Source organism: Salminus brasiliensis, chromosome 25 (genome assembly GCF_030463535.1).
Source record: "Salminus brasiliensis chromosome 25, fSalBra1.hap2, whole genome shotgun sequence".
NCBI classification, from domain to species: Eukaryota; Metazoa; Chordata; class Actinopteri; order Characiformes; family Bryconidae; genus Salminus; species Salminus brasiliensis.
This window is the reverse complement of record NC_132902.1, coordinates 3,971,249-4,115,427: the sequence shown is the minus strand read 5'-3', so window position 1 is coordinate 4,115,427 and position 144,179 is coordinate 3,971,249. Positions and strand designations below refer to the sequence as shown.

The following is a 144,179-nucleotide window of genomic DNA, read 5'->3' as shown; positions in this document are numbered from 1 at the left end:
TCGTACTCTATTTCAGGTGACAGGTAGCAGTTTGTTATTAGCTACATTTAACATATTAAACAATTCCTTAATGAACATATTCCTGAATTCAGTCCAGACTAAAAGTCTAAATCTCAATCCCTGAATAGTTTAGTTTTTTGATGATGACTGTTTACTTGTTTAGATGTTCTATCAGGAAGCAGAGAAAAGCCATCTGAAGCAGCCAGTTCTGTTTCCTCAGAAGAGAAGGTTTCTGCTGTTACTGCTATTGTAGTGGAGTCTGGAAGTCTGATTTTTATCTGGACTTGTGTCCGTGTTTGGTCATTACTTCACCTACATTAGCCTCGTAGCTCCAGTGCTAAACTTCTATTGATGAGAGAGAGACTGATGTAGTTTAATTAGAGTTTATTAGATGTTGCTGCTTCCTGCAGAATGAAATGATTAAGATGTAAACAGAGTCATTCAGAGTGGTTTGGTGTGAAATGCTCCGTTCTAGAGAAACTTACAGAGTCAGAACTGTTCACAGTGGAGGTGATAGGAACCTGACGTCTGAAGGGTGGTGTGAGTGGTGCCTATAGGAGAAACACTGAGACAAGGACTGCGACAACACAGAGAAGGGACATTGCTGCTGCTGCATGTGGTTCGAGGACCTGGAGCACGCAGACAATGATCCATCCCCGGCCCTGCCTGAGCCTCCACCAGCCGTGGTGGGACCCGGGACAGAGCACTCTGGGTCTCCGTGGCAACCATGTCACACAGTGACACCGCCTCCCTTCACCGGACTCCCCAGTGACACCAGGGTGCACTCTAAGAGGACTCTAAGAGGGGGACTGTGGTGAGAGGAAGGTGGGGTTGCTGGGTCGCCTGACCGTTCATGCTGGGTTCTCTACCCCTGATCACAGACAGCTGCTGCTTGTTCAGGAAGGAGCACCCGCAGCATAAAAGCTCAGCTCTCGTCGGCACGGGAGAGAGGACACTCGCTGATGGAGCTTTTAGAGGCATTCCACTCTTCAGACGTCTGGTTCCCATCACCTCCACTGTGAACAGTTCTGACTCTGTAAGTTTCTCTAGAACGGAGCATTTCACACCAAACCACTCTGAACGACTTTACTTACATCTCAACCACTGAATTCTGCAGAAATGTTAGAAATGATGGACGTCTCTGTTGATCATCACTGGAGCATCTGTTCTTCATTATTCTGCTGGTTTCACCTGAATATTTAAAAAAGGAGACACAAAAACCTCATTAATTAATCAAACTCATTAATAATAAAGTCTTTGATCATCATAAAGTGTATTTTTCATTTGTTTAAAGATCACTTTCTTCTTCTTACCTGCTCTTGGTGATGATGTCCATGATGGATCTTTTGTCCCTTGATGACACAAATCTGTCCACCATCTTCACACAGTCCTCATGGCTCCCCAGAAATCTCAGGGTGTTTCGAGCATGGAGTCTGTGGAGGAAGAATGATAAAAGGTCATTTTCAGTGCTGGCTGGTGAAGAAAACATGCTGATGGGTTCAGTTCTGACCCAATAGGTGTAAAAACAAGCAACTGCTTACCTCACTTCCTGTGCGGAGTCCAGGGCCAGTTTGCTGATGGCGGTCAGGAACCTGCTGGTGAATTCCTTCTTGCTGGTCAGCACACGAGAAGCCCCCAACTTGTGAGAGAGCTTCTCCAGATGCAGTGCAGTGCACCTTCTCACTGCTGCGTTTCTGTGGCTGGAAAGAGGAGAGTGAACACAGTAAGATACACATCCAGTGTTTACACGCAGGTGAACTCTAGACTCACCTTCTAGCAAGATCTTCTCCAAAATGTAGGAAGAGACTCAGCCGTACATCAGTGCTGCCAGTTTGTACTGTGGCTTTAGAATGACCACTGATATTGATCACATGACCACTACATTTAGTTTACAGTTCAAATCTATTAATGAATATGGAATGTGATGTTTACCTGAATCCACCAGCCAGTAGAGCGTGCAGGACCCGGCCAGGCGAGCAGGTCTGCACCATTGTGCTGAGGGCCACCTCTACGTCCTCTCGGATGAAGTGGCTGGACTCCCCAGCCTTGTGCAGAAGGACACAGCCAGTGCCCTCCACCTCCTTGTCCATCTTCCGCTGCAGGTGGGCGTATAGGTGGGACAGGGTGGTCATGGCGGCACGAGACACCATGGAGCGCAGGTTCTTCACCTGAGACAGTGGAGACAAAAGAAGCACAGTGAGCCTCTGTCTCTAACTCAACCACTGACACTTGCTATAGCATTAATTAGAATAATGTCATTACAGAAGCTGTTGTCCAGAGTGTGTATGAAGTGTGGGTCTTACCTCCTTGATGAGGGCCAAGCAGACATCATGTAGCTCAGGCAGAAGAACCTCGGCATGGTGTTCCGCCAGAGCGCGCAGCACTTTCAGCCCCTCCATCTTCCTCTCCCTGTTTCAAAAGCAAGACATTAGAATGAGGTGAACACGTCTGGAAGGTGGTGTTATTACAGTAGGAATGATAAAGACTGATTCAGTCAATACACTGAACATTTAACAGCAGAGGAGCAGCAGTAGATGGAGATCATTGGGAATTCTCTTCAGACACTTTATAGACTCTGATGTTTAGAAGATTCCATCACTAATTTTATCTGGATACTCTAAAGCATTTTAGTTGTATTTTCTCAGGTAACTTCAGCTATTCTAACTCTAGTCTGAGCACTACTCTAAAACACATCACTGCTCCATTAGAACTGGATCAGTGGAAGGGTGGTGGGTCTACTCCAGCTCACTGAAGACATACCATTCCTCATCCTGCAGCAGGCTAAATGCCTGGCCGAGTGCCAGCTCAGGCCTGTCAAGGGGCTGCTCGCTAGTCAGGGCTGGGATCTCCAGCACCTCTCCTCTTCCCTGACTACCTTCAGCAAGGTGTGGAGCAGCCCTGTTGTTGACAGGCTCCTTTCTGGTTTCTGCTTCCCTGATCTGTCTAACCACGGACACATCTGGAGCAGCTGTTTGTCCTGCAGTGTCCATCTGGCATCCTATCCTCCTCTCCTGCCTAAGTCCAGCCTCATTCCTACCTAGGCCTACCCACCTGGGGATCTTGCTACCTGTGATTAAATAAACCTGGTTAGAGCACCTAAAGTATTTTAATTCATTTTCATCATAAAATCATGAGAACAGGATTTTTCTAAGGTTAATTATCTTTCCATTCCTTATTAAATATGACTTACATGTTTCTAATTTGTAATATAGAGTTTCTGATATATTGTGTTTCTGAGCTATAGGAAGTTTGTGAAGATGATACATGAGACTCCTGAGATGTAAATACTCTAGGTTAAAGACTATTTTTTTCAGTACTGGAACTCACCTGATGCATCATAGGCCTTGGACCCTTTCTTATCCACCGTAGGTTGGGCAGCAGCAGGTGGAGGAACAGGTGTGTGGACCAAGGGCCGTGAAAGGAACTCCTCCAGAGTAATGGAGTTCCCATTGGTCTTGTTGCCATTCTTGTTCTCCATGTTCAGCCCCCTCAGTCTGGGAAATCTGCTGGTTTTGGCAGCAGCAGGTGGAGGGACAGGTGTGTGGACCAGGGGGCGTGAAAGGAACTCCTGAAGTGAAAAAGAGTTCCCATAGGCCCTGCTCCTGGACTTGGCAGCAGCAGGTGGAGGGACAGGGGTGTGGAGAACAGGAAATTTCAGGTCCTCTTCCACCCTGAAGGGAGACCTTCCCTGTTCTTTCACCACCTTTGGGGTCTGAACTCTGACCCTCTGCCTTATAGGAGGCAAACTGCAGGGTGGTGAAGGGTCCATGCGGGACTCCTGAACGTCTACATTTGGGTCGTCCATCATGAGTCTCATTTTCTCCATGTACTCCTGCCGCTTCCTCCTGATGCTCTCTCGAAGGGAGGGGGCAAGAATAATGGGTCCATCTTCCTCTTCCATCTTCTGTAGATCCTGATGAGAAGTCTTCTGAGATGTGCTCTCCTCCACAGTCACACATCTACTGATTACAGTACTGAGAGACCAGCCATTAAATATGGAACGTTATGTGGGCGTGACTCTATTATGACGTCACACACGGGGGCGTGGTTCTCTGCTGCCTCCACACTATTAGGAGTGAAATATTAGGAGTGTATCATCCAGGGTTGGCTGGAAACACAATGCATGTAACAGTTTTCTGTAATCAGGATAGAAAAAAGTCCAGTTCCAGAGGAAAAAGGCAGTAATCAGATTCCAGCTCCATTCTAAAAACAGTGGGATTACTAACAGAACTACAGTAAACACTCATCACTCTGCTGATTCTCTTGTCTTTCTTCATATCTAGGAGCTAAATTTGGGGCTTAAATGCAGATTTTGCTGAGATTTGATTTCTTTAATGAGAGTTTAGCACTTTCCACAGCGCGCTGTCTCCCTTCAAGCCCCGCCCTATTTTCTTAACCAATCCAATCACTGCTTAGCAACCGTTGTTATGCAGGACTCCTTCAGCGCTGTTCAGCTCGAGCTCCTGTTTCCGCGGATAGAGTTTGAAGGTGAAGCTCCAGTTCTAGTCATAAGATGCTGCTTTTACAACATTATTTATAAAGATACAAAACCGATTCCTTTCAACTCTGACCTCATATTTACTCTGATTCAGTGATTTACTGTCCAGATATCCTCCCTGTACTTCTGCTGGGAGCTTTCTATGATCGTATGCTTTAGTCTTCTTAATGATCTCAGCTGCTGGTTCATTTAGGCATCTTTACCCATAAATGCTTCGACAGGGAAGCACAAACCGACAGGACACCAGACGCATTTCTTACATCCCAAAAAGAATATCTGGGGAAGAAAGAGGAGGTATGGTCACAACTTGATCTTGTTGTGTTTCTCTAAACTTATGAAGCTTATAAGAGGTTAAAAAGACCAGTGATCAGCCCAGTGGTGAAGGTGCTGGATCTGTAAGTAATGGACCGGCTCTGCCCCCTGCTGGCACTGGTACTTACTGAGCTTAGGACCCAGAAACTCTAGCATATCTTAGAGTAGTTAGTACTGCTTACCTGTGCTTTACTGTCATTTTATCAGAGCTTATTTAAAATAGTAAAATCATGAACAGAGAAACTGTTGGAGCTTCAATTTTATTTTAAATGATAGTACAATATAATAATAATATAATTATTATTACAATATAATAATTATATAATAATAAAATAATGTAATAACCATAAACACAGCTGACATGACAAATATATCAAATATTGTGTTAACATTACAGGAAATAATAATAGGATTATTATTGTTATTATTATTATTATTATTATTAATAATAATAATAATCTCAACCTACCCGGGTTGTTTGGCTAGAATGTAAAGGTTCAGCCTACACTGCATGTGGACAGTATAGAGAACTGGACACCTTAATCTTTATGCATTTCTCTGTAGCAAATTTGTGTCTGATAGGTTAGTCCATATAAATGCATATAGCTCCTTAACTCCATTCTGTTCAAATATACAATCAATATATAATCCAATATATATGAAATATAAATGTATTCAACACGTACATACTGTTGTTCTTTTGAAATCTGCACATCGCTCTTGTGTAAATATGTTGTGATCGTGTACAGAGCGTAAGTGTGTAAGAGAGAAACAGTAAGATGTAAAGGAATGATCTGACCACCTGACACTAGGCAGCATGTAAATACAATGTGGTGATGTCACAAATATGTGAATTAGCAGCTGGGATGCAACATGTAACTGAAGGTGTGTGTGTGTGTGTGTGTGTGTGTGTGTGTGTGTGATAAGTGTGATTAATGGTAATCAGTCAGATATGATCTAATGTTATCAGCAGTATTTGCAGGGACGTAGCTAACCCATTTTTACAGACAGATCAGATCTGACTTGATACCAGGAAAATGCCTTTTCTTTCTCTTAACACACACACACACACACACACCTTCAATTTTAAAAGGAGTGAGAGAAGCTGCGATTGGTTGGCCTGTGTGTAAAAGAGTAGTGCTGTCTGTATGTGTAATAACTAATTAATGTTGCAGAATGATCAGATATGAAGAGATGATATTATAACGTAACTGTGTGTGTGTGTGTGTGTGTGTGTGGTCAGCCAGTCAGCTATGAGTATTCGATTCTTTTTCCAGAAAAAAGAGGCAGGTTCAGGTGAGAGTCTAAGGCCAACATGATCTTGATCATACGCTCAGAATCTGTTGATAATCATAATAATATTGAAAACTGATTATTAGAATTGGTGTGTCTGATCTACATTATTATAATGATTCTGTCAGGACACAGTCTCATGCCCTGAATCTCTCTCACTCTCATCTGGTCACCCTAGCCCACAGAAGCTCAATATTCAATAAGTAAAATGTGTCAAACTGATATGGATCTATTTATTTTTCTCTGAGATGAAATACTCATTGTTTGTTTGTTGTATTTGATAATTTGTTAGCAGCTCAAAGAGGGAGGACTGAGAATAGAGAGAGAGGAGAAAAAGAGCAGGATAATATAGTGTTAAAGTTATAGTGTAAAGTGTAAGAAACCTCCAACCGCTCTTCTGTGTCTGATCTACTTGAACCAGCACAACACACACTAACACACCACCACCACATCAGTGTCACTGCAGTGCTGAGAATGATCCACCATCTGATCATCGAAGAACAGGTAATATATATATATATATATATATAGAGAGAGAGAGAGAGAGAGTTTATCCTTTATTATATTTTACTTTTAATAAAATGTCTTAATACATTTGTAAACTAAGTTTTGTGAACTATTCCGATTGATAGTCCGAAATGACTTTGTCATGTAGTTTTTATGAGCTGTTCTCATTTGGTTACTTAGCACCCCTAAACCTCTAAGCCTACAATCGCCCCTGTAAAACACTACAATTATTAATGAAATAATTACCATATACAATCATTTAAAACATTTGATTTACTGTGCTCGTGCTATGATATAATAAAATAATTACAAAGAAAAAAAGTCAAAGTGCATACCAGAGCCAGTAGTCTCCAACTTGTGCCTTTGCTAAGGGGTGGGAGGTGGTGCCTTTATTATGGTTAATAATTATTATGGATATTATTATGGTTAATAATCACTAATAATTATTATGGTTAATAATCACTACACTCTACTCACCCACTACACTGCAAACTGTACCAGATACACACCTTCCTTCCTATGTTTCTGTTTATAATCCGATCAGCAACACTTTCACCAGTCGTTACACATTTAACTACACGAAAATTACAATTTATTGTTATTATGATTAATTATTATAATAATTATTCATTATAAATAATAACAATTTACTAACTGTAACAATACTTGAATAGCTGTAACTTTAACACGATAAATCTATAAATAAAAATACTACATATATTAAATATTTGCTGTGTTCGTGCTATAAGATTATTAAATGACTTTCTAATATTTATTCAAAAACAATTATTTATATTCTTACAATATCAAACATATCGATATTTAAATGATATAAATACAAATTATTATTATTACTATTATTATTATTAAGATTATTAAATGACTTACTAATTATTATTTAATAATAATCACATCACCTATAAACCGGTATTATTCAGATATTACTTGTTATAGGATTCAGCTCCAGAGGGTCCTACTGATCTCCACATTTGCTAGCTAGTGAACAGCGGATCACCATGATCTGTACCAGTAACATTAGCTTGCTAGCTGACATCAGTCTAACGTTAAAGTGACCTTCATACCGTTACAGTGAGCATCTACAGCTCTATTACTGTAAATACTGCTGTCCTTCTAAACCTACATGAAGCTGAAACAGCACTGTGTTCTCCGGCTGATCCTGGGGACTGGCTGTTTCTCTCTTTTTCAAATATCTCGTGATGTCCATGGTGTTCACGTTACTGTCGACTGACAGCGCGACGAGGGCATGAAGGAGGAGAAATGGGCTGTGTCCCAAATACCATGTTTAAAAACACGCGCTCTGAAGGGCTCCTGACTTATTGCGCTGCTCGCTGTTGATACTAAAAAGAGTAGACTTTGAGGAGAACTGCAGAGTGTAGGGAGTGATTTGGGACTGGGCTATGGTGACCTATAGGAGTGTAAGAGTGCAACTGCTAACATGTGAAGTGCACAGAGTGAGAAGCAGCGCTAAAGGATCTGCATCCTCCCCTCAACCCCCGCGGAGTCGCCTATGGTCAGTGCAGTCCGTGCAGCAGGTCTGAGTGTTTTAGCACGAATCTATAAATATAATAAATATATATAATCGATCTATATCGATATTTAAATAATATAAACATGAATTATTATCCGTTGTGCTCGTGCTATAAGATTATTTATATATAATTAGATCATCTACAAACAGTTAATCAGGTGTTACTTGTTATAGGATACAGCGCTTATAAACCTTATAAGGAATAAAATGATGTCACAGTCGGCGCCGCCCGTCAGCCCAGTGGTGAAGGTGCAGGACCTGGAAGTAATGGAGCCACGAGTCGTGGGCTCGACTCCCGGCTCTGCCCCCTCCTGACACTGGTAAGCGTATATACTAGGCAAAGGTTCACGAGTTTGGACGCAAGAACCCTGCCTTAGAGAATCTAGTGTCGCTTACCTGTGCCAGTAGGGGGCGCAGTCCAGAGCCTCCCTCCTGCGCCTTTGCTAAGGGGTGGGCGGTGCCGCTTTTTGATGAAACTTTTTACTATTATTTTTATCATTTAAAAACAATAACTACATATTAAAAGAACAACGCAATATTTATTATTAATTATAATAATAATAATTCATTACTTTTATATCATTGTTTGTAAGATTGTAAGGCTATAAGATTAACATGATAACTCAATATAATCAACAAAACTAACATTTCAGATCTGTACTGTTATTTAGTCGGAGCTTATTTAAAATAGTGAAACTGGGTGTTGATATTTCAGAGCTGATCTTGTTAAAGGCAGAGGGAGTAGATGTAACCCTGTGGAGAGTGAAGCTGCTCTAATGGTGGAGTTAAAGAGAGTGTAAAGCTCTGCAGACATGCAGTGAATATTCTGCTCTACAGAGGAGAAATACGCGCCTCTATGCTGTGCTGTGCTCCTGGAAGTTCTGCTGGCTGATGGATCATTTTGTAAAACGGCTTTAAAGAGCTGACACTGTCTGGTAAGTAAGTTTACTGTGTTCTAAACAGCAAACAGCATTTTTTTCAACCCGACATCATTTCAGAGTTAAAACAGTGTTAGCTCCTTAGCTAACGATGCTGCTAGCAGCTCCACCCTAAACTGAGGCTTTCATAATGGGAGCGTTAGCATGGTGGCTAAGTGGGTAGGAGCCCATAGTGTTAACTAGTTCTCTGACTGCATGATGGGTTTGTTTAACATGGCTTAACTCAGGACTCTGAAACATGAGCCAGCATCAACTTTGTTGAGTCCTGAGTGAATTTGCCATGTTTACAGAAGCTGGAGTGATGTTAGACAGTTAGGGAGAGCTCAGTAACTCGCTGTATTTTGAGAAGTGCAGGGTGGATTATATGAAGGGCAGTTGGCTCCTAACGGGACAAGGTGTCTGCTTTGCTCATAATAACTGGATGCTCTCTTTAAAGAAGGTGTGTACACAGATCAGCCATATCATTAATACCGCCTGTCTAATATGGGTTGTTCCCCCTTGTGCTGCATTAACAGATTTGAGTATTAGAGGCATGAACTCTACAAGACCTCTGAAGGGTTTCTGTGTTCTCTGGCACCAAAAGAAAAGCAGATCTTTTACCTCCTGTAAGTTGTGATGGGGCCTCAATGGACACCCATCAGTGAGCCCTAGGTGCCAGTGACTCTGTTGCTGATCCTTTCTTGGACATTTTTTGGTAGAAATTGCAGAAGAGTCACCTGGAACCTTCTGGGTGCAATGAAGAGGGCTGAGAACACTGCCTGTGTCTTTCTGCACAAGACTGGGGAGTCCAGTCACTGCATCAAAGAGGATGTGGAGGTGGCCCTCAGACCTGCTCACCTGGCCGGGTCCCGCGCGCTCTACTGGCTGGTGGATTCAGGTAAACATCACATTTTATATTCATTAATAGATTTGAACTGTAAACTAAATGTAGTGGTCATGTGATCAATATCAGTTGTCATTCTAAAGCCACAGTACAAACTGACAGCACTGATGCACGGCTCTCTTACAAGTTGGGGGCTTCTCGTGTGCTGACCAACAAGAAGGAATTTACCAGCAGGTTCCTGATCGCAGTCAGCAAACTGGCCCTGGACTCCGCACAGGAAGTGAGGTAAGCAGTTGCTGTTTTTACACCTATTGGGTCAGAACTGCACCTTCACCAACCAGCACTGAAAATTATCTCCCCCCACAGACTCCATTCTCAAAACACTTTTTTTTTGGGGGGGGGTGGATAAAAGATCAACCATCATCCACCAGGGTTGAACGTGAGGTGCTCCCCGGTGTCTGGGCAACCACTGGGGAGGCAGGTAAATGGAGGCAGTGTCATGACATGGTTGCCACTGAGACCCATCGTGCCCTGTCCCGGGTCCCACGGCTGGTAGGGGGCTCGGGCAGGGCCGGGGACGGATCATTGTCTGCGTGCTCCAGGTCCTCGGGCCACGTGCAGCAGCAGCAGTATCCATTCTCTGTGTTGTCTCAGTCCTTGTCTCTGTTTCTACCGTAGTCACCACTCGCCTCGCCTCGTCTCTCATATATCAATGTACACACACATAGATATATATCACTCACTAAACTTTGCTGTGTGTGTTTAGTGAAAAAAAAAAACCTGCAGTATGTTAAATGTATTATTCCTCAGTAAAGCTTCTAAACTAGCAGAAACATCAGAAGATGAGGAGAAGCTGATCACTCTGCTTCTTACAGAGGAAAACAGTTGAGAAGTTGTAGAAATGTAGTGTTGGTAGTAAAGGATGATTAGATGAAGTTAAAGGAAACTAAACAGGAGCTTTATTTAAGCTGAACATCTGAACAGGCAGCGCTAGTGAAGCTTTACCCTGAACTGAGCAGCAGCTTCACCCTGTTAACCTGCAGCTCCTGAAGGTGGGTCTTTCCTCAACTCTCAACCAATCAGCAGTCTCTCTGTATTTCATGGGTGAAAGTTTAAATTTCCATGCATATTTCTTGTTACCCACAGAGATTCACTGAGGAAAATCATTAAAAATAATAAATGATATAAAAACATGAATAAGGGTATATCATAGGTTAGTTTTGCATTTAATTAATTCTATTCACTTTGAATTTTATTTATTTTAAATGAGAAATTTTTATATATGATTTCAGGAGAAATATCACTCCAAATGTTCCCTTATAGCAACAGAAGCAACGTTTTGTGCCACAGATCCTTCATCTCTCTTCTTTAACAGATAGCTAAATTATTTAATAAAAAGGCAGAATGTCAAAATATTGCATATCTGAGTCAAAATATCTGGTTTTAGTTCTGTCAGTAAACTAACAGCTGAATTTCTCCCTGATCCAGACGGACTATTAGACTGACTTCCAGAGCAGTCACTGATACATGAACAACAAGCCCGAGAAATATTACTGAAATATGATCAGATTAAGAAGAAAGCAGAACTTTAAGGATTATTCTTCATACGTTAACATTAGCTAAATGAGATGTTGCTAACTGCTACACCCACTTCTTAAATAGAAATATGAACAATTTTTAATCCAGATATCAACATTAACTACCAGCTGGTGATCATAAAGTAGTGTTCTGCTACAGATATATCAGTTTTTAATAATATTCAGGTTTTAGAAAAGGTAGAACTTCTCTGATAGACTGTTTATCTCTCTGTCTGGCAGCTATAATGCTAAGCAAGAGGTCTTCATGTACTAAACCAAGCGAGCAGTTTAGCTGTTCACTCACAGGAATGCATGGAAAGCAGATAGCTTGTGTTTCAGTAAAGGGGTTTACAGTTTGTGGATGTGAAGGAGTCCTGCTGTAAAATCACTGATCTAATGAGGCAGCAGCTTTTCATACTGAGCTGATGTGGAGAATTAAACGGCTAGCTAACGGTTCAGCACCTGTAGCTGTAGCCTAGCCTAGCTACAGAGCTACCAGTTAGATAACTAAATATGGACTAATATGAATTTATTCTACATGTTATTTTTCCTTAAAATCTAAGTATTCAAAAAACCATTGGCATATGTGTGACACATAAAGCTGAATTATGGCAGTCAGGTAGTTAATCTGGCTGCATAGCTTTTAGTGAGATTTACCTCAGGTAATGTTAGCGTAACATCGCTAGTGCTAGCCTTCTAAATATAAAGGAAAATCTAGTCACAGACAAGCTCAGTTTTCTATATAAAGCACTGAGATTAAAGGAAATTGGTGTTTCGCTGAATGTCACACAGTGACTGCTCTGTAGTACTGCTGTTCTGCAGTCGGCTACCTGGCTTTACCTCAGATCATCAAATCAGCAACACACCATTTAACCAGGGGGGTGTTTATACTATTGAATATAACTCATAATCTAAAGAATTACATCCACAAACCTACACTGATTTTACACTGAGATTATTAGTTTATTAGATAAGTTGTTTTCATACCTAATTTACCATCAGTAAGACTGCAGGACATTATTTAGGTGGGGGGTTATTCTCACCCCAGCAGTGACCCTGATAGTGTGTATGGTACTGGTACAACTCCATCAGGCTCAGTAAGGCGGGTGTTTCTCTTTTCAGACTTTTTCAGACAGAAACAGTTTGGATTCTGAGGATAAACTGAAAAGATCTCATTGTTCAGACAGAACTATTTTCTACTCAATTCTATTGATGAGAGACTGATTAGTAGTTTTATTAGAGTTTATTAGATTCTGCTGTTTCCTGCAGAATTAAATGGTTAAGATGTAAACAAAGAGTGAAATTAATTCTTTCACTTTCTTTTTCCATTCCTTGTTCTGTTCTCTGATTTCCAACAGTTCAAGAAATACAACTGATCCCTCAAAATCTAAAGGCATACAAACTTAAATGAACTAAAGGACGCTTCAGTTTTCAATACATAAATGTTAGTTGTATCAAAATCAACTGTTTAACAACTGGATGTAAATGTATAAGATCACTGAATTATGCTAAAGGAGGTAGAAGGAAATAACTCTGATAGCTTGAAAGTAGCAGTTGAGGCTTTCTGCTGCCAGGTGAAGAGGCCTGTCAGACGCTGCCAATGTGGTGCCTTGGTCTCTGAGCTTCAGTCTTCTTGTAGAAACACAGTGTAGAAACACTGCTCTCTGTGCAGCTAAAGACTGAAAAAGGTCAACTGGCCTCCTCAGGATTCCTGAAAAGGATCTGAGAATCCATGTGGTTGGAGGTCGGCCCCCTGTACAACAATATATACTTAATCTATGCCATTAGACTGCTGGTACTCGTTCTCTCTTGCTGGTACTCAGACATGGGTTCGTTCATGTTGCTCTCTGCCTCTGTGGACTCGAGGATTTACGTTTTAAACATTAGGTTTTACTTGTGGAATTCTGTGTGCCAACAATTATAAAAGAGACAAGAAAGATTCAGAATGGTAGTATTGGTTCAGCTTGTGTGGACAGATAAAGTAAGCACTTTCGAAACTAATTCTGTAAAAACAGAATTTAAAAACAGCAAATTTATTTACAGATTGGACAAAAGGATGTTAGTGATTGTAAAAAAAAAAACTGTAAAGCTGTTATGTAGAGTGTGTAAGAAGTCTTACGTCCTTGATGAGAGCCAAGCAGATATCATGCAGCTTAGTCCCAACCCAAACACTATGTTCAGCCAGAGCGTGGAACACTTTAGGCCTTCTATCTTTCTCTGCCTGTTTCAGAAGCAGAATTAGAATGAGGTCAACACGTCTGGAAGGTGGTGTTATTACAGTAGGTTAACACACACAGGTGAACTCCAGACTCACTTTCTAATAAGATATTTGCCAAAGTTTACCACTGATATTGATCCGATTCATTCACATTCCCACACTTAGTTTACAATTCAACCCTATTAATGAATATGGAATGTGATGTTTACCTGAATCCACCAGCCAGTAGAGCGTGCAGGACCCGGCCAGGCGAGCAGGTCTGCACCATCGTGCTGAGGGCCACCTCTACGTCCTCTTGGATGAAGTGGCTGGATTCCCCAGCCTTGTGCAGAAGGACACAGGCAGTGCCCTCCACCCCCTTGTCCATCTTCTGCTGCAGGTGGGCGTACAGGTAGGACGAGACGCCATGGAGCGCAGGTTCTTCACCTGAGACAGTGGAGACAAAAGAAGCACAGTGAGCCTCTGTCTCTAACTCAACCACTGACACTTGCTTTAGCATTAATTAGAATAATGTCATTACAGAAGCTGTTGTCCAGAGTGTGTATGAAGTGTGGGTCTTACCTCCTTGATGAGGGCCAAGCAGACATCATGTAGCTCAGACAGAAGAATCTTCCAATTCTTCTCCTCATCCCTCACTAACTTCAGCAGGCTTTGGAGAAGCCCTGTTGATCACATTCAGTTGTGGTTTCTCCTCTGTCTAACAAAAGACACTGGAGTAGTTTTTCTGCCTGCAGTCTCCACCTGGACTTCTGGTCTCCTCCACTGCCGAAAACCCAGCCACATGTTGGACAGGCTGAATGTCAGCGTCCACTGACCTCTGCATCACTAGGCCAACCTCTCTGGGTGTCTTGCTATCTGTGATTACATGAACATAATCTGTTTTTGTTGTTAGATCACATAAACTATTCTCTTTCTTCTTTACTCAAATCATGAACATGTTTGTTACCTTTCCATTCCCTTCAAATATATCTTATTAAATATATAATGCAAGTTTAATGCATGTCAAAACAAGGGCAAAACTTTAGATTTAAAGTGTAGAATTTCCTGTTCTGGAACTGACGTAGTGCAACACAGGTAATGGTCTCATCTTCAGTCTGCTGGATTTTGCAGCAGCAGGTGGAAGAGACAGTGTATATATAAATGGAAGTACACAGAGATTCTTGGGTGTGCAGGTGTCCTCTACATGGCTTCCACCCCTGTGTCACAGTCAAGGGAGAGGTCTTCCACCCCAAAGAGGGAGTTCTTTCATTACACCCATAAAGCCTGAACCCTGTCCTGGGGACGGTTTCATGCAGGTCTCCACACTGAAAGACAAGCTCTTCATGCTGCTGCATGCCTGCAGTCATGTGTTCAATCAGAACACTGTCAAAACCATTCACACTGTGGCACCAGCGTTTTGTGACGTTCTGTTGACTCGTGCTGCAGATCCAGCTAATATCCAGACCTTCTGGATATTTTTTTTATGTCTATCATTTGTATTCTCCATCTCTGTGTCGTCGCTCTTTATCTCTTCAGTCCATTCTTGCAGTTCTGTTGATATGACAAACTGTTTTTCTGAGAGGTGAAATATCAGAAGTTAGTGTCACATTTAATGAATCCTATTATTTTCAGTCGAAACATCACCAGAAAGATTTTGGCAGTGGAAGCCTCCTTTCTTAATAAGTGGACAGAAAGTCAGGATCCTGTGTACCTGTGAGCTAAAAGCATGAACCTCTTTAATGATCAGTGTTATTTTAGTTCTGTCTGCAAACTCCAACAGCTGAAATCCTCCCTGATCCACACAGAGCACTACTCACAGTCACTGACACACACTCAGCACAGTGATTTCTCAAACTGCTGTATTTTATAAGGAGAACAGATCTGTGTGTTTTTAGTGAATATGATTATTTTCATTAATTCTTCAGCTAAGCTAAATGCTACGCTAGCTAAAAGCCACTGTTAAAAGCCTCCTAAAACTAAATATCCATAATTAATACCTGATGACGATTATAAAGTAGCATTCTGTAGCACATATGTCAGTTTGTAATATTCAGCTTGTAGAAAAAGCAAAACTTTTTGTGTGTGTGGAATTAACAGACCTCTGCTAGATTGTTTAGCTATCTGCTAGCTATAGTGCTAAGCTAGCGGTCTTCACGTACTAAACCAGTAGCCGTTTAGCTGTTCACTCACAGAAATGCATGTAAACAGATGTGACTGTTAGCTTGCATCTGAGCTGTGTTATTAGGCTGTGAGGTGATGGGGTCATGCTGTGATCACTGATCTAATGAGGAAGCAGCTTTTCATACTGATGCTCTGGAGACTTAAACGGCTAACGGTTTAGCATGTCTAGCATGGCTAGCTAACAAGCTACAATGAAATATTATGAATTTGTGCTACAGGTGAAGTTTTTCTTCACTTAAAATCCTAATTTTACCAAACCTGTTGGTGTGTTTGTGACACAGAAAGCTGTTAATCCACATAATTTATGTTAGCCCAGTAATAAATGCGATTAGCTATGCTAATAACTAGCTACCTTATTTGGCAATACTGTTAGGAGTAGCTTTTAGTGAGAGTAGCTTTCAAACAGCGTAGTGTCTGTGGCTAAATATTAATGAAATCAAACAAAACTCAATCAAACAGCAAAAATGGAGAGAGAAGGGCTTTATTGGTAAAAGTGGGAAGGTCTGGCAGCAGGAGGTGATGGAGATGGTGTATATATGAACGGAAGTGCACGCAGCTCCTCGGGTGTGCACACGTCCGCGGGTGAGTTCCTGTCCTCCATGGCCTCAAACTCTGTGTCAGAGCCAGAGGAGTAGCCTTCCACCTCAGAGGGGGAGTTCTCCCTCTCTACGGCGGCCCATGGGGTTGGAACCCTGTATCGGCCACTGGGCCTTTTCAAAGGCACATCCGAATCAATGGCCACCCATGGAGTCGGAGCCCTGTCCCGGACGCTGCGCCCTTTTGGGGGCACACCTGAAGGTGGGGAAGGCCTCATGCGGGTCTCCACACTGAAAGACAAGCGGTTCACGCTGCTGCATGCCTTCCCCTGCACTAGGGGCTCCAGCCGAACTCCGCCAATGCCATTCCTGATAGGCTGAGGCACCCGGGAGACCTTTCGTTCATTGGTCATCTGGAGCCTCCTGGTGGCCTCATGCTGCAGTGCAGCTTCCATCGACTCACAGATCAAGCTGTGGATCCGCCTAAGGATGACCTCCATTCATATATCTTTATTACTACCAAATCCATAATTCAGCCCCCAGTTATTTTTCTTCATCTCTGCAGTAAATTCTTACAGGTGTTCTCTCCTCCACAGTCACACGTCTATTAGCTTTCTTTTGCTTTCTTCCTTCTGGTGTGTAGAACTTTTAGGATTTTTTCTTCACTGGTTAAAAAAGAAATAATGTGTTTTGGTCATTTAGTGAAGCATTTCTACTGTATATCAGTTAGGAGCAAAACTTCATCAGCCACAGACACCGTAAACATCTCACCCTATTCCACAGTTTGGAATCAGGGGTCCACAATTTAGCCTCACATCTTCACAAAGTACTGATGGAAGATAAAGAAGGCATAACGCATCTTTATTTGATTTTACATTGCTATAAAACTCTATAGGCTACTACCCACTTAGCCAATATGCTAACGCTCCTATTATGAAAGCATCAGTTTAGGGTGGAGCTAAACATTGAAGATCAGGGTGAAGGAGGATAAGAAAGTGTGCAGAGAAACAGATGGACTACAGTCTGTAATTACAGAACTACACAGTGCTCCTATATGGTGAGTGGAGCTGATATAATGGGCAGTGAGTGTAGAAACAAGGAGGAGGTGTTAATGTTATGGACAGTTGGTGTGCTCTAGATATGCATGCAATGACTTAGTGCACCTAGAAAACTAGGTTCTCTTAAACTCGTACTCTATTTCAGGTGACAGGTAGCAGTTTGTTATTAGCTACATTTAACATTTTAAACAATTCCTTAATGAACATATTCCTGAATTCAGTCCAGACTAAAAGTCTAAATCTCAATCCCTGAATAGTTTAGTTTTTTGATGATGACTGTTTACTTGTTTAGATGTTCTATCAGGAAGCAGAGAAAAGCCATCTGAAGCAGCCAGTTCTGTTTCCTCAGAAGAGAAGGTTTCTGCTGTTACTGCTATTGTAGTGGAGTCTGGAAGTCTGATTTTTATCTGGACTTGTGTCCGTGTTTGGTCATTACTTCACCTACATTAGCCTCGTAGCTCCAGTGCTAAACTTCTATTGATGAGAGAGAGACTGATGTAGTTTAATTAGAGTTTATTAGATGTTGCTGCTTCCTGCAGAATGAAATGATTAAGATGTAAACAGAGTCATTCAGAGTGGTTTGGTGTGAAATGCTCCGTTCTAGAGAAACTTACAGAGTCAGAACTGTTCACAGTGGAGGTGATAGGAACCTGACGTCTGAAGGGTGGTGTGAGTGGTGCCTATAGGAGAAACACTGAGACAAGGACTGCGACAGTACAGAGAAGGGACATTGCTGCTGCTGCACGTGGTTCGAGGACCTGGAGCACGCAGACAATGATCCATCCCCGGCCCTGCCTGAGCCTCCACCAGCCGTGGTGGGACCCGGGACAGAGCACTCTGGGTCTCCGTGGCAACCATGTCACACAGTGACACCGCCTCCCTTCACCGGACTCCCCAGTGACACCAGGGTGCACTCTAAGAGGACTCTAAGAGGGGGACTGTGGTGAGAGGAAGGTGGGGTTGCTGGGTCGCCTGACCGTTCATGCTGGGTTCTCTACCCCTGATCACAGACAGCTGCTGCTTGTTCAGGAATGAGCTCCCGCAGCATAAAAGCTCAGTTCTCGTCGGCACGGGAGAGAGGACACTCTCTGATGGAGGTTTTAGAGGCATTCCACTCTTCAGACGTCTGGTTCCCATCACCTTCACTGTGAACAGTTCTGACTCTGTAAGTTTCTCTAGAACGAAGCATTTCACACCAAACCACTCTGAATGACTTTACTTACATCTCAACCACTGAATTCTGCAGAAATGTTAGAAATGATGGACGTCTCTGTTGATCATCACTGGAGCAGCTGTTCTTCATTCTTCTGCTGGATTCATCTGTATATTTAAAAAAGGAGACACAAACCTCATTAATAATCAAACTCATTAACAATAAAGTCTTTGATCATCATAAAGTGTATTTTTCATTTGTTTAAAGATCACTTTCTTCTTCTTACCTGCTCTTGGTGATGATGTCCATGACTGATCTTTTGTCTCTTGATGACACAAATCTGTCCACCATCTTTACACAGTCCTCGTGGCTCCCCAGAAATCTCAGGGTGTTTCGAGCATGGAGTCTGTGGAGGAAGAATGATAAAAGGTCATTTTCAGTGCTGGCTGGTGAAGAAAACATGCTGATGTGTTCAGTTCTGACCCAATAGGTGTAAAAACAAGCAACTGCTTACCTCACTTCCTGTGCGGAGTCCAGGGCCAGTTTGCTGACGGCGGTCAGGAACCTGCTGGTGAATTCCTTCTTGCTGGTCAGCACACGAGAAGCCCCCAACTTGTAAGAGAGCTTCTCCAGATGCAGTGCAGTGCATCTCCTCACTGCTGCGTTTCTGTGGCTAGAGAGAGGAGAGTGAACACAGTAAGATACACATCCAGCGTTTACACGCAGGTGAACTCTAGACTCACCTTCTAGCAAGATCTTCTCCAAAATGTAGGAAGAGACTCAGCCGTACATCAGTGCTGCCAGTTTGTACTGTGGCTTTAGAATGACCACTGATATTGATCACATGACCATTACATTTAGTTTACAGTTCAAATCTATTAAAGAATATGTAATGTGATGTTTACCTGAATCCACCAGCCAGTAGAGCGTGCAGGACCCGGCCAGGCGAGCAGGTCTGAACCATCGTGCTGAGGGACACCTCCACGTCCTCTTTGATGAAGTGGCTGGACTCCCCAGCCTTGTGCAGAAGGACACAGGCAGTGCCCTCCACCTCCTTGTCCATCTTCCGCTGCAGGTGGGCGTACAGCTGGGACAGGGTGGTCATGGCGGCACGAGACACCATGGAGCGCAGGTTCTTCACCTGAGACAGTGGAGACAGAAGAAGCACAGTGAGCCTCTGTCTCTAACTCAACCACTGACACTTGCTTTAGCATTAATTAGAATAATGTCATTACAGAAGCTGTTGTCCAGAGTGTGTAGGAAGTGTGGGTCTTACCTCCTTGATGAGGGCCAAGCAGACATCATGTAGCTCAGGCAGAAGAACCTCGGCATGGTGTTCCGCCAGAGCACGCAGCACTTTCAGCCCCTCCATCTTCCTCTCCCTGTTTCAAAAGCAAGACATTAGAATGAGGTGAACACGACTGGAAGGTGGTGTTATTACAGTAGGAATGATAAAGACTGATTCAGTCAATACACTGAACATTTAACAGCAGAGGAGCAGCAGTAGATGGAGATCATTGGGAATTCTCTTCAGACACTTTATAGACTCTGATGTTTAGAAGATTCCATCACTAATTTTATCTGGATACTCCAAAGCATTTTAGTTGTATATTCTCAGGTAACTTCAGCTATTCTAACTCTAGTCTGAACACTAATCTAAAACACATCACTGCTCCATTAGAACTGGATCTTAATTCTTAATGATCAGTGGAAGGGTGGTGGGTCTACTCCAGCTCACTAAAGACATACCATTCCTCATCCTGCAGCAGACTAAATGCCTGGCTGAGTGCCAGCTCAGGCCGGTCAAGGGGCTGCTCACTAGTCAGGGCTGGGATCTCCAGCACCTCTCCTCTTCCCTGACTACCTTCAGCAAGGTGTGGAGCAGCCCTGTTGTTGACAGGCTCCTTGCTGGTTTCTGCTCCCCTGCTCTGTCTAACCACTTTGGAAGCAGCTGTTTGGCCTGCAGCCTCGTCGTGACCCTCTGTCCTTGTCTCCTGCCTTGTCTCACTCCTACCTAGGCCTACCCACCTGGGAATCTTGCTACCTGTGATTATATGAACATGGTTAGAGCATCTTATCTACTTTCATTTATTTTGATTTTTTTTTTATCATTTAAGAACAGGGTTTTGCAATGGTTACATGTTTCTAATATCTAATATAAAGAAATTGTGTTTCTAAGCTATATAGAGTTTGTAATGAAGTTACATAAGACTCCTAAGATGTCTGTTCTCTAGGTTATAGATTAAAGACTATTTAAGGGACTGGAACTCACCTGGTGCGTCATAGGCCTTGTTCTTTTTTGGAGCCACCATCAGTTTGGTAGCAGCAGGTGGAGAGACTGGTGTGAGAACCAAGGGGCGTGAAAGGAACTCCTCCAGAGTAATGGAGTTCCCACTGGTCTTGTTGTTATCCTTGGTCTCCATGTTCAGCCCCCTCAGCCTGGGAAATCTGCTGGTTTTGGCAGCAGCAGGTGGAGGGACAGGTGTGTGGACCAGGGGGCGTGAAAGGAACTCCTGAAGTGAGAAAGAGTTCCCATAGGCCCTGTTCCCATCCTGAGCCCTAATGTCCAAACCCCTCAGTGTCGAAAACCTGCTGGACTTGGCAGCAGCAGGTGGAGGGACAGGGGTGTGGAGAACAGGAAATTTCAGGTCCTCAGTCTGTTCTTTCACCACCTGTGGGGCTTGAATTTGGACCCTCTGCGTTATAGGAGGCAAACTGCAGGGTGGTGAAGGGTCCATGCGGGACTCCTGAACGTCCACATTTGGGTCGTCCATCATGAGTCTCATTTTCTCCATGTATTCCTGCCGCTTCCTCCTGATGCTCTCTCGAAGGGAGGGGGCAAGAATAATGGGTCCATCTTCCTCTTCCATCTTCTGTAGATCCTGATGAGAAGTCTTCTGAGATGTGCTCTCCTCCACAGTCACACATCTACTGATTACATTACTGAGAGACCAGCCATTAAATATGGAACGTTATATGGGCGTGACTCTATTATGACGTCACACACGGGGGCGTGGTTCTCTGCTGCCTCCACACTATTAGGAGTGAAATATTAGGAGTGTATCATCCACGGTTGGCTGGAAACACAATGCATGTAACAGTTTTCTGTAATCAGGATAGAAAAAAGTCCAGTTCCAGAGGAAAAAGGCAGTAATCAGATTCCAGCTCCATTCTAAAAACAGTGGGATTACTAACAGAACTACAGTAAACACTCATCACTCTGCTGATTCTCTTGTCTTTCTTCATATCTAGGAGCTAAATTTGGGGCTTAAATGCAGATTTTGCTGAGATTTGATTTCTTTAATGAGAGTTTAGCACTTTCCACAGCGCGCTGTCTCCCTTCAAGCCCCGCCTTATTTTCTTAACCCTCCAATCACTGCTTAGCAACCGTTGTTCTGCAGGACTCCTTCAGCGCTGTTCAGCTCGAGCTCCTGTTTCCGCGGATAGAGTTTGAAGGTGAAGCTCCAGTTCTAGTCATAAGATGTGTCTGGGGGACACAGAGAGCCTGACAGACTGAAGGAGTCTGTTTTCTCCCCGTTTCCAAAAACAACAGCTCATTTGAAAAAGTCAGCTCTGGACTCGTCTGTGGTAAACCTCCCCATGAGCTGAACACACACACCTTAACCAGAGACAGCTGTGTTCACTCAGAGGTGAGTCGTTTGATCTGCTGTTTAGTTGCTAATTTGAGCTGCTTTGACTGAATAAGAAGCTGTGTATGAAAGCACTTGTGGAAAAAGTCGTAGAACCCAGGCGTAGTTTTAGCGGACATGCTAAAAGTTCCTCTTGCTGAAGCGTTCAAATCTTTCTTTACTTGAAATGGATGAGCTGCTTTTACCACGTTGGCTTTGCAGTAACTTTCTGAAGTAGATGAAGTAAATGAGCTCCTCCAGCTGAAGCCCAGTAGAGCAGCAGGGACATCTGATGTCTTCACACATTGCTGCCCCCCAGTGATCAGATCAGGTCATTACATCTGTGATTGGAAGATGTGTTGGTTGATTCTCTGCTTTGGTTTTATTATTGTTCAGATTGTAAAGCATTAATCCATTATTGTAGGCTGTGTTCAATCATCTCTTCATGTTTTAAAGCTCCATCCTCTCCCTGCTGTCACTGCAGTGTTGTAGAAGAGCAGATGCTGCACAGTGGAGGAACCAGGAAGAAATAAGCATTAAAAACTAAACCAAAAGCTGCTTCACAATTTTATTTCTGATGGTCTTTTTGTAAAACACTGTTCAGAGTAATAAATCACAGAAGGTGAAGCAGAAACACACATATATTAGTAAATCTAACATGTAAATCTGCTTTAGAGCCTCTATAGTCTGTTAATACTGGACTCTGATTTCCTCTTTTGGGCAGTACCTGTAGAGGACAGGAGGGGGAGCCACTGTTACAGTTATTTGGTCAGTCTGACAGCAGTCTCTGCTCTCCTCCAGTGTGTGAGAATGAGGTTAAACTGCAGCTATATTTGTAGACAATCACTTAAACCGACCATTTCAGCCCTGACCATGACCTCTGAACCCAAAAGGAGAGAAGTGTCAGATGATCAGAAGGACAGGGCTCTCCCAGGCATCTTCACTACCCACTACATTTATCCTGAAGACTTCATTAGTCAGTTTGAATATGAAAGGTCAGGCATTCAATATTCAATAATGTACCAATAACAGTTTCTGTGTGGAGATGCTGACCTTGAAGCCCTGAGGCCTGAAAAGCCTTAAACTGGGCGTCTTGTGGGGAGTCAATCTACATAAACAAAGGTTTGACTCTAGAAATAACTTCATTATGAATAAATGACTCTTAATCTTGGGTACAGCTCATGTAAGAAGTTCCCTCTCTAATCACAAGGCTGATGTGGCTTGTTCTGCTCACACCTTTAACTAAACGTTCTCCACCGTTTCACCTCTAAAGCTAAAGCTAACCCAACCACTCAGAACTCCCAGAATTCAGTTCAGAGTCTCTGTTCAGGTTTATCAGCACAGACTGATTTTGGCCTTCTAAAAATCTCCAGTAAAATAAAGGGATTATTGACGGTCAGTCACCTGGTAAAAACTGAGGAGTGTTTATGAACATTGATTAAAAGTCTGGAAGAGCCGAGACTGAACGTCAGTCACGTGACTGATTCCAGAAGAATACACAGCTTTTCAGCTTCAGCTAAACGGTCACTGCAGACACTCTGTGTGTTCGACTGATGTGTTGAACACGGGACTGAGAGTAAAGAAGGGTAAATGTTCTCACTATAATGACTGATGGTGTGAGATAAGCTGCTCTCTCGCCTTCTTGACTTTTTGACTTCCTGTTTCAGGACCAGTTACCAAAGATACCAGCATTAGTGAGTCAGTGTACAGCTGCATGCAGAACTTTGAGCACCCCTGGTCAGATTACATGATTTTATTGATTTTGAACTGAAAATAAGTTCAGATTCTGAACAGAGACACTTCTGCACTTTTTAATACACAGTTACTGATTATATACTGAACTGATCTCACACCTGACTGACCAGAGCTCCTAAACACAGAGACAGAGAACTGAAGTCCAGATGTACTGTCTGATGCTGGACACAGGCGAGGTCAAGTCTGAAATCAGGACATTTCTAACTCCTACTTTAAATGCAATAAGAGAAAAGCTGAATGTACTTGAAGGTGTTTGTATTCTTGAGTGAACAACAGGAAGTGGCTAAAGGAGGTGGTGTGATGACCACATGCACAAACAGGTCTTCAGGGTCTCGGCCTGCTTTGCTCACTAGTAAGATCAGAAGGTACGAGGACAGGGTGAGTAACAGCACACTAATCTGAGATGAACTCAGTTACAGCTGGGAGCTAAAAGAGTGAGTCTGATTGATCATTTATTTTAGTCAGAGTTTGTTCTTTTCTTCTTTATTAGTGAAATTTTCTCTAATCTACTCTCTGAATCTATCGGCTACTGATCAGACCCTCGAGTATCAGCGGTCATGTCTTACCAGATGTCAGGAGGTTTTACAGCAGCAGTGATCCTCATCTTCTTAGCAGGTAAACTTTTACATTTTACTGTGTGTGCTTGTGTTTCACTACAGTTACTGTGTTTAGATGAACACACCAGTCTGGTTAAAGGTGCAATAGAATGCATTAGAAAGCAGGAGTATTTGAAGTGGTTCTTTGGTGTGTAAATAGTAAGTATGGGACTTTGGTTGGGGACAGATGTGGTTTTACAAATCTTTTTACAATCCGCACTCCGACAAGAGGATTGTAGTTCAGCGTCTGTACATTTCAGACAACCCTCTCGTGCCTCTAGATTAAGAAGTAATGGTTTGTAGCACTGTGGCATTTTGGGGATGTTTGATATTTGAGTGTTCATTGGTGGAATGCATTTTAAATTGTGATTTATTTAAATATTTTAATTAACATAACATAAATATTTAACTAAGTAAGTTGTGAGTCCTGGAGTACAGCATGGTTCAGAGGATAGAATCCTAATTACTGTTGCCAAATGTGTACGTCATCAAATCTGCCCAAACTACAGTTAGAAATGCACCTCGGTCAGACTGCCACAATCTGAGCTGTTGATGTTGGCTGGAGTTGGCTGCTCACCTCTCTGGATGTGTGTGTGCTCACTGCCCCTAGTTCACTAGTATGTATGTATGTGTGTGTGTTCACTACCACAGATGGGTAAAATGCGGAGGACACATTTCGCTGTACATAGTACAGTGACAAATACGTGCACCTTTACCTTTACCTTTTTTACGTTTTACTTGTTGCAGGAGTTGGGGCTCAGCACAGTGTAACTCTCTCCTCTCAGAGTCTCTGTGCTGTTACTGGATCTACAGTAAAAATCTCCTGCAAATATACAACACCTGATTCCTCCAGTGTCAGAGAGAGAGAGTGGATCCACAGCTCTGATGGAGAAGAACGAGTCCTGAGCTCCACTGAAGGAGGAGTGTCTGTAAGAACAGAGCAGAATGAGTGTGAGCTGACAGTGAGGGATGTGAGACTGAGTGACTCTGGAGTTTATAACTTTAGATTTAGAACATCAAGCAGTGACTGGATATCAGCCTCATCTGGAGTTCAGCTCACTGTTACAGGTACACACCCATACACTCACTCAGAGTCTCTGTGTTTTAACATTACATGTGATTTTAACATTACATGTGAACATTACAAATGTTTCGATATAATTTGTGTGTGTGTGTGAGCTACAGGCACATGTTCCGCTAGAGCTACTGCTTCTGTAACAGTGTTTGAATTACAGGGAATTAAAGAAGACATTATTTATAACAGTACACAGTCTAATGCAAATGTTTGGACACAAGTTTGGCTAATTAACACATTTTGTCTTTATTTATTTTATTGAAAAGTAGTAAACACAGCCTCTGTAGGCTGGATAACTGGGTAGTTCCTAAACAGAGCTATTACAGACAACAGTGGTGCCCAAAAAGAGAGTGAATACAAAACACTACACTGTAACAACTGCACCTGTATCATAACTGCACTAACAACTACATGAACATAAAGAACTACTGGATCTAAAAATGTTCTCTTAATTTAAATAGTGTAATAACACACAGTATTAATCTACTGTACTTAACAACAGTAACATCAGTGAACTGTGCTCCTGCTGCATAAGCTGTCCTCAGACACTACCTCAGCCACTACCCTAAATGATAAAATATATAAATAATAACACAGTTCATGTCTTGATCAAGACTTTTACATTTCCCAGATCAGTTAGTGAAGTTTGAAGTAAACCATAACATTTCTGACTGTAGTTTATCCTTTACTGTATTAATAAACAAATCTTTATAATGGAATCTAAACTAATGGAGTCACTTCACAGCAGACAGACAGACAAAAGACAAACCTACACAGAGTGTAGTGCTCATAACTGGTATCATTTATTGTGTGTGTGTGTTCCAGGTGTGCTGGGTGAACAGTGCTGGGGTGTGACCTACACTGCTGAACGTGTGTGTGCCCTAAAAGGATCATCAGTTGATCTCTCCTGCTCTTATAAATACCCTGGAGGACTCCGAGTGACTAAATCAGTGTGGTTCATTAAAGAGCAGACTGTTGCTGAACCTGTGGATGTGAGAGAGGATGAGGAGTATCAGGGCCGAGTGCAGAACAGACAGAGCTTCCAGAATGACTGTAGCATGAGAATCGCTGACCTGAGAGAGAGAGACGCTCAGACCTACAGATTCAGATTCTACACTGATGATCCTGGAGGCAAATATACTGGCAGACCTGGAGTCAGTCTGTCTGTCACAGGTAGAGCTGCACTCTATTAAATAAGTTTAGTTTATTAATTATTAATATTCTGTAAATAAAATGAACAACAAGCCTTGTTTAAACTCTCCTGCAGATCTGAAGATTACAGTGTCAGACACAGAGGGTGGAGGAAAGCAGCTGACCTGTAGCAGCACCTGCACTCTGCCTGACCACCCCACTTACATCTGGTACAAGAACAGACAGCCTATTTCTAACAGGTACAACAGATGGCTATATGTGCATGACAGTACAGTGGATGCAGGCAGCTACTCCTGCGCTGTAAGAGGATATGAGAAGCTCCGCTCTCCTGCTGTCTGTAAGTACCTTACTGTAAACTTCTCCCACTCTGTCATCATCTCACTCACCGCTTTTTTTCTGATTACAGTAAACTCATATTCAGTGATATCCAGTAGATATGAGACGCTGATGTTTCAGCATTTCTGTTAGAATTCAGTTTGTACTGGAGGTGGTTTGGTGTTTGGGGTTTTTCTGATTGTAAATCTGATTGATTTATAATTTCCTTTTGTTTCTTTCAGGTGTTTTTAACCAGAGCAGCTGCTGGAGTGTCTCTTATTCCACCCAGACTATCTGCACTCTGATTGGCTCATCAGTGGACATCCACGGCTACTACACCTTCCCTCGTCAGCAGCCTGACCCTCAGCCTGCCTGGTACATCAGACTCCACACACAGGACAGAGAGCTGAGTCCTGCAGATGGCCGAGTGGAGTTTTTCAGTGAGAGAGCGAATATGATCACACTGAGACTGAACCATCTCACACAGAGCGACTCAGCAGAATATCTCCTCCGATTTAAAGCCCCCTACTGGAAACACACACACAGCTCTGCTGGGGTCTTTCTCTCTGTCACAGGTAGGAGCCGTGTGTTATGTTTGTCTCTCAGTGTTAATCTGTGTCTGAGCTGTGAAGACACTGATGGGAGTCTCTCACAGGCCTGCAGGTGAAAGTGGAAACTGCTGCAGAGGAACAGACAGTAACACTGATCTGCAGCAGCACCTGCACTCTGCCCAATAACCCCACTTACATCTGGTACAAGAACGGACAGAGTGAGTCTCACTGCAGATCTGCCTCCTGCTCTGTAGCTGTGGTCAGTGGAGCGGTCAACTACAGCTGTGCTGTTGAAGGCCACGAGAGCCTCCTCTCTCCTCCAGTGTGTGAGTGGACATTTTTACACTCACTAATAATCTAATCTTCTATTACGTGTTAATACTAATAACTGTGACATGATTATTTACCATTCTTTAGTAGAAAATGTTTTTTTATTTGTCCACCTGCTTTATTTTTTTATCAACACAGGGTCATTGGCTTATGAATTATTTGGTGTTAAATGTCTTTTAATTTGCCTAAACCAATACCTCTTAACTTCCTGTTGGTGATCATGATTGTCTACAGCTGGTAGCTTCTATCTCCAGGGTTTGGTTGAAAGCAGTCATTGATTTGGCCAACACACAGTACATGGGTGTGTAAGTCCAAGGAGTTCAGTGCAGATCTGAGAAAGATCTTATGTAGACTTACACAAGTGCAGATTCAGAGATCATCAGTTTAAATAATTATAGGTAAGAACAGCTTATTGGAAGGTGTTGTCACTAGGGTCTGTAAGAAGACCCAAACTGTCACCATCAGCTAAGACGAAAACGGTTCAGATGGTCAGAAACAACATAAGAACCATCAAGGCACAGGCCTGCCATTAACTGGAAGCTGCTGGAACTTAAAGGTTGCAGTCCACAAAAGAAGGCCCTGCTCCTAAATCAACACCTTTAAAGCTCTTTGCAGCTGAACCACACAGACAAAAGAAAAGCCTTCTGGAGTTGATTGTCCACAGTGACCAGAAGCTTGTTTGGAAGAGTAAAGCTGAGCCGTTAAACACCAGAGCATCATTCTCAGACATTTTTTCTGCAAGTATAGCACTGGTATATTGCAAAAAGTGAATGGAATAAAGACAAAGGCAGACTAACCCTCTTCAGCAAGACGGTTGAAACTTGACGCTGAGCCCAAACATTAGTGTAATTGATAAAGCAGACTCTGACCTTAACCTTGGGTTCAATTCTGATAAGAGAAGTCAAATATCCCCACAGAATTCTGCTAGAAGCTTGTTGATGGCTACCCAAAGCGTCTGGTCATGGTGCAACTTGCTAAGGGACATCTGACCTAATATTAGATAAAACATGCTGAGTGTATGTAAACTACACATCTGTGGATCATAACTGTATATGTTAGCACTTCTGTCAAATATTTAAATGTGAGAATTACTGAAGGAGAGGAAACTACTGACCCACTACTGACTGTATAATAAAAAGTCCACCCGAATCTCACTGTGTGACTTATTGCTCTTTTAATAAAATCTAAATACACAATAAAGGCATAAAAAACAGTATGGGTGAAATATTTAGGTGAATAGATAGAGGGCCTTAATTACATTGATAAAATGCACATAACAGCTGTAAACACATTTTCAATTTTTATCTTCTCTGTAATTTATGATGTGGTTCATGGTTTATTTCTGAAGGTCCAGAGGTGAGCTCAGTGCTAAATCTGGTCACAGTGGGAGTGATGGTGGTCTTGGTGGCTCTGATACTCATCACAGCAGCTGTGTGGTTGTGGTATGTAAACTATTAATCAGATAAATGTGTGAACATGAATTTCATTAAATGAAAGCTTTAACTTCTGTCAACACTGCTGACTGTCTCTCAGGAAGAGAAAGTCTGAAGAGCACAGGAGCACTGAGGAGTGTGAACAGGTGAATACGTTAGAGAGGAGAGACTAAACATCATCAAATGTAGCCTATTTCCAAACCTCTCTCTCTCTCTCTCTCTCTCTCTCTCTCTCTCTCTCTCAGTGTGACTCTCCTCCTGTGTATGGTAACATTTCAGTCCTAGCCATGACCTCTGACCTCACACAGAGAGAGGACTCAGGTGAACAGGACGACGTTCACTACTCCAGTGTTCAGTTCAGACCTTCTCACACACACAGGGAATCTCCAGCCTCTACTTCCAGACCTTTTCTAGATCCCACAGAAGAGCAGGATGTACTGTATGCTGCTGTGAACTTCAGCACACACACTGCTGCCCCCCAGTGAGTAAACCCTGTCATTACAGCTTCACTCATTCTGCACTGCTTTAGTACTTAATGTTTATCTAGAACGTCTCTTCATCTCTTCTTCTACAGGGTTCTGGTTGCTGAAGCAGTCAATGACCAGACTTACAGTCAGATCCACAAACATACATCACACAATAAAACACCGGTCTAAAGTTTAGATCAGAGGGGTTTTCTCAGAGGGTTTCTGAAGACGGCAGAACTGAAAGTAACTCGTCTACAGATCGGCTTCGACTTACATTTCTCTAATTAACTTTTAATGAGAGGCTCATACAATTACATACAAAAGAAATCCAGGACTGGAAACTGGAATATTAATGTTAATATATTTCATGTATATTTTAGAATGTTTCTAATAAACTCAGTTGTAAAACCTAATCTAAAAACTACCATCAAAATAGTTTAATTCTAGCTCTCTTTAAGTGTACTGATCATTAGTGAATCTACAAGAACACTTTAGTTCACTGTATCTTAATAAAGCTTAACACACTGGACTCTAATTTTTGGCGCTAGGACCCAGGGGAAAGAACAGCTCACTGACGGAGCGAGAAGGGAGGCTCCGCCCTATATGCAAATAGGTAGTGTGAGGAACCAATGGGAAAGTGAGTGTTACTCAGAGGTTGGGGTACAGAAACAAGCCCCGCAGCCCCGCTGTTTTTTACTGAACCCTCCTCTCATGAGAGAGGAAGCTGCTTTATTGTTCAGCTTTTATGAATCTTAAATAAAGATGGGAGTTTTCTCTCCTCTCTTCAGCTCTGCTTCTCTTCTCCTTTAGTTTGGAGCTGTTTTTATTCTCTTCTCTTTTCTTCTCTGTTCTGTTCGCAGTGATAAGCTCTGTACCGCCAGTCTGTGTCTGTCGCCCTCTGCTGGCAGCTGGCGGCACAGACTGACCCTTTACACCACAATTTAGTACAATGTAAAGATGAGCATATAAGAGTTGTATTTTGTTGTAAAAGAGGCACCTTAGAGACACATGATCAACAGTTAAACTATTTAAGATTTTTCTTTTTTGTTTGCAGAGAAAACCTCTTTATACAGTATCAGCAGCGCTCTCTGGCAGCTGGCGGCACAGGCTGGTCCCTAAACTGTTCACTGTTTATTTTTTTTGTAGTTATTTGACCAAAAACCTTAGTGGAATGTGAAAATGGTCATATTAGAGATGTAGGTTGTTGTAAAGGAGGCATCGGATACAGCTTCTGTTGGAGACATATGATGAACCGTTTAGACGCTGTTAAAGTTTCTTTATTCAGCCTCTTTATACTGAACCAGTTTTGTAGTCTGTGTCGCCCTCTGCTGGCAGCTGGCGGTAAATGCAGCCTCTGTTCACCGTTCTGATGCAAAGAAAGTTATTAGACAAAAATTTCCCACCACTAGGCCTGTCACGATAACAACATTTTCTAAACGATTAATCGTCTCCTAAATTATTGCGATAAATGATAATATTGTCATTTTAAAGAGCTACTATAATTTCATAATAACAGTACAACTTCTGTTTTAAGCACCCACTAAAGAACACATTTTCTAACGAGCTGAAATATACAGAAACAAATATGCTAATCAATTCAGAAAAATATTACAGTTTTTTCACACTAATGACTAATGATTATGCAGCATTACACAATAGTGTTGTTTTGTGCCATGTGTCAGAACAATAATATAAAAGCAATACAATAACACCATTTTAACATGAAATATTTAATTAAGAATAAGAACATTCAAACGTTGAACTCCAAACTTTCCAATATAAAATATTTAAATATCTTAAATAAATAAAACAAATAAAATACCACACTCTTAAATAAACTCTCCTGATTAATACTTAGTGCAATTTTGTAAACAAACGAAAGGCACTTGGAGACATTCTTTCCTGATTTATCTATATGCTATATATTACTGTGATATGAAATTAGCTCCATCAAAGTGTCCATCAAAGTAACAGGTGCTTCGGCAAGCCATATCTCTTCTTACATGTGTATTTTAATTATCGGATAAGTTCCGAGCAAGGAACACCAACATGTTTACCTTGTTTGGCTTGAGACAGGATCTCTCTGGGGTAACAATATTTCCAGCTGTGCTAAACATTCTCTCTTAGCTGGTGCTTGTTGCGCAAATGCACATATATTTTTGTGCCAACTTCGCTATCAGAGGAAATCTTCTGTGATTATCACGCCACCACATCAAGGGATCAGATGATGTATCCAAGACTTCTTCCTGGATGAACTTGGTTAGCTCTGCATCAGCCTGAACTCTTTTCTGGCCCTGAAGACTTGTGAGTTTATATCTTCTTTCCTGAAGAAGGTCACTTAGCCTTTTCTTCTTGGGTGCTGCAGGTTTAGATCCATCGTCATCGTTTTCAGCACTGGCACTTTCTTCACTTCTTTCTTCTTCTTTCATGTTGAGTAGCTCTTGCACAAGATAATGTTTGACATCATCTAATTCCTCTGCATCCTCCATGCTCCAAAGGCAAAGTGTTCCCACACTGGAGCAGTGCAATGTGGCTTTGAAACCAAGTCCATCTTGAATTACTTCTCCAAACTCCACTTCTTTCTGGATCTGTGTAACTTACAAATTCCTATTAGCCTCGAATATGTTTGCCAGCTAACACGCCTCCACCTGCGTCTGCCTCCTCTGTGTGCAACGCAGGCGTTTCCTAACCGATAGATGTCGCTGTCTGGCCCAGACATGTCTTCACCTTTGATAGGGAGCCGGCGAGAGAGCAGCACCGTGCACCTTGCAGAAATCTTGCTGCATTTTTTTCTAATGTAAACAAACTCGCGCGAAAACCAATTGGCTATTATCGGCGTCTGCTAAACGTATCGTGGACACGTCCATTTATCGTACGATAAGTCGATAACGTAATTATCGCGGCAGGCCTACCCACCACAATTAAGTGGAAGCTAAATTTGGATATAATATTTATAGCTTCTCGTAAAGAATTCAGTTAATACAATACAACTCAGTTGATACTAAAGTTCATTATTTTCTCTTCTGTTTTGTTTGAAGAGAAAACCTCTTTATACAGAACCAGTAGAACTGTGTGTCGCCCTCTGCTGGCAGCTGTCTGCATAGCCTGAACCCCTTACCCTGTTCAAATATTGAAATTATTAGACAAAAACGATAATCACAATGTAGTGGACTGTAAAATAGCCATATAAGAGCTGTAGTTTGCTGTGAACGAGGCACCTCATAAAATGCAACTCATATATATGATGAACCTATTAATATATAAATATTAATATATATATGTAAAATATATTTTATATTACGCTATGACGCTAATTTATTTATTCAGAACCAGTTTTGCAGTCTGTGCTGCCGTCGCCCTCTGCTGGCAGCTGGTGGTACATGCAGCCTCTGTTCACCGTTTAGATTAAAGTTAAACAGAAACTGACCACCACAATTAAGTGAAAGTTGAATTTGGAAATTAAACAGTTATATTTTGTTGTGAAAGGGGCACTTAATAAAAGACAACTTCCAACAGCCATATGACCAACCGTTCAGCTGCTACTGGAATTATTAGACAAAAACTGACCAGCATTACATTTACATTTATGGCATTTAGCAGATGTTCTTATCCAGAGCGACTTACAAAGTGCTTTGCTTTTTACCCAAGAAAAACCACAGCTAGTTAGAATAGACTAATAATTCAAAGATACCTTTAAGCTTAAGACATTACTAAACACAAGACTCTAAGGTAACCATAGTATTCTGCTATTCGTCCAAGTATTCTCTGAAGAGTTAAGTCTTCAGTCTGCGTTTGAAGACAGTGAGCGACTCGGCCGTTCGGACACACAGGGGAAGCTCGTTCCACCACTTTGGTGCCAGGACAGAAAAGAGCCTGGACGCTTGTCTTCCGCAGATTTTGAGGGGTGGCAGGTCGAGCCGAGCTGTACTTGAAGCTCGAAGGGCTCTTGGTGCGGATCGGCTTTTGACCATTGCCATCAGGTACGGAGGGGCTGGTCCATTCTTGGTTTTGTAGGCCAGCGTCAGGGTTTTGAATCTGATGCGGGAAGCAGCTACAGGAAGCCAGTGGAGAGAACGCAGCAGTGGAGAGACATGGCTGAATTTAGGGACATTGAAGACGACCCGTGCCACTGCATTCTGGATGAGTTGCAGGGGCCTGATGGTGCGCAGAGGGAGACCAGCCAGAAGAGAGTTGCAGTAGTCAAGTCTTGAAGTGACGAGAGACTGAACAAGCACCTGGGAGACCTCTCTAGAGAGGAAGGGTCGAATTCTCCGGATGTTGTACAGGAGGAATCTGCAGGACCGAGTTACGTTTGACATGACTGAGAATGATAACTGATCATCCATGACTACACCAAGGCTTCCAGCTTCTGTAGAAGGAGTGACCAGTGAGTTCTGAAAGGATCGTGGCAGTTCCCGGGATGTACAGCAGCTCCGTCTTGCTGGGGTTGAGTTCACTGTGTCAAAAGCTGCGGAGAGGTCAAGAAGGATCAGGACCGATGACAGTTTGGCAGCTTTAGACCTGACAACAAAGATCTGTTTATGATAAAGGAGATGAAAGGAAGGAGGTTTGGAGCGATTGTTTGGAACAGAGGCAGAACAGGGCAGAGTGTAGAGAGAGGGGTAGAGGCAGGGGCGAAAGATCGGCGGATCTTGTGAACCTTTTCTTCAAAGAAGGAGACCAAATCTTCTGCAGACATGGTAGTGGGTGGTGGGGGAGTTGGAGAGTTGAAGAGAGAGGAGAAGATGGTGAAGAGTTTGCATGGGTCAGATGCAGATGCTTCCAGTTTTCCCCTGTAGTAAGATGCTTTAGCAGCAGCAACTTCCATTCTAAACCTGGAGAGAAGAGACTGATAGGAGTGGAGGGCGGAGTCGTGTTGTGACTTCCTCCACTTTCCATACTAACACTGTTCTGCACTGCTCTGATTACAGGTTTTGATCCTTACTGTTGTCTCTAATCTACATATTTACAGACCCTTCACCAGTTTGTTCATACTCCCAAACCCTTTCTTCTCTCTCCTCTATGTGCTGAGCTGCCCCCTGCTGTCTGCTCGCAGCATTAGTTGTGAATGAATACATTTAAATTTGCTGTATGAATAACTTTTGAATTGAACTGAATTAAATTAAATATCGCAGACAGTGGTTTTAACATTCAGAAAGGCAGTCACAGCTTTCAGCCTCCTTGAGCTCCACATTCAGCACAGAGGCCACCAACCATGCTTTGATCTGGAGTATGGAGCTGACAGTTAGGCTGATCAGTAGACACAGGCTTCAACATCTACAACCTCCTGCCTCAAGTAAAATGCTGTGAGGGCTGTTAAAGGTCACTTGTCCAGTTGGACCAGCTGGTGTTTTTGGTCACAACAGATTCTGTTAACAACAAACTTTAAACTTCATCCACTTTCATATTTAAACTCCATCTTGCTGCAGAAAATGCTCTAATGCAGCTGTGCATCCTGTTAAATCTAGCTAATGGTGCTGTTAGCTGAGAACCATTTGTAGAGCAAATTCTACTGCGTGTTCTTTCCCTCTCCTTTCTTTTTCATTTGGGACAGAGCAAAAAAAATCAAGCTCAGCTTTTGAGCACTTTAAATAACGTCCACCTCAATTCAAGAAGCACAGATTAATGGATCATAAGGCTTTACTGCACCATTTACACTATATGGACAAAAGTATTGGGACACCTGCTCTTTCATAGTTTCTTTTTCTCAAAATCAAGAGCATTAAAAGACGTTATCCAGCTTTTGTCTTTCTACTAGATTTTGGAGCACTGCTGAGAGGATTTACATTCAGAGAAAATAGTGCTAGTGAGGTCAGGATGATCACCACCCACCTCCTCAGAATTCAGTTCTGGACAGTGAACTTATTATAGAGAGCTGCAGAAGAATTTTACAGCACAGCAATAAACACAAATCCTGCAGTTTGTGTTTTATTATTCCATATTTCAGTGAATTCCTGACTAAAAGAAATGGAGTAATACAATAAGAAACTGCAGGATTTCTGTAGAGTTTATTGTAGAATTCTTCCACAATATCTAACATCTATAAAACCTTCACCTCCTCTTACAGCTCAACACACGGCTCCAGTTATTAGTCACTGATTCCAGTTTGCTTTCATACTTTGACTTTGACCACATTTCAGCCGTCCGAAGATCATCAGCTTCATACAGACAGAGGGTCCTACTGATCTCCACATTTGCTAGCTAGTGAACAGCGGATCACCATGATCTGTACCAGTAACATTAGCTTGCTAGCTGACATCAGTCTAACGTTAAAGTGACCTTCATACCGTTACAGTGAGCATCTACAGCTCTATTACTGTAAATACTGCTGTCCTTCTAAACCTACATGAAGCTGAAACAGCACTGTGTTCTCCGGCTGATCCTGGGGACTGGCTGTTTCTCTCTTTTTCAAATATCTCGTGATGTCCATGGTGTTCACGTTACTGTCGACTGACAGCGCGACGAGGGCATGAAGGAGGAGAAATGGGCTGTGTCCCAAATACCATGTTTAAAAACACGCGCTCTGAAGGGCTCCTGACTTATTGCGCTGCTCGCTGTTGATACTAAAAAGAGTAGACTTTGAGGAGAACTGCAGAGTGTAGGGTGTGATTTGGGACTGGGCTATGGTGACCTATAGGAGTGTAAGAGTGCAACTGCTAATATGTGAAGTGCACAGAGTGAGAAGCAGCGCTAAAGGATCTGCATCCTCCCCTCAACCCCCGCGGAGTCGCCTATGGTCAGTGCAGTCCGTGCAGCAGGTCTGAGTGTTTTAGCACGAATCTATAAATATAATAAATATATGTAATCGATCTATATCGATATTTAAATAATATAAACATGAATTATTATCCGTTGTGCTCGTGCTATAAGATTATTTCTATATAATTAGATCATCTACAAACAGTTAATCAGGTGTTACTTGTTATAGGATACAGCGCTTATAAACCTTATAAGGAATAAAATGATGTCACAGTCGGCGCCGCCCGTCAGCCCAGTGGTGAAGGTGCAGGACCTGGAAGTAATGGAGCCACGAGTCGTGGGCTCGACTCCCGGCTCTGCCCCCTCCTGACACTGGTAAGCGTATATACTAGGCAAAGGTTCACGAGCTTGGACGCAAGAACCCTGCCTTAGAGAATCTAGTGTCGCTTACCTGTGCCAGTAGGGGGCGCAGTCCAGAGCCTCCCTCCTGCGCCTTTGTTAAGGGGTGGGCGGTGCCGCTTTTTGATGAAACCTTTTACTATTATTTTTATCATTTAAAAACAATAACTACATATTAAAAGAACAGCACAATCATATTTATTATTAATTATATAGTAATAATTATTATTATTATTATTTACAGTCATTACTCAATGATTACTCTATCATTGGTTGTAAGATTGTAAGGCTGTAAGATTAACATGATAACTCAATATAATCAACAAAACTAACATTTCAGATCTGTACTGTTATTTAGTCGGAGCTTATTTAAAATAGTGAAACTGGGTGTTGAACTGAAAGTAACTCATCTACAGATCGGCTTCGACTGACATTCCTCTAATTAACTTTTAATGAGAGGCTCATACAATTACATACAAAAGAAATCCAGGACTGGAAACTGGAATATTAATGTTAATATATTTCATGTATATTTTAGAATGTTTCTAATAAACTCAGTTGTAAAACCTAATCTAAAAACTACCATCAAAATAGTTTAATTCTAGCGCTCTTTAAGTGTACTGATCATTAGTGAATCTACAAGAACACTTTAGTTCACTGTATCTTAATAAAGCTGAACACACTGGACTCTAATTTTTGGCGCTAGGACCCAGGGGGAAGAACAGCTCACTGACGGAGCGAGAAGGGAGGCTCCGCCCTATATGTAAATAGGTAGTGTGAGGAACCAATGGGAAAGATGTGAGTGTTACTCAGAGGTTGGGGTACAGAAACAAGCCCCGCAGCCCCGCTGTATTTTACTGAACCCTCCTCTCATGAGAGAGGAAGCTGCTTTATTGTTCAGCTTTTATGAATCTTAAATAAAGATGGGAGTTTTCTCTCCTCTCTTCAGCTCTGCTTCTCTTCTCCTTTAGTTTGGAGCTGTTTTTATTCTCTTCTCTTTTCTTCTCTGTTCTGTTCGCAGTGATAAGCTCTGGACCGCCAGTCTGTGCCTGTCGCCCTCTGCTGGCAGCTGGCGGCACAGACTGACCCTTTACACCACAATTTAGTACAATGTACAGATGAGCATATAAGAGTTGTATTTTGTTGTAAAAGAGGCACCTTAGAGACACATGATCAACAGTTAAACTATTTAACATTTTTCTTTTTTGTTTGCAGAGAAAACCTCTTTATACAGAACCAGCAGCGCTGTGTGCCGCCATCGCCCTCTGCTGGCAGCTGGCGGTACAGGCTGGTCCCTAAACTGTTCACATTCTGTTTATTTTGTAGTTATTAGACAAAAACAATAACTACATATTAAAAGAACAACACTAATATTTATTATTAATGATAAAATAATAATAATGATTATTAATCGCGCCTCTATGCTGTGCTGTGCTCCTGGAAGTTCTGCTGGCTGATGGATCATTTTGTAAAACGGCTTTAAAGAGCTGACACTGTCTGGTAAGTAAGTTTACTGTGTTCTAAACAGCAAACAGCATTTTTTTCAACCCGACATCATTTCAGAGTTAAAACAATGTTAGCTCCTTAGCTAACGATGCTGCTAGCAGCTCCACCCTAAACTGAGGCTTTCATAATGGGAGCGTTAGCATGGTGGCTAAGTGGGTAGGAGCCCATAGTGTTAACTAGTTCTCTGACTGCATGATGGGTCTGTTTAACATGGCTTAACTCAGGACTCTGAAACATGAGCCAGCATCAACTTTGTTGAGTCCTGAGTGAATTTGCCATGTTTACAGAAGCTGGAGTGATGTTAGACAGTTAGGGAGAGCTCAGTAACTCGCTGTATTTTGAGAAGTGCAGGGTGGATTATATGAAGGGCAGTTGGCTCCTAACGGGACAAGGTGTCTGCTTTGCTCATAATAACTGGATGCTCTCTTTAAAGAAGGTGTGTACACAGATCAGCCATATCATTAATACCACTTGTCTAATATGGGTTGGTCCCCCTTGTGCTGCATTAACAGATTTGAGCATTAGAGGCATGAACTCTACAAGACCTCTGAAGGGTTTCTGTGTTCTCTGGCACCAAAACATAATCAGCAGATCTTTTACATCCTGTAAGTTGTGAGATGGGGCCTCAATAGACGCCCATCAATGAGCCTCAGGTGCCAATGACCCTGTTGCTGAAGAGTCACCTGGAACCTTCTGGGTCACTGGGTGCAATGAAGAAGGCTGAGAGCACTGCCTGTGTTCTCCTGCACAAGATTCAGGAATTCAGCCACTTCATCAGAGAGGACGTGAAGGTGGCATGGTGCAGAACTGCTGTCCTGGCCGGATCCTGCGCGCTCTACTGTCTGGTGGATTCAGGTAAACATCAATTTCATATTTATTAATAGATTTGAACTGTAAACTAAATGAAGTGGTCATGTGATCAATATCAGTGGTCATACTAAAGGCACAGTACAGGCTGGCAAGAACTTGGAGAGTGTAGAAGGAGTTCTTCAGTCTGAACACTGTGCTTTTACTAATCCCACAGTTCCCTAGCTAACACACTGTAATCCAGTTAGCTGCATGATATTATGCCCTTTATTTACAAGGGATGTAAACTACTGTAATGTTAATCATAGGGCTGCTGTATCACACCTAGTGATCAGTGGCAGCTCAGAAGGAATGAGTGGTGTAGCAGATGTAGGTGATCAGTATGAAACTTTTGGTGAGTCTGAATCAGAGAGATTAATAACAGAGACTAAAGTCAGAAATGACATTTGGGCTCCATCCAGCTCTTATCACTGCCAACCAGAATCACTGCTATCATGAAGACTAGGTGGATGTGCAGCACCACAGCCAGGCTCCTCATCGTCACATCCTAGTCCTAGTTCCTGTTCTGTACCAGACACCTTCTGCAGTGTGTAGCACAGGATTAGCTTTGTCTTTGTCCTCAAGCTTCAATCATATTTATATTAATAAATATTATATATTAATATTTCAGTTCTAACTGTCTGCAGTGTAGTCACTGAGGTCAAGTAAACAAAATCTGACAGTTTGATCATGTTGCTGCTGAACTATGCTCGGACTTACCAAGCAAAACATCCCACAAGACCACATTTCTTAGAAAATATATTTATTAATGTTTATCCATGTTTAATAAAGAAAATACAGCATAGAATTCACAACAGAGAACGGCAGAATAAAAAGTGATAAATAATATTTAAATATTTGTCTTTTTGGCTTTTGTACACTAAATAAATAAATAAACATGTTTAAGTGACTTTCCCATCCAACATGCGTTTCTCAGTCCTTTTCACCACATTGTTGGATGTGCCAAAAAGTCTGTCCCAGTGACTGAAGAAAGGAGCAAAGTTGCTGCTGGGCTTCTGGTGGTGAAGGTCATGAGCTAGTGCTCCTCCAAGCAGTCCAAAAGGAACAAGGTGGCTTGGGGTCCAGGGCAGGTCGTAGCCAATGTGATCCTCAACAGACAACCAGATCCTGAAGATGGTGAGGGTCCACGTAGTCAGGGGATGGCACCGTAGAAGGAGAGGGTTCAGGTTACTCCAGAAACCCACTGTCATCAGCTCCACTGCACTGAGATGTTCGGTGGACCAGGAGAAGGGCGAGATGTAGTCATGGTGGATGGCGTGGACCCACTTATACAGGTGTCCGTTCCTGTGATGAGCCATATGCCAGAAGAAGTACTGGGTATCAAAGATGATCAAGGCACCAAGACTCCCGGAGAAAAGCTCCCAGACTGTTGGAGCAAGCGCAGGCAGCTGAGGAGCTGGCATCACAGCACTGTTGATCAGAACCACTGGGACCACAAAGACCAGGTGGTTGTACAGCGCTGTGCCCAGGCTCCTCATCATCATGCTGGCGGTCGGTCGCCTCTCCTTTTGGATCTTGTAGCTGTAAAAGGCAGGAGCGTGCTCTCCCAGGAGGTCCAGAATCGCAAAGGGACAACTGAAGATGAAGTAGCTAGAGAAGGCGAGCATGACAGGGAAGAAAGGTGATGAGACCAGGGAGTAATGATGGAACAGCAGGTAGTCCCACAGTGGCTGGAGAAGCCAGTCTGAAGCCCTGGAAGTAGGAAGCTGCAAAGCAACTTTACTGATGTTCCACATCTTGTTCTCTGCTTTGCTGTAGGGAGAACATACTGGTGTGGAAGTGCCTTCAGCCTTATTTATACTTCTGAGCCAGACAGTATAACCTGCTCTACAGCCGCGTTACACCAGTTTTTCCTTCACAACTTTTTTCTAAATGTTGGTTTTGTGTCCAAATTGTGCAGGATTATCTTCATTCCCCAACCTTGAGACTGAACCGATTTACCCCTCCCGAATAACCTCATTTTCACTCTTTTAGAATTTCAGCTGGATTCTGGCTTTTTGGGCTTTCTGTCTGGGTGCTTTCAGTCACACTTTGTGAAAACAGCTCTTTGCTGGTTTCATGTCTGACTGAGGTTTATTTCCAGTCCATGTCAGACTGTCTAGCCAAGCCTCTCAAACATTGGCTAATAGCTGCTGTATCCCTGCCAAAGCTTCTTAACTCCAAAATCTCCCGAGTAGTGCTGTGCACTGGCCAGCCTTTTCAACTGGACATATCAGATTTCAGAGGCAGACCATTAAATCTAATCTCTCCATTTCTCATAAAATGATAAAGTCTACTGTAATCCTAAACGCTGTTTCTACCCAAATACATGAAGTCTGGTGTAGTAAAACTGGAACCATCCCACATATTATTCCACTGTTTTGAGTTTGGTGAGCGTTTTGTGATCATTTTACAGATCTTTGTTGAATCAACTTATAATAATTGAGTTTATTTGGTTGACATTAGTAAATGGACAGTGATTGGTCCATGTGAGCTTAAAAACACACAGACAGAAATAAACTACACTGATGTTGGATTGAATCATTTCTCCCATATTGATGTTTCCCAGCAAGTCCAGTAACTGAGTCAGCTGTGCTGGGTCAGTGATATACAGTGGGGTTGTGGGTGGAATACAACCTATTTAAGAAACTCTCTCTTTCCTACTGGCTCCTGGTGCCACCTATTTCCATACTGGGCGTGTCTTTCCCCCTTTACTCACCATCAATGTGCAGTAATTTCCCCCAGGCTACATTCCCCTATGTGGTCACTTGTAATCTGTATAGTGTTCTTAGAGTCTAGTCTTAGTGGTGAAGGCTGTAAGAGCTTGATGGTGCCTGAATGATGAAGTGATCACTAATGTCAAATCTGACAGAGATTTAAAATCTGGACTTTGTTCTTGATGGGTGAAACATTACATGGTCAATCAGTTACATTAACTGTTCTCTTAAAGTACAGCAAGAACAAAATTAATTACAATAAATTAATTTAATGTAAATATATTTGAGTATATTTTGGTGTAATGTAGTATTAACTTCAACATAAACTGAAAAGGTTTATGTGTATGTAAAATGTATTTAGGTGTTTGTATATAGGTTTTAATACATGTACAGTAGTATGTTTAAAGACCAGGTTGACTTTAAATAGTTCCATTTTAGCTCAGCTAAGTAAACTTCATCAAGTAAACTTCACCCTTCTAGCCCTCTTTAAGTGTACTGATCATTAGTGTGTTAAAGTGTCATTAGTGAACACTTTAGTTCACTGTAGCTTAATAAAGCTTAACACACCTAAGTTTACATTTTTCACTAAGGACTAAATTGTGCAGGTCAGTTTTGTCTAATCATTCCAGTAGCAGCTGAACGGTTGATCATATGGCTCCAAAAGAATTTTTATTAAGTGCCTCCTTCACAACAAAATATAACTGTTTTATGTCCAAATTCATCTTCCACTTAATTGTGGTGGTCAGTTTTTGTCTAATGCCTTTAATCTGAACGGTGAACAGAGGCTGCATTTACCACCAGCTGCCAGCAGAGGGCGACGCAGCACAGACTGCAAAACTGGTTCTGAATAAAGAAACTTTAATAGCGTCTAAACGGTTCATCATATGACTCTGAGACACGTTGCATTTTATGAGGTGCCTCCTTCACAACAAACTACAGCGCTTATATGGCTATTTTACAAGCCACTACATTGTGGTGGTCCGTTTTTTTTTTTTTTTTTTTGTCTAATAATTTCAATATTTGAACAGGGTAAGGGATTCGGGCTATGCAGACAGCTGCCAGCAGAGGGCGACTGCGTTTCTGCAAAAAAAAAGGCAAATAAATGGTTTATCATTTCTCTCCAAAGTAAGTAATATTTTATCAAGTGTCTCATTCACAGTAAACTACAATTGTTATATGACCTAATTTAACATTATATTTTATTTGTGGTGATCAGTTTTTGTCTAATAATTTCAATATTTGAACAGGGTATGGGGTTCAGGCTATGCAGACAGCTGCCAGCAGAGGGCGACGGCGGCACACAGCGCTACTGGTTCTGTATAAAGAGGTTTTCTCTGCAAACAAAACAGAAGAGAAAATAAAGAACTTCAGCAGCAACTGGGTTGTATTGTATTAAGTGCATTCTTCACAAGAAGCTATAAATATTATATGTCCATAACTTTCACTTAATTGCGGTGGGCATTTTTTGTCTAATAACTTCCATCGCATCAGAACGGTGAACAGAGGCTGCATTTACCGCCAGCTGCCAGCAGAGGGCGGCACAGACTACAAAACTGGTTCAGTATAAAGAGGCTGAATAAAGAAACTTTAACAGCGTCTAAACGGTTCATCATATGTCTCCAACAGAAGCTGTATCCGATGCCTCCTTTACAACAACCTACAACTCTAGTATGGCCATTTTCACATTCCTCTAAGTTGTGGTTCTCGGTTTTTGTCTAATAACTACAAAATAAACAGAATGTGAACAGTTTAGGGACCAGCCTGTACCGCCAGCTGCCAGCAGAGGGCGATGGCGGCACACAGCGCTGCTGGTTCTGTATAAAGAGGTTTTCTCTGCAAACAAAAAAGAAAAATGTTAAATAGTTTAACTGTTGATCATGTGTCTCTAAGGTGCCTCTTTTACAACAAAATACAACTCTTATATGCTCATCTGTACATTGTACTAAATTGTGGTGTAAAGGGTCAGTCTGTGCCGCCAGCTGCCAGCAGAGGGCGACAGGCACAGACTGGCGGTACAGAGCTTCTCACTGCGAACAGAACAGAGAAGAAAAGAGAAGAGAATAAAAACAGCTCCAAACTAAAGGAGAAGAGAAGCAGAGCTGAAGAGAGGAGAGAAAACTCCCATCTTTATTTAAGATTCATAAAAGCTGAACAATAAAGCAGCTTCCTCTCTCATGAGAGGAGGGTTCAGTAAAATACAGCGGAGCTGCGGGGCTTGTTTCTGTACCCCAACCTCTGAGTAACACTCACATCTTTCCCATTGGTTCCTCACACTACCTATTTACATATAGGGCGGAGCCTCCCTTCTCGCTCCGTCAGTGAGCTGTTCTTCCCCCTGGGTCCTAGCGCCAAAAATTAGAGTCCAGCGTGTTCAGCTTTATTAAGCTACAGTGAACTAAAGTGTTCTTGTAGATTCACTAATGATCAGTACACTTAAAGAGCGCTAGAATTAAACTATTTTGATGGTAGTTTTTAGATTAGGTTTTACAACTGAGTTTATTAGAAACATTCTAAAATATACATGAAATATATTAACATTAATATTCCAGTTTCCAGTCCTGGATTTCTTTTGTATGTAATTGTATGAGCCTCTCATTAAAAGTTAATTAGAGGAATGTCAGTCGAAGCCGATCTGTAGATGAGTTACTTTCAGTTCAACACCCAGTTTCACTATTTTAAATAAGCTCCGACTAAATAACAGTACAGATCTGAAATGTTAGTTTTGTTGATTATATTGAGTTATCATGTTAATCTTACAGCCTTACAATCTTACAACCAATGATAGAGTAATCATTGAGTAATGACTGTAAATAATAATAATAATAATTATTACTATATAATTAATAATAAATATGATTGTGCTGTTCTTTTAATATGTAGTTATTGTTTTTAAATGATAAAAATAATAGTAAAAGGTTTCATCAAAAAGCGGCACCGCCCACCCCTTAACAAAGGCGCAGGAGGGAGGCTCTGGACTGCGCCCCCTACTGGCACAGGTAAGCGACACTAGATTCTCTAAGGCAGGGTTCTTGCGTCCAAACTCGTGAACCTTTGCCTAGTATATACGCTTACCAGTGTCAGGAGGGGGCAGAGCCGGGAGTCGAGCCCACGACTCGTGGCTCCATTACTTCCAGGTCCTGCACCTTCACCACTGGGCTGACGGGCGGCGCCGACTGTGACATCATTTTATTCCTTATAAGGTTTATAAGCGCTGTATCCTATAACAAGTAACACCTGATTAACTGTTTGTAGATGATCTAATTATATATAAATAATCTTATAGCACGAGCACAACGGATAATAATTCATGTTTATATTATTTAAATATCGATATAGATCGATTATATATATTTATTATATTTATAGATTCGTGCTAAAACACTCAGACCTGCTGCACGGACTGCACTGACCATAGGCGACTCCGCGGGGGTTGAGGGGAGGATGCAGATCCTTTAGCGCTGCTTCTCACTCTGTGCACTTCACATATTAGCAGTTGCACCCTTACACTCCTATAGGTCACCATGGCCCAGTCCCAAATCACTCCCTACACTCTGCAGTTCTCCTCAAAGTCTACTCTTTTTAGTATCAACAGCGAGCAGCGCAATAAGTCAGGAGCCCTTCAGAGCGCGTGTTTTTAAACATGGTATTTGGGACACAGCCCATTTCTCCTCCTTCATGCCCTCGTCGCGCTGTCAGTCGACAGTAACGTGAACACCATGGACATCACGAGATATTTGAAGAAGAGAGAAACAGCCAGTCCCCAGGATCAGCCGGAGAACACAGTGCTGTTTCAGCTTCATGTAGGTTTAGAAGGACAGCAGTATTTACAGTAATAGAGCTGTAGATGCTCACTGTAACGGTATGAAGGTCACTTTAACGTTAGACTGATGTCAGCTAGCAAGCTAATGTTACTGGTACAGATCATGGTGATCCGCTGTTCACTAGCTAGCAAATGTGGAGATCAGTAGGACACTCTGTCTGTATGAAGCTGATGATCTTCGGACGGCTGAAATGTGGTCAAAGTCAAAGTATGAAAGCAAACTGGAATCAGTGACTAATAACTGGAGCCGTGTGTTGATCTGTAAGAGGAGGTGAAGGTTTTATAGATGTTAGATATTGTGGAAGAATTCTACAATAATCTCTACAGAAATCCTGCAGTTTCTTATCGTATTACTCCATTTCTTCTAGTCAGGAATTCACTGAAATATGGAATAATAAAGCACAAACTGCAGGATTTGTGTTTATTGCTGTGCTGTAAAGTTCTTCTGCAGCTCTCTAGAATAAGTTCACTGTCCAGAACTGAATTCTGAGGAGGTGGGTGGTGATCATCCTGACCTCACTAGCACTATTTTCTCTGAATGTAAATCCTCTCAGCAGTGCTCCAGAATCTAGTAGAAAACCTTCCCCAGACAGCAGAGACATTTACTTCTGCAAAAGCTGGATGAAGTCTTTTTAAGGATAAAGGAGAGTGAATGAACACTCAGTAGTAAAACCACAGATGACCCTGAGAATGCTGAGAATGACCCATCACCCAAGTAATACCTGCTCTGTGGTGATCTTGTGGGGTCCTGTGGGGTCCTGAACATTGAAGAACAGGGTGAAAGGAGGATAAGAAAGTGTGCAGAGAAACAGATGGTCTGTAATTATAGAAGTACACAGTGCTCCTATATGGTGAGTGGAGCTGATCTAATGGGCAATGAGTGTAGAAACAAGGAGGAGGTGTTAGTTATGGACAGTCGGTGTGTATAATATGTATGTAATAACTTAGGAAAACTAGGTTCTCTTAAACTCGTACTCGCAGAGAGACTGTAAACATCATCTCTCTCTCTGTTTCAGTCTTAGCCATGACCTCAGACCCCAAACAGACAGAGATCCCAGGAGATGAGGATGACGTTCACTACTCCAGTGTTCAGTTCAAACCTTCTCACACACAGGAAGAGTCTCCAGCCTCCACCTCCAGACCTTTTCTAGAGCAGATGAGCAGGATGTTCAGCACACACACTCCTGCCCCCCAGTGAGTAAACCCTGCCATTACATTGACACTCATTCTGGACTGCTGTAGTACGTTATGTTTATCTAGAACGTCTCCATGTTCTACAGGGTTCTGTTGCTGTAGGCTGAGTGAGAGACACCATCCAACAGCTGTGTGCACAAAAACCACGTCTCGTGTTGATTCAGTAACGGACAGAGCATTTTATTATTAAATGAGGAGCAATTCTTTAAGCTGTTATACGGAACTGGTGGCAATCCTAACACTGCTACTTTACATCAAGTCAAAGTGTCAAAGTGTCAGTCAAAGAAATAAACTCTCAGCAGTGAATGTGTAGAGTCAACAATACTGCTAATAATGAAACTCAGACAAAGCCGTGAATGCTCCTGCTCTCTGTTCATATGGCAGCATCAGTGTGTTCTTTTATCAGGTGGCAGAAACAACCCGGCTGTGTAGGAGCTGAGACAGAGGAGAGGCAGGTGGGGAGGCTGTCTGATGTTAGGCTGATGATGAACTGGTTCATCAGTGTGTTTGAAATGAGAGCTTGGAATAGACACATGGTGTCTCACTGTTCTTATGGCAGCATCAGTGTGTTCCTTTATCAGGTGACAGGTAGCAGTTTGTTATTAGCTACATTTAACATATTAAACAATTCCTTAATTAACATATTCCTGAATTCAGTCCAGACTAAAAGTCTAAATCTCAATCCCTGAATAGTTTAGTTTTTTGATGATGAATGTTTACTTGTTTAGATGTTCTATCAGGAAGCAGAGAAACGCCATCTGAAGCAGACAGTTCTGTTTCCTCAGAAGAGAAGGTTTCTGCTGTTACTGCTATTGTAGTGGAGTCTGGAAGTCTGATTTTTATCTGGACGTTTGTCCGTGTTTGGTCATTACTTCACCTACATTAGCCTCATAGCTCCAGTGCAAAACCTCTATTGATGAGAGAGAGACTGATGTAGTTTAATTAGAGTTTATTAGATGTTGCTGTTTCCTGCAGAATTAAGTGGTTAAGATGTAAACAGAGTCATTCAGAGTGGTTTGGTGTGAAATGCTCCGTTCTAGAGAAACTTACAGAGTCAGAACTGTTCACAGTGGAGGTGATGGGAACCCGACGTCTGAAGGGCGGTGTGAGTGGTGCCTACAGGAGAAACACTGAGACAAGGACTGCGACAACAGAGAAGGGATATTGCTGCTGCTGCACGTGGTCCGAGGACCTGGAGCACGCAGACAATGATCCACACCCGGGTCTCCATGGCAACCATGTCACAAAGTGACACCACCTCCCTTCACCGGACTCCCCAGTGGTTGCCCAGACACCGGGGTGCACCTCACGTTTAACCCTGGTGGCTGGACTCTAAGAGGGGGACTTTGGTGAGAGGAAGGTGGGGTTGCTGGGTCGCCTGACCGTTCATGCTGGGTTCTCTACCTCTGATCACAGACAGCTGCTGCTTGTTCAGGAAGGAGCACCCGCAGCATAAAAGCTCAGCTCTCGTCGGCACGGGAGAGAGGACACTCGCTGATGGAGCTTTTAGAGGCATTCCACTCTTCAGACGTCTGGTTCCCATCACCTCCACTGTGAACAGTTCTGACTCTGTAAGTTTCTCTAGAACGAAGCATTTCACACCAAACCACTCTGAATGACTTTACTTACATCTCAACCACTGAATTCTGCAGAAATGTTAGAAATGATGGACGTCTCTGTTGATCATCACTGGAGCATCTGTTCTTCATTATTCTGCTGGTTTCATCTGTATATTTAAAAAAGGAGACACAAAAACTTCATTAATAATCAAACTCATTAATAATAAAGTCTTTGATCATCATAAAGTATATTTTTCATTTGTTTAAAGATCACTTTCTTCTTCTTACCTGCTCTTGGTGATGATGTCCATGACTGATCTTTTGTCTCTTGATGACACAAATCTGTCCACCATCTTCACACAGTCCTCGTGGCTCCCCAGAAATCTCAGGGTGTTTCGAGCATGGAGTCTGTGGAGGAAGAATGATAAAAGGTCATTTTCAGTGCTGGCTGGTGAAGAAAGCATGCTGATGGGTTCAGTTCTGACCCAATAGGTGTAAAAACAAGCAACTGCTTACCTCACTTCCTGTGCAGAGTCCAGGGCCAGTTTGCTGACGGCGGTCAAGAACCTGCTGGTGAATTCCTTCCTGCTGGTCAGCACACGAGAAGCCCCCAACTTGTGAGAGAGCTTCTCCAGATGCAGTGCAGTGCATCTTCTCACTGCTGCGTTTCTGTGGCTGGAGAGAGGAGAGTGAACACAGTAAGATACACATCCAGCGTTTACACACAGGTGAACTCTAGACTCACCTTCTAGCAAGATCTTCTCCAAAATGTAGGAAGAGACTCAGCCGTACATCAGTGCTGCCAGTTTGTACTGTGGCTTTAGAATGACCACTGATATTGATCACATGACCACTACATTTAGTTTACAGTTCAAATCTATTAATGAATATGGAATGTTTTGTTTACCTGAATCCACCAGCCAGTAGAGCGTGCAGGACCCGGTCAGGCGAGCAGGTCTGCACCATCGTGCTAAGGGCCATCTCCACATCCTCTCTGATGAAGTGGCTGGACTCCCCAGCCCTGTGCAGAAGGACACAGGCAGTGCCCTCCACCTCCTTGTCCATCTTCCGCTGCAGGTGGGCGTACAGGTGGGACAGGGTGGTCATGGCGGCACGAGACACCATGGAGCGCAGGTTCTTCACCTGAGACAGTGGAGACAAAAGAAGCACAGTGAGCCTCTGTCTCTAACTCAACCACTGACACTTGCTTTAGCATTAATTAGAATAATGTCATTACAGAAGCTGTTGTCCAGAGTGTGTATGAAGTGTGGGTCTTACCTCCTTGATGAGGGCCAAGCAGACGTCATGTAGCTCAGGCAGAAGAACCTCGGCATGGTGTTCCGCCAGAGCGCGCAGCAATTTCAGCCCCTCCATCTTCCTCTCCCTGTTTCAAAAGCAAGACATTAGAATGAGGTGAACACGCCTGGAAGGTGGTGTTATTACAGTAGGAATGATAAAGACTGATTCAGTCAATACACTGAACATTTAACAACAGAGGAGCAGCAGTAGATGGAGATCATTGGGAATTCTCTTCAGACACTTTATAGACTCTCATGTTTAGAAGATTCCATCACTAATTTTATCTGGATACTCCAAAGCATTTTAGTTGTATATTCTCAGGTAACTTCAGCTATTCTAACTCTAGTCTGAGCACTAATCTAAAACACATCACTGCTCCATTAGAACTGGATCTTAATTCTGAATGATCAGTGGAAGGGTGGTGGGTCTACTTCAGCTCAGTAAAGACATACCATTCCTCATCCTGCAGCAGGTTAAATGCCTGGCCGAGTGCCAGCTCAGGCCTGTCAAGGGGCTGCTCACTAGTCAGGGCTGGGATCTCCAGCACCTCTCTTCTTCCCTGACTACCTTCAGCAAGGTGTGGAGCAGCCCTGTTGTTGACAGGCTCCTTGCTGGTTTCTGCTCCCCTACTCTGTCTAACCACGGACACATCTGGAGCAGCTGTTTGTCTTGTAGCCTCGTCTTTGATGTCTGTCCTCCTCTCCTGACTAAGTCCAGCTTCCACTGGACACTTCCTCTGCCTACCTAGGCCTACCCACCTGGGGATCTTGCTACCTGTGATTAAATGAACCCTTATTAAATATGACTTATATATGTTTCTAATTTGTAATATAGAGAAATTGTGTTTCTGAGCTATATGGAGTTTGTGGGGATGCTGCATATGACTCCTGAGATGTAAACACTCTAGGTTAAAGACAATAGACTATTTCAGTACTGGAACTCACCTGGTGCGTCGTAGGCCTTGTTCTCTTTCTTATCCACCTTAGGTTGAGCAGCAGCAGGTGGAGGAACGGGTGTGTGGACCAATGGGCGTGAAAGAAAGTCCTCAAATGAGAAAGGGTTCCCATAGGCCCTGTTCCCATCCTGAACACTAATGTTCAGACCCCTCAGTCTCGGAAACCGGCTGGTTTTGGCAGCAGCAGGTAGAGGGACAGGCGTGTGAAGAGGCAGTAATTTGAGGTTCTCCTCAACCCTGATGGAAGAGCGTTTCTGCTCTACAGCCACCTGTGAGGCATGAGCTCTGCACCGAACCCTCTGCCTTATTGGAGGCAAAGTAGAGGGTGGTGAAGGTGTCATGCTGGATTCCCCCACATTGAGGCCAGTGTGATTTGATGGCTGATCACGGCCATGGATTCGTCTGAAGATAGCCTCCTGAACTTCCTCATGTCTGACATTTGGGTCGTGCATCATGAGTCTCATTTTCTCCATATACTCCTGCCGCTTCCTCCTAATGCTCTCTCGAAGGGAGGGGGCAAGAATAATGGGTCCATCTTCAGGACTGTTTGGCTTCATCTCTGGAAGTAATTCCTGTAGATCCTGATGAGAAGTCTTCTGAGATGTGCTCTCCTCCACAGTCACACATCTACTGATTACAGTACTGAGAGACCAGCCATTAAATATGGAACGTTACGTGGGCGTGACTCTATTATGACGTCACAGATCGGGGCGTGGTTCTCTGCTGCCTCCACACTATTAGGAGTGAAATATTAGGAGTGTATCATCCAGGGTTGGCTGGAAACACAATGCATGTAACAGTTTTCTGTAATCAGGATAGAAAAAAGTCCAGTTCCAGAGGAAAGAGGCAGTAATCAGATTCCAGCTCCATTCTAAAAACAGTGGGATTACTAACAGAACTACAGTAAACACTCATCACTCTGCTGATTCTCTTGTCTTTCTTCATATCTAGGAGCTAAATTTGGGGCTTAAATGCAGATTTTGCTGAGATTTGATTTCTTTAATGAGAGTTTAGCACTTTCCACAGCGCGCTGTCTCCCTTCAAGCCCCGCCTTATTTCCTAAACCATCCAATCACTGCTTAGCAACCGTTGTTATGCAGGACTCCTTCAGCGCTGTTCAGCTCGAGCTCCTGTTTCCGCGGATAGAGTTTGAAGGTGAAGCTCCAGTTCTAGTCATAAGATGTGTCTGGGGGACACAGAGAGCCTGACAGACTGAAGGAGGCTGTTTTCTCCCCGTTTCCAAAAACAACAGCTCATTTGAAAAAGTCAGCTCTGGACTCGTCTGTGGTAAACCTCCCCATGAGCTGAACACACACACCTTAACCAGAGACAGCTGTGTTCACTCAGAGGTGAGTCGTTTGATCTGCTGTTTAGTTGCTAATTTGAGCTGCTTTGACTGAATAAGAAGCTGTGTATGAAAGCACTTGTGGAAAAAGTCGTAGAACCCAGGCGTAGTTTTAGCGGACATGCTAAAAGTTCCTCTTGCTGAAGCGTTCAAATCTTTCTTTACTTGAAATGGATGAGCTGCTTTTACCACGTTGGCTTTGCAGTAACTTTCTGCAGTAGATGAAGTAAATGAGCTCCTCCAGCTGAAGCCCAGTAGAGCAGCAGGGACATCTGATGTCTTCACACATTGCTGCCCCCCAGTGGTCAGATCAGGTCATTACATCTGTGATTGGAAGATGTGTTGGTTGATTCTCTGCTTTGGTTTTATTATTGTTCAGATTGTAAAGCATTAATCCATTATTGTAGGCTGTGTTCAATCATCTCTTCATGTTTTAAAGCTCCATCCTCTCCCTGCTGTCACTGCAGTGTTGTAGAAGAGCAGATGCTGCACAGTGGAGGAACCAGGAAGAAATAAGCATTAAAAACTAAACCAAAAGCTGCTTCACAATTTTATTTCTGATGGTCTTTTTGTAAAACACTGTTCAGAGTAATAAATCACACAAGGTGAAGCAGAAACAGATAAATATCAGCAAATCTAACCAATTACATTAAATGATAAAAAAAAAGTGCAGAAGAATAAAAATATGAATCTTTTAAAACAGTTTCTCACTGAATGAAATTAATGAAATGTGCTGAACATAAAACATATGAATGTAAAATAAACTGAATTGAAGATGAGAATGAAGTGTTTCTAACATGTAAATCTGCTTTAGAGCCTCTAAAGTCTGTTAATACTGGACTCTGATTTCCTCTTTTGGGCAGTACCCGTAGAGGACAGGAGGGGGAGCCACTGTTACAGTTATTTGGTCAGTCTGACCGCAGTCTCTGCTCTCCTCCAGTGTGTGAGAATGAGGTTAAACTGCAGCTATATTTGTAGACAATCACTTAAACCGACCATTTCAGCTCTGACCATGACCTCTGAACCCAAAAGGAGAGAAGTGTCAGATGATCAGAAGGACAGGGCTCTCCCAGGCATCTTCATTGCCCTCTACATTTAGCCTGAAGACTTCATTAGTCAGTTTGAATATGAAAGGTCAGGCATTCAATATTCAATAATGTACCAATAACAGTTTCTGTGTGGAGATGCTGACCTTGAAGCCCTGAGGCCTGAAAAGCCTTAAACTGGGTGTCTTGTGGGGAGTCAATCTACATAAACAAAGATTTGACTCTAGAAATAACTTCATTATGAATAAATGACTCTTAATCTTGGGTACAGCTCATGTAAGAAGTTCCCTCTCCAATCACAAGGCTGATGTGGCTTGTTCTGCTCACACCTTTAAACGTTCTCCACCGTTTCACCTCTAAAGCTAAAGCTAACCCAACCACTCAGAACTCCCAGAATTCAGTTCAGAGTCTCTGTTCAGGTTTATCAGCACAGACTGATTTTGGCCTTCTAAAAATCTCCAGTAAAATAAAGGGATTATTGATGGTCAGTCACCTGGTAAAAACTGAGGAGTGTTTATGAACATTGATTAAAAGTCTGGAAGAGCCGAGACTGAACGTCAGTCACGTGACTGATTCCAGAAGAATACACAGCTTTTCAGCTTCAGCTAAACGGTCACTGCAGACACTCTGTGTGTTCGACTGATGTGTTGAACACGGGACTGGGAGTAAAGAAGGGTAAATGTTCTCACTCTAATGACTGATGGTGTGAAAAGCTGCTCTCTCGCCTTCTTGACTCTTTGACTTCCTGTTTCAGGACCAGTTACCAAAGATACCAGCATTAGTGAGTTAGTGTACAGCTGCATGCAGAACTTTGAGCACCCCTGGTCAGATTACATGATTTTATTGATTTGAACTGAAAATAAGTTCAGATTCTGTACAGAGACACTTCTGCACTTTTTAATACACACTTACTGATTATATACTGAACTGATCTCACACCTGACTGACCAGAACTCCTAAACACAGAGACAGAGAACTGAAGTCCAGATGTACTGTCTGATGCTGGACACAGGCGAGGTCAAGCCTGAAATCAGGACATTTCTAGCTCCTACTTTAAATGCAATAAGAGAAAAGCTGAATGTACTTGAATGTATTTATAATCACTCAAGAATATAAAAACAGGAAGAGGCTAAAGGAGGAGGTGTGATGACCGCATGCACAAACAGGTCTTCCGGGTCTCGGCCTGCTTTGCTCACTAGTAAGATCAGAAGGTACGAGGACAGGGTGAGTAACAGCACACTAATCTGAGATGAACTCAGTTACAGCTGGGAGCTAAAAGAGTGAGTCTGATTGATCATTTATTTTAGTCAGAGTTTGTTCTTTTCTTCTTTATTAGTGAAATTTTCTCTAATCTACTCTCTGAATCTATCGGCTACTGATCAGACCCTCGAGTATCAGCGGTCATGTCTTACCAGATGTCAGGAGGTTTTACAGCAGCAGTGATCCTCGTCTTATTAGCAGGTAAACTTTTACATTTTACTGTGTTTATGTGCTTGTGTTTTACTACAGTAACTGTGTGTAGATGAAAACACCAGTCTGGTTAAAGGTGCAATAGAATGCATTAGAAAGCAGGAGTATCTGAAGTGGTTCTTTGGTGTGTAAATAGAAAGTATGTGACTTTGGTTGGGGACAGATGTGGTTTTACAAACCTATTTACAATCCTGTGTTTTGGCCTCAGATTAAAAAAAACTTTATGGAGGGCTTGTGAATAATTTGATAAGCTCTGCTCTGATTGGCTGTTTTTGTCACCATATGGGCTCACACAATAGCCACAGAGCATACCATACACTCTAATACCAGCACAGCTTTGTTTTTAGCACTCCGACAAGAGGATTGTAAATATTTTAGCGTCTGTACATTTCAGACAACCCTCTTGTGTCTCTAGATTGTAGACTGTAGCACTGTGCCGTTTTGAGAATGTTTGGTATTTGAGTGTTAATTGGTGGAATGCATTTAAAATTGTGATTTATTTAAATATTTAACAAACAAAGTAAGTTGTGAGTCCTGGAGAACAGCATGGGTCAGAGGATAGAGTCCTAATTACTGTTGCCAAATGTGTACATCATCAAATCTGCTCAAACTACAGTTAGAAATGCACCTCGGTCAGACTGCCACAATCTGAGCTGTTGATGTTGGCTGGAGTTGGCTGCCCACCTCTCTGGATGTGTGTGTGCTCACTGCCCCTAGTTCAGTAGTGTGTATGTGTATGTGTGTTCACTACCACAGATGGGTAAAATGCGGAGGACACATTTCGCTGTACATAGTACAGTGACAAATATGTGCACCTTTACCTTTACCTTTTTTACTTTTATAAAAATGTGATCTCTCCCAATATTCAACAGAACTGCAGCAATCATCCAGAAATGCACATTATGGGTGTTTGTATTCTAACCCATGTTGAGCTCCACATCCACTATTTTACACTGTTCTGTTGCTCTGTGGTTATCACATGATCGTACCACCACCCAGCTTCACACATTACTGTGTTGTCACCCATAGCAACAGCAGCAGTACTAACCACACTGTGGTCACTCTGCCAGTAAGAGCACAAGAGTTTCACCCCTCATATCTGAATGTGTGTGTGTGTGTGTGTGTGTGTGTGTGTGTGTGTGTGTGTGTGTGTGTGTGCGCGTGTGTGTTGCAGGAGTTGGGGCTCAGAACAGTGTAACTCTCTCCTCTCAGAGTCTCTGTGCTGTTACTGGATCTACAGTAAAAATCTCCTGCAAATATACAACACCTGATTCCTCCAGTGTCAGAGAGAGAGAGTGGTATCAGATCCACAGCTCTGATGGAGAAGAACGAGTCCTGAGCAAAGATCCAGTATTCTCAGCGCGAGTTTCTGTAAGTACATGGGGGAATGGATGTGAGCTGACAGTGAGGGATGTGAGAGTGAGCGACTCTGGAGTTTATAACTTTAGATTTAGAACATCAAGCAGTATCTGGATATCAGCCTCATCTGGAGTTCAGCTCACTGTTACAGGTACACACACACACACACACACACACACACACACACACACACTCGCTCACTCAGAGTCTCTGTGCTTTCACATTAGATGTGATTTTAAAAATGTTTCAATATAATTTGTGTGTATGTGTGTGTGTAGATTTGCAGGTGGAGGTGGATCCTCAGACTGTAGGACAGAGGCAGGTGAAACTGACGTGTAGCTCCTCCTGCAGCCTCGGTACAAACCTGTACTACTACTGGTACAGGAACGGACAGCGTCGGACTTCTGGATATGATGCCTCCATTGTGCTCGACTCCACCAGACCATCTGATGAGGGCAGCTACTATTGTGAGGTGTACATCAGCAGTCAGTGGAACTGGTCTCCTGCAGTGTGTAAGTTTCAGTAAAAACTATGATAAACTATAATCTAGTTATTATTTTCCTTCATGTTCTGTCAGTGATCTGCTCTAAAGAAAGAGCTTTTAAACCATTTCACCCATTTCACTACTATGGGTGTATGAACAGATTTTTGAAGGGGACACTCACTTTCTTTAAAAATGTATTTTGCCCAAACACTTATTTACTCAAACAATAAAACCATATAAAAGATGAAAAGATGACGTGTAAATGTGATCATGATCAGCAGCCTCTGGAGCTACAGGCACATGTTCCGCTAGAGCTACTGCTTCTGTAACAGTGTTTGAATCACAGGGAAGTGAAGAAGACATTATTTATAACAGTACACAGTCTAATGCAAAAGTTTGGACACAAGTTTGGCTAATTAACACATTTTGTCTTTATTTATTTTGTTGAAAAGTAGTAAACACAGCCTCTGTAGCTTGGCTAACTGGGTAGTTCCTAAACAGAGCTATTACAGACAACAGTGGTGCCCAAAAAGAGAGTGAATTCAAAACACTACACTGTAACAACTGCTCCTGTATGATAACTGCACTAACAACTACATGAACATAAAGAACTACTGGATCTAAAAATGTTCTCTTTATTTAAATAGTGTAATTACACTCAGTACTGTATGAACACACAGTATTCATCTACTGTACCCAACAACAGTAACATCAGTGAACTGTGCTCCTGCTGCATAAGCTGTCCTCAGACACTACCTCAGCCACTACCCTAAATGATAAAATATATAAATAATAACACAGTTCATCTTTTTATCAAGACTTTTACATTTCCCAGATCAGTTAGTAAAGTTTGAAGTAAACCATAACATTTCTGACTGTAGTTTATCCTTTACTGTATTAATAAACAAATCTTTATAATGGAATCTAAACTAATGGAGTCACTTCACAGCAGACAGACAGACAAAGGACAACCCTACTCAGAGTGTAGTGCTCATCACTGGTATCATTTATTGTGTGTGTGTATGTTCCAGGTGTGCTGGGTGAACAGTGCTGGGGTGTGACTTACACTGCTGAACGTGTGTGTGCCCTGAAAGGATCATCAGTTGATCTCTCCTGCTCTTATAAATTCCCTAGAGGACTCACAGTGACTAAATCAGTGTGGTTCATTAAAAAGCAGAGTGGTGCTGAACCTGTGGATGTGAGAGAGGATGAGGAGTATCAGGGACGAGTGCAGAACAGACAGAGCTCCCAGAATGACTGTAGTATGATAATCACTGACCTGAGAGAGGGAGACGCTCAGACCTACAGATTCAGATTCTACACTGATGATCCTGGAGGCAAATATACTGGCAGACCTGGAGTCACTCTGTCTGTCACAGGTAGAGCTGCACTCTATTAAATAAGTTTAGTTTATTAATTATTAATATTCTGTAAATGAAAAGAACACCAGACCTTGTTTAAACTCTCCTGCAGATCTGAAGATTACAGTGTCAAACACAGAGAGTAGAGGAAAGCAGCTGACCTGTAGCAGCACCTGCACTCTGCCTGACCACCCCACTTACATCTGGTACAAGAACGGACAGCCTTTATCTAACAGGTACAGCAGATGGCTATATGTGTATGACAATACTGTGGATGCAGGCAGCTACTCCTGCGCTGTAAGAGGATATGAGAAGCTCCGCTCTCCTGCTGTCTGTAAGAACCTCACTGTAAACTTCTCCCTCCTTCTGTCTGATTACAGTAAACTCATATTCAGTGATATCCAGTAGATATGAGACGCTGATGTTTCAGCATTTCTGATTGTAAAACTGATTGATTTTTAATTTCTTTTTGTTTCTTTCAGGTGTTTTTAACCAGAGCAGCTGCTGGAGTGTTTCTTATTCCACACAGACTATCTGCACTCTGATTGGCTTATCAGTGGACATCCACGGATACTACACCTTCCCTCGTCAGCAGCCTGACCCCCAGCCTGCCTGGTACATCAGACTCCACACACAGGACAGAGAGCTGAGTCCTGCAGATGGCCGAGTGGAGTTTTTCAGTGAGAGAGCGAATATGATCACACTGAGACTGAACCATCTCACACAGAGCGACGCAGCAGAATATCTCCTCCGATTTAAAGCCCCCTACTGGAAACACACACACAGCTCTGCTGGTGTCTCTCTCTCTGTCACAGGTAGGAGCCGTGTGTTATGTTTGTCTCTCAGTGTTTATCTGTGTCTGAGCTGTAAAGACATTGATGGGAGTCTGTCACAGGCCTGCAGGTGAAAGTGGAAACTGCTGCAGAGGAACAGACAGTAACACTGATCTGCAGCAGCACCTGCACTCTGCCCAATAACCCCACTTACATCTGGTACAAGAACAGACAGAGTGAGTCTCACTGCAGATCTGCCTCCTGCTCTGTAGCTGTGGTCAGTGGAGTGGTCAACTACAGCTGTGCTGTTGAAGGCCATGAGAGCCTCCTCTCTCCTCCAGTGTGTAAGTGGACATTTCTACACTCACTAATAATCTAATCTTCTATCATTCTACTAATAAGTGAAACATGATTGTTTACCAACTTTCCAACCAGACTCTCCCAGAAACACCAGAGCAGTGCTGGTTCCCTCTGGAGAGAGAGTGGAGGGAGAGTCAGTGACTCTGAGCTGCAGCAGTGATGCAGACCCTCCTGTTCTCTCCTACTCCTGGTTTAAGCAGAGAGCAGCTGCAGACACACCACTGACAACAGGCCAGAATTACAGCATCACCAACATCAGCTCCCAGCACAGCGAACTCTACTACTGCACCGCTCACAACCAGCTAGGACATCACAGCTCTACACCCGTTCATCTGGATGTGAAACGTAAGCAGCTGTAGAATGATGATCAGTTTGGATTACACCCTTTCTTTGATTTAGGGATTTTGTAACATGGCTGATATACTGTATAGTTGTAGTGGGATGTTTTACATACATTTATCATGGACATGAATATCATGACAAACAACTTTAGTAGAAAATATGTTTTTTTATTTGTCCACCTGCTTTATTTTTTTTATCAACACAGGGTCATTGGCTTATGAATTATTTGGTGTTAAATGTCTTTTAATTTGCCTAAACCAATACCTCTTAACTTCCTGTTGGTGATCATGATTGTCTACAGCTGGTAGCTTCTGTCTCCAGGGTTTGGTTGAAAGCAGTCATTGATTTGGCCAACACACAGTACATGGGTGTGTAAGTCCAAGGAGTTCAGTGCAGATCTGAGAAAGATCTTATGTAGACTTACACAAGTGCAGTTTCCGAGATCATCAGTTTAAACAATTATAGGTAAGAACAGCTTATTGGAAGGTGTTGTCACTAGGGTCTGTAAGAAGACCCAAACTGTCACCATCAGCTAAGACGAAAACGGTTCAGATGGTCAGAAACAACATAAGAACCATCAAGGCACAGGCCTGCCATTAACTGGAAGCTGCTGGAACAGCAGGTTTTACATTGGACTTAAAGGTTGCAGTCCACAAAAGAAGGCCCTGCTCCTAAATCAACACCTTTAAAGCTCTTTGCAGCTGAACCACACAGACAAAAGAAAAGCCTTCTGGAGTTGATTGTTCACAGTGACCAGAAGCTTGTTTGGAGAAGTAAAGCTGAGCCGTTAAACACCAGAGCATCATTCTCAGACATTTATCTGCAAGTATAGCACTGGTATATTGCAAAAAGTGAATGGAATAATGACAAAGGCAGACTACCCCAGAACTCTTCAGCAAGGCGGTTGAAACTTGACGCTGAGCCCAAACACATTAGTGTAATTGATAAAGCAGACTCTGACCTTAACCTTGGGTTCAATTCTGATAAGAGAAGTCAAATATCCACACAGAATTCTGCTAGAAGCTTGTTGATGGCTACCCAAAGCGTCTGGTCATGGTGCAACTTGCTAAGGGACATCTGACCTAATATTAGATAAAACATGCTGAGCTGTGGATCATAACTGTATATGTTAGCACTTCTGTCAAATATTTAAATGTGAGAATTACTGAAGGAGAGGAAACTACTGACCCACTACTGACTGTATAATAAAGTCCACCCGAATCTCATTGTGTGACTTATTGCTCTTTTAATAAAATCTAAATATGCAATAAAGGCATAAAAAACAATATGGGTGAAATATTTAACTATTTGATTTAGGTAGATAGATAGGGGGCTTTATTCACATTAATAAAATGCACAAACAGCTGTGAACACATTTATAGTGAAGCCTTGGTCTTTGGGTTTAGAAGTCATAAATTAGCAGTTTTAGGGTCAGAGTGGAAGATTTGTATTGAATTATTTTCTTTTTCGATTTTATTTTTTCTTCTCTGTGATTTATGATGTGGTTCATGGTTTATTTCTGAAGGTCCAGAGGTGAGCTCAGTGCTAAAGCTGGTCACAGTGGGAGTGATGGTGGTCTTGGTGGCTCTGATACTCATCACAGCAGCTCTGTGGTTGTGGTATGAAACTATTAATCAGATAAATGTGTGAACATGAATTTCATTAAATGAAAGCTTTAACTTCTGTCAACACTGCTGACTGTCTCTCAGGAGGAGAAAGTCTGAAGAGCACAGGAGCACTGAGGAGAGTGAACAGGTGAATACGTTAGAGAGGAGAGACTAAACATCATCAAATGTAGCCTATTTTCAAACCATTCTCTCTCTCTCTCTCTCTCTCTCTCTCTCAGTGTGACTCTCCTCCTGTGTATGGTAACGTTTCAGTCCTAGCCATGACCTCTGACCTCACACAGAGAGAGGACTCAGGTGAACAGGACGACGTTCACTACTCCAGTGTTCAGTTCAGACCTTCTCACACACACAGGGAATCTCCAGCCTCTACTTCCAGACCTTTTCTAGATCCCACAGAAGAGCAGGATGTACTGTATGCTGCTGTGAACTTCAGCACACACACTGCTGCCCCCCCAGTGAGTAAACCCTGTCATTACAGCTTCACTCATTCTGCACTGCTTTAGTACTTAATGTTTATCTAGAACGTCTCTTCATCTCTTCTTCTACAGGGTTCTGGTTGCTGAAGCAGTCAATGACCAGACTTACAGTCAGATCCACAAACATACATCACACAATAAAACACCGGTCTAAAGTTTAGATCAGAGGGGTTTTCTCAGGGGGTTTCTGAAGACAGCAGAACTGAAAGTAACTTGTCTACAGATCGGCTTCGTCTGACATTCCTCTAATGAACTTTTAATGAGAGGCTCATACAATTAGGATGATTGCAGCATTGTCCTCCTCGTCCTACAGAGCAGCAATCCAACTGCACCATCAACACAAGTGTACAGATTAACATCTACAAGAAAAACCACAAGAACCCAAATAAAGAACACAGTTCTCTACTTAATCTTCTTCTACTCCATTACTTTCAGCTCCCATCTCTCTCTTTTTGTATTTTAGCTCATCTTATTGTCTGCTGTGAAGCTCTGGCCTGGTCAGAAGTGTCTTTAGTGGTCACCCACTTCTCTCACTGTTTAAAATCACATGACCGGTTTTAAGGAGTTGTCGGATGATGAACTTGCACAAATTCTATTATTGAGGACAGGACCAGAAGTACCCCTCCATAAAAACTCTTAAACCAGCTGTATCAAGCTGTCATTACAGGCTAAAACAAGAAGACGCAGCAGAGCTTAGCCAGCAGCATATGGCCTCCTGTTTATAATATTGATAGTTTTGATGTTATAATATTGACAAACAGCCTTACAGAGTATTACAGTCTGATAACTCTGACAGTAGGTGAACTTTGTTCACTGAGAAATTGCTGTTTGTAGCTAAAGCCTCTCTGTTCGTTCCCCTCAGACCAGCTTGAGTTTCTCAACTGGTTTCTGATACTGGTTTTTGATACTGGTTTCTGATACTGGCTTCTGATACTGGTTTCTGATACTGGCTTCTGATACTGGCTTCTGATACTGGTTTCTGAGGACATGCTGGTATCTAACCAACTACAGTGCTCTCTGTTAATCCAAAATGCTAATAAACCTCAAACATGAATGTTTAAGAAAGTAAAAGTGAGGTTTTGGGCAACTATTATTGTGCAGAATTTTTACGCAGCTAAATAAAAACCCATTTTTCCATCTCACTTATTTATTCAGATCTGTTCAACTCAAAACTTTACAATAAACATTTCTGACACATAAAAATCAGTGACAATATAGCCACCCAGAGAGAGTAGATGTAACCCTGTGGAGAGTGAAGCTGCTCTAATGGTGGAGTTAAAGAGAGTGTAAAGCTCTGCAGACATGCAGTGAATATTCTGCTCTACAGAGGAGAAATACGCGCCTCTATGCTGTGCTGTGCTCCTGGAAGTTCTGCTGGCTGATGGATCATTTTGTAAAACGGCTTTAAAGAGCTGACACTGTCTGGTAAGTAAGTTTACTGTGTTCTAAACAGCAAACAGCATTTTTTTCAACCCGACATCATTTCAGAGTTAAAACAGTGTTAGCTCCTTAGCTAACGATGCTGCTAGCAGCTCCACCCTAAACTGAGGCTTTCATAATGGGAGCGTTAGCATGGTGGCTAAGTGGGTAGGAGCCCATAGTGTTAACTAGTTCTCTGACTGCATGATGGGTTTGTTTAACATGGCTTAACTCAGGACTCTGAAACATGAGCCAGCATCAACTTTGTTGAGTCCTGAGTGAATTTGCCATGTTTACAGAAGCTGGAGTGATGTTAGACAGTTAGGGAGAGCTCAGTAACTCGCTGTATTTTGAGAAGTGCAGGGTGGATTATATGAAGGGCAGTTGGCTCCTAACGGGACAAGGTGTCTGCTTTGATCCAAACTGTGAGATGTTTCAGGTGTCTGTGGCTGATAAAGTCCTGCTCCTAACTGATATACAGTAGAAATTCTCCACTAAATGACCAAAACAGTATTTCTGCTACTTTTTACCTGTGCTGCTCAAATACATACTACCATAAAGAAGAAAAAGCCTGACATCATGGTGTTTGACCAGTCTGACATAGAAGTGAACTGTTTGTAATTTGTCTAATCTGAATGTTGTTTGGTTTGGTTCCCTTCGGGAGAGCATCAGGAGGAAGTGGCAGGAGTACATGGGGGGGAAAATGAGCCTCATGATTAATGGCCCAAATGTCAGACATTAGTTCAGGATGCCATTTTCAGACGGATCTGTGGCTTGATCCATGATCATGATCAGCCATAAAACCAAACTGGCATCAGTGTGGGTGACCCTTCACCACCCTGTAGTTCCTCCAATAAGGTAGGGAGTCCTATGCCAAGTTCATGCCCCAAAGATAGGGGTAGTGAGGAAAGCTCTCCCTTCAAGGTTGAAGAAGACCCCTGTCTCCCCACCTGCTGCTGCCAAATCCAGCAGCTTTTCATCACTGATAGGTCTGAACAATAAGGTTCATGATGGAAACAGGGCCTATGGGAACTCCTTTCACGCCCTTTTGCTCCACACACCTGCCCCTCCAAGATCCCCAGGTGGGTAGGCCTAGGTAGGCAGAGGATGTGTCCAGTTAAAGCTGACGTGTAGCCTGAAAAACAGAGCTGCCCAAACTGAGACTGGGCTTAGCCAGGAGAGGAGGACAGAGAGCCAGGTGGAGCTGCTGCTCCTCTGTTGTTAAATGTTCAGTGTATTGACTGAATCAGTCTTTATCATTCCTACTGTAATAACACCACCTTCCAGACGTGTTCACCTCATTCTAATGTCTTGCTTTTGAAACAGGGAGAGGAAGATGGAGGGGCTGAAAGTGCTGCGCACTCTGGCGGAACACCATGCCGAGGTTCTTCTGCCTGAGCTACATGACGTCTGCCTCTTCAAGGAGGTAAGACCCACACTTCATACACACTCTGGATAACAGCCTTTTGTCCAGTCTGTTGTCACCATTTCAAAACTCTGAACACACTTAGCACAGCATGTGTCTGCTGTGGACTGAACCTTTAACACAACTGATGCTGTTTTTACAGAATATGCAGTCAGTTTACATGTTTCTACTATGCTTACATTGTCTGTACACACAAGCTGACCCAATACTAAAATTCTGGATCTTTCTTGTCTCGTTTACAAATGCTGACACACAGAATCCCACAAGTAAAACCTAATGTTAAAAAACTTAAATGTATCCTAAAACAAGTTCTTCTGCTACAGCAACAGGTAAAAAAGTTACACTAAAACTGCTGATACACATTTCTGAATGTACAGGTCATTGAGAAATTGAGAAATAGCTGATGTACACTATGTGGACAGAAATATTACTCATCAATAGTATTCAAAAAGAGTTTATCAGAGATTAAAACAGCACTGCTGTGGTAAATTTGTGTATGTTAGCAACAATATTAAGCATATTTATCTCCTAACATGTACTATATACTAATCTTAACAGTGCAAGTTGACCTGCAGTTGGAACGGATACAACGAAGCTACTGGTAAATTTCTCTTTCAGTTGTTAACAGAAGAATATCTATAGTTACCAAAAACACCAGCTGGTCCAACTGGACAGGTGATCTTTAACAGCCCTCACAGCATTTTACTTGAGGCAGGAAGTTGTAGATGTTGAAGCCTGTGTCTACTGATAGTTTTACAGTGTTGTTTGTGGTAGAACTCCTGTTTCTGTTTAAGGAACAGTAGCTTCTTTGCTTATGAATGTGAAATTATCTTGGAAGGTCAAGCAGCACAAGAAGAGTAGTGCAGCCCCTATCCTGTGAAGTAAGTAGATCATCATCTGAGAATTTCCCTACTGTGGGACTAATAAAGGATTATCTTATCTAATTTGTGACTCTTAGTAATGCCATTTTAAGTGCTGTTTTTGGTCTAAATCCAGACCTTGTGAATGCTAAATAACTTTGATCTTGAATATATTAGATTGGAGAGACTGTAAACATCATCTCTCTCTCTGTTTCAGTCCTAAGCATGACCTCTGACCCCAAACAGACAGAGATCAGAATGACGTTCACTACTCCAGTGTTCAGTTCAAATCTTCTCACACACAGTCTTTACACAGTCCTCGTGGCTCCCCAGAAATCTCAGGGTGTTTCGAGCATGGAGTCTGTGTAGGAAGAATGATAAAAGGTCATTTTCAGTGCTGACTGGTGAAGAAAACATGCTGATGGGTTCAGTTCTGACCCAATAGGTGTAAAAACAAGCAACTGCTTACCTCACTTCCTGTGCGGAGTCCAGGGCCAGTTTGCCGACGGCGGTCAGGAACCTGCTGGTGAATTCCTTCTTGCTGGTCAGCACATGAGAAGCCCCCAACTTGTAAGAGAGCTTCTCCAGATGCAGTGCAGTGCATCTTCTCACTGCTGCGTTGGAGAATATTGGAGAATAATGGAGCGGTTGCAATATTGGCCTAATTTAGATTAACAGAGACACCCAAATATTAATGAGCTCTGTTACCTCCCTCACTGCTCATTTTCCTTCTCCTCAGTGAGGAGAGCAGCTGGTCAGACTGAGTCTCATTGCAGCATATCAAATATGTATCGGATTTCGATCCCACATATAAAGCCACTTTTACCTGAGGCACGTCTTCATTAGTCAGTCTGAATATGAAAGGCCAGGCCTGTTTTGAATAATGTACCAGTTGAACAGTTTCTATGTGGAGATACTGACCTTCAAATCCACAGAAAACAGTGGAAATTCACTGTGAGGTAAAGAAGACCAAAAGTGTCTCATGTTATACTAGAGAATGACCTCATACTGAATGAGTCCTGATAAGCCTGAAATGAGGCCTGAAGGTAAGAGGAACAGGCCTTATGACTGGAGGGTCGCCAGTTCAATCCCCTGAACCGACAGGACCTGACTGAAGTGCCCTTGAGCAAGGCATTCAACCCTCAACTGCTCCCCGTGTGCTGCAGCTAGGGCCGCCCGCCGCTCCGGGCACTCTTCCCTAGTGTGTGTGTTCGCTGCACAGATGGGTTGAAAGTGGAGTACAAATTTCAATGTGTGCAGCACATCTAAACTCTACTAGTAGATTTCTCACCACTGTAACCCTCATGTTCCTCTTTCAGCAAACCAGTATGGGTGATGTAGTTTGTGTGCGAGATGTAGAACTATACAGAAGTTAAAGAAGTGTATGTAGTGTATATGTCTATCTGCATGAAGCCTACAGAACTGTCATGTGGCAGCCAGTATAAGTAAGTATATAAGGAGTAAGTGCCTCCTTGCTGACTGTTAATTTTAACTGAGTGCAAAGAAAAAGGGAAGGAAACCCACACACACATACATGCACACACATGCACACACACACACACGTCCTGTTGCCACACTCTGCACTGCACACTAGCTTTGATGGCTGTAAGAGACCCTTACACAAGGATGTAAGTAGTTTTTAATTGTCTGAATCATCTCTGTTTTATATATTAATGTAGTGTAATTATGTAAATAGGTCAGGATCTCGTCCTGCTGTCAATCACAAAATCACATTTGTCCTTTCCAGTGTCTTGAATCAAGCATCTACCTACTGGAGGCTTATGGTCCACACAAATGCCTATAGCCATCCTGTGTTAGCAAATTGGCTGTATGTAAAACAGTACGAGACGCTGTATGAAGTTGATTTACTCTGCATTAGTCAAATGTGGCTCAAGTTACAGACTTAGTGGGTTAACAGCACTATAGGAAAATAAATAAATTGCACTATAGGTAAATTTATTATTCAGCTTATTATAGAATAATTCTACAGAACAGCACCACACTGAAGCCCAACACACTGTAGAGAACTAACACCCTATAGGGGTTCTGTAGAGCTGGGCGTTTGTAATTCTACTATAAAGGAGTTCAAATGAACTGGTTCAGAAAAAGAAAACAAGCTTCCTGTCACTACAACAGAGACCCCCAAACCTATACTCTACTATATTAAACTACAGACAACACTATAGAAATAATGTCATGTAAAGTATGCATGTGAGGACACAGTGTCATTGATGTGATGCATCAAAAGCATTTAGCAGCGCCCCCTTGTGGAAAAAGTCCTTTTAATCCAGACTGAGGGAGTGAGAATGTGAATGCGTTACAATGAGATTCATGAGGTTCTTCTCATCTAATAAATCAAACCTGTAGTTCAAAATGTTAGACTGGTTTAAATACTGCAGCCTAACGAGCTAAACCGCTAATCAGCATATATATATATATATATATATATATATATATATATATATATATATATATATATATTCATGAATAATATTCATCACACTTAAATGTTGTTGCATTTTAAACAGACTGAAAGTGGAAGTGTGTGTGAGCTAAACGGAAAAACTATGATGTCAGAATATGAGATATCTGCTCACCAGTGTAGGATGAATAAGCATGAGCAGAGCAGTGATCAGCTCAGTTACTTCTCATAGGTAGAACCATGACTGCTGGCTCTTTTCTTTTAGTCAGGGTTCATTTCTGATCATTTTCAGCTCCAATTTGACTTTTAACATGTTCTTTTCTGGGCTTTTAAGAGCTGTGTTTGAGGGGTGATGCTGCCATGTCTGCTACAGCAGCAGTGATCCTCATCTTACTGACAGGTAAACTTTTACATCTTATTACGATACTGATAGAATTCCAGCTCTGAGTTCAGTTCTAGAGGATTCAGCTTTCCTCCACAATCACACCTAGTTCAGCTCAGCAGTTAACTGCTGGGTTTAGGAGACATTGCTTTTAAACACACACAACAAGGACAGTAGTGAGGGATTAATAGCAGCACTTCTGTTTAATGATCTATCAAAGAGTCACTGACTGTAGAAATAAGCTGTTGATAGAACTGGAGAGGTGTCAGTGGTCTTGTTCACTCAGGTACACAAACTGCAGATCTCACACAGAGAGCAGATATGTTCATTCTAGCAAAACTGTGTGAAGCTCTATGTTAAACGGTTTAATCTGAGGTTCCTCACTTTCTCTGTGGTTTTTACACAACCGGTCAGCTCTACACGTCATGGTGTTGCCCATAGTAACAGCAGCAGTACCTAACACTGTGGTTAATCAGTCAGTTAGACCGTGAGAGATATCATTTCATGGTGTGTGTGTGTGTGTGTGTGTGTGTGTGTGTGTGTGTGTGTGTGTGTGTGTGTGTGTGTGTGTGTGTGTTGCAGGAGTTGATGCTCAGCACAGTGTAACTCTCTCCTCTCAGAGTCTCTGTGCTGTTACTGGATCTACAGTAAAAATCTCCTGCAAATATACAACACCTGATTTCTCCAGTGTCAGAGAGAGAGAGTGGATCCACAGCTCTGATGGAGAAGAACGAGTCCTGAGCTCCACTGAAGGAGGAGTGTCTGTAAGAACAGAGCAGAATGAGTGTGATGTGAGAGTGAGACACTCTGGAGTTTATAACTTCAGATTTAGAACATCAAGCAGTGACTGGATATCAGCCTCATCTGGAGTTCAGCTCACTGTTACAGGTACCAGTACATACACTCACAGTCTCTGTGGAATGCGATTAACAGAATTTTAGTATATGGTGTGTCTGTGTGTGTCGGTGTGTGTGTGTAGATTTGCAGGTGAAGGTGGATACTCGGACTGAGGAACAGAGAGAGGTGAAATTGACCTGTAGCTCCACCTGCAGCCTCAATAAGAGTCTTTCCTACTACTGGTTCAGGAATGGAGAATTCAAGACATACACAGCAGATTCCTCCATTGTGCTCCAGACCAGTCCATCTGATGAGGGGAGCTACTACTGTAGGGTGTCAGGAAGCTGGCATCGCTCCTCTCCAGTGTGTAAGTCTGTCTCACACCTAACTTTATCCCAGGTTAGAGAGTTAATTTCAAGCAGAGTTTCTCTTCTAGAAAATGACATGAAAACAGTCATAATTCTGCTCTCTTCTCTCCGATAGATTTTAAAGAGGGAACGATTTTATATTCAATACTCAAACCTGCTTGAATAAGAGCTGCTTAATTTCAGTCAGACTTGAAACGAGACAGAGCAGCAGGTTACTGATGACCTTCCCACACAGTTAGGAAATACCAAATAATCACTCTCTAATCAAAACCATGTATCATATAATCTCATTTTATCTTCTTGCATTAATGGTTTTCAGTGTAAATTAAATAATTCTACCTCCTCCTGTACAGTTATCATTTTGGAGATGATGGTTGTGTTAAGACAGTGAGGATCTACTGCTGTACCACAGACTGTAACTGCAGGTGTTTTCAGTGTTTTCAGTTTCAGGTATTTTTTATTTTTCTAATAAGTTAGTTTGTGTGTTTCAGGTATTTCTGCTGATTCAGATCAGAAGAGCTGCTGGAGTGTCACTTACTACCCCAAAGCTATCTGCGCTCTGATTGGCTCATCAGCATCCATAAACTGTTACTACACCTACCCTGATAATCAGAAGGTCACTAAATCAGTGTGGTTCAATAAAGAGCAGAGTGGTGCTGAACCTGTGGATGTGAGAGAGGATGAGGAGTATCAGGGACGAGTGCAGAGCAGACAGAGCTCCCAGAATCACTGTAGTATGATAATCACTGACCTGAGAGAGAGAGACGCTCAGACCTATAGATTCAGATTCTACACTGATGGAGGTAAACACACTGGACAACCTGGAGTCACTCTGACTGTCACAGGTAGAGCTGCACTCTATTAAATAAATGTAGTTATTTAATTATTAATATTCTGTAAATTATAAGAACAACAAACCTTGTTTAAACTCTTGCAGATCTGAAGGTTACAGTGTCAGACACAGAGAGTGGAGGAAAGAACCTGACCTGCAGCAGCACCTGCACTCTGCCTAAGTACCACACTTACATCTGGTACAAGACGACAGGCAGTGCTGTCACAGTGGTTGGGAACAGCAGCAGTTTAACTTTAACAGCAGGAGAAGTTGGACGTTTCTACTGTAAAGCAGAGAATGCACTTGGATCATACAACTCTTCAGAATGGTCGTTTCCATCATCAGGTGGGTGATTCACTTAATTCATCACTTTCTATTCATTGTTTCCTTTCTATTTTTTTATATCAGGCTAGGTTTCAGTCTGCTTGATGAGATGAGCAGCATCTCTTCTTGCTTCCTCCTTCCTCTTTGTATTAATTATTTAATACAAATAATTAAACAGTCTCTATGGTTTGCTCAGTATGGTGAAAGAAGGAAAACGCACTCAGTGAACATTAGTTCTGTAGACTTCAACACCTTGTAGTTGAGAGACGTCTAAAGAGAATGAACAGATTGGTTAGAGCAGGCAGAAAGGCTACATTTTCTTCTCCGAATGCACAACACCACATCCTACCTCGAGGCGGATGAGCTACAACAGCAGAAGACCACATCACATCAGGATCCACTTCTGTCAGCCAAGGACAGAAAGCTGAGGCGCAGTGGCTCAGCACAGACTTACCAACACAAATGTAGCCTGGTCTGATGAATCTGGATTTCTGCTGAGGCTCACAGATGGTAGGATCTGAATTTGGCTCAAACTGCATGAATCCATGGACCCAACCTGCTTTGTGTCAGCAGTCCAGGCTGGTGGAGGCGGTGGTGTATTCGTGTGGGAGATGTTTTCTTGGCGCTCTTTTGGCTTGTTAATACCAATCAATCATTGCTTGAAGGCCACAGCTTATTTGAGTATTGTTGCTGACTATGTGCCTCCATTCATGGCCACCATTTCCCATCTTCTACTCATTGATTACTTCCAGCTTGATGATGCACCATGTCACAAAGCAGAGGTCTCTTACATTTATGTAATCTGCTCATGTCTCTGCACTGATACAGATTACTCAACAGTGATATACGCAGCATCTGGGGTCGCTGTGGTTCTTCTACTGGTTCTGCTTATGGTCTTTCTGTTGAGGTGAGAATCAGAAACCATGTTTCTTGCAGAGTGTCATATAAAGACTACATGGGTTTAATTAACACTGGAGATGTTAATCCAAAGATGGTGATATTCTTTTTTTGTAAACTCCAACAGAAGACGAGCTACAGCTTCCAGCAGTAAGAGTGAGGAAAACAGAGGAACTGTGAGTCAAAAGATCAATTGCGTGTTCTCTCTTTTTAGACATGTCCACAGATAGACCTTGGAAAGTACTGGGCCCTTTCCCTTTTACCCTCAGACTTCACTGTTGCTCTCTTTGTGAGTAAGTCTGTGAGGCACGACTGACTATTGGATCAGTTTGAGCTCCACAAGCACCATCACTTTTAGATGCCTCCTTGTGAAGATTTCACCTTAACTTCACTCACTGATTGCTAGCACCTGAATAGTGTAGTGGATCAAAGCATTTCCCAGTATGCTGGAAATCAGGGTTCAGTTCCAGAACCAGGCAGAAAACGCTGTTTTGAGACTCTTCACACTATTTTTGCTTTCCCCTGAAACATGATTACACCGTCTCTCACAATACGACTGTGAGGTTTTGATAAGACAAAGATGTTTGGAGGCATAAAGGTGAGACATTAAATCCAGAGAGCACGGTACCACCTGTTAAGCATGGTGGTGGTAGCATTATGCTCTGCCAGTGAAACTGATACATTGCATAATCTCAAACCATCAACCAGATCTGAGGTGGTTGTTGAACGGATAAAGCAGCCTAACATTACATTTTTGAAAGGGCCTTCCCAAAGTCCTGACCTCAACACTCTCAAAACTGTGTGGATTGGGACTAAACGTCGGGTGTAATCAAACTCTACCAATTCTGCCTAGAAGAATGGTCAAACGTCTAGCCAGAATTCTCCCAGAAGCTTGTTAATGGGTACCAAAAGCATCTGGTTAAGGGGACATCTATCTAAATATTAGGCGTGCTGTATGCATAATTAAGACCCTCTCTCTCTGTCTTTCTCAGCAAGCTTCTGCTCCTGTGTATGAGACCGTCTCAGACCTGGCCTTGACCTCTGCCCCAACAATGACAGCAGCCTCAGATGATCAGGATGAGGTTCAGTACTCCATTGTTCATTTTAATTGGCCTCACACCCAGGAAGGGCCTCTCTACTCCCCTGTCCAACAGCCAAGCACTCTTAAACGAGAAGAGGAAGTTGAGTACAGCACAGTGAAGCTGGTTAAAACATGAGCTTGTTGGTAGGCAGAAACAATGCGTTTATGAGATCCTGCTGGTGTGGTGATTTTCAGTAAAGAGCACAAAACAAGTTTCTGTGCTAATTGCGCCCCCTATGCAGACAGGAGCTCGTCTTACTACGTTGTGGCCATGACTTAGGATCTCATTCCCATGCCTTACAAAGTCACAGCAACCACTTGAAATATTGTGGGAACAAAATAATTAAATTGTGGCCACAACTTAGTAAGGTATGGAACCAAGATAATTAAAAAGTGACCATGAATTAATAAACCTTGGAAACAATATCCTAAGTTGTGGCCACAGCTTGATAAGACATGGGAACGAGATCCTAAGTCGACTTGGGATCTTCTCCCATGCCTTTATAAGTTGTGTTAGTGATTTAATTATCTTGTTTAAATGACTTTGGATCTCATTCCCAAATCGTGGCCACAACTTAGGAACTTGGTCCCACGCCTTACTCATTTTTGACCACGACTTAATGATCTGGTTCTTGTGCCTTATTAAGTCAAAGCCACAAAATTCAGGATCTTGTTCCCACGCCTTACTAAGTCATGGCCAGAACTTATTTATGCGATATGTCATCAGCGGGGCTCCATGAAGCTCCTGTGTTGTGTTCTTTTTATCAGTCTTAAAACTTTATCTAAATGCTTTTGATGATCTTAGGGTTGTCCCCTTCATAAGAATACTGCTCTATAGTCTGGTGTTATTGATTTAGAGGATTTCATTACTTGGATCATATACACTATATAGACAACAGTATCGGGACACCTGCTTATTTCTCCATCATCCATCATTCCAGAAATCACATTTCCACTGCTCCACAGCTCAATGCTGGGCTTTACACCCCTCTAGCCCAAGCCTGGCATTAGGCAGCATGGTGCCAATAGGTTCATGTTTATCTGTAACTATATAGTTTGTATATAAATGAAAATGAAAATATTTTATAACATCTTCCATTCTGTATTTCATCAGCAACTACAAGAACTTTCATTATTTTGTCTTGATTTATGCATCGGCTAGTGATTGGCTTTATTTTAATTAAGTTTATGAAATTTTTTTATTGTAGTGTCAATAATAAACATTTTCTGCAACAATTACCTTGTAAATGTTAATTCCACCATCCTGCCCCCTCCCTCAATCCCTGTATCCTAGTCAGTTTTCCACGAATACTGATAACCTGGACATTCCCATACCATGTGTATTAAAAACCAGTGCCAGTGGCTCCATGGGAGCTTAATTTGCAACATGGATCTGGAGCAAGTCCCATTTAATCTCTAATTCCTCTGTGTGTGCTCTGTGATAAAATGTCAAGTGTATATACTGATGACTCAGGGTTTTTGACGCACCCAGAACATTGTCCCATATTGCACGTCCCAGACGAATTCCTGCCCCAATTCTGATAGACCCCTATCCCATGCTTTCATTCCTGCTGTGGGCCTATAGTGCTCAAAGTTGTCTTTGAGCAGTCTGTATCCAGCGTAAGATGGGATGGTCCTTTAAATCTTTACAAGCGTTAGCTTACAAACATAAAACTACAACAGTGCCAACAAGGAAGATTCCCCTAATACCTGTTTGCTGTATTAAAGAAACTCATTAAAACTTTAATCTAAATGAACACTCAAAAATCAGTGTACAAAAAACAGATCTGAAAAAATGGTCAGGAAACATGAACATATACCTAGCATATTCTTTATGAAAGTTAGCATAATTACATGGGTGGTTTACAAAAAGTGGAATATACTAGATTCAGTAATGAAACCATGAGATTTTATTTATCTGCAAAAGCCAAAAATAAAGCAAAAAAAACTGTTAAATGTAACACCAACTGTTGCTTTCAAAGACCAACGATCAGCTGGTCTTAGCTGATACAAGTATACAACAAGTCTTACAGTATCTGTTTATCTTTAGACTTTCTCCTCCTGAGGAACCAACAATGAGAACAGAGGCCAAATTAGATATCATGTTTTAATGCCATAATTACATTACTTACAGGTAAGTCAGTTCACACTTCACATACCACATCCACAGAGCTGCCGTGATGAGTAGCTTCTATGGAGAACCATCTTTATTAGTATCTTTACTAACGAGAACCCGCCTTGTGTATGAGAATCATTCACAAAGAAGTAGACAGAAAAGAATCATTTTGTAATTCTCAAACTGACTGTAGTTCCCTGTAGGGACCACTATGTGACAGCAGAACTTCATGGCAAAGCTGGCAAAAAGACCAGGTATTTGGTCAGACACGGCCCTGGTCTAGTTGATGAAATTAAAGATAGGGGCCACAATGACACTTACTATCCACTAGGGGTTAGATTGATATTTTTTTTTTCTTTCTTTCTTTTTTCTGAGTGATGTGCTGAGCTGTAGCAGCATTGCTATGGTCTAGCATGCGAGCTGCATAAGGCATGTTGGGTTCCAAATGTGCCTGATGAGCTATGAGCGGGTTTGTACGTGTTGTCACTGGGACAATAGTTGGGCTTCTTAAATAAGCCCCATCATTGCAATCCCTATTACGTCCCATCTAGACCTTCTGGTTCCCAGTTGGACTACCCAAACAGGCCCCACATGGGCATGTTATTTGGGAGATGCTCATTAGCAAATAGATCATAATAATAATCTGTTACCTCCTAAAGCACAGGAATACTGGAGAGCATCCTCACTGCTCGCTGAGTTCAGGTACAGCTTATTGTCTCTGCTGGGTTTGTTAGTTACAGGCTGTCCGTTCTTGTACCAGATGCAAGTGGGGTTGTTTGGCAGAGTGCAGGTGCTGCTACAGGTCAGTGTTACTGTCTGTCCATCTGATGAAGCTGTGTTGGAACTCACTCTCCCCTGGTGTGTGTGTGTGTGTGTGTGTGTGTGTGTGTGTGTGTGTGTGTGTGTGTTCTTTATAGTTCTACTGTGTACCAGTCTTCAGATACAGACATCTCTACCTGTCCACTCTCCCAGCTCTGTTCCTATATAGTCACTACGTAAGTCATGAAACTGTGGCTTCTACACTCAAGTAGTGTCTAAATGTTAAACAGAGAGTCACACAACCTATAGCTGAATATAAAAGCCTTTTTTATTAGACCTATAACACACTACTTGGGTGTAGAAGCCGTAACTTCATGACTACATAGTGCACTACATAGGGAGCAGAGAGTCATTTGAGATATGGCTCAAGTAACCGGTTCTCTTTATTATTGATCATGTGATTAGCAATAAAAGCTCATAGTAAATAGAAATGATTTCTGTTTCTCCAAAATGATCTGATCTAATTTCCTTCTTTGCTGCTGGAAACTGAAGAGAATTATATACGTACTTTTGGGCTTCAAGGGAAAACTGTTTTTTGACTGAACTGTTCTTTCAAGACTGTTCTATTCTATTGATGAGAGAGAGACTGATGTAGTTTAATTAGAGTTTATTAGATGTTGCTGTTTCCTGCAGAATGAAATGGTTAAGATGTAAACAGAGTCATTCAGAGTGGTTTGGTGTGAAATGCTCTGTTCTAGAGAAGCTTACAGAGTCAGAACTGTTCACAGTGGAGGTGATAGAAACCAGACGTCTGAAGGGTGGTATGAGTGGTGCCTACAGGAGAAACAGAGCCAAGGACTGCAACAACACAGAGAAGGGATATTGCTGCTGCTGCTGCACGTGGTCCAAGGACCTGGAGCACGCAGACAATGATCCACACCCGGCCCTGCCTGAACCTTCAACTGCCGTGGGACCCGGGACAGAGCACACTGGGTCTCCGTGGCAACCATGTCACTCAGTGACACCACCTCCCTTCACCGGACTCCCCAGTGGGTGCAGTACTCTAAGAGGGGGACTGTGGTGAGAGGAAGGTGGGGTTGCTGGGTCGCCTGACCGTTCATGCTGGGTTCTCTACCTCTGATCACAGACAGCTGCTGCTTGTTCAGGAAGGAGCACCCGCAGCATAAAAGCTCAGCTCTCGTCGGCACGGGAGAGAGGACACTTGCTGATGGAGCTTTTAGAGGCATTCCACTCTTCAGACGTCTGGTTCCCATCACCTCCACTGTGAACAGTTCTGACTCTGTAAGTTTCTCTAGAACAGAGCATTTCACACCAAACCACTCTGAACGACTTTACTTACATCTCAACCACTGAATTCTGCAGAAATGTTAGAAATGATGGACGTCTCTGTTGATCATCACTGGAGCATCAGTTCTTCATTATTCTGCTGGTTTCACCTGAATATTTAAAAAAGGAGACACAAAAACCTCATTAATAATCAAACTCATTAATAATAAAGTCTTTGATCATCATAAAGTGTATTTTTCATTTGTTTAAAGATCACTTTCTTCTTCTTACCTGCTCTTGGTGATGATGTCCATGATGGATCTTTTGTCCCTTGATGACACAAATCTGTCCACCATCTTCACACAGTCCTCATGGCTCCCCAGAAATCTCAGGGTGTTTCGAGCATGGAGTCTGTGGAGGAAGAATGATAAAAGGTCATTTTCAGTGCTGGCTGGTGAAGAAAACATGCTGATGGGTTCCGTTCTGACCCAATAGGTGTAAAAACAAGCAACTGCTTACCTCACTTCCTGTGCGGAGTCCAGGGCCAGTTTGCTGATGGCGGTCAGGAACCTGCTGGTGAATTCCTTCTTGCTGGTCAGCACACGAGAAGCCCCCAACTTGTGAGAGAGCTTCTCCAGATGCAGTGCAGTGCACCTTCTCACTGCTGCATTTCTGTGGCTGGAAAGAGGAGAGTGAACACAGTAAGATACACATCCAGTGTTTACACGCAGGTGAACTCTAGACTCACCTTCTAGCAAGATCTTCTCCAAAATGTAGGAAGAGACTCAGCCGTACATCAGTGCTGCCAGTTTGTACTGTGGCTTTAGAATGACCACTGATATTGATCACATGACCACTACATTTAGTTTACAGTTCAAATCTATTAATGAATATGGAATGTGATGTTTACCTGAATCCACCAGCCAGTAGAGCGTGCAGGACCCGGCCAGGCGAGCAGGTCTGCACCATTGTGCTGAGGGCCACCTCTACGTCCTCTCGGATGAAGTGGCTGGACTCCCCAGCCTTGTGCAGAAGGACACAGCCAGTGCCCTCCACCTCCTTGTCCATCTTCCGCTGCAGGTGGGCGTATAGGTGGGACAGGGTGGTCATGGCAGCACGAGACACCATGGAGCGCAGGTTCTTCACCTGAGACAGTGGAGACAAAAGAAGCACAGTGAGCCTCTGTCTCTAACTCAACCACTGACACTTGCTTTAGCATTAATTAGAATAATGTCATTACAGAAGCTGTTGTCCAGAGTGTGTATGAAGTGTGGGTCTTACCTCCTTGATGAGGGCCAAGCAGACATCATGTAGCTCAGGCAGAAGAACCTCGGCATGGTGTTCCGCCAGAGCGCGCAGCACTTTCAGCCCCTCCATCTTCCTCTCCCTGTGTCAAAAGCAAGACATTAGAATGAGGTGAACACGTCTGGAAGGTGGTGTTATTACAGTAGGAATGATAAAGACTGATTCAGTCAATACACTGAACATTTAACAACAGAGGAGCAGCAGTAGATGGAGATCATTGGGAATTCTCTTCAGACACTTTATAGACTCTGATGTTTAGAAGATTCCATCACTAATTTTATCTGGATACTCTAAAGCATTTTACTTGTATATTCTCAGGTAACTTCAGCTATTCTAACTCTAGTCTGAGCACTACTCTAAAACACATCACTGCTCCATTAGAACTGGATCAGTGGAAGGGTGGTGGGTCTACTCCAGCTCACTGAAGACATACCATTCCTCATCCTGCAGCAGGCTAAATGCCTGGCCGAGTGCCAGCTCAGGCCTGTCAAGGGGCTGCTCACTAGTCAGGGCTGGGATCTCCAGCACCTCTCCTCTTCCCTGACTACCTTCAGCAAGGTGTGGAGCAGCACTGTTGTTGACAGGCTCCTTTCTGGTTTCTGCTTCCCTGATCTGTCTAACCACGGACACATCTGGAGCAGCTGTTTGTCCTGCAGTGTCCATCTGGCATCCTATCCTCCTCTCCTGCCTAAGTCCAGCCTCATTCCTACCTAGGCCTACCCACCTGGGGATCTTGCTACCTGTGATTAAATAAACCTGGTTAGAGCACCTAAACTATTTTAATTCATTTTCATCATAAAATCATGAGAACAGGATTTTTCTAAGGTTAATTATCTTTCCATTCCTTATTAAATATGACTTACATATGTTTCTAATTTGTAATATAGAGTTTCTGATATATTGTGTTTCTGAGCTATATGAAGTTTGTGGAGATGATGCATGAGACTCCTGAGATGTAAATACTCTAGGTTAAAGACTATTTTTTTCAGTACTGGAACTCACCTGGTGCATAGTAGGCCTTGGACCCTTTCTTATCCACCGTAGGTTGGGCAGCAGCAGGTGGAGGAACAGGTGTGTGGACCAAGGGCCGTGAAAGGAACTCCTCCAGAGTAATGGAGTTCCCATTGGTCTTGTTGCCATTCTTGTTCTCCATGTTCAGCCCCCTCAGTCTGGGAAATCTGCTGGTTTTGGCAGCAGCAGGTGGAGGGACAGGTGTGTGGACCAGGGGGCGTGAAAGGAACTCCTGAAGTGAAAAAGAGTTCCCATAGGCCCTGTTCCTTGACTTGGCAGCAGCAGGTGGAGGGACAGGGGTGTGGAGAACAGGAAATTTCAGGTCCTCTTCCACCCTGAAGGGAGACCTTCCCTGTTCTATCACCACCTGTGGGGTCTGAACTCTGACCCTCTGCCTTATAGGAGGCAAACTGCAGGGTGGTGAAGGGTCCATGCGGGACTCCTGAACGTCTACATTTGGGTCGTCCATCATGAGTCTCATTTTCTCCATGTACTCCTGCCGCTTCCTCCTGATGCTCTCTCGAAGGGAGGGGGCAAGAATAATGGGTCCATCTTCCTCTTCCATCTTCTGTAGATCCTGATGAGAAGTCTTCTGAGATGTGCTCTCCTCCACAGTCACACATCTACTGATTACAGTACTGAGAGACCAGCCATTAAATATGGAACGTTACGTGGGCGTGACTCTATTATGACGTCACACATGGGGGCGTGGTTCTCTGCTGCCTCCACACTATTAGGAGTGAAATATTAGGAGTGTATCATCCAGGGTTGGCTGGAAACACAATGCATGTAACAGTTTTCTGTAATCAGGATAGAAAAAAGTCCAGTTCCAGAGGAAAAAGGCAGTAATCAGATTCCAGCTCCATTCTAAAAACAGTGGGATTACTAACAGAACTACAGTAAACACTCATCACTCTGCTGATTCTCTTGTCTTTCTTCATATCTAGGAGCTAAATTTGGGGCTTAAATGCAGATTTTGCTGAGATTTGATTTCTTTAATGAGAGTTTAGCACTTTCCACAGCGCGCTGTCTCCCTTCAAGCCCCGCCTTATTTCCTAAACCCTCCAATCACTGCTTAGCAACCGTTGTTCTGCAGGACTCCTTCAGCGCTGTTCAGCTCGAGCTCCTGTTTCCGCGGATAGAGTTTGAAGGTGAAGCTCCAGTTCTAGTCATAAGATGCTGCTTTTACAACATTATTTATAAAGATACAAAACCGATCCCTTTCAACTCTGACCTCATATTTACTCTGATTCAGTGATTTACTGTCCAGATATCCTCCCTGTACTTCTGCTGGGAGCTTTCTATGATCGTATGCTTTAGTCTTCTTAATGATCTCAGCTGCTGGTTCATTTAGGCATCTTTACCCATAAATGCTTCGACAGGGAAGCACAAACCGACAGGACACCAGACGCATTTCTTACATCCCAAAAAGAATATCTGGGGAAGAAAGAGGAGGTATGGTCACAACTTGATCTTGTTGTGTTTCTCTAAACTTATGAAGCTTATAAGAGGTTAAAAGACCAGTGGTCAGCCCAGTGGTGAAGGTGCTGGATCTGTAAGTAATGGACCGGCTCTGCCCCCTGCTGGCACTGGTACTTACTGAGCTTAGGACCCAGAAACTCTAGCATATCTTAGAGTAGTTAGTACTGCTTACCTGTGCTTTACTGTCATTTTATCAGAGCTTATTTAAAATAGTAAAATCATGAACAGAGAAACTGTTGGAGCTTCAATTTTATTTTAAATGATAGTACAATATAATAATAATATAATTATTATTACAATATAATAATTATATAATAATAAAATAATGTAATAACCATAAACACAGCTGACATGACAAATATATCAAATATTGTGTTAACATTACAGGAAATAATAATAGGATTATTATTGTTATTATTATTATTATTATTAATAATAATAATAATCTCAACCTACCCGGGTTGTTTGGCTAGAATTTAAAGGTTCAGCCTACACTGCATGTGGACAGTATAGAGAACTGGACACCTTAATCTTTATGCATTTCTCTGTAGCAAATTTGTGTCTGATAGGTTAGTCCATATAAATGCATATAGCTCCTTAACTCCATTCTGTTCAAATATACAATCAATATATAATCCAATATATATGAAATATAAATGTATTCAACACGTACATACTGTTGTTCTTTTGAAATCTGCACATCGCTCTTGTGTAAATATGTTGTGATCGTGTACAGAGCATAAGTGTGTAAGAGAGAAGCAGTGAGATGTAAAGGAATGATCTGACCACCTGACACTAGGCAGCATGTAAATACAATGTGGTGATGTCACAAATATGCGAATTAGCAGCTGGGATGCAACATGTAACTGAAGGTGTGTGTGTGTGTGTGTGTTTGTGTGTGTGAGATAAGTGTGATAAATGGTAATCAGTCAGATATGATCTAATGTTATCAGCAGTATTTGCAGGGACGTAGCTAACCCATTTTTACAGACAGATCAGATCTGACTTGATACCAGGAAAATGCCTTTTCTTTCTCTTAACACACACACACACACACACACACACACCTTCAGTTTTAAAAGGAGTGAAAGAAGCTGCGGTGGCATTGGTTGGCCTGTGTGTAAAAGAGTAGTGCTGTCTGTATGTGTAATAACTAATTAATGTTGCAGAATGATCAGATATGAAGAGATGATATTATAACGTAACTGTGTGTGTGTGTGTGTGTGTGTGTGGTCAGCCAGTCAGCTATGAATATTCGATTCTTTTTCCAGAAAAAAGAGGCAGGTTCAGGTGAGAGTCTAAGGCCAACATGATCTTGATCATACGCTCAGAATCTGTTGATAATCATAATAATATTGAAAACTGATTATTAGAATTGGTGTGTCTGATCTACATTATTATAATGATTCTGTCAGGACACAGTCTCATGCCCTGAATCTCTCTCACTCTCATCTGGTCACCCTAGCCCACAGAAGCTCAATATTCAATAAGTAAAATGTGTCAAACTGATATGGATCTATTTATTTTTCTCTGAGATGAAATACTCATTGTTTGTTTGTTGTATTTGATAATTGGTTAGCAGCTCAAAGAGGGAGAAATGAGAATAGAGAGAGAGAGAGGAGAAAAAGAGCAGGATAATATAGTGTTAAAGTTATAGTGTAAAGTGTAAGAAACCTCCAACCGCTCTTCTGTGTCTGATCTACTTGAATCAGCACAACACACACTAACACACCACCACCACATCAGTGTCACTGCAGTGCTGAGAATGATCCACCATCTGATCATCGAAGAACAGGTAATATATATATATATATATATATATATATATATATATAGAGAGAGAGAGAGAGAGAGAGAGAGTTTATCCTTTATTATATTTTACTTTTAATAAAATGTCTTAATACATTTGTAAACTAAGTTTTGTGAACTATTCTGATTGATAGTCCGAAATGACTTTGTCATGTAGTTTTTATGAGCTGTTCTCATTTGGTTACTCAGCACCCCTAAACCTCTAAGCCTACAATCGCCCCTGTAAAACACTACAATTATTAATGAAATAATTACCATATACAATCATTTAAAACATTTGATTTACTGTTCTCGTGCTATGATATAATAAAATAATTACAAAGAAAAAAAGTCAAAGTGCATACCAGAGCCAGTAGTCTCCAACTTGTGCCTTTGCTAAGGGGTGGGAGGTGGTGCCTTTATTATGGTTAATAATTATTATGGATATTATTATGGTTAATAATCACTAATAATTATTATGGCTAATAATCACTACAATCTACTCACCCACTACACTGCAAACTGTACCAGATACACACCTTCCTTCCTATGTTTCTGTTTATAATCTGATCAGCAACACTTTCACCAGTCGTTACACATTTAACTACACGAAAATTACAATTTATTGTTATTATGATTAATTATTCTAATAATTATTCATTATAAATAATAATAACAATTTACTAACTGTAACAATACTTGAATAGCTGTAACTTTAACACGATAAATCTATAAATAAAAATACTACATATATTAAATATTTGCTGTGTTCGTGCTATAAGATTATTAAATGACTTTCTAATATTTATTCAAAAACAATTATTTATATTCTTACAATATCAAACATATCGATATTTAAATGATATAAATACAAATTATTATTATTACTATTATTATTATTAAGATTATTAAATGACTTACTAATTATTATTTAATAATAATCACATCACCTATAAACCGGTATTATTCAGATATTACTTGTTATAGGATTCAGCTCCAGAGGGTCCTACTGATCTCCACATTTGCTAGCTAGTGAACAGCGGATCACCATGATCTGTACCAGTAACATTAGCTTGCTAGCTGACATCAGTCTAACGTTAAAGTGACCTTCATACCGTTACAGTGAGCATCTACAGCTCTATTACTGTAAATACTGCTGTCCTTCTAAACCTACATGAAGCTGAAACAGCACTGTGTTCTCCGGCTGATCCTGGGGACTGGCTGTTTCTCTCTTTTTCAAATATCTCGTGATGTCCATGGTGTTCACGTTACTGTCGACTGACAGCGCGACGAGGGCATGAAGGAGGAGAAATGGGCTGTGTCCCAAATACCATGTTTAAAAACACGCGCTCTGAAGGGCTCCTGACTTATTGCGCTGCTCGCTGTTGATACTAAAAAGAGTAGACTTTGAGGAGAACTGCAGAGTGTAGGGTGTGATTTGGGAATGGGCTATGGTGACCTATAGGAGTGTAAGAGTGCAACTGCTAATATGTGAAGTGCACAGAGTGAGAAGCAGCGCTAAAGGATCTGCATCCTCCCCTCAACCCCCGCGGAGTCGCCTATGGTCAGTGCAGTCCGTGCAGCAGGTCTGAGTGTTTTAGCACGAATCTATAAATATAATAAATATATATAATCGATCTATATCGATATTTAAATAATATAAACATGAATTATTATCCGTTGTGCTCGTGCTATAAGATTATTTCTATATAATTAGATCATCTACAAACAGTTAATCAGGTGTTACTTGTTATAGGATACAGCGCTTATAAACCTTATAAGGAATAAAATGATGTCACAGTCGGCGCCGCCCGTCAGCCCAGTGGTGAAGGTGCAGGACCTGGAAGTAATGGAGCCACGAGTCGTGGGCTCGACTCCCGGCTCTGCCCCCTCCTGACACTGGTAAGCGTATATACTAGGCAAAGGTTCACGAGTTTGGACGCAAGAACCCTGCCTTAGAGAATCTAGTGTCGCTTACCTGTGCCAGTAGGGGGCGCAGTCCAGAGCCTCCCTCCTGCGCCTTTACTAAGGGGTGGGCGGTGCCGCTTTTTGATGAAACTTTTTACTATTATTTTTATTATTTAAAAAACAATAACTACATATTAAAAGAACAACACTAATATTTATTATTAATTATAAAATAATAATAATTCATTACTCTTCTATCATTGGTTGTAAGATTGTAAGGCTGTAAGATTAACATGATAACTCAATATAATCAACAAAACTAACATTTCAGATCTGTACTGTTATTTAGTCGGAGCTTATTTAAAATAGTGAAACTGGGTGTTGATATTTCAGAGCTGATCTTGTTAAAGGCAGAGGGAGTAGATGTAACCCTGTGGAGAGTGAAGCTGCTCTAATGGTGGAGTTAAAGAGAGTGTAAAGCTCTGCAGACATGCAGTGAATATTCTGCTCTACAGAGGAGAAATACGCGCCTCTATGCTGTGCTGTGCTCCTGGAAGTTCTGCTGGCTGATGGATCATTTTGTAAAACGGCTTTAAAGAGCTGACACTGTCTGGTAAGTAAGTTTACTGTGTTCTAAACAGCAAACAGCATTTTTTTCAACCCGACATCATTTCAGAGTTAAAACAGTGTTAGCTCCTTAGCTAACGATGCTGCTAGCAGCTCCACCCTAAACTGAGGCTTTCATAATGGGAGCGTTAGCATGGTGGCTAAGTGGGTAGGAGCCCATAGTGTTAACTAGTTCTCTGACTGCATGATGGGTTTGTTTAACATGGCTTAACTCAGGACTCTGAAACATGAGCCAGCATCAACTTTGTTGAGTCCTGAGTGAATTTGCCATGTTTACAGAAGCTGGAGTGATGTTAGACAGTTAGGGAGAGCTCAGTAACTCGCTGTATTTTGAGAAGTGCAGGGTGGATTATATGAAGGGCAGTTGGCTCCTAACGGGACAAGGTGTCTGCTTTGATCCAAACTGTGAGATGTTTCAGGTGTCTGTGGCTGATAAAGTCCTGCTCCTAACTGATATACAGTAGAAATGCTCCACTAAATGACCAAAACATTATTTCTGCTACTTTTTACCTGTGCTGCTCAAATACATACTGCCATAAAGAAGAAAAAGCCTGACATCATGGTGTTTGACCAGTCTGACATAGAAGTGAACTGTTTGTAATTTGTCTAATCTGAATGTTGTTTGGTTTGGTTCCCTTCGGGAGAGAATCAGGAGGAAGCGGCAGGAGTACATGGGGGAAAATGAGCCTCATGATTAATGGCCTAAATGTCAGACATTAGTTCAGGATGCCATTTTCAGACGGATCTGTGGCTTGATCCATGATCATGATCAGCCATAAAACCAAACTGGCATCAGTGTGGGTGACCCTTCACCACCCTGTAGTTCCTCCAATAAGGTAGGGAGTCCTATGCCAAGTTCATGCTCCAAAGATAGGGGTAGTGAGGAAAGCTCTCCCTTCAAGGTTGAAGAAGACCCCTGTCTCCCCACCTGCTGCTGTCAAAACCAGCAGCTTTTCATCACTGACAGGTCTGAACAATAAGGTTCATGATGGAAACAGGGCCTATGGGAACTCCTTTCACGCCCCTTGCTCCACACACCTGCCCCTCCAAGATTCCCAGGTGGGTAGGCCTAGGTAGGCAGAGGATGTGTCCAGTTAAAGCTGACGTGTAGCCTGAAAAACAGAGCTGCCCAAACTGAGACTGGGCTTAGCCAGGAGAGGAGGACCGAGAGCCAGGTGGAGCTGCTGCTCCTCTGTTGTTAAATGTTCAGTGTATTGACTGAATCAGTCTTCATCATTCCTACTGTAACAACACCACCTTCCAGACGTGTTCACCTCATTCTAATGTCTTTTGAAACAGGGAGAAGAAGATGGAGGGGCTGAAAGTGGTGCGCGCTCTGGTGGAACTACATGATGTCTGCTTGGCCCTCATCAAGAGTAAGACCCACACTTCATACACACTCTGGACAACAGCCTTTTGTCCAATCTGTAGTCACCATTTCAAAACTCACTAAGCACAGCATGTGTCTGCTGTGGACTGTACCTTTAGCACAATTTATGCTTTTGTTACAGAATATGCAGTCAGTTTACATATTTCTACATATTTCTATAAAATTCTGGATCTTTCTTGTCTTACACACAGAATCCCACAAGTACAATATAATGTTAAAAAACTTAAATGTATCCTAAAACAAGTTCTTCTGCTACAGCAACAGGTAAACAAGTTACACAAAACAGCTGATACACATTTCTGAATGTACAGATCATTGAGAAATTGAGAAACTGCTGATGTACACTATGTGGACAGAAATATTACTCATTCATGGTTTATTTGGTAATCAATGGTATTCAAAAAGAGTTTATCAGATATTAAAACAGCACTGCTGAGGTAAATTTGTGTATGTTAGCAACAATATTAAGCATATTTATCTCCTAACATGTACTATATACTAATCTCAACAGTGCGAGTTGACCTGCAGTTGGAACGGATACACACTCCCTACAAAGAAGCTACTGGTAAATTTCTCTTTCAGCTGTTAACAGAAGAATATCTATAGTGACCAAAAACACCAGCTGGTCCAACTGGACAAATGATCTTTAACAGTCCTCACAGCGTTTTACTTGAGGCAGGAAGTTGTAGATGTTGACGCCTGTGTCTACTGATAGTTTTACAGTGTTGTTTGTGGTAGAATTCCTGTTTCTGTTTAAGGAACAGTAGCTTCTCTGCTTATTAATGTTAAAGGAGATAGGTAGATTCTACAGAAGGTAATGTTAGCTTTTTTTCTGTAACCCAGCCTAACTGTCACCTCCATACTCCAGATCAAAGCAGACCTGGAAACAGGTAAAAGAGCCATTACACAGAAGTAGCTGAGCTGGTGGACTTATGCGTTGGATGTGGTGCTCAAGGAGGCTGAATGTAAAGACCGCTGTCTGCAACAGCACAGCCATCAGCCCGGAGCCCTTAAACCACATATCAGAGCAGTTCACAGCCATGTTTAGGTGAAAAGCTTTCCTACACTGGAGAAGGCATGGATGAGATGGAGTTCACAGAAGCAGACAGCATGAATGACCTTGTGTCTGAGTACCAGCAATACCACAGGAGAGGAGGAGGGAGATTTTGAGGATGAGGAAGAAGAGGTTGTGGTGTAGGTTTAGTATCTGTTGTGGTGAGTGAAGGGGAACTGACCACCAACCACACAGGTTCTCAGATCCTTCAGGTCCACTTCACTGTCCACCATTGTTCTCTTATGACATTGCTTGGCTCTGAGGAGAAACACCCAGACCACACACAGCTGGAGAGGGCTGACCAAGCCATCTGACCTTTCTCACTCTTTCACTGCTCAGATGCTGACATAAAAACTCTGCACAGAGAGCAGCCGGGTGAGTGAATTTTGCTCTGAATACTGCTGGAACTTGAGTGTATATATACTGAGTTGACAGTTTATTAAGTACACCTACCTTCTACACTCACTAGCCACTTTATCAAATATTATTTGAGAGATGGTCCAATTGAACAATGGTGTTGCTGGGGTTCAGCTTCACCAGCAGTACTTCACATTGTTCCCATCTATTCATGTGTAGCCATCCTTTAACCCTTTATCACTGGATAGTTTCTGACCACAAACCTACTCTTGGCTCAATATTTTAGGATGGAGGACTCACTTTTACCCTGGCAGTGACACAGATTTGTGTGAAAACCCCATCAGCACCACTGAGCCAGATGGAGTTGTACCAGTACCATACACACTATCAGTGTCACTGCTGGGGTGAGAATGAACCACCACCTAAATAATGTCCTACAGTCTTACTGATGGTAAATTAAGCATGAAAACAACTTATCTAATAAACTAATAATCTCAGTGTAAAATCAGTGTAGGTTTGTGAATGTAATTCTTTAGATTATGAGTTATATTCAATAGGATAAACACCCCCCTGGTTAAATGGTGTGTGTTGCTGATTTGATGATCTGAGGTAAAGCCAGGTAGCCGACTGCAGAACAGCAGTACTACAGAGCAGTCACTGTGTGACATTCAGCAAAACACCAATTTTCTTTAATCTCAGTGTTTATATAGAAAACTGAGCTTGTCTGTGACTAGATTTCCCTTTATATTTAGAAGGCTAGCACTAGTGATGCTATGCTAACGTTACCTGAGGTAAAGCTATACAGCCATATTTATAACCCGACAACCATAATTCAGATTTCTATGTCACATATATGCAAATGGGGTTTGTAATACTTCAATTTTAAGGAAAAAATAACTTCACATGTAGCATAAATTTATATTAGTCCCTATTTAGTTATCTAACTGGTAGCTCTGTAGCTAGGCTAGGCTACAGCTACAGGTGCTGAACCGTTAGCTAGCCGTTTAATTCTCCACATCAGCTCAGTATGAAAAGCTGCTGCCTCATTAGATCAGTGATTTTACAGCAGGACTCCTTCACATCCACACACTCCTACAAACTGTAAACCCCTTTACTGAAACACAAGCTATCTGCTTTCCATGCATTCCTGTGAGTGAACAGCTAAACTGCTCGCTTGGTTTAGTACATGAAGACCTCCTGCTTAGCATTATAGCTGCCAGACAGAGAGATAAACAGTCTATCAGAGAAGTTCTGCCTTTTCTAAAACCTGAATATTATTAAAAACTGATATATCTGTAGCAGAATGCTACTTTATGATCACCAGCTGGTGGTTAATGTTGATATCTGGATTAAAAATTGTTCATATTTCTATTTAAGAAGTGAGTGTAGCATTTAGCAAACATCTCATTTAGCTAATGTTAAAGTATGAAGAAAAATCCTTAAAGTTCTGCTTTCTTCTTAATCTGATCATATTTCAGTAATATTTCAGTAATATTTCTCAGGCTTGTTGTTCATGAATCAGAGACTGCTCTGGAAGTCAGTCTGGAATAGTCTGTCTGGATCAGGGAGAAATTCAGCGGAACTAAAACCACTGATTTTGACTCACATATGCAATATTTTGACATTCATTTTTATTGTACTTTAAGTATAATATTTATTTTAATATAATTATTTTAATATAATTATTATTTGAATGATTTAAGCGCATATATTTGTTTCCGAACTTGAATTTCTTTTCTATTTTTCTCTGTAAGATCTGTTGTAATATTACAGAAATCTCACCTTATCTCTCCTTATCTCCTGATGTTTCTGCTAGTTTAGCAGTCTGCTGTTTGCTGCTGTTTTCACAGTGAACACACACAGTGCAGTTCAGTGAGTGCTAGCACTATATTTATTTATATTTGTGTGTGTTTGTGTGTTTACACTATTTTTTTACACATCTCATGATGAGAGGGAGATAACGATAGAAATGATCTCTGTTGATCATCACTGGAGCATCTGTTCTTCATTTTTCTGCTGGTTTCATCTGTATGCTTAAAAAAGGAGACACAAAAAACCCTCATTAAAAATCAGACTTATTCATAATAAACTGATGATGTCATCATGTCTTCCAGAACATCAGTGAATATTACAGCAGCAGTGATCCTCGTCTTACTGACAGGTAAACTTTCACATTCCTCTGCTTTTTTACTCTGTTTTAAGAGGTTTACAGTGTTTATCATTACAGTGTATACTCGTATCATTATAATTACTGTATACTATATATGTATTTATATACAATCTACACTATATAAACTACAATATTTTATTTTACATTTTCAAAACTTTAAAAGATTCAGTGAAATATTCTAAAAAGATTTCTAAATGAGTTTCAGGAAGAAATGATTAATAATTGGCAACAATGAATGATCTTTAACAGCTTTGTGATCTATGGATTAACAGCGTGTGCTTGTGTGCCTAAACTGTGTGAAGCTTCAGATCAGCTATTTTAAACTGTTTTAATCTTAGGTCAGTTCCTCTGTGGTTATCACACCTCTGCCCAACTGCGTACCTGACTCTATCGCCCATAGCAACAGCATCATTACTTTACACTGTGGTCACTCTGCCAGTTAGACCATGAGAGTTTCCTCTAACATCTGAACCGTGTGTGTGTGTGTGTGTGTGTGTGTGTGTGTGTGTGTGTGTGTGTGTGTGTGTGTGTGTGTTGCAGGAGTTTGAGCTCAGCGCAGTGTAACTCTCTCCTCTCAGAGTCTCTGTGCTGTTACTGGATCTACAGTAAAAATCTCCTGCAAATATACAACACCTGATTCCTCCAGTGTCAGAGAGAGAGAGTGGATCCACAGCTCTGATGGAAAAGAACGAGTCCTGGGCTCCACTGAAGGAAGAGTGTCTGTAAGAACAGAGCAGAATGAGTGTGAGCTGACAGTGAGGGATGTGAGCTGGAAGCAGTGACTGGACATCAGCCTCATCTGGAGTTCAGCTCACTGTAACAGGTATACACACATCAAAACACTCTAACAGAGTCTCTGCAGATCGGGATTTACAGAATTCTGGTGTGTGTGTGTGTGGGTGTGTGTAGATTTGCAGGTGAAGGTGGATCCTCGGACTGAGAGACAGAGAGAGGTGAAATTGTCCTGTAGCTCCACCTGCAGCCTTGGGGAAAAGCTTTCCTACTACTGGAATGGAGAATTCAAGACTTACACAGCAGATAGGCAAATATACTGGCAGACCTGGAGTCAGTCTGTCTGTCACAGGTAGAGCTGCACTACATACAGTCAGATTGCTCTCTGCTTAATAAAATAATTTATTTATAAAATAATTTTATAAATCAGCACATTTTACTGCTCATACACTCCTAACTAAACTCATCTGTTAACTGTCAGGTTTAGTTTGAACAGGGAATTGATCAATCTGCTCAGGGCTGTGACCCTCCAGCACCAGAGCTGATTACTTTTCCTACAAATGACCAAAGAACACCAAGCCTTGTTTAAACTCTCCTGCAGATATGAAGATTACAGTGTCCGACACAGAGAGTGGAGGAAAGCAGCTGACCTGTAGCAGCACCTGCACTCTGCCTGACCACCACACCTACATCTGGTACAAGAACGGACAGAGTGAGTCTCACTGCAGATCTGCCTCCTGCTCTGTAGCTGTGGTCAGTGGAGTGGTCAGCTACAGCTGTGGTGTTGAAGGCCACGAGAGCCTCCACTCATCTCCAGTGTGTGAGTGGACATTTTCACACTCTGAATTAAGTCATCTACAGTAAGTTTTCATATGATGTATGATGATAATTCAGTGACCCACACCTAAACAGCAGTGACCAGTATGCGAGTAACGTGAATACACCAGCTGTCTGACCCATCTCAACTAATAAAGGTAACACCTGAATCTGATCTATTTCCAATCAGACTCTCCCAGAAACACCAGAGCAGTGCTGGTTCCCTCTGGAGAGAGAGAGGAGGGAGAGTCAGTGACTCTGAGCTGCAGCTTTGATGCAGACCCTCCTGTTCTCTCCTACTCCTGGTTTAAGCAGAGAGCAGCTGCAGACACACCGCTGACAATAGGCCAGAATTACAGCATCACCAACATCAGCTCCCAGCACAGCGGACATCACAGCTCTACACCCGTTTATCTGGATGTGAAAGGTAAGCAGCAGTCTGCAGTAAGTGTGTTCAGTCAGGATGTGTAATTACTGGTGAATTAGCTGTTGTTCTCCTGATCAGAATGAACTGATTCTGTTGAAACACTCAGCTGAGTTGTTGGAGCAGCGTGCTGTTTGGGGAGATGTTTGGGGAGCTGTTGGAGTGGTCCCTGTTCTGCCTCTCTCTTTCACTGCTGTTCTGTGCATTAAGTGAGTGACAGTATTGTTTATATTTATCTCTGAATCTGCATTAAACATCATATTAACCTCAACTTTAACCTCAAATACAAGCTTTTCTGATCTACAGAACTCAAACTGGCCTTTTTGTTTAACCTGTGTGATCAGGAGGAGGAGAGGAGCAGAGAGAGAGACGCATATACCGGTACGGAGAGAGGATTTCACTTTCTTTCTCTCTACATCCTCCTAAAAGCTGCTGCTGAATAAAGACTGAAGTTGTGTTTTCCTCATCTCTCTCTAAAAGACCCCAAATCCTGCAGACCCCACATATACAGCTCTCAACCCCACCACTATCAGCTCAGACTATGATACTCTACAGGTACGTCTACAGTTTTTATATATATGTGTGTGTGTGTGTGTGTGTGTGTGTTTTACACTGCATGAGTGTTTAGTTTCCTTAAACCCTGCAACCACAACGTCTGATTATGACTCTCTGACAGTAGGTCTGCAGTTTCCTTGCTTGCAAATGTGTGTGTGTGTGTGTGTGTGTGTGTGTGTTTCTGTAGTTGGAATATATATCAGGGTGTGTGTGTTTCCAGGCTGTTCGTCCTCATTGAGAGATGAGAAATGCTCCAAAAATAAAGGATAAACGGCTGTGCTACATCACTGTATTCTCCACCATCAGCAGCACCAGCAGCACTTAAAGACACACAGGAGAGGAGTTTGGTGATCATAACAAAGCAGATTCTGTTTTCAGATTCTTTATGATTCAGTTTATTGTGGATTAATTGTTTAGAACATTGCGTTAAGGTTCTGCTCAGATAAATGTTCTTTAGTCCTCCTCAGAGCTGCAGATTGATTTAATGAAGGCTTAGTAATGAGCTGCTGTGTTGAATCAGGTGTGTTAACAGAGGTGGAGTGATGGTCTCTGTGGTGCTGTAGTTCTGAGTTTTAGTATTATTCTGAGGACATACTGGTATCTATAAACACTGACATGCTGAAACAGTAGTGGAGTGTGGAAATCCGTGTTTGGTCATTACTTCACCTAGATTAGCTTTTTAGCTCCAGTACTAAACTTCTATTGATGAGAGAGAGACTGATGTAGTTTAATTAGAGTTTATTAGATGTTGCTGTTTCCTGCAGAATTAAAAGGTTAAGATGTAAACAGAGTCATTCAGAGTGGTTTAGTGTGAAATGCTCCATTCTAGAGAAACTTACAGAGTCAAAACTGCTTACAGTGGAGGTGATGGGAACCTGATGTCTGAAGGGCGGTGTGAGTGGTGCCTATAGGAGAAACACTGAGACAAGGACTGCGACAACACAGAGAAGGGATATTGCTGCTGCTGCACGTGGTCCGAGGACCTGGAGCACGCAGACAATGATCCACACCCGGCCCTGCCTGAGCCTCCACCAGCAGTGGGACCCGGGACAGAGCACGCTGGGTCTCCCTGGCAACCATGTCACACAGTGACACCGCCTCCCTTCACCGGACTCCCCAATGGTTGAGTCCCCAGGGTGCACTCTAAGAGGACTCTAAGAGGGGGACTGTGGTGAGAGGAAGGTGGGGTTGCTGGGTCGCCTGACCGTTCATGCTGGGTTCTCTACCTCTGATCACAGACAGCTGCTGCTTGTTCAGGAAGGAGCACCCGCAGCATAAAAGCTCAGCTCTCGTCGGCACGGGAGAGAGGACACTCTCTGATGGAGCTTTTAGAGGCATTCCACTCTTCAGACGTCTGGTTCCCATCACCTCCACTGTGAACAGTTCTGACTCTGTAAGTTTCTCTAGAACAGAGCATTTCACACCAAACCACTCTGAATGACTTTACTTACATCTCAACCACTGAATTCTGCAGAAATGTTAGAAATGATGGACGTCTCTGTTGATCATCACTGGAGCTGCTGTTCTTCATTCTTCTGCTGGATTCATCTGTATATTTAAAAAAGGAGACAAAAACCTCATTAATAATCAAACTCATTAATAATAAAGTCTTTGATCATCATAAAGTGTATTTTTCATTTGTTTAAAGATCACTTTCTTCTTCTTACCTGCTCTTGGTGATGATGTCCATGACTGATCTTTTGTCTCTTGATGACACGAATCTGTCCACCATCTTCACACAGTCCTCGTGGCTCCCCAGAAATCTCAGGGTGTTTCGAGCATGGAGTCTGTGGAGGAAGAATGATAAAAGGTCATTTTCAGTGCTGGCTGGTAAAGAAAACATGCTGATGGGTGCAGTTCTGACCCAATAGGTGTAAAAACAAGCAACTGCTTACCTCACTTCCTGTGCGGAGTCCAGGGCCAGTTTGCTGACGGCGGTCAGGAACCTGCTGGTGAATTCCTTCTTGCTGGTCAGCACACGAGAAGCCCCCAACTTGTAAGAGAGCTTCTCCAGATGCAGTGCAGTGCATCTTCTCACTGCTGCGTTTCTGTGGCTGGAGAGAGGAGAGTGAACACAGTAAGATACACATCCAGCGTTTACACACAGGTGAACTCTAGACTCACCTTTTAGCAAAATCTTCTCCAAAATGTAGGAAGAGACTCAGCCGTACATCAGTGCTGCCAGTTTGTACTGTGGCTTTAGAATGACCACTGATATTGATCACATGACCACTTCATTTAGTTTACAGTTCAAATCTATTAATAAATATGGAATGTGATGTTTACCTGAATCCACCAGCCAGTAGAGCGTGCAGGACCCGGCCAGGCGAGCAGGTCTGCACCATCGTGCTGAGGGCCACCTCCATGTCCTCTTTGATGAAGTGGCTGGATTCCCCAGCCTTGTGCAGGAGGACACAGGCAGTGCCCTCCACCTCCTTGTCCATCTTCCGCTGCAGGTGGGCATACAGGTGGGACAGGGTGGTCATGGCGGCACGAGACACCATGGAGCGCAGGTTCTTCACCTGAGACAGTGGAGACAAAAGAAGCACAGTGAGCCTCTGTCTCTAACTCAACCACTGACACTTGCTTTAGCATTAATTAGAATAATGTCATTACAGAAGCTGTTGTCCAGAGTGTGTATGAAGTGTGGGTCTTACCTCCTTGATGAGGGCCAAGCAGACGTCATGTAGCTCAGGCAGAAGAACCTCGGCATGGTGTTCCGCCAGTGCGCGCAGCACTTTCAGCCCCTCCATCTTCCTCTCCCTGTTTCAAAAGCAAGACATTAGAATGAGGTGAACACGTCTGGAAGGTGGTGTTATTACAGTAGGAATGATAAAGACTGATTCAGTCAATACACTGAACATTTAACAACAGAGGAGCAGCAGTAGATGGAGATCATTGGGAATTCTCTTCAGACACTTTATAGACTCTGATGTTTAGAAGATTCCATCACTAATTTTATCTGGATACTCCAAAGCATTTTAGTTGTATATTCTCAGGTAACTTCAGCTATTCTAACTCTAGTCTGAGCACTACTCTAAAACACATCACTGCTCCATTAGAACTGGATCTTAATTCTTAATGATCAGTGGAAGGGTGGTGGGTCTACTCCAGCTCACTAAAGACATACCATTCCTCATCCTGCAGCAGGCTAAATGCCTGGTCGAGTGCCAGCTCAGGCCTGTCAAGGGGCTGCTCACTAGTCAGGGCTGGGATCTCCAGCTCCTCTCCTCTTCCCTGACTACCTTCAGCAAGGTGTGGAGCAGCCCTGTTGTTAACAGGCTCCTTTCTGGTTTCTGCTCCCCTGCTCTGTCTAACCACTTTGGAAGCAGCTGTTTGTCCTGCAGCCTCGTCCTGACCCTCTGTCCTTGTCTCCTGCCTAAGTCTAGTCTCACTCCTACCTAGGCCTACCCACCTGGGAATCTTGCTACCTGTGATTATATGAACATGGTTAGAGCACCTACTACTTTCATTTATTTTTATTTTTTTTCATTTAAGAACAGGATTTTGCCATGGTTACATGTTTCTAATTTCTAATATAAAGAAATTGTGTTTCTAAGCTATATAGAGTTTGTAGGGAAGTTACATAAGACTCCTAAGATATATGTTCTCTAGGTTATAGATTAAAGACTATTTAAGGGACTGGAACTCACCTGGTGAGTCATAGGCCTTGTTCTTTTTTGGAGCCACCATCAGTTTGGTAGCAGCAGGTGGAGAGACTGGTGTGAAAACCAAGGGGCGTGAAAAGAACTCCTCCAGAGTAATGGAGTTCCCAGTGGTCTTGTTGTTATCCTTGGTCTCCATGTTCAGCCCCCTCAGTCTGGGAAATCTGCTGGTCTTGGCAGCAGCAGGTGGAGGGACAGGGGTGTGGACTAGGGGGCGTGAAAGGAACTCCTGAAGTGAAAAAGAGTTCCCATAGGCCCTGTTCCCATTCTGAGCCCTAATGTCCAAACCCCTCAGTGTCGAAAACCTGCTGGACTTGGCAGCAGCAGGTGGAGGGACAGGGGTGTGGAGAACAGGAAATTTCAGGTCCTCAGTCTGTTCTTTCACCACCTGTGGGGCTTGAATTTGGACCCTCTGCCTTATCGGAGGCAAACTGCAGGGTGGTGAAGGGTCCATGCGAGACTCCTGAACGCCCACATTTGGGTCGTCCATCATGAGTCTCATTTTCTCCATGTATTCCTGCCGCTTCCTCCTGATGCTCTCTCGAAGGGAGGAGGCAAGAATAATGGGTCCATCTTCCTCTTCCATCTTCTGTAGATCCTGATGAGAAGTCTTCTGAGATGTGCACTCCTCCACAGTCACACATCTACTGATTACAGTACTGAGAGACCAGCCATTAAATATGGAACGTTACGTGGGAGTGAATCTATTATGACGTCACGGATCAGGGCGTGGTTCTCTGCTGCCTCCACACTATTAGGAGTGAAATATTAGGAGTGTATCATCCAGGGTTGGCTGGAAACACAATGCATGTAACAGTTTTCTGTAATCAGGATAGAAAAAAGTCCAGTTCCAGAGGAAAAAGGCAGTAATCAGATTCCAGCTCCATTCTAAAAACAGTGGGATTACTAACAGAACTACAGTAAACACTCATCACTCTGCTGATTCTCTTGTCTTTCTTCATATCTAGGAGCTAAATTTGGGGCTTAAATGCAGATTTTGCTGAGATTTGATTTCTTTAATGAGAGTTTAGCACTTTCCACAGCGCGCTGTCTCCCTTCAAGCCCCGCCCTATTTCCTAAACCCTCCAATCACTGCTTAGCAACCGTTGTTCTGCAGGACTCCTTCAGCGCTGTTCAGCTCGAGCTCCTGTTTCCGCGGATAGAGTTTGAAGGTGAAGCTCCAGTTCTAGTCATAAGATGTGTCTGGGGGACACAGAGAGCCTGACAGACTGAAGGAGGCTGTTTTCTCCCCGTTTCCAAAAACAACAGCTCATTTGAAAAAGTCAGCTCTGGACTCGTCTGTGGTAAACCTCCCCATGAGCTGAACACACACACCTTAACCAGAGACAGCTGTGTTCACTCAGAGGTGAGTCGTTTGATCTGCTGTTTAGTTGCTAATTTGAGCTGCTTTGACTGAATAAGAAGCTGTGTATGAAAGCACTTGTGGAAAAAGTCGTAGAACCCAGGCGTAGTTTTAGCGGACATGCTAAAAGTTCCTCTTGCTGAAGCGTTCAAATCTTTCTTTACTTGAAATGGATGAGCTGCTTTTACCACGTTGGCTTTGCAGTAACTTTCTGAAGTAGATGAAGTAAATGAGCTCCTCCAGCTGAAGCCCAGTAGAGCAGCAGGGACATCTGATGTCTTCACACATTGCTGCCCCCCAGTGATCAGATCAGGTCATTACATCTGTGATTGGAAGATGTGTTGGTTGATTCTCTGCTTTGGTTTTATTATTGTTCAGATTGTAAAGCATTAATCCATTATTGTAGGCTGTGTTCAATCATCTCTTCATGTTTTAAAGCTCCATCCTCTCCCTGCTGTCACTGCAGTGTTGTAGAAGAGCAGATGCTGCACAGTGGAGGAACCAGGAAGAAATAAGCATTAAAAACTAAACCAAAAGCTGCTTCACAATTTATTTCTGATGGTGTTTTTGTAAAACACTGTTCAGAGTAATAAATCACACAAGGTGAAGCAGAAATGGATAAAAATATCAGTAAATCTAACCAATAACAGTAAATGATAAAAACAGTGCAGAAGAATAAAAATATGAAGCTTTTAAATCAGTTTCTCAATGAATGTAATGAGCTGAACATAAAACATATGAATGTAAAATAAACTGAACTGAAGATGAGAATGAAGTGTTTCTGACATGGAAATCTTTAAAATTGCCTTCTTTCATCTATGTAATTTTGACAGACTGCATATTGTATGTTAAATGATGCTGATAAGCCGGTGCATGTATTTATAACCTCTAGACTGGATTCCTGTAATGCCCTTCTGGTTGAACGTTCATGCAAATGATTAAAAAAGCTTCATCTACTTCAGAAAGCAGCTGCTAGAGGGCTCACCAGAGCTAGAAACTTTCTCTCTCATCCCTGCACTGGTTACCAGTTAGATTCCACATTGATTTTACAGCGGGGCAAAAAAGTATTTAGGCAGCCACTGATTGTCCAAGTTCTCCTACTTGATGAGAGAGGTCTGTAATTTTCATCATAGGTACACTTCAACTATGAGAGAAAAAATGAGGAACAAAATCCAGGAAATCACATTGTAGGATTTTTAAAATAATTTATTTGTAAATTAATATTGGAAAATAAGTATTTGGTCACCCACAAACAAGTAAGATTTCTGGCTCTCACAGACCTGTAACTTCTTCTTTAAGAAGCTCTTCTGTCCTCCACTCGTTACCTGTATTAATGGCACCTGTTGACCTCGTTATCTGTGTAAAAGACACCTGTCCACAGCCTCAAACAGTCAGACTCCAAACTTAACCATGGCCAAGACCAAAGAGCTGTTGAAGGACACTAGGAAAAAAATTGTAGACCTGCACCAGGCTGGGAAGAGTGAATCTACAGTAGGCAAGCAGGTTGGTGTGAATAAATCAACTGTGGGAGCAATTGTAAGAAAATGGAAGACATACAAGACCATTCATAATCTCCCTCGATCTGGGGCCCCACGCAAGATCTCAAAATGATCATGAGAACAGTGAAGAAAAATCCCAGAACTACACAGAGGGACCTGATGAATGACCTGCAGAGAGCTGAGACCAAAGTAACAAAGGCTACCAGCAGTAACACACTACGCTTAGAGGGACTCATATCCTGCAGTGCCAGGCGTGTCCAGGCCCGTCTGAAGTTTGTCAGAGAGCATATGGATGATCCAGAAGAGGATTGGTAAAATATCATGTGTTCAGATGAAACCAAAATAGAACTTTTGAGAGCATTGAAGATGGAACGTGGCTGGGTCTTCCAGCATGACCATGACCCCAAACACACTGCTCGGGCAACGAAGAAGGTCCTAGAGTGGCCTAGCCAGTCTCCAGACCTCAGCCCCATAGAAAATTTGTGGAGGGAGTTAATAGTCTGTGTTGTCCAGTAACCACCCCAAAACATGACTACTCGAGAAGAGATCTGCATGGAGGAATGGGCCAAAATATCAGCTACAGTGTGGCAAACCTGGTGAAGACTTACAGGAAATGTTTGACCTCTGTCATTGCCAACAAAGGTTATGCTACACTTGCACAATCAGTGGCTGAATAAATACTTTTTTGCCTCACTGTTAGTCTCTCAATGGTTTATCACACAGTGTCTTAGGGAACTTATTAAACTCTTTGCTAATGTAGCCTGTTTCCATACTAACACTGTTCTGCACTGCTCTGATTACAGGTTTTGATCCTATTTTTATTATATTATATTCTTACATTTACAGACCCTTCACCAGTCTGTTCATACTTCCAAACCCTGTCTTATTAGTATTACTTATAGGATTCAGCTCCAGAGGGTCCTACTGATCTCCACATTTGCTAGCTAGTGAACAGCGGATCACCATGATCTGTACCAGTAACATTAGCTTGCTAGCTGACATCAGTCTAACGTTAAAGTGACCTTCATACCGTTACAGTGAGCATCTACAGCTCTATTACTGTAAATACTGCTGTCCTTCTAAACCTACATGAAGCTGAAACAGCACTGTGTTCTCCGGCTGATCCTGGGGACTGGCTGTTTCTCTCTTTTTCAAATATCTCGTGATGTCCATGGTGTTCACGTTACTGTCGACTGACAGCGCGACGAGGGCATGAAGGAGGAGAAATGGGCTGTGTCCCAAATACCATGTTTAAAAACACGCGCTCTGAAGGGCTCCTGACTTATTGCGCTGCTCGCTGTTGATACTAAAAAGAGTAGACTTTGAGGAGAACTGCAGAGTGTAGGGTGTGATTTGGGACTGGGCTATGGTGACCTATAGGAGTGTAAGAGTGCAACTGCTAATATGTGAAGTGCACAGAGTGAGAAGCAGCGCTAAAGGATCTGCATCCTCCCCTCAACCCCCGCGGAGTCGCCTATGGTCAGTGCAGTCCGTGCAGCAGGTCTGAGTGTTTTAGCACGAATCTATAAATATAATAAATATATATAATCGATCTATATCGATATTTAAATAATTTAAAAATGAATTATTATCCGTTGTGCTCGTGCTATAAGATTATTTCTATATAATTAGATCATCTACAAACAGTTAATCAGGTGTTACTTGTTATAGGATACAGCGCTTATAAACCTTATAAGGAATAAAATGATGTCACAGTCGGCGCCGCCCGTCAGCCCAGTGGTGAAGGTGCAGGACCTGGAAGTAATGGAGCCACGAGTCGTGGGCTCGACTCCCGGCTCTGCCCCCTCCTGACACTGGTAAGCGTATATACTAGGCAAAGGTTCACGAGTTTGGACGCAAGAACCCTGCCTTAGAGAATCTAGTGTCGCTTACCTGTGCCAGTAGGGGGCGCAGTCCAGAGCCTCCCTCCTGCGCCTTTACTAAGGGGTGGGCGGTGCCGCTTTTTGATGAAACCTTTTACTATTATTTTTATCATTTAAAAAACTAGAACTACATATTAAAAGAACAGCAACACTAATAATTATTATTAATTATAAAATAATAATTATTATTATTTACAGTCATTACTCCTCTATCATTGGTTGTAAGATTGTAAGGCTGTAAGATTAACATGATAACTCAATATAATCAACAAAACTAACATTTCAGATCTGTACTGTTATTTAGTCTGAGCTTATTTAAAATAGTGAAACTGGGTGTTGATATTTCAGAGCTGATCTTGTTAAAGGCAGAGAGAGTAGATGTAACCCTGTGGAGAGTGAAGCTGCTCTAATGGTGGAGTTAAAGAGAGTGTAAAGCTCTGCAGACATGCAGTGAATATTCTGCTCTACAGAGGAGAAATACGCGCCTCTATGCTGTGCTGTGCTCCTGGAAGTTCTGCTGGCTGATGGATCATTTTGTAAAACGGCTTTAAAGAGCTGACACTGTCTGGTAAGTAAGTTTACTGTGTTCTAAACAGCAAACAGCATTTTTTTCAACCCGACATCATTTCAGAGTTAAAACAGTGTTAGCTCCTTAGCTAACGATGCTGCTAGCAGCTCCACCCTAAACTGAGGCTTTCATAATGGGAGCGTTAGCATGGTGGCTAAGTGGGTAGGAGCCCATAGTGTTAACTAGTTCTCTGACTGCATGATGGGTTTGTTTAACATGGCTTAACTCAGGACTCTGAAACATGAGCCAGCATCAACTTTGTTGAGTCCTGAGTGAATTTGCCATGTTTACAGAAGCTGGAGTGATGTTAGACAGTTAGGGAGAGCTCAGTAACTCGCTGTATTTTGAGAAGTGCAGGGTGGACTATATGAAGGGCAGTTGGCTCCTAACGGGACAAGGTGTCTGCTTTGATCCAAACTGTGAGATGTTTCAGGTGTCTGTGGCTGATAAAGTCCTGCTCCTAACTGATATACAGTAGAAATGCTCCACTAAATGACCAAAACAGTATTTCTGCTGCTTTTTACCTGTGCTGCTCAAATACATACTACCATAAAGAAGAAAAAGCCTGACATCATGGTGTTTGACCAGTCTGACATAGAAGTGAACTGTTTGTAATTTGTCTAATCTGAATGTTGTTTGGTTTTGGTTCCCTTCAGGAGAGAATCAGGAGGAAGTGGCAGGAGTACATGGGGAAAATGAGCCTCATGATTAATGGCCCAAATGTCAGACATGAGGGCGTTCAGGATGCCATTTTCAGACGGATCTGTTGCTTGATCCATGATCATGATCAGCCATAAAACCAAACTGGCATTAGTGTGGGTGACCCTTCACCACCCTGTAGTTCCTCCAATAAGGTAGGGAGTCCTATGCCAAGTTCATGCCCCAAAGATAGGGGTAGTGAGGAAAGCTCTCCCTTCAAGGTTGAAGAAGACCCCTGTCTCCCCACCTGCTGCTGTCAAATCCAGCAGCTTTTCATCACTGATAGGTCTGAACAATAAGGTTCATGATGGAAACAGGGCCTATGGGAACTCCTTTCACGCCCTTTTGCTCCACACACCTGCCCCTCCAAGATCCCCAGGTGGGTAGGCCTAGGTAGGCAGAGGATGTGTCCAGTTAAAGCTGACGTGTAGCCTGAAAAACAGAGCTGCCCAAACTGAGACTGGGCTTAGCCAGGAGAGGAGGACAGAGAGCCAGGTGGAGCTGCTGCTCTTCTGTTGTTAAATGTTCAGTGTATTGACTGAATCAGTCTTTATCATTCCTACTGTAATAACACCACCTTCCAGACGTATTCACCTCATTCTAATGTCTTGCTTTTGAAACAGGGAGAGGAAGATGGAGGGGCTGAAAGTGGTGCGCGCTCTGGCGGAACACCATGCCGAGGTTCTTCTGTCTGAGCTACATGACGTCTGCCTCTTCAAGGAGGTAAGACCCACATTTCTTACACACTCTGGATAACAGCCTTTTGTCCAGTCTTTTGTCACCAGTTCAAAACTCTGAATACACTTAGCACAGCATGTGTCTGCTGTGGACTGTACCTTTAGCACAATTGATGCTTTTTTACAGAATATGCAGTCAGTTTACATATTTCTACATATTTCTATAAAATTCTGGATCTTTCTTGTCTTACACACAGAATCCCACAAGTACAATATAATGTTAAAAAACTTAAATGTATCCTAAAACTAGTTCTTCTGCTACAGCAACAGGTAAACAAGTTACACAAAACAGCTGATACACATTTCTGAATGTACAGATCATTGAGAAATTCAGAAACTGCTGATGTACACTATGTGGACAGAAATATTACTCATTCATGGTTTATTTGATAATCAATAGTATTCAAAAAGAGTTTAATCAGAGATTAAAACAGCACTGCTGAGGTAAATTTGTGTATGTTAGCAACAATATTAAGCATATTTATCTCCTAACATGTACTATATACTAATCTCAACAGTGCGAGTTGACCTGCAGTTGGAACGGATACACTGAAGCTACTGGTAAATTTCTCTTTCAGCTGTTAACAGAAGAATATCTGTAGTGACCAAAAACACCAGCTGGTCCAACTGGACAAGTAATCTTTAACAGTCCTCACAGCATTTTACTTGAGGCAGGAAGTTGTAGATGTTGAAGCCTGTGTCTACTGATAGTTTTACAGTGTTGTTTGTGGTAGAATTCCTGTTTCTGTTTAAGGAACAGTAGCTTCTCTGCTTATGGATGTGAAAGGAGATTCTACAGAAGGTAATGTTAGCTTTTTTCTGTAACCCAGCCTAACTGTCACCATACTCCAGATCAAAACAGGCCTGGAAACAGGTAAAGGGCCATTACACAGAAGTAGCTGAGCTGGTGGACTTGTGTGTTGGATGTGGTGCTCAAGGAGGCTGAATGTAAAGACCGCTGTCTGCAACAGCACAGCCATCAGCCCGGAGCCCTTAAACCACATATCAGAGCAGTTCACAGCCATGTTTAGGTGAAAAGCTTTTCTACACTGGAGAAGGCATGGATGAGATGGAGTTTACAGAAGCAGACAGCATGAATGACCTTGTGTCTGAGTACCAGCAATACCACAGGAGAGGAGGAGGGAGATTTTGAGGATGAGGAAGAAGAGGTTGTGGTGTAGGTTTAGTATCTGTTGTGGTGAGTGAAGGGGAACTGACCACCAACCACACAGGTTCTCAGATCCTTCAGGTCCACTTCACTGTCCGCCATTGTTCTCTTATGACATTGCTTGGCTCTGAGGAGAAACACCCAGACCACACACAGCTGGAGAGGGCTGACCAAGCCATCTGACCTTTCTCACTCTTTCACTGCTCAGATGCTGCCATAAAAACTCTGCACAGAGAGCAGCCGGGTGAGTGAATTTTGCTCTGAATACTGCTGGAACTTGAGTGTATATATACTGAGTTGACAGTTTATTAAGTACACCTACCTTCTACACTCACTAGCCACTTTATCAAATATTATTTGAGAGATGGTCCAATTGAACAATGGTGTTGCTGGGGTTCAGCTTCACCAGCAGTACTTCACATTGTTCCCATCTATTCATGTGTAGCCATCCTTTAACCCTTTATCACTGGATAGTTTCTGACCACAGACCTACTCTTGGCTCAATATTTTAGGATGGAGGACCCACTTTTACCCCTGGCAGTGACACAGATAAAGGTAAAGTTCACTAAAAGCTATACAGCCATATTTATAACCCGACAACCATAATTCAGATTTCTATGTTACACATATGCAAATGGGGTTTGTAATACTTCAATTTTAAGGAAAAAATAACTTTACATGTAGAATAAATTTATATTAGTCCCTATTTAGTTATGTAACTGGTAGCTCTGTAGCTAGGCTAGGCTACAGCTACAGGTGCTGAACCGTTAGCTAGCAGTTTAATTCTCCACATCAGCTCAGTATGAAAAGCTGCTGCCTCATTAGATCAGTGATTTTTCAGCAGGACTCCTTCACATCCACACACTCCTACAAACTGTAAACCCCTTTACTGAAACACAAGCTATCTGCTTTCCATGCATTCCTGTGAGTGAACAGCTAAACTGCTCGCTTGGTTTAGTACATGAAGACCTCCTGCTTAGCATTATAGCTGCCAGACAGAGAGAGAAACAGTCTATCAGAGAAGTTCTGCCTTTTCTAAAACCTGAATATTATTAAAAACTGATATATCTGTAGCAGAATGCTACTTTATGATCACCAGCTGGTGGTTAATGTTGATATCTGGATTAAAAATTGTTCATATTTCTATTTAAGAAGTGGGTGTAGCAGTTAGCAAACATCTCATTTAGCTAATGTTAAAGTATGAAGAAAAATCCTTAAAGTTCTGCTTTCTTCTTAATCTGATCATATTTCAGTAATATTTCAGTAATATTTCTCAGGCTTGTTGTTCATGTATCAGAGACTGCTCTGGAAGTCAGTCTGGAATAGTCTGTCTGGATCAGGGAGAAATTCAGCAGAACTAAAACCACTGATTTTGACTCACATATGCAATATTTTGACATTCATTTTTATTGTACTTTATGTATAATATTTATTTTAATATAATTTTTTTAATATAATTATTATTTGAATGATTTAAGCACATATATTTTTTTCCGAACTTGAATTTCTTTTCTATTTTTCTCTGTAAGATCTGTTGTAATATTACAGAAATCTCACCTTATCTCTCCTTATCTCCTGATGTTTCTGCTAGTTTAGCAGTCTGCTGTTTGCTGCTGTTTTCACAGTGAACACACACAGTGCAGTTCAGTGCTAGCACTATATTTATTTATATTTGTGTGTGTTTGTGTGTTTACACTATTTTTTTTACACATCTCATGATGAGAGGGAGATAACGATGTAGTTTCAACTGAATTCTGCAGAAATGTTAGAAATGATCTCTGTTGATCATCACTGGAGCATCTGTTCTTCATTTTTCTGCTGGTTTCATCTGTATGCTTAAAAAAAGGAGACACAAAAAACCCTCATTAAAAATCAGACTCATTAATAATAAACTGATGATGTCATCATGTCTTCCAGAACATCACAGAACATATTACAGCAGCAGTGATCCTCGTCTTACTGACAGGTAAACTTTCACATTCCTCTGCTTTTTTACCCTGTTTTAAGAGGTTTACAGTGTTTATCATTACAGTGTATACTCGTATCATTATAATTACTGTATACTATATATGTATTTATATACAATCTACACTATATAAACTACAATATTTTATTTTACATTTTCAAAACTTTTCAGTGAAATATTCTAAAAAGATTTCTAAATGAGTTTCAGGAAGAAATGATTAATAACTGGCAATAATGAATGATCTTTAACAGCTTTGTGATCTATGGATTAACAGAGTATGTTTGTGTGCCTAAACTGTGTGAGGCTTCAGATCAGCTATTTTAAACTGTTTTAATCTTAGGTCAGTTCCTCTGTGGTTATCACACCTCTGCCCAACTGCCTACCTGACTCTATCGCCCATAGCAACAGCATCATTACTTCACACTGTGTTCACTCTGCCAGTTAGACCATGAGAGTTTCCTCTAACATCTGAACCGTGTGTGTGTGTGTGTGTGTGTGTGTGTGTGTGTGTGTGTGTGTGTGTGTGTGTGTGTGTGTGTGTTGCAGGAGTTTGAGCTCAGCGCAGTGTAACTCTCTCCTCTCAGAGTCTCTGTGCTGTTACTGGATCTACAGTAAAAATCTCCTGCAAATATACAACACCTGATTCCTCCAGTGTCAGAGAGAGAGAGTGGATCCACAGCTCTGATGGAAAAGAACGAGTCTTGAGCTCCACTGAAGGAAGAGTGTCTGTAAGAACAGAGCAGAATGAGTGTGAGCTGACAGTGAGGGATGTGAGCTGGAAGCAGTGACTGGATATCAGCCTCATCTGGAGTTCAGCTCACTGTAACAGGTACACACACATCAAAACACTCTAACAGAGTCTCTGCAGATCGGGATTTACAGAATTCTGGTGTGTGTGTGTGTGGGTGTGTGTAGATTTGCAGGTGAAGGTGGATCCTCGGACTGAGAGACAGAGAGAGGTGAAATTGTCCTGTAGCTCCACCTGCAGCCTTGGGGAAAAGCTTTCCTACTACTGGTTCAGGAATGGAGAATTCAAGACTTACACAGCAGATAGGCAAATATACTGGCAGACCTGGAGTCAGTCTGTCTGTCACAGGTAGAGCTGCACTACATACAGTCAGATTGCTCTCTGCTTAATAAAATAATTTATTTATAAAATAATTTTATAAATCAGCACATTTTACTGCTCATACACTCCTAACTAAACTCATCTGTTAACTGTCAGGTTTAGTTTGAACAGGGAATTGATCAATCTGCTCAGGGCTGTGACCCTCCAGCACCAGAGCTGATTACTTTTCCTACAAATGACCAAAGAACACCAAGCCTTGTTTAAACTCTCCTGCAGATATGAAGATTACAGTGTCCGACACAGAGAGTGGAGGAAAGCAGCTGACCTGTAGCAGCACCTGCACTCTGCCTGACCACCACACCTACATCTGGTACAAGAACGGACAGAGTGAGTCTCACTGCAGATCTGCCTCCTGCTCTGTAGCTGTGGTCAGTGGAGTGGTCAGCTACAGCTGTGCTGTTGAAGGCCACGAGAGCCTCCACTCATCTCCAGTGTGTGAGTGGACATTTTCACACTCTTAATTCAGTCATCTACAGTAAGTTTTCATATGATGTATGATGATGATTCAATGACCAACACCTAAACAGCAGTGACCAGTATGCGAGTAACGTGAATACACCAGCTGTCTGACCTATCTCAACTAATAAAGGTAACACCTGAATCTGATCTATTTCCAATCAGACTCTCCCAGAAACACCAGAGCAGTGCTGCTTCCCTCTGGAGAGAGAGAGGAGGGAGAGTCAGTGACTCTGAGCTGTAGCAGTGATGCAGACCCTCCTGTTCTCTCCTACTCCTGGTTTAAGCAGAGAGCAGCTGCAGACACACCGCTGACAACAGGCCAGAATTACAGCATCACCAACATCAGCTCCCAGCACAGCGGACATCACAGCTCCACACCCGTTTATCTGGATGAGAAAGGTAAGCAGCAGTCTGCAGTGAGTGTGTTCAGTCAGGATGTGTAATTACTGGTGAATTAGCTGTTGTTCTCCTGATCAGAATGAATGAACTGATTCTGTTGAAACACTCAGCTGAGTTGTTGGAGCAGCGTGCTGTTTGGGGAGCTGTTTGGGGAGCTGTTTGGGGAGCTGTTTGGGGAGCTGTTGGAGTGGTTCCTGTTCTGCTTCACTCTCTCACTGCTGTTCTGTGCATTAAGTGAGTGACAGTATTGTTTATATTTATCTCTGAATCTCTGAACCTGCATTAAACATCATATTAACCTCAACTTTAACCTCAAATACAAGCTTTTATGATCTACAGAACTCAAAACTCTAACTGGCCTTTTTGTTTAACCTCTGTGATCAGGAGGAGGAGAGGAGCAGAGAGAGAGACACACATATTCAGGTACTGAGAGAGGATTTCACTTTCTTTCTCTCTACATCCTCCTATAAAGCTCCTACTGAATAAAGACTGAAGCTGTGTTCTCCTCATCTCTCTCTAAAAGACCCCAAATCCTGCAGACCCCACATACACAGCTCTCAACCCCACCACCATCTGCTCAGACTATGATACTCTACAGGTACGTCTACAGTTTTTATATATGTGTGTGTGTGTGTGTGTGTGTGTGTGTGTGTTTTACACTGCATGAGTGTTTAGTTTCCTTAAACCCTGCAACCACAACGTCTGATTATGACTCTCTGACAGTAGGTCTGCAGTTTCCGTGTGTGTGTGTGTGTGTGTGTGTGTGTGTGTGTGTGTGTGTGTGTGTGTGTGTGTGTGTGTGTGTGTGTGTGTGTTTCTGTAGTTGGAATATATATCAGGGTGTGTGTGTTTCCAGGCTGTTCGTCCTCATTGAGAGATGAGAAATGCTCCAGAAATGAAGGATAAACAGCTGTGCTACATCACTGTATTCTCCACCATCAGCAGCACCATCTTAAAGACACACAGGAGAGGAGTTTGGTGATCATAACAAAGCAGATTCTGTTTTGAGATTCTTTATGATTCAGTTTATTGTGGATTGATTGTTTAGAACATTGCATTAAAATCTGCCTTTTTTAAGCAGGTCTGAAAAACTGAGGTTCTGCTCAGATAAATGTTCTTTAGTCCTCCTCAGAGCTGCAGATTGATTTAATGAAGGCTTAGTAATAAGCTGCTGCGTTGAACCAGGTGTGTTAACAGAGGTGGAGTGATGGTCTCTGTGGTGCTGTAGTTCTGAGCTTTAGTATTATTCTGAGGACATACTGGTATCTATAAACACTGACATGATGAAACAGTAGTGGAGTGTGGAAGTCCGTGTTTGGTCATTATTTCACCTACATTAGCTTTTTAGCTCCAGTACTAAACTTCTATTGATAAGAGAGAGACTGATGTAGTTTAATTAGAGTTTATTAGATGTTGCTGTTTCCTGCAGAATTAAATGGTTAAGATGTAAACAGAGTCATTCAGAGTGGTTTGGTGTGAAATGCACCGTTCTAGAGAAACTTACAGAGTCAGAACTGTTCACAGTGGAGGTGATAGGAACCTGATGTCTGAAGGGCGGTGTGAGTGGTGCCTATAGAAGAAACACTGAGACAAGGACTGCGACAACACAGAGAAGGGATATTGCTGCTGCTGCACGTGGTCCGAGGACCTGGAGCACGCAGACAATGATCCACACCCGGCCCTGCCTGAGCCTCCACCAGCAGTGGGACCCGGGACAGAGCACGCTGGGTCTCCCTGGCAACCATGTCACACAGTGACACCGCCTCCCTTCACCGGACTCCCCAATGGTTGCCCTGACACCAGGGTGCACTCTAAGAGGACTCTAAGAGGGGGACTGTGGTGAGAGGAAGGTGGGGTTGCTGGGTCGCCTGACCGTTCATGCTGGGTTCTCTACCCCTGATCACAGACAGCTGCTGCTTGTTCAGGAAAGAGCACCCGCAGCATAAAAGCTCAGCTCTCGTCGGCATGAGAGAGAGGACACTCTCTGATGGAGCTTTTAGAGGCATTCCACTCTTCAGACGTCTGGTTCCCATCACCTCCACTGTGAACAGTTCTGACTCTGTAAGTTTCTCTAGAACGGAGCATTTCACACCAAACCACTCTGAATGACTTTACTTACATCTCAACCACTGAATTCTGCAGAAATGTTAGAAATGATGGATGTCTCTGTTGATCATCACTGGAGCAGCTGTTCTTCATTCTTCTGCTGGATTCATCTGTATATTTAAAAAAGGAGACAAAAACCTCATTAATAATCAAACTCAATAATAATAAAGTCTTTGATCATCATAAAGTGTATTTTTCATTTGTTTAAAGATCACTTTCTTCTTCTTACCTGCTCTTGGTGATGATGTCCATGACTGATCTTTTGTCTCTTGATGACACAAATCTGTCCACCATCTTCACACAGTCCTCGTGGCTCCCCAGAAATCTCAGGGTGTTTCGAGCATGGAGTCTGTGGAGGAAGAATGATAAAAGGTCATTTTCAGTGCTGGCTGGTAAAGAAAACATGCTGATGGGTGCAGTTCTGACCCAATAGGTGTAAAAACAAGCAACTGCTTACCTCACTTCCTGTGCGGAGTCCAGGGCCAGTTTGCTGACGGCGGTCAGGAACCTGCTGGTGAATTCCTTCTTGCTGGTCAGCACACGAGAAGCCCCCAACTTGTAAGAGAGCTTCTCCAGATGCAGTGCAGTGCATCTTCTCACTGCTGCGTTTCTGTGGCTGGAGAGAGGAGAGTGAACACAGTAAGATACACATCCAGCGTTTACACACAGGTGAACTCTAGACTCACCTTCTAGCAAGATCTTCTCCAAAATGTAGGAAGAGACTCAGCCGTACATCAGTGCTGCCAGTTTGTACTGTGGCTTTAGAATGACCACTGATATTGATCACATGACCACTTCATTTACTTTACAGTTCAAATGTATTAATGAATATGGAATGTGATGTTTACCTGAATCCACCAGCCAGTAGAGCGTGCAGGACCCGGCCAGGCGAGCAGGTCTGCACCATCGTGCTGAGGGCCACCTCCACGTCCTCTTTGATGAAGTGGCTGGATTCCCCAGCCTTGTGCAGGAGGACACAGGCAGTGCCCTCCACCTCCTTGTCCATCTTCCGCTGCAGGTGGGCATACAGGTGGGACAGGGTGGTCATGGCGGCACGAGACACCATGGAGCGCAGGTTCTTCACCTGAGACAGTGGAGACAAAAGAAGCACAGTGAGCCTCTGTCTCTAACTCAACCACTGACACTTGCTTTAGCATTAATTAGAATAATGTCATTACAGAAGCTGTTGTCCAGAGTGTGTATGAAGTGTGGGTCTTACCTCCTTGATGAGGGCCAAGCAGACGTCATGTAGCTCAGGCAGAAGAACCTCGGCATGGTGTTCCGCCAGTGCGCGCAGCACTTTCAGCCCCTCCATCTTCCTCTCCCTGTTTCAAAAGCAAGACATTAGAATGAGGTGAACACGTCTGGAAGGTGGTGTTATTACAGTAGGAATGATAAAGACTGATTCAGTCAATACACTGAACATTTAACAACAGAGGAGCAGCAGTAGATGGAGATCATTGGGAATTCTCTTCAGACACTTTATAGACTCTGATGTTTAGAAGATTCCATCACTAATTTTATCTGGATACTCCAAAGCATTTTAGTTGTATATTCTCAGGTAACTTCAGCTATTCTAACTCTAGTCTGAGCACTACTCTAAAACACATCACTGCTCCATTAGAACTGGATCTTAATTCTGAATGATCAGTGGAAGGGTGGTGGGTCTACTCCAGCTCACTGAAGACATACCATTCCTCATCCTGCAGCAGGCTAAATGCCTGGTCGAGTGCCAGCTCAGGCCTGTCAAGGGGCTGCTCACGAGTCAGGGCTGGGATCTCTAGCACCTCTCCTCTTCCCTGACTACCTTCAGCAAGGTGTGGAGCAGCACTGTTGTTCACAGGCTCCTTGCTGGTTTCTGCTCCCCTGCTCTGTCTAACCACTTTGGAAGCAGCTGTTTGTCCTGCAGCCTCGTCCTGACCCTCTGTCCTTGTCTCCTGCCTAAGTCCAGTCTCACTCCTACCTAGGCCTACCCACCTGGGAATCTTGCTACCTGTGATTATATGAACATGGTTAGAGCACCTACTACTTTCATTTATTTTTATTTTTTTTCATTTAAGAACAGGATTTTGCCATGGTTACATGTTTCTAATTTCTAATATAAAGAAATTGTGTTTCTAAGCTATATAGAGTTTGTAGGGAAGTTACATAAGACTCCTAAGATATATGTTCTCTAGGTTATAGATTAAAGACTATTTAAGGGACTGGAACTCACCTGGTGCGTCATAGGCCTTGTTCTTTTTTGGAGCCACCATCAGTTTGGTAGCAGCAGGTGGAGAGACTGGTGTGAGAACCAAGGGGCGTGAAAGGAACTCCTCCAGAGTAATGGAGTTCCCACTGGTCTTGTTGTTATCCTTGGTCTCCATGTTCAGCCCCCTCAGCCTGGGAAATCTGCTGGTTTTGGCAGCAGCAGGTGGAGGGACAGGTGTGTGGACCAGGGGGCGTGAAAGGAACTCCTGAAGTGAGAAAGAGTTCCCATAGGCCCTGTTCCCATCCTGAGCCCTAATGTTCAAACCCCTCAGTGTCGAAAACCTGCTGGACTTGGCAGCAGCAGGTGGAGGGACAGGGGTGTGGAGAACAGGAAATTTCAGGTCCTCAGTCTGTTCTTTCACCACCTGTGGGGCTTGAATTTGGACCCTCTGCGTTATAGGAGGCAAACTGCAGGGTGGTGAAGGGTCCATGCGGGACTCCTGAACGTCCACATTTGGGTCGTCCATCATGAGTCTCATTTTCTCCATGTATTCCTGCCGCTTCCTCCTGATGCTCTCTCGAAGGGAGGGGGCAAGAATAATGGGTCCATCTTCCTCTTCCATCTTCTGTAGATCCTGATGAGAAGTCTTCTGAGATGTGCTCTCCTCCACAGTCACACATCTACTGATTACAGTACTGAGAGACCAGCCATTAAATATGGAACGTTATATGGGCGTGACTCTATTATGACGTCACACACGGGGGCGTGGTTCTCTGCTGCCTCCACACTATTAGGAGTGAAATATTAGGAGTGTATCATCCAGGGTTGGCTGGAAACACAATGCATGTAACAGTTTTCTGTAATCAGGATAGAAAAAAGTCCAGTTCCAGAGGAAAAAGGCAGTAATCAGATTCCAGCTCCATTCTAAAAACAGTGGGATTACTAACAGAACTACAGTAAACACTCATCACTCTGCTGATTCTCTTGTCTTTCTTCATATCTAGGAGCTAAATTTGGGGCTTAAATGCAGATTTTGCTGAGATTTTAATGAGAGTTTAGCACTTTCCACAGCGCGCTGTCTCCCTTCAAGCCCCGCCTTATTTCCTAAACCCTCCAATCACTGCTTAGCAACCGTTGTTCTGCAGGACTCCTTCAGCGCTGTTCAGCTCGAGCTCCTGTTTCCGCGGATAGAGTTTGAAGGTGAAGCTCCAGTTCTAGTCATAAGATGTGTCTGGGGGACACAGAGAGCCTGACAGACTGAAGGAGGCTGTTTTCTCCCCGTTTCCAAAAACAACAGCTCATTTGAAAAAGTCAGCTCTGGACTCGTCTGTGGTAAACCTCCCCATGAGCTGAACACACACACCTTAACCAGAGACAGCTGTGTTCACTCAGAGGTGAGTCGTTTGATCTGCTGTTTAGTTGCTAATTTGAGCTGCTTTGACTGAATAAGAAGCTGTGTATGAAAGCACTTGTGGAAAAAGTCGTAGAACCCAGGCGTAGTTTTAGCGGACATGCTAAAAGTTCCTCTTGCTGAAGCGTTCAAATCTTTCTTTACTTGAAATGGATGAGCTGCTTTTACCACGTTGGCTTTGCAGTAACTTTCTGCAGTAGATGAAGTAAATGAGCTCCTCCAGCTGAAGCCCAGTAGAGCAGCAGGGACATCTGATGTCTTCACACATTGCTTCCCCCCAGTGGTCAGATCAGCTCATTACATCTATATATATATAAATACTTGAAGGAAGCACAACTGGCCTGCTCTTGTAATCATGGGCTATATAGTTTATGTGATGAGCTATGTGTGTATCTTCAGAAGCTGTTAAACCACAATACACACAACTGATCTTTGGTCCAGTCTGCAGTAAAGTGTACTGTAGGCGTGCTCTGTCTCTGAGCTGGGGGTCTAATATGTTCCCTTTAAAAGTTTGAAGAATGTTTACGTTTCTCCAGAACAGAAAATATTTATATTATTATTATTTAAATTATTATACTATATTATATATCATCTATAGAGTAGATATAGGGGGATTCCTATGTGTAATATTTATAATAACAGTAGGGGGATGTGTTGGGACAAGGTGGTAACACTGTTGAGTGTGGGGATGGTGTGAAGATGGTGAAAGAGCAGCAGAGCTCCAGTGGAGATCAGTAAATGTGAGAAGCTGCTACAGAAGATCAGCACAATCCAAGTGCTGCACAGAAGCTAAATAAACTCAACACTGATGAACTGAAATGTGTGTAGAGAACTGTGGGTACTTTACATGTGTTGCCTTCAGCTCTTCTCTGCAGTGCTGTGTGTGTGTGAGACAAAAAAGCCAGAACCTCAAACAAGAATACAAAACACACACACACACACACACACACACACAGATGTCAGGATGATGCAATAGAGTGGTTAAACGACTGCTGTTTTTTTCATTTCAGATACTAACACCTTCTCAGGTCAGCCTTAGTAAACAGAGAGGAGCTGTGACTGTGGTGATGAGCTACTATTGGTAGATGGTGGGCAGTCAGGCTGAGTGTGTGTCTGTGATCTAGTGTTTATAGCTGTGGTGTGTGGTTTAGTGTGTCACAATCCCAACCAGCTCCCAAAACCAGCACATGTTTTATGCAGTAAAACACCTCCAAGATGCCTCATTATCTTCCTCTTGCTGTCAGAGGATGGTGAGGTTATAATGGTTTCTTTAGAGGAGTTAATGGAGCTCAGCTCTTTTACTGAACTCTGAGTTGTTGGGTGGGGGGGTCTGCAGCTCGGCCTTGATGCCCTTCACCTCTCTGCCATCAGAACATCATCAAACAGCAGAAGCTCCATAAACTGAACACTGAAAGAATCTTACAGCTGCTTAATATTTTTATTTATATTTTATATATAAGATAAAGAGAAACAGCAATTTAATACAAATCACAGCTTTAGTCCTTAAAATATTCTAAAACATGAGGATGAATAAACTGCCACTATAAAAACACACTGATATAAACAACATAAAAGAAAATAAACAGACATTAAATTAAACCTGAAAACTGTCTCTGTATGTTTTCATAATCTGCTGCTGGGGATTTTCTCTGCAGGACACTCAGCTGCAGGTCACTGCCTGAAGCCTTCACACCCTGAAAAACACACACCAGAGAAATATTAAAACACACACCTTCACACACACACTCACACTCTAGCAATGCAGACTTACTGTCAGAGAGTCATAATCAGACGACATGGTTGCAGGGTTTAAGGTTGTGTATGTGTCTCTGGGAGAGTCTCCAACACACTGGAAAATAAAACATCACTAAACACACTTATAGAACTAAATACACTCACCAGGAGAACACACACACACACACATGAGACGCACCTGTAGAGTATTATAGTCTGAGCTGATGGTGGTGGGGTTGAGAGCTGTGTATATGGGGTCTGCAGGATTTGGGGTCTTCTAGAGAGAGAGAGGAGAACACAGCTTTAGTCTTTATTCAGCAGCAGCTTTATTGGAGGATGTAGAGAGAAAGAAAGTGAAATCCTCTCTCAGTACCTGAATATGTGTGTCTCTCTCTGCTCCTCTCCTCCTCCTCCTGATCACACAGCACAAACACAGAGCTGCTGTGATGAGTAATAGAAGCAGAAAGACCACCACTCCCACTGTGATCAGCTTCATCACTGAGCTCTCCTCTGGACCTTCAGCATATTTACAAGTAAACCATGAACCACATCATCAGTCACAGTTACAGCTAAATCTGACAGACACAGTTACACTACAGTTACTAAACAAAATGATTTAACTAGAAAAGGGCATTTCCTGAAGAAACCACAGAATGGTTGGGCAGCTGACATGGATTCCACCTCCAGGTAGTTGCTAGGCTGTTGCTACATGGATTCAGGTCGTTTCCATGTTGTAGGTAAGTGGTTGCAAGGCCATTGCTATGGTGTTGCAGGCTGTTACTGTGGCATCCCGGATGTTTAATATGGTGTTGATAGGTGGTTGCCATGGTATCCCAAGTGATTATGCTGTTCCTAGATGCTTGTTAGGTGGTGTCTAAGGTGTTGCTAGTTGGTTGTTAAGGCGTTGTGATGGTATAGCTTGTTGGTTATTAAGATGTAGGTGGTTGCTAAGGTATAGTTGTTGGTTGCTAATGCATTGCTAGGTGGCTGCTAAAGGTTTGCTATGGTACAGGTGATGCTTGCTAAGGTGTTGCTAGGTGGTTGCGAAGGTTTTGCTACAGCATAGCTATTGGTTGCTAAGGTGTTGCTAGGTAGTTGCTAGGTTGCCACAGTGGTTGCTAATGTGTCACTATGTTTTATGCGAATACTTTCAGCACAATGTTATGTTCAAAAACATTTGGCCAAACTGTGTAATGTAAATACATTTGACTAAAATGTCTGTGTCCACAAACTTTTGGCTAAAATGTAGGGTGCCTTCAACACTTTTGCTCAACATAAATTTTGGGCCTCATCCTATTTAAAAAACTGCAGGACGAGATACACAATGAAAATCCAGCAAAAAGATAAATAGAACATAGTTGCTTTGCTATGCACAATAATAATTTGGACATCACTAATAATAATAATAATAATAATAATAATAATAATGCCATCTTAATAATAATAATTATAATAATAATATTAATCTGTTACCACCTAAAGCACAGGAATACTGGAGAGCATCCTCACTGCTCGCTGAGTTCAGGTACAGCTTGTTGTCTCTGCTGGGTTTGTTAGTTACAGGCTGTCCGTTCTTGTATCAGATGTAAGTGGGGTTGTTGGGCAGAGTGCAGGTGCTGCTACAGGTCAGTGTTACTGTCTGTCCATCTGATGAAGCTGTGCTGGAGCTCACTCTCACCTGCAGATCTGAAGATGCAAAACAACAGAAAGGTTTCAGGTGTTCTAAAATAAACAGCAGAACCAGCAGAAAAGAGCAACACAGTCTGATACCTGTAACATTCAGAATGACTCCAGGAGAACCAGAGAATTTCTCTATTTTATTTCCCTCCATCATTTTAGTGATTATTCTAAAGTAATATTCTCTAGAGTCGTTCTTTCTCACTTCTCTCATTCTCAGAGTGCAGTTTCTCTCTTTATCTCCAATAAACTCCACTCTGCCAGCAAACCGCTCTTCCTCACTTATGTTCTTTACACCCTCTTCAGGCCGAAGATAATGCCAGAACACCTCAGTAAGGATGTGATCACTGGGATATGAGTAAGTGCAGGGAAAGTCCACTGATGAACCCTCCAAAACACACACTCTCCTGTCTGTGTAGGTCACACTCCAGCAGTTCCTATCAAACACACCTGTAAAAGTCACAGATTAGCATGTGTTGATGTGATTGGATCATGAAGAGTTATGAACAGCTCTAATACTCACACACTGAACTGGAGTGGATTATATTATGGCCGCTAACAGAGCAGGAGTAGCTGCCAGCATCAGCAATGCTGGTTAAAACCAAAGACTCCTTATTTCCACCATTCCTGAACACATACTGGCCATTCTTGAACCAGTTGTAAGAATGAGGTCCAGAGGTCAAACTGCAGGATGTATTACAGGTCAATGTCTGTCCAGTCTTCCCTATATGAGTGTTGACCTGCAGGACTGAATGGAAATCTTTTGTAAACACAAACAGCTCTGTTCTAATGACTGAACAGATCAGCTCTGCTCTGTTTACCTGTAACCGTTAGACTGACTGCAGCTGAGCTGAGGTGTGTCTCTCCTTGGTCTGTAATGATCAGGAGCTGATACTCTCCTGAGTCTCTCTCTCTCAGGTCTCTTATTGTAAGAGTTGAGCTGGAGCTGGTGGTCTCAGTGTAGTTCACTCTTCCTGCGTAGTCTGAGTCTAAAGCTAAATCCTCTGGATGTTCCTCATTCCTCCATTTAGCTTTCTGCTTGGAGCTGAACCAGAAGACAGCTCTGATGTTGGTGTTTGAGTAAGAGCATCTCAGCTTCACCTCTGACTCCTGCAGAGCACAGATAGTCTGAGGATCGCAGACCACCCTGAGACTCCCACCCACAGAACCTACATCAGAGAAATCAGATGGTGGTTATATGGGGTAAAAAGACCGTAGACGTCATCTAAAGAGTCTTCTATAGTGTGCACCTGTTTATTACCTAGAACCTAAATGAAAATCTGAGCTGCAAACGTTAAGATGGGTCTTTTTTTTTCCTGGTTCACTTTCCAGCAGATTCAGACCAGCTAAAAACAGATGTGGAAACAGATGTGCAGAAACAGATGTGTTACAGTCTGTATAGTCTACAATCTGTATAGTGGACCTGAGTGGTGGAGCTAACTAAGTGGACAGACAGTGGAGGGACATATTAGGTGTTTCCAATAAAGTGGACAGTGAGTGCAGATGACACCCAGCAGTTGTTACAACAGAGTAATCCTACCTGGAATAAACAGCAGGATGATCAGTGACAGAATTCCACATTTAAAGCCCATGGTTCCTCTCCACCTGACCTCAGCAGAAACAGACAGCAGACTACTATATTAATATTTGACTTTTCAGAACACAAAGAAGTGAATGCCAGCGTTTGAGTGTGCTTCCTCTCTCAGAACAGAACTCACCTATGTGACATCAGTCTTAAAGACGTAGTGAAAATATTGAACAGGCTGCCCTTCATGTCTTCTGAAGTGGATTCAGAATTTTCTAAATATTAGTTTGAATAAGAAATATAAATATGAATATATAAAAAAGTACACCTCTACAATGATGCTGATTAGCACCTCAAAATATGTGTAACAGTAGTGCTAACACCAGTAACACCAGTAACACCAGTGTAAAAGATGAAAGATGGTGTAGTGTCTGAGCCTCGTCTGATCTCTTGTGTAGTGTGTGCTGCACTGGATATTAACAGGCCACAGCTACAGGCCACTCAACAATACTACTGAACTGTGGCTGAAACTGATTCACTGATTCTTCTGACCTTTGGTTTGTGTAATATTCACTTCTGTCTTTATTGCTCTTCTGAGGGCCACAACATGTCTGTACTGTCCTGAGACCATTAAACACATGTTTAGCAGTTATGCTAAAACCGTTTTCTAGCACAGTTTACTTTTTATAGAATCCAGCTTCCTGATCTTCTAATAATGATCAGAAACACACACACACACACACACACACACACACAGAGCAGATCTCATGAAGAACAGCTTACTTACATTCTGCTGTCAAAACGTCTCTCACTTTCCTCCCTCACTGGAACAGAGCTGTGAAGAGTGTGTGAGGAGAAAGTGTGTGTGTGTGTGTGTGTGTGTGTGTGTGTGTGTTTGTGTGTGTTTTCTGACGTGGGTGAATTTCCTTCCTTTTTCAGAGAGCTCAAACACAAAGCTTGCCTCCAGGTGATGGTTTCAGTGTGTGTGTGTTTGTGTGGTTGATATGATATGAACACATGACTGATCTCCAGTGTAAGTAGGACACAACATGGAAACCCCTGTATGGAGAACTGTGTTCAATTTAGAAGTGGTCTGCAGCGCTTGTCTGTAATTTTGCAATGGCAAAAAGAAACCAGTGAATAAAACAAACCACACTCAGGACACACACACAAACTTACAGGAGTGTCAGGATGATGTAATAGTGTGGTCATGTTCATCCTGCGGAAATAAGAAGACGCAGTGTTTACTGTTATACACATAATTTAACGTTGTAATGTTATAAAGCATAATTTCCAGGGTGAAGTTTTTGCTTGGGGGGGTTGTAATTGGTAATAAGCCCCTCTATAATTCATTTGGTTACTACACACGTACATTTTAACTGGGTTGAGGTCTGGACTTTGACTGGGCCATTGCAACACTTTCATTGTTTTCTTTTTAAATTTGCTAATGTGCTTTGGATTATTGTCCTTTAACATAACCCAATGCAACAGGACAATGATTGGTTTTCACCAAATGTGGCGCTGTGCATTGTGACTATCTACACTTTGGCCTTGTTTGTCCAGCTGACATTGTTCCAGAAGTCTTGTGGTTTGTTCAGATGTTTTTTTATAATGTCCTGATATTACATTTATGGCATTTAGCAGACGCTCTTATCCAGAGCGACTTACAAGGTTACTTGTATTACAGAGGAGGGCCAGTGTAGTGTTAGGAGTCTTGCCCAAAGACTCTTATTGGTGTAGCGCAGCATAGCCGCCCAGACTGGGAATTAAACCCCAGTCTCCCACATGGTGTGGTAACTCACTGGCAGGTAGTGGTGTTATCTGTCGCGCCACACCAACCATGTAAAATCATGGAATTCACAGAGGGTGAACTTCTTCACATGATTTGATATTATTTTGCGGGGCATAAATAAAAGACCAAGACCGGACTCTCGTTCAGTTTTGCCAAGATAAATTCAGTTTTCCATTTTAAGGCCCTATGTGTGTGTAGATTTGCAGGTGAAGGTGGATACTCGGACTGAGGGACAGAGAGAGGTGAAATTGTCCTGTAGCTCCACCTGCAGCCTCGGGGAAAAGCTTTCCTACTACTGGTTCAGGAATGGAGAATTCAAGACTTACACAGCAGATTCCTCCATTCTGCTCGACTTCACCAGTTTATCTGACGAGGGCAGCTACTTCTGTAAGGTGGCTGGAAGTTGGCATCTCTCTCCTGCTGTGTGTAAGTGTCACTCCTTCAAACATCACACTTAACTTTAGTCCAGCCTGTTCAGACTTCTGTAAATGTCAGTAAGTTAATTTCAACCAGCTCTTCTAGAAAACAACATAAAATCAGAAGAGGAAAGAACTCAATCCTACATAAGTGTGCTTTCTTCTTTCTAATTGTTTTTAAAGGGAATGATTTAATACTCAATACTCAAACCAGCCAAAATGAGAGCTGTGTAATTCCAGTCAGACTCTAAACGAGACGGAGATCTTATTACACATTAAGTACCTGGTTACCAAATATCACTCAAATCAAGACCATTTATTACTGAACATATAATCTTATTTTATCTTCTTACATTAATGGTTTTCAGTGTAAATTAAATAATTCTACCTTCTCCTGTACAGTTTGAACAGGTTGTGTTTAGACAGTGAGAATCTACCGCTGTACCACAGACTGTAACTGTAAGTGTTTTCAGTGTTTTCAGTTTCAGGTGTTTTTATTTTTCTAATAAGTTAGTTTGTGTGTTTCAGGTGTTTCTGCTGATTCAGATAAGAGGAGCTGCTGGAGTGTCACTTACTACCCCAAAGCTGTCTGCGCTCTGATTGGCTCATCAACTCATCAGCATCATGTTACTATGCCTTCCCTGATAATCAGAAGGTCACTAAATCAGTGTGGTTCATTAAAGAGCAGACTGGTGCTGAACCTGTGGATGTGAGAGAGGATGAGGAGTATCAGGGACGAGTGCAGAACAGACAGAGCTCCCAGAATGACTGTAGCATGATAATCACTGACCTGAGAGAAAAAGAGACGCTCAGACCTACATATTTAGATTCTACACTGATGGAGGTGAACACACTGGACAACCTGGAGTCACTCTGTCTGTCACAGGTAGAGCTGCACTCTATTAAATAAGTTTAGTTTATTAAAAGAATATTCTGTGAATGAAAAGAACAACAAACCTTGTTTAAACTCTCCTGCAGATCTGAAGATTACAGTGTCAGAGACAGGGAGTGGAGGAAAGAAGCTGACCTGTAGCAGCACCTGCACTCTGCCTAAGTACCACACTTGCATCTGGTACAAGAATGGAGAGCCTGTATCTGACCAGTCCAGTAATGAACTGGATCTGTATGACAGTACTGTGGATGCAGGCAGTTACATCTGCGTTATAGGAGGATATAAGGAGTTTCGGTCTCCTGCTGTCTGTAAGAACCTCACTTTAAACACCAAATTACTTTTATTTGTATTAATCTCATTAAGTCCCCTTTGTTTACTTTAAGACAGCCTTTTCTGGGTCTTTCACTGTAATTGAGTTTTTGTTTTAATTGAAGGTAAACAATCACTTCAATAATCTTATTTAATTTTAATAAAACAATGAATTCTCTGTCAGATGATGATTATTATTGCTAAAAATGTTGCTGCTAATTATTGTAATATCTGAATCTTTATGACTCTCCCAGAAACACCAAAGCAGTGCTGGATTCCTCTGGAGAGAGAGAGGAGGGAGAGTCAGTGACTCTGAGCTGCAGCAGTGATGCAGACCCTCCTGTTCTCTCCTACTCCTGGTTTAAGCAGAGAGCAGCTGCAGACACACCGCTGATAACAGGCCAGAATTACAGCATCACCAACATCAGCTCCCAGCACAGCGGACTCTACTACTGCACCGCTCACAACCAGCTAGAACATCACAGCTCTACACCCTTTCATCTGGATGTGAAAGGTACAGCAGTCTGCAGTGACTGTGTTCAGTCAGTATGTGTAATTACTGGTGAATTAGCTGTTGTTCTCCTGATCAGATTGAATGAACTGATTCTGTTCAAACACTCAGCTGAGTTGTTGGAGCAGCGTGCTGTTTGGGAAGATGTTTGGGGAGCTGTTGGAGTGGTCCCTGTTCTGCTTCTCTCTCTCACTGCTGTTCTGTGCATTAAGTGAGTGACAGTATTGTTTATTATTTATCTCTGAATCTCTAAATCTGCATTAAACACCATATTAACCTCAACTTTAACCTCAAATACAAGCTTTTATGATCTACAGAACTCAAAACTCTAACTGGCCTTTTCTGTTTAATCTGTGTGATCAGGAGGAGGAGAGGAGCAGAGAGAGACACACATATTCAGGTACTGAGAGAGGATTTCACTTTCTTTCTCTCTACATCCTCCTATAAAGCTGCTGCTGAATAAAGACTGAAGTTGTGTTCTCCTCATCTCTCTCTAAAAGACCCCAAATCCTGCAGACCCCACATACACAGCTCTCAACCCCACCACCATCAGCTCAGACTATGATACACTACAGGTAAGTCTACAGTCTTTATGCCTGTGTGTGTGTGTGTGTGTGTGTGTGTGTGTGTGTGTGTGTGTTTTACTCTGCAGAGTGTTTAGTTTTCTTTTTTGTCTCCAGTGTGTTGGAGACTCTCCGTGTGACACATACTCAACCTTAAACCCTGCAACCATGACGTCTGATTATGACTCTCTGACAGTAAGTCTGCATACGGAGTGTGTGTGTGTCCATTCTGGATTTGGAGTATCTAACTGTGTGTGTGTGTGTGTGTGTGTTGTCAGGCTGTTCGTCCTCACTGAGAGATGAGAAATGCTCCAGAAATGAAGGATAAACAGCTGTTCTACATCACTGGTCATTGTTCTACATCACTGTATTCTCCAGCCTTTTTTCCTGCATTGTATAAATGACTGTTCCAGAATCATTCAGTTGAGTGTTCTTTAGTCCTCCTCAGAGCTGCAGATTGATTTAAGGAAGGCTTAGTAATGAGCTGTTGTGTAGAATCAGGTGTTAACAGAGGTGGAGTGATGGTCTCTGTGGTGCTGTAGTTCTGAGTAGCAGAGCGGTTTTGTTATCAGATTTATATTATTCGTTTTTTATCTTTATTTTTATTTTGTTCATTCCAACTCCAGGTTGTTCAGTCTGATTGTGTAATTTGAGCTTATATATAACTTTTTGATTGGACATACGGTCACATGAAAGGTTTTGGGCAAAAAGTGTGTGTGTGTGTGTGTGTGTGTGTGAGTGAAGCAGCCCAACAGCTGAGCTCATTAGCTTTTATTAGTATAAAATTTTGTGATGATCTGTCTGCTCACATTTGGAGCATTACCTTCTCAGAAGAAGCCGTGTGAAGGGATTTCTGCTGTCACTGTTATTAATGCTGAACACAGTGTTGTTTCACTCAGGTAGAGTCAGTGATGTCCTTGTTAAGACTTATGAAGTTGTTTTTTTCTGTGCAGTTATTTCTGTATGAAAATTCTGCCTGTATTTCTTTATTAAACATGTCTTTTTTTTAGACTGTCTGATTATTTGCTGCCTTAAGTGCTAGTGTTTTAATGTTCTGGAGATAAAGTGCCTCTATAATAAACAATAAAAACTCTGTATATGCTTGAATATGTCAGAAATATGACCTCATTATTCCTGTTTATAATAGTTAGTTTAGATGTTATAACATAAACAGCATTACAGAGTATTACAGTCTGATAACTCTGATAGTGGGTAAACTTTGTTCACTGAGGTTTAGATAGAAATTGCTGTTTGTAGGTAAAGCCTCTCTGTTCATTCCCCTCAGACCACATTTATCTAAAACCACTTTGAGTAGCTTAACTGGTTTCTGATTTCTTATTAGATGTTGCTGTTTCCTGCATAATTAAAAGGTTAAGATGTAAACAGAGTCATTCGGAGTGGTTTAGTGTGAAATGCTCCATTCTAGAGAAACTTACAGAGTCAGAACTGTTCACAGTGGAGGAGATAAGAACCAGACGTCTATGCTGTGCTGTGCTCCTGGAAGTTCTGCTGGCTGATGGATCATTTTGTAAAACGGCTTTAAAGAGCTGACACTGTCTGGTAAGTAAGTTTACTGTGTTCTAAACAGCAAACAGCATTTTTTTCAACCCGACATCATTTCAGAGTTAAAACAATGTTAGCTCCTTAGCTAACGATGCTGCTAGCAGCTCCACCCTAAACTGAGGCTTTCATAATGGGAGCGTTAGCATGGTGGCTAGTAAGTGGGTAGGAGCCCATAGTGTTAACTAGTTCTCTGACTGCATGATGGGTTTGTTTAACATGGCTTAACTCAGGACTCTGAAACATGAGCCAGCATCAACTTTGTTGAGTCCTGAGTGAATTTGCCATGTTTACAGAAGCTGGAGTGATGTTAGACAGTTAGGGAGAGCTCAGTAACTCGCTGTATTTTGAGAAGTGCAGGGTGGATTATATGAAGGGCAGTTGGCTCCTAACGGGACAAGGTGTCTGCTTTGATCCAAACTGTGAGATGTTTCAGGTGTCTGTGGCTGATAAAGTCCTGCTCCTAACTGATATACAGTAGAAATGCTCCACTAAATGACCAAAACATTATTTCTGCTACTTTTTACCTGTGCTGCTCAAATACATACTACCATAAAGAAGAAAAAGCCTGACATCATGGTGTTTGACCAGTCTGACATAGAAGTGAACTGTTTGTAATTTGTCTAATCTGAATGTTGTTTGGTTGGGTTCCCTTCAGGAGAGAATCAGGAGGAAGCTGCAGGAGTACATGGGGGAAAATGAGCCTCATGATTAATGGTCCAAATGTCTGATATTAGTTCAGGATGCCATTTTCAGACGGATCTGTGGCTTGATCCATGATCATGATCAGCCATAAAACCAAACTGGCATCAGTGTGGGTGACCCTTCAGCACCCTGTAGTTTGCCTCCAATAAGGTGGGGGGTCCTATGCCAAGTTCATGCCCCCCAAAGATAGGGGTAGTGAGGAAAGCTCTCCCTTCAAGGTTGAAGAAGACCCCTGTCTCCCCACCTGCTGCTGCCAAATCCAGCAGCTTTTCATCACTGACAGGTCTGAACAATAAGGTTCATGATGGAAACAGGGCCTATGGGAACTCCTTTCACGCCCCTTGCTCCACGCACCTGTCCCTCCAAGATCCCCAGGTGGGTAGGCCTAGGTAGGCAGAGGAAGAGTCCAGTTAAAGCTGACGTGTAGCCTGAAAAACAGAGCTGCCCAAACTGAGACTGGGCTTAGCCAGGAGAGGAGGACAGAGAGCCAGGTGGAGCTGCTGCTCCTCTGTTGTTAAATGTTCAGTGTATTGACTCAGTCTTTATCATTCCTACTGTAATAACACCACCTTCCAGACGTGTTCACCTCATTCTAATGTCTTGCTTTTGAAACAGGGAGAGGAAGATGGAGGGGCTGAAAGTGGTGCGCACTCTGGTGGAACTACATGATGTCTGCTTGGCCCTCATCAAGAGTAAGACCCACATTTCTTACACACTCTGGACAACAGCCTTTTGTCCAATCTGTAGTCACCATTTCAAAACTCTGAACACACTTAGCACAGCATGTGTCTGCTGTGGACTGTACCTTTAGCACAATTGATGCTTTTGGTACAGAATATGCAGTCAGTTTACATATTTCTACATATTTCTATAAAATTCTGGATCTTTCTTGTCTTACACACAGAATCCCACAAGTTCAATATAATGTTAAAAAACTTAAATGTATCCTAAAACTAGTTCTTCTGCTACAGCAACAGGTAAACAAGTTACACAAAACAGCTGATACACATTTCTGAATGTACAGATCATTGAGAAATTGAGAAACTGCTGATGTACACTATGTGGACAGAAATATTACTCATTCATGGTTTATTTGGTAATCAATGGTATTCAAAAAGAGTTTATCAGATATTAAAACAGCACTACTGTGGTAAATTTGTGTATGTTAGCAACAATATTAAGCATATTTATCTCCTAACATGTACTATATACTAATCTCAACAGTGCAAGTTGACCTGCAGTTGGAACGGATACACACTCCCTACAATGAAGCTACTGGTAAATTTCTCTTTCAGCTGTTAACAGAAGAATATCTATAGTGACCAAAAACACCAGCTGGTCCAACTGGACAAGTCATCTTTAACAGCTCTCACAGCATTTTACTTGAGGCAGGAAGTTGTAGATGTTGAAGCCTGTGTCTACTGATAGTTTACAGTGTTGTTTGTGGTAGAATTCCTGTTTCTGTTTAAGGAACAGTAGCTTCTCTGCTTATGAATGTTAAAGGAGATTCTACAGAAGGTAATGTTAGCTTCTTTTTCTGTAACCCAGCCTAACTGTCAGCTCCAACAGGTAAAAGAGCCATTACACAGAAGTACCTGAGCTGGTGGACTTGTGTGTTGGATGTGGTGCTCAAGGAGGCTGAATGTAAAGTCCGCTGTCTGCAACAGCACAGCCATCAGCCAGGAGCCCTTAAACCACATATCAGAGCAGTTCACAGCCATGTTTAGGTGAAAAACTTTCCTACACTGGAGAAGGCATGGATGAGATGGAGTTCAGAGGCAGACAGCATGAATGACCTTGTGTCTGAGTACCAGCAATAACACAGGAGAGGAGGAGGGAGATTTTGAGGATGAGGAAGAAGAGGTTGTGGTGTAGGTTTAGTATCTGTTGTGGTGAGTGAAGGGGAACTGACCACCAACCACACAGGTTCTCAGATCCTTCAGGTCCACTTCACTGTCCACCATTGTTCTCTTATGACATTGCTTGGCTCTGAGGAGAAACACCCAGACCACACACAGCTGGAGAGGGCTGACCAAGCCATCTGACCTTTCTCACTCTTTCACTGCTCAGATGCTGCCATAAAAACTCTGCACAGAGAGCAGCCAGGTGAGTGAATTTTGCTCTGAATACTGCTGGAACTTGAGTGTATATATACTGAGTTGACAGTTTATTAAGTACACCTACCTTCTACACTCACTAGCCACTTTATCAAATATTATTTGAGAGGTGGTCCAATTGAACAATGGTGTTGCTGGGGTTCAGCTTTACCAGCAGTACTTCACATTGTTCCCATCTATTCATGTGTAGCCATCCTTTAACCCTTTATCACTGGATAGTTTCTGACCACAAACCTACTCTTGGCTCAGTATTTTAGGATGGAGGACTCACTTTTACCCCTGGCAGTGACACAGATTTGGGTGAAAACCCCAGCAGCACCACTGAGCCAGATGCAGTTGTCACTGCTGGGGTGAGAATAAACCACCACCTAAATAATGTCCTGCAGTCTTACTGATGGGTAAATTAGGCATGAAAACAACTTATCTAATAAACTAATAATCTCAGTGTAAAATCAGTGTAGGTTTGTGAATGTAATTTTTTAGATTATGAGTTATATTCAATAGTATAAACACCCCCCTGGTTAAATGGTGTGTGTTGTTGGTTTGATGATCTGAGGTAAAGCCAGGTAGCCGACTGCAGAACAGCAGTACTACAGAGCAGTCACTGTGTGGTAGCTCTGTAGCTAGGCTAGGCTACAGCTACAGGTGCTGAACCGTTAGCTAGCCGTTTAATTCTCCACATCAGCTCAGTATGAAAAGCTGCTGCCTCATTAGATCAGTGATTTTACAGCAGGACTCCTTCACATCCACACACTCCTACAAACTGTAAACCCCTTTACTGAAACACAAGCTATCTGCTTTCCATGCATTCCTGTGAGTGAACAGCTAAACTGCTTGCTTGGTTTAGTACATGAAGACCTCCTGCTTAGCATTATAGCTGCCAGACAGAGAGAGAAACAGTCTATCAGAGAAGTTCTGCCTTTTCTAAAACCTGAATATTATTAAAAACTGATATATCTGTAGCAGAACACTACTTTATGATCACCAGCTGGTGGTTAATGTTGATATCTGGATTAAAAATTGTTCATATTTCTATTTAAGAAGTGAGTGTAGCATTTAGCAAACATCTCATTTAGCTAATGTTAAAGTATGAAGAAAAATCCTTAAAGTTCTGCTTTCTTCTTAATCTGATCATATTTCAGTAATATTTCAGTAATATTTCTCAGGCTTGTTGTTCATGAATCAGAGACTGCTCTGGAAGTCAGTCTGGAATAGTCTGTCTGGATCAGGGAGAAATTCAGCAGAACTAAAACCACTGATTTTGACTCACATATGCAATATTTTGACATTCATTTTTATTGTACTTTAAGTATAATATTTATTTTAATATAATTATTTTAATATAATTATTATTTGAATGATTTAAGCGCATATATTTTTTTCCGAACTTGAATTTCTTTTCTATTTTTCTCTGTAAGATCTGTTGTAATATTACAGAAATCTCACCTTATCTCTCCTTATCTCCTGATGTTTCTGCTAGTTTAGCAGTCTGCTGTTTGCTGCTGTTTTCACAGTGAACACACACAGTGCAGTTCAGTGAGTGCTAGCACTATATTTATTTATATTTGTGTGTGTTTGTGTGTTTACACTATTTTTTTAGACATCTCATGATGAGCGGGAGATAACGATAGAAATGATCTCTGTTGATCATCACTGGAGCATCTGTTCTTCATTTTTCTGCTGGTTTCATCTGTATGCTTAAAAAAGGAGACACAAAAAACCCTCATTAAAAATCAGACTTATTCATAATAAACTGATAATGTCATCATGTCTTCCAGAACATCAGTGAATATTACAGCAGCAGTGATCCTCGTCTTACTGACAGGTAAACTTTCACATTCCTCTGCTTTTTTACTCTGTTTTAAGATGTTTACAGTGTTTATCATTACAGTGTATACTCGTATCATTATAATTACTGTATACTATATATGTATTTATATACAATCTACACTATATAAACTACAATATTTTATTTTACATTTTCAAAACTTTAAAAGATTCAGTGAAATATTCTAAAAAGATTTCTAAATGAGTTTCAGGAAGAAATTATTAATAACTGGCAATAATGAATGATCTTTAACAGCTTTGTGATCTATGGATTAACAGAGTGTGCTTGTGTGCCTAAACTGTGTGAAGCTTCAGATCAGCTATTTTAAACTGTTTTAATCTTAGGTCAGTTCCTCTGTGGTTATCACACCTCTGCCCAACTGCCTACCTGACTCTATCGCCCATAGCAACAGCATCATTACTTCACACTGTGGTCACCCTGCCAGTTAGACCATGAGAGTTTCCTCCTACATCTAAACTGTGTGTGTGTGTGTGTGTGTGTGTGTGTTGCAGGAGTTTGGGCTCAGCGCAGTGTAACTCTCTCAGAGTCTCTGTGCTGTTACTGGATCTACAGTAAAAATCTCCTGCAAATATACAACACCTGATTCCTCCAGTGTCCAGTGTCTCGGACTGAGGGACAGAGAGAGGTGAAATTGTCCTGTAGCTCCACCTGCAGCCTTGGGGGAAAAGCTTTCCTACTACTGGTTCAGGAATGGAGAATTCAAGACTTACACAGCAGATAGGCAAATATACTGGCAGACCTGGAGTCAGTCTGTCTGTCACAGGTAGAGCTGCACTACATACAGTCAGATTGATCTCTGCTTAATAAAATAATTTATTTATAAAATAATTTTATAAATCAGCACATTTTACTGCTCATACACTCCTAACTAAACTCATCTGTTAACTGTCAGGTTTAGTTTGAACAGGGAATTGATCAATCTGCTCAGGGCTGTGACCCTCCAGCACCAGAGCTGATTACTTTTCCTACAAATGACCAAAGAACACCAAGCCTTGTTTAAACTCTCCTGCAGATATGAAGATTACAGTGTCCGACACAGAGAGTGGAGGAAAGCAGCTGACCTGTAGCAGCACCTGCACTCTGCCTGACCACCACACCTACATCTGGTACAAGAACGGACAGAGTGAGTCTCACTGCAGATCTGCCTCCTGCTCTGTAGCTGTGGTCAGTGGAGTGGTCAGCTACAGCTGTGCTGTTGAAGGACACGAGAGCCTCCACTCATCTCCAGTGTGTGAGTGGACATTTTCACACTCTGAATTAAGTCATCTACAGTAAGTTTTCATATGATGTATGATGATAATTCAATGACCCACACCTAAACAGCAGTGACCAGTATGCGAGTAACATGAATACACCAGCTGTCTGACCCATCTCAACTAATAAAGGTAACACCTGAATCTGATCTATTTCCAATCAGACTCTCCCAGAAACACCAGAGCAGTGCTGGATTCCTCTGGAGAGAGAGAGGAGGGAGAGTCAGTGACTCTGAGCTGCAGCAGTGATGCAGACCCTCCTGTTCTCTCCTACTTCTGGTTTAAGCAGAGAGCAGCTGCAGACACACCACTGACAACAGGCCAGAATTACAGCATCACCAACATCAGCTCCCAGCACAGCGGACATCACAGCTCTACACCAGTTTATCTGGATGTGAAAGGTAAGCAGCAGTCTGCAGTGAGTGTGTTCAGTCAGGATGTGTAATTACTGGTGAATTAGCTGTTGTTCTCCTGATCAGAATGAATGAACTGATTCTGTTGAAACTCAGCTGAGTTGTTGGAGCAGCGTGCTGTTTGGGGAGATGTTTGGGGAGCTGTTGGAGTGGTCCCTGTTCTGCCTCTCTCTTTCACTGCTGTTCTGTGCATTAAGTGAGTGACAGTATTGTTTATATTTATCTCTGAATCTCTGAACCTGTATTAAACATCATATTAACCTCAACTTTAACCTCAAATACAAGCTTTTATGATCTACAGAACTCAAAACTCTAACTGGCCTTTTTGTTTAACCTGTGTAATCAGGAGGAGGAGAGGAGCAGAGAGAGACACACATATTCAGGTACTGAGAGAGGATTTCACTTTCTTTCTCTCTACATCCTCCTATAAAGCTGCTGCTGAATAAAGACTGAAGTTGTGTTTTCCTCATCTCTCTCTAAAAGACCCCAAATCCTGCAGACCCCACATACACAGCTCTCAACCCCACCACTATCAGCTCAGACTATGATACTCTACAGGTACGTCTACAGTTTATATATATATATATGTGTGTGTGTGTGTGTGTGTGTGTGTGTGTGTGTGTGTTTTACACTGCATGAGTGTTTAGTTTCCTTAAACCCTGCAACCACAATGTCTGATTATGACTCTCTGACAGTAGGTCTGCAGTTTCCTTGCTTGCAAGTGTGTGTGTGTGTGTTTCTGTAGTTGGAATATATATATCAGGGTGTGTGTTTCCAGGCTGTTCGTCCTCATTGAGAGATGAGAAATGCTCCAGAAATGAAGGATAAACGGCTGTGCTACATCACTGTATTCTCCACCATCAGCAGCACTTAAAGACATGCAGGAGAGGAGTTTGGTGATCATAACAAAGCAGATTCTGTTTTGAGATTCTTTATGATTCAGTTTATTGTGGATTGATTGTTTAGAACATTGCATTAAAATCTGCCTTTTTTAAGCAGGTCTGAAAAACTGAGGTTCTGCTCAGATAAATGTTCTTTAGTCCTCCTCAGAGCTGCAGATTGATTTAATGAAGGCTTAGTAATAAGCTGCTGTGTTGAACCAGGTGTGTTAACAGAGGTGGAGTGATGGTCTCTGTGGTGCTGTAGTTCTGAGTTTTAGTATTATTCTGAGGACATACTGGTATCTATAAACACTGACATGCTGAAACAGTAGTGGAGTGTGGAAATCCGTGTTTGGTCATTACTTCACCTAGATTAGCTTTTTAGCTCCAGTACTAAACTTCTATTGATGAGAGAGAGACTGATGTAGTTTAATTAGAGTTTATTAGATGTTGCTGTTTCCTGCAGAATTAAAAGGTTAAGATGTAAACAGAGTCATTCAGAGTGGTTTAGTGTGAAATGCTCCGTTCTAGAGAAACTTACAGAGTCAGAACTGTTCACAGTGGAGGTGATAGGAACCTGATGTCTGAAGGGCGGTGTGAGTGGTGCCTATAGGAGAAACACTGAGACAAGGACTGCGACAACAGAAGGGATATTGCTGCTGCTGCACGTGGTCCGAGGACCTGGAGCACGCAGACAATGATCCACACCCGGCCCTGCCTGAGCCTCCACCAGCAGTGGGACCCGGGACAGAGCACGCTGGGTCTCCCTGGCAACCATGTCACACAGTGACTCCGCCTCCCTTCACCGGACTCCCCAATGGTTGCCCTGACGCCAGGGTGCACTCTAAGAGGACTCTAAGAGGGGGACTGTGGTGAGAGGAAGGTGGGGTTGCTGGATCGTCTGACCGTTCATGCTGGGTTCTCTACTCTGATCACAGACAGCTGCTGCTTGTTCAGGAAGGAGCACCCGCAGCATAAAAGCTCAGCTCTCGTCGGCACGGGAGAGAGGACACTCGCTGATGGAGCTTTTAGAGGCATTCCACTCTTCAGACGTGTGGTTCCCATCACCTCCACTATGAACAGTTCTGACTCTGTAAGTTTCTCTAGAACGGAGCATTTCACACCAAACCACTCTGAATGACTTTACTTACATCTTAACCACTGAATTCTGCAGAAATGTTAAAAATGATGGACGTCTCTGTTGATCATCACTGGAGCAGCTGTTCTTCATTCTTCTGCTGGATTCTGTATATTTAAAAAAGGAGACAAAAACCTCATTAATAATCAAACTCAATAATAATAAAGTCTTTGATCATCATAAAGTGTATTTTTCATTTGTTTAAAGATCACTTTCTTCTTCTTACCTGCTCTTGGTGATGATGTCCATGACTGATCTTTTGTCTCTTGATGACACGAATCTGTCCACCATCTTCACACAGTCCTCGTGGCTCCCCAGAAATCTCAGGGTGTTTTGAGCATGGAGTCTGTGGAGGAAGAATGATAAAAGGTCATTTTCAGTGCTGGCTGGTGAAGAAAACATGCTGATGGGTGCAGTTCTGACCCAATAGGTGTAAAAACAAGCAACTGCTTACCTCACTTCCTGTGCGGAGTCCAGGGCCAGTTTGCTGACGGCGGTCAGGAACCTGCTGGTGAATTCCTTCTTGCTGGTCAGCACACGAGAAGCCCCCAACTTGTAAGAGAGCTTCTCCAGATGCAGTGCAGTGCATCTTCTCACTGCTGCGTTTCTGTGGCTGGAGAGAGGAGAGTGAACACAGTAAGATACACATCCAGCGTTTACACACAGGTGAACTCTAGACTCACCTTCTAGCAAGATCTTCTCCAAAATGTAGGAAGAGACTCAGCCGTACATCAGTGCTGCCAGTTTGTACTGTGTCTTTAGAATGACCACTGATATTGATCACATAACCACTTCATTTAGTTTACAGTTCAAATCTATTAATGAATATGGAATGTGATGTTTACCTGAATCCACCAGCCAGTAGAGCGTGCAGGACCCGGCCAGGCGAGCAGGTCTGCACCATCGTACTGAGGGCCACCTCCACGTCCTCTTTGATGAAGTGGCTGGACTCCCCAGCCTTGTGCAGAAGGACACAGGCAGTGCCCTCCACCTCCTTGTCCATCTTCCGCTGCAGATGGGCGTACAGGTGGGACAGGGTGGTCATGGTGGCACGAGACACCATGGAGCGCAGGTTCTTCACCTGAGACAGTGGGGACAAAAGAAGCACAGTGAGCCTCTGTCTCTAACTCAACCACTGACACTTGCTGTAGCATTAATTAGAATAATGTCATTACAGAAGCTGTTGTCCAGAGTGTGTATGAAGTGTGGGTCTTACCTCCTTGATGAGGGCCAAGCAGACATCATGTACCTCAGACAGAAGAACCTCGGCATGGTGCTCCGCCAGAGCGCGCAGCACTTTCAGCCCCTCCATCTTCCTCTCCCTGTTTCAAAAGCAAGACATTAGAATGAGGTCTGGAAGGTGGTGTTATTACAGCAGGAATGATGAAGACTGATTCAGTCAATACACTGAACATTTAACAACAGAGGAGCAGCAGTAGATGGAGATCATTGGGAATTCTCTTCAGACTCTTTATAGACTCTGATGTTTAGAAGATTCCATCACTAATTTTATCTGGATACTCCAAAGCATTTTAGTTGTATTTTCTCAGGTAACTTCAGCTATTCTAACTCTAGTCTGAGCACTAATCTAAAACACATTACTGCTCCATTAGAACTGGATCTTAATTCTGAATGATCAGTGGAAGGGTGGTGGGTCTACTCCAGCTCACTAAAGACATACCATTCCTCATCCTGCAGCAGGCTAAATGCCTGGCTGAGTGCCAGCTCAGGCCTGTCAAGGGGCTGCTCACTAGTTAGGGCTGGGATCTCCAGCCCCTCTCCTCTTCCCTGACTACCTTCAGCAAGGTGTGGAACAGCCCTGTTGTTGACAGGCTCCTTGCTGGTTTCTGCTCCCCTGCTCTGTCTAACTACAGACACATCTGGAGCAGCTGTTTTTCTTGCAGTGTCCATCTGACATCCTGTCCTCCTCTCCTGCCTAGGTCCAGTCTCACTCCTACCTAGGCCTACCCACCTGGGGATTTTGCTACCTGTGATTAAATGAACCTGGTTAGAGCACCTAAACTATTTTAATTCATTTCATTCAATTTCTAATTTAAAGACATTGTGTTTCTGAGCTGTATGAAGTTTGTGGAGATGATACATGAGACTCCTGAGATGTAAATACTCTAGGTCAAAGACTAATTTTTCAGTACTGGAACTCACCTGGTGCATCGTAGGCCTTGGACCCTTTCTTATCCACCTTAGGTTGGACAGCAGCAGGTGGAGGAACAGGTGTGTGCACCAAGGGCCGTGAAAGGAACTCCTCCAGAGTAATGGAGTTCCCATTGGTCTTGTTGTCATCCTTGGTCTCCATGTTCAGCCCTCTCAGTCTGGGAAATCTGCTGGGTTTGGCAGCAGTTGGAGGGACAGGTGTGTGGACCAGGGGGCGTGAAAGGAACTCCTGAAGTGAAAAAGAGTTCCCATAGGCCCTGTTCCTGGACTTGGCAGCAGCAGGTGGAGGGACAGGGGTGTGAAGAACAGGAAATTTCAGGTCCTCAGTCTGTTCTTTCACAACCTGTGGGGCTTGAACTCGGACCCTCTGCCTTATAGGAGGCAAACTGCAGGTTGCTGAAGGGTCCATGCAGGACTCCTGAACGCCCACATTTGGGTCGTCCATCATGAGTCTCATTTTCTCCATGTACTCCTGCCGCTTCCTCCTGATGCTCTCTTGAAGGGAGGGGGCAAGAATAATGGGTCCATCTTCCTCTTCCATCTTCTGTAGATCCTGATGAGAAGTCTTCTGAGATGTGCTCTCCTCCACAGTCACACATCTACTGATTACAGTACTGAGAGACCAGCCATTAAATATGGAACGTTACGTGGGAGTGAATCTATTATGACGTCACATACGGGGGCGTGGTCATCTGATAAAGCTGCTGCCTCCACACTATTAGGAGTGAAATATTAGGAGTGTATCATCCAGGGTTGGCTGGAAACACAATGCATGTAACAGTTTTCTGTAATCAGGATAGAAAAAAGTCCAGTTCCAGAGGAAAAAGGCAGTAATCAGATTCCAGCTCCATTCTAAAAACAGTGGGATTACTAACAGAACTACAGTAAACACTCATCACTCTGCTGATTCTCTTGTCTTTCTTCATATCTAGGAGCTAAATTTGGGGCTTAAATGCAGATTTTGCTGAGATTTGATTTCTTTAATGAGAGTTTAGCACTTTCCACAGCGCGCTGTCTCCCTTCAAGCCCCGCCTTATTTCCTAAATCCTCCAATCACTGCTTAGCAACCGTTGTTCTGCAGGACTCCTTCAGCGCTGTTCAGCTCGAGCTCCTGTTTCCGCGGATAGAGTTTGAAGGTGAAGCTCCAGTTCTAGTCATAAGATGTGTCTGGGGGACACAGTGAGCCTGACAGACTGAAGGAGGCTGTTTTCTCCCCGTTTCCAAAAACAACAGCTCATTTGAAAAAGTCAGCTCTGGACTCGTCTGTGGTAAACCTCCCCATGAGCTGAACACACACACCTTAACCAGAGACAGCTGTGTTCACTCAGAGGTGAGTCGTTTGATCTGCTGTTTAGTTGCTAATTTGAGCTGCTTTGACTGAATAAGAAGCTGTGTATGAAAGCACTTGTGGAAAAAGTCGTAGAACCCAGGCGTAGTTTTAGCGGACATGCTAAAAGTTCCTCTTGCTGAAGCGTTCAAATCTTTCTTTACTTGAAATGGATGAGCTGCTTTTACCACGTTGGCTTTGCAGTAACTTTCTGAAGTAGATGAAGTAAATGAGCTCCTCCAGCTGAAGCCCAGTAGAGCAGCAGGGACATCTGATGTCTTCACACATTGCTGCCCCCCAGTGGTCAGATCAGGTCATTGCATCTGTGATTGGAAGATGTGTTGGTTGATTCTCTGCTTTGGTTTTATTATTGTTCAGATTGTAAAGCATTAATCCATTATTGTAGGCTGTGTTCAATCATCTCTTCATGTTTTAAAGCTCCATCCTCTCCCTGCTGTCACTGCAGTGTTGTAGAAGAGCAGATGCTGCACAGTGGAGGAACCAGGAAGAAATAAGCATTAAAAACTAAACCAAAAGCTGCTTCACAACTTTATTTCTGATGGTGTTTTTGTAAAACACTGTTCAGAGTAATAAATCACACAAGATGAAGCAGAAATGGATAAATATCAGTAAATCTAACCAATAACAGTAAATGATAAAAACAGTGCAGAAGAATAAAAATATGAAGCTTTTTAATCAGTTTCTCAATGAATGTAATGAGCTGAACATAAAACATATGAATGTAAAATAAACTGAACTGAAGATGAGAATGAAGTGTTTCTGACATGGAAATCTTTAAAATTGCCTTCTTTCATCTATGTAATTTTGACAGACTGCATATTGTATGTTAAATGATGCTGATAAGCCGGTGCATGTATTTATAACCTCAAAAGCTTCATCTACTTCAGAAAGCAGCTGCTAGAGGGCTCACCAGAGCTAGAAACTTTCTCTCTCATCCCTGCACTGGTTACCAGTTAGATTCCACATTGATTTTACAGCGGGGCAAAAAAGTATTTAGTCATCCACTGATTGTCCAAGGTCTCCTACTTGATGAGAGAGGTCTGTAATTTTCATCATAGGTACACTTCAACTATGAGAGAAAAAATGAGGAACAAAATCCAGGAAATCACATTGTAGGATTTTTTAAATAATTTATTTGTAAATTAATATTGGAAAATAAGTATTTGGTCACCCACAAACAAGTAAGATTTCTGGCTCTCACAGACCTGTAACTTCTTCTTTAAGAAGCTCTTCTGTCCTCCACTCGTTACCTGTATTAATGGCACCTGTTGACCTCAAACAGTCAGACTCCAAACTTAACCATGGCCAAGACCAAAGAGCTGTTGAAGGACACTAGGAAAAAAATTGTAGACCTGCACCAGGCTGGGAAGAGTGAATCTACAATAGGCAAGCAGGTTGGTGTGAATAAATCAACTGTGGGAGCAATTGTAAGAAAATGGAAGACATACAAGACCATTCATAATCTCCCTCGATCTGGGGCCCCACGCAAGATCTCAAAATGATCATGAGAACAGTGAAGAAAAATCCCAGAACTACACAGAGGGACCTGATGAATGACCTGCAGAGAGCTGAGACCAAAGTAACAAAGGCTACCAGCAGTAACACACTACGCTTAGAGGGACTCATATCCTGCAGTGCCAGGCGTGTCCAGGCCCGTCTGAAGTTTGTCAGAGAGCATATGGATGATCCAGAAGAGGATTGGTAAAATATCATGTGTTCAGATGAAACCAAAATAGAACTTTTGAGAGCATTGAAGATGGAACGTGGCTGGGTCTTCCAGCATGACCATGACCCCAAACACACTGCTCGGGCAACGAAGAAGGTCCTAGAGTGGCCTAGCCAGTCTCCAGACCTCAACCCCATAGAAAATTTGTGGAGGGAGTTAATAGTCTGTGTTGTCCAGTAACCACCCCAAAACATGACTACTCGAGAAGAGATCTGCATGGAGGAATGGGCCAAAATATCAGCTACAGTGTGGCAAACCTGGTGAAGACTTACAGGAAATGTTTGACCTCTGTCATTGCCAACAAAGGTTATGCTACACTTGCACAATCAGTGGCTGAATAAATACTTTTTTGCCTCACTGTAAGTCTCTCAATGGTTTATCACACAGTATCTTGGGGAACTTATTAAACTCTTTGCTAATGTAGCCTGTTTCCATACTAACACTGTTCTGCACTGCTCTGATTACAGGTTTTGATCCTATTTTTATTATATTATATTCTTACATTTACAGACCCTTCACCAGTCTGTTCATACTTCCAAACCCTGTCTTATTAGTATTACTTGTTATAGGATTCAGCTCCAGAGTGTCCTACTGATCTCCACATTTTCTAGCTAGTGAACAGCGGATCACCATGATCTGTACCAGTAACATTAGCTTGCTAGCTGACATCAGTCTAACGTTAAAGTGACCTTCATACCGTTACAGTGAGCATCTACAGCTCTATTACTGTAAATACTGCTGTCCTTCTAAACCTACATGAAGCTGAAACAGCACTGTGTTCTCCGGCTGATCCTGGGGACTGGCTGTTTCTCTCTTTTTCAAATATCTCGTGATGTCCATGGTGTTCACGTTACTGTCGACTGACAGCGCGACGAAGGCATGAAGGAGGAGAAATGGGCTGTGTCCCAAATACCATGTTTAAAAACACGCGCTCTGAAGGGCTCCTGACTTATTGCGCTGCTCGCTGTTGATACTAAAAAGAGTAGACTTTGAGGAGAACTGCAGAGTGTAGGGAGTGATTTGGGACTGGGCTATGGTGACCTATAGGAGTGTAAGAGTGCAACTGCTAATATGTGAAGTGCACAGAGTGAGAAGCAGCGCTAAAGGATCTGCTTCCTCCCCTCAACCCCCGCGGAGTCGCCTATGGTCAGTGCAGTCCGTGCAGCAGGTCTGAGTGTTTTAGCACGAATCTATAAATATAATAAATATATATAATCGATCTATATCGATATTTAAATAATATGAACATGAATTATTATCCGTTGTGCTCGTGCTATAAGATTATTTATAGATAATTAGATCATCTACAAACAGTTAATCAGGTGTTACTTGTTATAGGATACAGCGCTTATAAACCTTATAAGGAATAAAATGATGTCACAGTCGGCGCCGCCCGTCAGCCCAGTGGTGAAGGTGCAGGACCTGGAAGTAATGGAGCCACGAGTCGTGGGCTCGACTCCCGGCTCTGCCCCCTCCTGACACTGGTAAGCGTATATACTAGGCAAAGGTTCACGAGTTTGGACGCAAGAACCCTGCCTTAGAGAATCTAGTGTCGCTTACCTGTGCCAGTAGGGGGCGCAGTCCAGAGCCTCCCTCCTGCGCCTTTGCTAAGGGGTGGGCGGTGCCGCTTTTTGATGAAACTTTTTACTATTATTTTTATCAATTAAAAAACAATAACTACATATTAAAAGAACAACACTAATATTTATTATTAATTATAAAATAATAATAATTCATTACTTTTATATCATTGGTTGTAAGATTGTAAGGCTGTAAGATTAACATGATAACTCAATATAATCAACAAAACTAACATTTCAGATCTGTACTGTTATTTAGTCGGAGCTTATTTAAAATAGTGAAACTGGGTGTTGATATTTCAGAGCTGATCTTGTTAAAGGCAGAGGGAGTAGATGTAACCCTGTGGAGAGTGAAGCTGCTCTAATGGTGGAGTTAAAGAGAGTGTAAAGCTCTGCAGACATGCAGTGAATATTCTGCTCTACAGAGGAGAAATACGCGCCTCTATGCTGTGCTGTGCTCCTGGAAGTTCTGCTGGCTGATGGATCATTTTGTAAAACGGCTTTAAAGAGCTGACACTGTCTGGTAAGTAAGTTTACTGTGTTCTAAACAGCAAACAGCATTTTTTTCAACCCGACATCATTTCAGAGTTAAAACAATGTTAGCTCCTTAGCTAACGATGCTGCTAGCAGCTCCACCCTAAACTGAGGCTTTCATAATGGGAGCGTTAGCATGGTGGCTAAGTGGGTAGGAGCCCATAGTGTTAACTAGTTCTCTGACTGCATGATGGGTTTGTTTAACATGGCTTAACTCAGGACTCTGAAACATGAGCCAGCATCAACTTTGTTGAGTCCTGAGTGAATTTGCCATGTTTACAGAAGCTGGAGTGATGTTAGACAGTTAGGGAGAGCTCAGTAACTCGCTGTATTTTGAGAAGTGCAGGGTGGATTATATGAAGGGCAGTTGGCTCCTAACGGGACAAGGTGTCTGCTTTGCTCATAATAACTGGATGCTCTCTTTAAAGAAGGTGTGTACACAGATCAGCCATATCATTAATACCACTTGTCTAATATGGGTTGGTCCCCCTTGTGCTGCATTAACAGATTTGAGCATTAGAGGCATGAACTCTACAAGACCTCTGAAGGGTTTCTGTGTTCTCTGGCACCAAAACATAATCAGCAGATCTTTTACATCCTGTAAGTTGTGAGATGGGGCCTCAATAGACGCCCATCAATGAGCCTCAGGTGCCAATGACCCTGTTGCTGAAGAGTCACCTGGAACCTTCTGGGTCACTGGGTGCAATGAAGAAGGCTGAGAGCACTGCCTGTGTTCTCCTGCACAAGATTCAGGAATTCAGCCACTTCATCAGAGAGGACGTGAAGGTGGCATGGTGCAGAACTGCTCTCCTGGCCTGGTCCTGCGCGCTCTACTGTCTGGTGGATTCAGGTAAACATCAATTCCATATTTATTAATAGATTTGAACTGTAAACTAAATGAAGTGGTCATGTGATCAATATCAGTGGTCATACTAAAGGCACAGTACAGGCTGGCAAGAACTTGGAGAGTGTAGAAGGAGTTCTTCAGTCTGAACACTGTGCTTTTACTAATCCCACAGTTCCCTAGCTAACACACTGTAATCCAGTTAGCTGCATGATATTATGCCCTTTATTTACAAGGGATGTAAACTACTGTAATGTTAATCATAGGGCTGCTGTATCACACCTAGTGATCAGTGGCAGCTCAGAAGGAATGAGTGGTGTAGCAGATGTAGGTGATCAGTATGAAGCTTTTGGTGAGTCTGAATCAGAGAGATTAATAACAGAGACTAAAGTCAGAAATGACATTTGGGCTCCATCCAGCTCTTATCACTGCCAACCAGAATCACTGCTATCATGAAGACTAGGTGGATGTGCAGCACCACAGCCAGGCTCCTCATCGTCACATCCTAGTCCTAGTTCCTGTTCTGTACCAGACACCTTCTGCAGTGTGTAGCACAGGATTAGCTTTGTCTTTGTCCTCAAGCTTCATTCCCTTCAGAATGTTTATAAAGAATTTTTATATCATATTTATATTAATAAATATTATATATATTAATATTTCAGTTCTAACTGTCTGCAGTGTAGTCACTGAGGTCAAGTAAACAAAATCTGACTGAGTGCAGTTTGATCATGTTGCTGCTGAACTATGCTCAGACTTACCAAGCAAAACATCCCACAAGACCACATTTCTTAGAAAATATATTTATTAATGTTTATCCATGTTTAATAAAGAAAATACAGCATAGAATTCACAACAGAGAACGTCAGAATAAAAAGTGATAAATAATATTTAAATATTTGTCTTTTTAGAATTAATTGGCTTTTGTACACTAAATAAATAAATAAACATGTTTAAGTGACTTTCCCATCCAACATGCGTTTCTCAGTCCTTTTCACCACATTGTTGGATGTGCCGAAAAGTCTGTCCCAGTGACTGAAGAAAGGAGCAAAGTTGCTGCTGGGCTTCTGGTGGTGAAGGTCATGAGCTAGTGCTCCTCCAAGCAGTCCAAAAGGAACAAGGTGGCTTGGGGTCCAGGGCAGGTCGTAGCCAATGTGATCCTCAACAGACAACCAGATGCTGAAGATGGTGAGGGTCCACGTAGTCAGGGGATGGCACCGTAGAAGGAGAGGGTTCAGGTTACTCCAGAAACCCACTGTCATCAGCTCCACAGCACTGAGATGTTCGGTGGACCAGGAGAAGGGCGAGATGTAGTCATGGTGGATGGCGTGGACCCACTTATACAGGTGTCCGTTCCTGTGATGAGCCATATGCCAGAAGAAGTACTGGGTATCAAAGATGATCAAGGCACCAAGACCCCCGGAGAAAAGCTCCCAGACTGTTGGAGCAAGCGCAGGCAGCTGAGGAGCTGGCATCACAGCACTGTTGATCAGAATCACTGGGACCACAAAGACCAGGTGGTTGTACAGCGCCATGCCCAGGCTCCTCATCATCATGCTGGCGGTCGGTCGCCTCTCCTTTTGGATCTTGTAGCTGTAAAAGGCAGGAGCGTGCTCTCCCAGGAGGTCCAGAATCGCAAAGGGACAACTGAAGATGAAGTAGCTAGAGAAGGCGAGCATGACGGGGAAGAAAGGTGATGAGACCAGGGAGTAATGATGGAACAGCAGGTAGTCCCACAGTGGCTGGAGAAGCCGGTCTGAAGTCCTGGAAGTAGGAAGCTGCAAGGCAACTTTACTGATGTTCCACATCTTGTTCTCTGCTTTGCTGTAGGGAGAACATACTGGGGTGGAAGCCTTCAGCCTTATTTATACTTCTGAGCCAGACAGTCTAACCTGCTCTACAGCCGCGTTACACCAGTTTTTCCTTCACAACTTTTTTCTAAATGTTGGTTTTGTGTGAGTCCAAATTGTGCAGGATTATCTTCATTCCCCAACCTTGAGACTGAACCGAGGGAGATTTACCCCTCCCGAATAACCTCATTTTCACTCCTTTAGAATTTTTGGGCTTTCTGTCTGGGGGCTTTCAGTCACATTTTTAGTCAGACTGTCTAGCCAAGCCTCTCAAACATTGGCTAATAGCTGCTGTATCCCTGCCAAAGCTTCTTAACTCCAAAATCTCCCGAGTAGTGCTGTGCACTGGCCAGCCTTTTCAACTGGACATATCAGATTTCAGAGGCAGACCATTAAATCTAATCTCTCCATTTCTCATAAAATGATAAAGTCTACTGTAATCCTAAACGCTGTTTCTACCCAAATACATGAAGTCTGGTGTAGTAAAACTGGAACCATCCCACATATTATTCCACTGTTTTGAGTTTGGTGAGCGTTTTGTGATCATTTTACAGATCTTTGTTGAATCAACTTATAATAATTGAGTTTATTCGGTTGACATTAGTAAATGGACAGTGATTGGTCCATGTGAGCTTAAAAACACACAGACAGAAATAAACTTCACTGATGTTGGATTGAATCATTTCTCCCATATTGATGTTTCCCAGCAAGTCCAGTAACTGAGTCAGCTGTGCTGGGTCAGTAATATACAGTGGGGTTGTGTGTGGAATACAACCTATTTGAGTAAAACTCTCTCTTTCCTATTGGCTCCTGGTGCCACCTGTTTCCATACTGGGTGTGTCTTTCCCCCTTTACTCACCATCAATGTGCAGTAATTTCCTCCAGGCTACATTCCCCTATGTGGTCACTTGTAATCTGTATAGTGTTCTTAGAGTCTAGTCTTAGTGGTGAAGGCTGTAAGAGCTTGATGGTGCCTGAATGATGAAGTGATCACTAATGTCAAATCTGACAGAGATTTAAAATCTGGACTTTGTTCTTGATGGGTGAAACATTACATGGTCAATCAGTTACATTAACTGTTCTCTTAAAGTACAGCAAGAACAAAATTAATTACAATAAATTAATTTAATGTAAATATATTTGAGTATATTTTGGTGTAATGTAGTATTAACTTCAACATAAACTGAAAAGGTTTATGTGTATGTAAAATGTATTTAGGTGTTTGTATATAGGTTTTAATACATGTACAGTAGTATGTTTAAAGACCAGGTTGACTTTAAATAGTTCCATTTTAGCTCAGCTAAGTAAACTTCATCAAGTAAACTTCACCCTTCTAGCCCTCTTTAAGTGTACTGATC

The 144,179-nt window shown here is 42.4% G+C and overlaps 4 protein-coding genes and 1 long non-coding RNA gene across 5 annotated transcripts; 3 read left to right on the top strand and 2 right to left on the bottom strand.

The window, feature by feature from the left end:
• The first annotated feature begins 24,243 nt into the window (after window positions 1–24,243).
• Window positions 24,244–59,476, top strand: LOC140547748 (B-cell receptor CD22-like). The gene is made up of 9 exons (XM_072670884.1): window positions 24,244–24,384; window positions 25,292–25,670; window positions 26,945–27,166; window positions 27,387–27,491; window positions 57,760–58,002; window positions 58,097–58,112; window positions 58,483–58,495; window positions 58,912–59,101; window positions 59,193–59,476. Exons 1-9 carry the CDS (start codon window positions 24,244–24,246, stop codon window positions 59,474–59,476), a joined length of 1,593 nt encoding a protein of 530 aa, XP_072526985.1.
• LOC140547851 (uncharacterized) lies at window positions 29,377–30,554 on the top strand. Its single transcript, XR_011978514.1, has 4 exons — window positions 29,377–29,467; window positions 29,559–29,604; window positions 29,704–29,939; window positions 30,033–30,554. It is a non-coding gene; the product is annotated as an uncharacterized lncRNA (long non-coding RNA).
• Window positions 40,278–41,132, bottom strand: LOC140547718 (cholesterol 25-hydroxylase-like protein 1, member 1). The gene has a single exon (XM_072670852.1). It carries the CDS (start codon window positions 41,130–41,132, stop codon window positions 40,278–40,280), a length of 855 nt encoding a protein of 284 aa, XP_072526953.1.
• A 4,287-nt stretch (window positions 59,477–63,763) lies between the features above and the next one.
• Window positions 63,764–125,129, top strand: LOC140547747 (sialoadhesin-like). The gene is made up of 13 exons (XM_072670882.1): window positions 63,764–63,840; window positions 64,309–64,408; window positions 69,060–69,276; window positions 69,769–70,122; window positions 90,999–91,217; window positions 91,404–91,640; window positions 107,491–107,721; window positions 122,019–122,294; window positions 122,403–122,502; window positions 122,655–122,691; window positions 122,792–122,866; window positions 122,972–123,049; window positions 125,073–125,129. Exons 1-13 carry the CDS (start codon window positions 63,764–63,766, stop codon window positions 125,127–125,129), a joined length of 2,058 nt encoding a protein of 685 aa, XP_072526983.1.
• Window positions 125,130–141,924: 16,795 nt separating this feature from the next.
• Window positions 141,925–142,779, bottom strand: LOC140547746 (cholesterol 25-hydroxylase-like protein 1, member 1). Its single transcript, XM_072670881.1, has one exon. The coding sequence runs from the start codon at window positions 142,777–142,779 to the stop codon at window positions 141,925–141,927; it is 855 nt and encodes a 284-aa protein (XP_072526982.1).
• Between the last annotated feature and the right edge of the window lie 1,400 nt (window positions 142,780–144,179).

Coding starts and splice junctions, on each gene's coding strand:
- LOC140547747 (XM_072670882.1), top strand. CDS start 63,764: ATGATCATGATCAGCCATAAAACCAAACTGGCATCAGTGTGGGTGACC. Junction 70,123..90,998: donor AGTCACTCTGACTGTCACAG/GTAGAGCTGCAC, acceptor ACTCTCCTGCAG/ATATGAAGATTACAGTGTCC. Junction 91,218..91,403: donor CCTCCACTCATCTCCAGTGT/GTGAGTGGACAT, acceptor ATTTCCAATCAG/ACTCTCCCAGAAACACCAGA.
- LOC140547718 (XM_072670852.1), bottom strand. CDS start 41,132: ATGTGGAACATCAGTAAAGTTGCTTTGCAGCTTCCTACTTCCAGGGCT.
- LOC140547746 (XM_072670881.1), bottom strand. CDS start 142,779: ATGTGGAACATCAGTAAAGTTGCCTTGCAGCTTCCTACTTCCAGGACT.
- LOC140547748 (XM_072670884.1), top strand. CDS start 24,244: ATGTACTTGAAGGTGTTTGTATTCTTGAGTGAACAACAGGAAGTGGCT. Junction 27,167..27,386: donor GCTCCGCTCTCCTGCTGTCT/GTAAGTACCTTA, acceptor TGTTTCTTTCAG/GTGTTTTTAACCAGAGCAGC. Junction 59,102..59,192: donor CCTCCTCTCTCCTCCAGTGT/GTAAGTGGACAT, acceptor CTTTCCAACCAG/ACTCTCCCAGAAACACCAGA.